Source organism: Schistocerca americana, chromosome 3 (genome assembly GCF_021461395.2).
Source record: "Schistocerca americana isolate TAMUIC-IGC-003095 chromosome 3, iqSchAmer2.1, whole genome shotgun sequence".
NCBI lineage: Eukaryota > Metazoa > Arthropoda > Insecta > Orthoptera > Acrididae > Schistocerca > Schistocerca americana.
Window position 1 is genome coordinate 646,635,407 of NC_060121.1, and position 144,179 is coordinate 646,779,585.

General features: G+C 41.2%; 1 protein-coding gene across 1 annotated transcript; it reads right to left on the reverse strand.

The window, feature by feature from the left end:
• Positions 1-2,196: 2,196 nt before the first annotated feature.
• On the reverse strand, positions 2,197-119,976 carry LOC124605853 (polyadenylate-binding protein 2). The gene is made up of 7 exons (XM_047137787.1): positions 119,881-119,976; positions 119,161-119,311; positions 89,586-89,700; positions 51,472-51,539; positions 29,859-30,053; positions 10,439-10,566; positions 2,197-4,901 (listed from the first exon to the last, which is right to left on the reverse strand). The coding sequence occupies exons 2-7, from the start codon at positions 119,302-119,304 to the stop codon at positions 4,862-4,864; spliced, it is 690 nt and encodes a 229-aa protein (XP_046993743.1). The 5' UTR covers positions 119,305-119,311; positions 119,881-119,976; the 3' UTR covers positions 2,197-4,861.
• Positions 119,977-144,179: the final 24,203 nt, after the last annotated feature.

The window sequence follows — 144,179 nt, forward strand, 5'->3', positions numbered from 1 at the left end:
ACTAACACGAATTCTTTACAGACGAATGGAAAAACTAGTAGAAACCGACCTCGGGGAAGATCAGTTTGGATTCCGTAGAAACACAGGAACACGTGAGGCAATACTGACCTTACGACTTATCTTAGAAGAAAGATTAAGGAAAGGCAAACCTACATTTCTAGCATTTGTAGACTTAGAGAAAGCTTTTGACAATGTTGACTGGAATACTCTCTTTCAAATTCTGAAGGTGGCAGGGGTAAAATACAGGGAGCGAAAGGCTGTTTACAATTTGTACAGAAAGCAGATGGCAGTTATAAGAGACGAGGGGCATGAAAGGGAAGCAGTGGTTGGGAAGGGAGTAAGACAGGGTTGTAGCCTCTCCCCGATGTTATTCAATCTGTATATTGAGCAAGCAGTAAAGGAAACAAAAAAAAAAAATTCGGAGTAGGTATTAAAATCCATGGAGAAGAAATAAAAACTTTGAGGTTCGCCGATGACATTGTAATTCTGTCAGAGACAGCAAAGGACTTGGAAGAGCAGTTGAACGGAATGGACAGTGTCTTGAAAGGAGGGTATAAGATCAGCATCAACAAAATCAAAACGAGGATAATGGAATGTAGTCGAATTAAGTCGGGTGATGCTGAGGGAATTAGATTAGGAAATGAGACACTTCAAGTAGTAAAGGAGTTTTGCTATTTGGGGAGCAAAATAACTGATGATGGTCGAAGTAGAGAGGATATAAAATGCAGACTGGCAATGGCAAGGAAAGCATTTCTGAAGAAGAGAAATTTGTTAACATCGAGTATAGATTTAAGTATCAGGAAATCATTTCTGAAAGTATTTGTATGGAGTGTAGCCATGTATGGACGTGAAACATGGACGATAAATAGTTTGGACAAGAAGAGAATAGAAGCTTTCGAAATGTGGTTCTACAGAAGAATGCTGAAGATTAGATGGGTAGATCACTAATGAGGCAGTATTGAACAGGATTGGGGAGAAGAGAAGTTTGTGGCACAACTTGACCAGAAGAAGGGATCGGTTGGTAGGACATGTTCTGAGGCATCAAGGGATCACCAATTTAGTACTGGAGGGCAGCGTGGAGGGTAAAAATCGTAGAGGGAGACCAAGAGACTAAGCAGATTCAGAAGAATGTAGGTTGCAGTAAGTACTGGGAGGTGATGAAGCTTGCACAGGATAGAGTAGCATGGAGAGCTGCATCAAACCAGTCTCAGGACTGAAGACCACAACAACAACAACAACAACAACAACAACACCATGTATAGCACGTCTGAAATAAACCACCAATATCTTAATTGTTGAACATGAAGACGTAGATTCATAAGCCTTCAACAGGTTTGAACGAATTTCTGTTGATTGCCCAAAATGAAGAATTTTATATCAGTATGGTATTGCAGTTTATACATTTGAACAAAGCACACACAATACAATGATTAAATAGCTACGGAAACAAATTATTTCACAGTAGAGCTGGCATTTAACTAATGCTGTTGTGAAGCACATTGGTATGAACACACTGTTTGTGCCAGGTTGAGAAGCTCTTAGCATATATTCACAGACATAATTTGGAAGTAATGGTGAGGAGTTACAAACATGTTCATGTGGCTCAGCTGAAAGAACAACGCCCACAGCAAGTAAATTTCTTGGATTGAGTCACACATAGGCACAGCAATACAGCATATACCTCATAAGGAGCAAAGGAATTTCATTTGATGTGTAATGTTTGTTTTGGCCTTTTAAACTTTATGCCCTAAAATCCAAAATGAAGATTGATTAGCTTTGTACAATTCCCCCCCCACCCTCTTTACCTTATACTAACTTATACCAATAGTTCAACCAATAGTCAATATTTTCTCTCTAGTCTCTCACTGGTAACACAGGTAGCCCTAAACACTACTCACTTAAATAAATGGCTCTTTTCTATTACATTATTAATACCATTACACAATAACTTACTACTCAACTCTTAAATGTTTAACAGAAAACAATGGATATAATGATTTGTCAACTCAGACAGGAGCGTATATTCTCATATATGGAAGCATCATCATCTTACGGAATGGCACAGTGCACATACCACAACAGAAATAATAACACAGCACAAAATCTGTCATTTAAAATATCATCTTGAAACCATAAATCACTTTATAAAAGTTTTTTGTATAACACAGTCAGAAATCTAGGCTGAACAATACAAAGTTATTTATAATGGAGACTTTATTAAGATACTTTAAACTTACACCAGTTCAATTTACATTTTTAGAAAAAGTCCCACGACTATATTCTATTTTTTTCTGCACGGCAGCCACTATTTGTCCTTCTCTCAATAAAAAGTATTCTTCTTCTCCATGTCCTCCTCCTCGTTCCTGGAAAACAATAAGACGACCACACACGGACACACACCCATTATATGCCTATGCGACCACACCATGCATGCACGCACACGCACACACTTATTCACAGTCTGCTCTCTGGATTAGGGTGTAGATCAACCACATTTCAATGATGAACACAAGCTACAACAGAAGTAATGATAAATATTAAAGAGGCTGAACCTTGTTCTACATCCAATCTCATTTTCTAAACTTATTCCAAAAATGTACCAAACAGGTTATTTCATGTACTGCTCCACTCACATATCTGAACATTACACTACAAAATTACATAAATAACTTTGGTTACTTAGTTCCTCAATGCCAACAACAGAATGGAAATATGGGCAGTAACTGTATTTAACAGCACAAAGAGATCTTACAATCTTTTGAAGATAGACAACAATGTATGAATAATAATGTATGTACTGGTTTGGAACTTAAATGCCTAATGTTTGATATTGTCTACAAAACGTTAAATGATTTTATCCATATTAACTGGTGAACCTTTACATATACACATACAGATTGCAATTGGCAAGAAATGCAAACATTTCCAAACTAACTTAGCACTCGATACTCAAGAAAACTGTAAATAACTTGTAAGAGAGATCATGAAAATAATTATTTTCTATACTGTTAATGCCATAAAAAGTAATTCCTCCTCTTAAAGACAAAGTAAGTGAAAATATATTTCCTGTCAACAGACTTGAGTTTTTTTTAAAAAAAAGAAAAAAAAGTACATAATGGCAATCAGGCTCAAAGAAACAAACAACTGCACAAATTTTGAGATGTAACTAGTTCTGTTACTACTAGCATCTCTAAGAGAGAAACAAAGAAAGAAACTTTTTACTCTGTCAAAACATTTCTTTTGGAACAAAGTAAAACAGATACTGTCTCATGTTGGACAACTTTCTCTGAAATAAGCATAAAGGAACTGGAATGTATACTGCAACTCGTAACCACTTTCAATAATGTGTTACATTCATAGGATATTCATAGAGAGCTTTGTGTCCATTTCCAAACAAGATTAAATGTGAACCCAATAATAATAGGCAATATGAGTTGCTGTCAATGTATTGAATCTTTGATTTAATATCTATTTGTATACCCAGCAGAAAAAGACGTTAATATCAAATTTCATCCACAGACATTTCAGTTTTCATTTGTGAAACAACCCTTTGACAAGTACCGAATTTATACTGAACCACACTACATGTTACCAGAAGGGGAAAAAGAAAGAAGCTGTAGGTCCTAACAATGAAGCTAATACAAATTATATAGCACTTTTTTGTACACATAATTCATAGTAAAGCACACAACACAATTTTTTTCTTGTTCATGAAATGTTTTCAAACTGCTTTTACTCAATTTACATTTCTTTTGCTTATTGTACATAATTCTAATTTTTCATTCTACAAAACTTTAAAAATTAGTTTTGTGATCTACAAATAAATAATTTATTAGCCGACTGAAGTGTAAAAAATAAAAAAATATGTAAGACATAGAAACAAGAAACAATCAAAGCAGACTTTTTTACATTATGTTCAGATATTCTGTGAGATTATGTACAGAATGAATTTCTTCAAAGTATTACCCATGTCAAATATTCCACACTGATGCTTCCTCAGTTAAAAAGTGGTTACATAATGCATAAGTAAAAATTAACTAATCTTGTCATAGCAGTAAAAAAATTGTGCCTTCCTTACAGGTTGAGTGTCACACTATTTTCACTCATGAGTGCTTCCAAAGAGTTAAGTTATCAAACTCAATACATAACTAGACAATATTCTCATTAAGATCTTAATATAATCAAAAGTGATCGGGGAACATTCATATTTCTTCTTACAAGTTTTGTATCACCACTAGCGTGACTAACACTATGGTAATGAAAGAAGTATGTTCTAGTGAAAAATTTGGTTTGTACAATTCTTTTGTGTGCAAGTAGTGTAATGTTAAGATATAAGTGAATTCAGTACTTAGTCACAAACAAATATATTCAATTAATCTCACACACAACTAGCAAATGAGAACCTCTCATAAACATGAAGTTTATAAATTCATTGTTAAAAAGAGCAAGTACATCTCACGAATGTCAGCAGGGGGCGTAATTAAGTAACCCTCCATATCAAAATTGCTCATACACTGAGCCTCAGGCACTTGTGCACGCACACACGCACACACACACGCGCGCGCACACACACACACACACACACACACACACACACACACACACACACACCTCTATATGGAAACTTTAAACAAAGCAAAATAATGTTTTAAAACCTTTCTGTTAAACACATGCAAACAGTAGCCACTAAAGTACAAAATAAAGAAGTGATTTCATTTCCTTGGGAGGGAGGTGATGGGCTGATACATACATACATACATACAGTATTTCAACAGAGTATCCATCAAAATGGATGTCCCAAGAATTTATATAAAATGAGCGAATCTGCACTCAGATGGCATCGTTGTCTTCAATTTTCAGCTTAGTAAGGCATATAGTATGCTGATCTTCCACGGTAGCCCCTGTAGGAAAAATGAGAGGAAATCAATATAGTTCTTTTACAAATGGAGAGCTGCATCAAACCAGTCTCAGGACTGAAGACCACAACAACAACAAGAGAAATACAATCAGAACTACACGAAAGCCTTGCAAAATTGGAGTAGATACGACCTGTCTGCTACCAACCACAATGCTCAAAACAGTTTTGCACCGTCCTCACGCGATAGACACACAAACAAACACACAAAATTCAAGCTTTCGCAACAAACGGTTGCTTCACCAGGAAAGAGGGAAGGAGAGGGAAAGACGAAAGGATGTGGGTTTTAAGGGAGAGGGTAAGGAGTCATTCCAATCCCGGGAGCGGAAAGACTTACCTTAGGGGGAAAAAAGGACAGGTATACACTCGCACACGCACACATATCCATCCGCACATACACAGACACAAGCAGACATAATGTCTGCTTGTGTGTGTGTGTGTGTGTGTGTGTGTGTGTGTGTGTGTGTGTGTGTGTGCGCGCGCGTGCGGGCACGAGAGATTGTATACCTGTCCTTTTTTCCTCCCCTAAGGTAAGTCTTTCTGCTCCCGGGATTGGAATGACTCCTTACTCTCTCCCTTAAAACCCACATCTTTTTGTCTTTCCCTCTCCTTCCCTCTTTCCTGAGGAAGCAACCGTTTGTTGCGAAAGCTTGAATTTTGTGTGTATGTTTGTGTGTCTATCGACCTGCCAGCACTTTCGTTTGGTAAGTCACATCATCTTTGTTTTTAGATATATTTTTCCCACGTGGAATGTTTCACTATATCTGTGTGTGTGTGTGTGTGTGTGTGTGTGTGTGTGTGTGTGTGTGTGTGTGTGTGTGTGTGTGAGAGAGAGAGAGAGAGAGAGAGAGAGAGAGAGGGGGGGGGGGGGGGGGAGTTGTGTGTTAGATTGAAAATACTTGCTCACTACTCTTCTGAACATTTTAATTTACTAAAAATACAGCCACCCGTGTAACACATCTAAAAGTAAACCTGAATTCACTGTGCAGTTCAGTTGGGTCAACTATGGTTCCAATCATATATGGGGGATTGTCAAGAAATTGCCTGCCAAATTGGTGTACACCACAGCAATTTCATTTGAACATTCAGCAGCTATTGAGAAATGTGAAACATTGAAGATCTGCCTCATAGTGGTCACCCGTGGTCAACAGCAGCATCTAATGACTGCTACTAGCAAATTTTCATTTGCAGGCACAGAGATTAATGATAGCAGAACTGTAAACTGGGTTTCTGGAGGTAATTGGGAGGACTGCATTGATGCAAACAGTACACAATCATCTCCACACAATTAATTTGGCCTCTAGGCATCTATTACAATCAACAGTCTATGTCACTCAGCACCATTATACATGAAGAATGTGGGAAAGATAAACCTGGAATGGAACCTGGATCAATGGCATCAGGTTCTCTTCAAAACAAGTGTAATATTTGTCTGATACCTATTGAACATTTCAGAGTGTGGAGGCAAGGGGACGTCCATTAATTACACGAGCTCAAAATGCGGGAGGGGAGTAATGATAACCTCAAGTCAACTTTTTAATTCCGAGAATATATACTGTTATCTGTTATAACATTTTCTTTTATAAATTAACCCTGAGCATAGACAATATTAAGGTGCACATCGCTCTTTATGACCTCTCTCGACTGAATGCTTACACATTTGCATGCTCTGGTTTCCATGATTCGAAACCAGTGCTACACGAGCATGAGATTTCGTTTGGGCAGCTCCCTGTCACACTGGGTGAAATTACTATGTGGCAGCAAGTGAGCAAGTTCTGATATTCAGCAAAGATTATGAAGCTGATGTTACTGTATTGAAAGCAAATTTGTATCAAAACTTTTACAATGCATACATAAAGCATGCAGACAAGTCAAAACAAATGTGCCAGCAAGAAGTTAATCATTGTTGGAAGGAAAGTAAGCTGATGTTCACTGACAAGAATTCTCTTAGTGATTATATAAATCAAGAGATTGAAAAGCTACATAATCTATGGCTCAAAGGAAGGTAGAAACAATCTTGTCTTTCATCTGAAAGAACGTAAAGGTACAATGATGTATACAATATATCAATAAAAGATTTTTTTTAGATGACTAATAGTAGCACAAGGTATACTCTGCCACACACTGCACAGTGGCTCACAGAGTATTTACATAGATGTAGGTTACTGACTCATGATGAAACAGTGAGCTCATGCAACCTCTGTGAGCTTTTTAAAGAGTAATTCAACGGTCAAGTAAACAAATTCATTATTTTTATAAAAATTTATTTTGTATAAAAAATTTTCTGGTCATAATTATACTGCTACCAACTGATAATAGTTACAATAAATCATTTTTTTAAACCCAAATAATGATTTTTGCAAGGACATGAATCTTATTTTCTTCTTTACTCAAAAATTATTATTGTTCATAGTGATGTTACAAAATCTTGTTTAATACCCTGAAGATTTCAATTTCTTTCATTTTTTAATCTCGTCAGTTCATTAAGTCACACAACTGTATGGCTAACTTTTATACAATTTAATACATTGTTTTAATTTCAAAAATGTTCTGAAATGCTATTTCTGCAAGTTAGATATTACAAAATTATCCCTGCACCGTAGATTCAGCATAGGCATCTAAAAACCCTAAATATGGCCCAGGTCCCATGTGCAGAAAACAGAGTGCTAAACAGTTTCTCCTCAGAGGCACAAGGTAGCTGAATATCATGATATGTGCATTAATATTTCCAAAAAGGAGGAACGATTTCTGGGACTGTATTTAGACTGTATTTTAAGTCAGTGTTGTTGGCTCATTTATTTCCTTCAGTAAACAGTGTTGTAAGTATTTGAGCTTAATGATAATTATACAAAGCGCAATCAAAAGTTTTCTGTTTGAGTGCATTGCTGCAGCATATATGCAAGTACCGCAGCTCTGCTGCAGGTATATAAGGACTTACATTTAGGCAAGAGATTAGTGTGGCATTCGTGTCTTTCTGACATGCGCACAGTAATTGCAGAAGCTAACTATGATGATGATATAAATTTGTGTGTAGTAATTCTTTTCTTGGCTGCCTGAGGATGCAAACCATTAGACATCCCTCAGAGAATGAAGAATGTGTGTGTGGTAGCATGTCTGTAAAAAACCATCATTGTGGAATGGTCCACAACAAAGGGTGCAGTTACTTCATAACAATGCATGTCCCAATATTGTGAATGTCTTAATGCAGAAATTCACCAGTTCTGTTGTATACTTCTCCAACGTGAAAGGTATGATGAGCAATTACATCCCAACTACTAAATGTCTCAAGCCCGGGAACTTTTTGAACCTTATCACTATTACAACATACTACTGCATTAGTTAACCAATCATTACCACCCAGTGCAGCATCATTTTTGGTAATGGTGAAATTCACTATACATCCATAAAACATAGAGGGACCCTACAACATAATTTGGCCACCAACTGCATTAGCTGTAGTAGTCTCCAAATTGATAGCCTTGTGAACAGTGCTATGGGAACACCATCTGTATCTCCTGTAACGGGGAATGTTCTGTGTGAACAATACTGTTGCATGAGCAGCTGCACGAAGACTGACGTCTTCTTTGACGAAATTATTACTTATATAGGCATGTGACACGTTATTGCTAACCTCAAGGCACTTGAGCCCCCACCCTATAGTCGGGATCTCTCCCCGTGTGATTATCATGCCTTTAGGCCTTAAAAACGGCCTTGATGGATGAACGATTCTTGTTGGACGAGGATGCACAGTGGGCAGTATGGGCTACTTCACACAACAGAACACAGTGTTTTACTGAACACGTATCTTCAACCTGGTGTATCGATGGCATTATTGACTCAACGCTCACTGTTATTTTGCCTGATTGACATGCTGATTCTGGCCTGTATGGTTCTTAATGGAAAGTTTTTTCATTGCCCTTATACATCTATCGCACTTTTACACAATATTTATAGGCATCTCATTACTTCCAGCTCTTGTACTCTCCTTTTCCTCAAGGAAAATTTTGCAATCTCTACTCCATGTCTGATGGATGCCTGAGCAGCTTATTCACAACATGGGCCTGAGCTTCGTGCTTCTGACTTGCGTATAGCAGTTTCATACTTCTCTGTACTGCTTGCCCTCTGTGATCCAATGTCTTAGGGCCATATACCTCGCAGGAGAGCTTCTATGAAGTTTGGAAGGTAGGAGACAAGGTACTGGCGGAATTAAAGCAGTGAGGACGGGGCATTAGTCGTGCTTGGGTAGCTCAGTCGGTAGAGCACTTGCCCGCGAAAGGCAAAGGTCCCGAGTTCGGGTCTCGGTCTGGCACACAGTTTTAATCTGCCAGGAAGTTTCGTATCAGCGTACACTCCGCTGTAAAGTGAAAATTTCGTTCTAGAAACTAAATTTTGGTTACATGATAAATTGAACAAATCTGAAGGCTGTCAATTCAACTAAACATTTAGGGATTACAACTACAAATAACTTAAATTAGAACAATCATGTACATAATGATGTGGGGAGAGCAAACCAAATACTGCCATTTATTGGCACAACACTTAGAAAATACAGCAGGGCTACGAAAGAGACCGCTTACACTACACTTGCCCAATCTCTTCTGGAGTATTGCATTACAATGTGGGATTAGCATCAATTGGGATTGACAGAGGATACTGAGAAAGTCCTAAGAAGGGCAACTCATTTTGTATTATCGCAAAATAGGGGAAGAGTGTGCCGTGGATATGATAAGCAAATTGGGCTGGCAATCGTTTAAACAAACATGGGTTTCACTGCGGCAGGATCTTCTCATGAAATTTCGATCCCCAACTTTATCCTCAGAGTGTGAAAACATTTTGTTGACGTCCACTTACGTAGGGTGAAATGATCATTATAGCAGAAACTAGAGCCCACACACAAAGATTTAAATGTTCGCTTTTCCCACGCACAGTTTGAGGATGGAATGGCAGAGAAATAGCTTGAACGTAGTTCAATAAACCCTCTTGCAGGCAATTAACTGTGAACTGCAGAGTAATCATATGTAAATGAAGATGGGAACCGTTGCTACAGACTGCAGGGACACACACACACACACACACACACACACACACACACACACACACACACACACAGAGAGAGAGAGAGAGAGAGAGAGAGAGAGAGAGAGAGAGAGAGAGAGAGAGAGAGAGAGAGTTTTTCACTGGCATGTTAGCTTACACCTGGACTGCAAAAAGCCATCTGCGTTTGCAAAAAGAAAAGTGATTTTAAAGGCGGTCATCAGTGAATATATGTTTTTACCTGGTCATCTATCCTCAGAAATATGTGTAATGGAAATTAATTTGACTTTATCATATTTGCATAACTTTCACAAACAGTATAAATTATTATTCTCACTAATAGTGTATTTTTGACTTCCACATTTAAATAGAGAGAATATGTAACAGTGACCAATAGAAGTTGAACAAACAACACACTATATTATAAAATTGACAAAATTAAGCTACAGAGGAAAATACAGTCCTAAAATAAAACCTATAGGCACTAACCTTGGTCTCCTAGTTGGTCTGTAGCCATAATAAGATGACCCTCTACCTCTGCTTCCTCGGTACCCTCTGCCTCGAGGAGGACGATTTGTCATACTTAAACCAGGGCGATTTGTTCTCTTCGGCATTACCTGAAATAGTAAAGAGAATAGCAGAATATTTCTGAATCAAAGAACAAAACTATGCAAATGAATTATAACAGCAAATGCAACAGCATGTATTTCAAGTGATTCTTTTTACAGTTCACAGTAATAATGTGAGTCAACAAGAATAGACTTTATAAAAATCTGACAAATTATAGAAGGTCATACACAAAAGAATGATGCAGCACCTTGGGCGACTACTGCAGCACTCAAGAGTGGCAAATACTGAATAAGAGAGATAGAGAGAGAGAGAGAGAGAGAGAGAGAGAGAGAGAGAGAGAGAGTGTGTGTGCTTTTTTTCCCCTCCTTTCTTACCAATTTAATCATTCAGTATCTTAGCTCAAATGAAACGGCATGAAACACATGGTAATGTAACCTATTTGATATTGTGCAGAATGTCTCATTTAATGATAAACACTGAATACAACATCTGATCAAAGTTACTATAGCAAAACTGGTACATCAATTCAGCCTTTAAGATATGCCAAGAAAAAAAAAAGAAATAAACTGGAAGGAGGTGATAGGACAGGGGGCAGTAACTACTGAGTGGAACATCCTACACAAAAACCCTTCCCACCTATCCTAAAGCAGGGTTTTGTCACCTACCCAACCGCCAATGACATCCTAGAGCATCCCTATGCCACTCCCAATCCCAACCCCCTTGCCACAGGGATCATATGCCTGTTGAAGTCCAGGTGCAAGACTAGTCTAGTCCACCCGCACAGCACTTCCTGTTCCGGTCTTGTTACAAGCTTATACTATCCAATCAGAGGCTGGGCTACCTGTGAAAGCAGCCATCTCATATACCAGCTCCACTGCAATCACTGCACCGCTTTTTCTAATGGTATGACTACCAACAGTTGTCCATCAGGATGAACAGCCAATGTCAAACAGGAGCCAAGAGAGTGGTAGATAACCCTCTGGCGCAACGTGCAGCTGATTTAAATGGTTGCTTTGCAATCTGGGCCATCTGGTTCCTCCCCTAAACCACCAGTTTTTATGAACTGCGCAAATGGGAGTTATCTTCAGCCCACATTCTCCGCTCCCAATATTATCTCTGCCTCTACCTACAGTAATCTACTGTCTCCACACCCTCCACCCAACAGTTTCCACCTCCTCTGTCCTGTCACCTACTCCCAATTCAAGTTCCATCACCCTCACCATATACTGTTCTCTGCCAAGGCACCCACTGCTCTTTTCCGCTTCCCTGCTCCTCTCCTTTTAAAACCTTTTTTCTCATCCTGTTTAACGCTTTCACTGTTACAAATGTGCTCTCTGCATTCTGTGCAGAGGGCAACTTTCTTTATAGCTGTACTGCTCACAAAACACTGGTGCCAGTGCCGAGAGAGGCATTCCGACCAAAACAAAATACTTGCCACTTGATTTTTTAAAAAAATTACTAGATGAAAAAGTTTGATTTTTGGTACCACAGCTATAGCCCACACGATGTCTAAAGGCAAGAACAGCTAATGCAGATTTATGGAGACAAGTGCAATTTTTCTCAGAACAACAATTATCTGACGAAAGGGCATTGACACAAATTGCAATAATTATTTATTTGATTTGGACTGTACTATAAGTAAAAATGTAATATACAACAAAATTAACCTCAAATACAAACTGAAATTATATTTGATTGACAACTGGTGCTACCCCATAGAGCATTTTAAAATTGTGCATAATGGGTGTATTTGACTGTTGTTAAATGTGAATTACATGAAAAAAGAATTACTGGTAGAAAAGACTAATGAAAAAGACTTTCATATAGTAGTATGTTGTCATTTTTCACTGTCAATGGACATTATGAGTGTATACAAACTTGTGCAACATTACAGTGAGAGAATGCATTTATTATTCATTGAACAAGCAAACATCTAACATCATCTGCGAAAAACTCGAGGTATTGCTGAGTGAAAACATCAAAAGCCACTGATATCTTGACAGGTAACCTTCCCTGTTATTTTAAGGTGTTTTACAATCTGTGCCCTGAAAGTAACAGAGGTTTACATGCCAAAACATTGGAGTTTTTGATGGATTTATTTGGTTGCATTTTGTGATTTATTGAAGCATACAGCAGGATAGGAAAAGCTTAGTTTCTCTTTGGGCCATACACTGAACATTACAGTCTGCATCCTTCATAGGATACAAATTCCTCATCAATAAAGACTAAGACGTTCTACATACTATGTATGCGATTGATATGTTGACAAAAATTTCTTAAATCACAAGTCTTTAAAACATCATAATACTGTTGTCATTACTATTCAATTCTGTGTCCAAACCATTGATTGCAAATTTATGACAACAGGCTCAAGATGTATCTATCTTCACCTTATCAAAGTATTTTTCCTGTGTACTGGACAGTGGACTGACACTGTGACTGTGTGTGTGTGTGTGTGTGTGTGTGTGTGTGTGTGTGTGAGTGAGTGAGTGAGTGAGAGAGAGAGAGAGAGAGAGAGAGAGAGAGAGAGAGAGAGAAAACCCCCTGGAAGCCTGAAAAATGAGCACTACACTAATCCTGTTAGACTTGTGGAATGTGGTGTTACATTTAACTCCAGAAGTGATGCATAACCTTATGCCTACCTAGCCTAGGAAGATTATTTTGACAGCTGAATCATATGATAATAATTTAGTGGTTAAAATTTAGAAGCTGTCTGTGTGTTTTAGTTATCTGTTTTGTGTACATTGATGGAAACTGCCTGTTTTCTAATGTGGGACAGAGACTGTAGTATTATCAGGAGTTGCATACTTGTGTGGGCTTTGTGTAATCTCGGCGAGTCTGCAGGATAGTTCACCACCGCATGAAGGAATGCACTCCAACAATGCAGCATAATGTCATGGCAAGCAGAAGAAAACATTTAACATGATTTAATTCATCACAATGTCAGTCTGTTTGTGAACTTATTATTACTATAATTAATGTTCCCAATGCTGTAATGTTTGAGATGCAATAAGTATCATGCAAGATGACAGAATATCCAAATATAATTACAAAGAAGACATGCTTTGTATTCATTCAAGGAAGTTGAAATTTTGTTGAAGTGTGTTCGATTCCAGCACAAACACGGGTCCCTCAGAGGTGAGGTATATCAAAGCTGCATGGCACAGTCTGAAGAGAATTTGACTTTTAGGTGCCTATGTTCAGATAAAAGAGAAGACAACAAATCAGTCCTGAACATACAAATATTTAAAGGGGAAGGCTACATTTTGGCACTATAGGGACAAGAAGCAGAATGGTTTATGTTGGAAATCTAAGAATGTCGCATGAGCTTTATTTTAAATGAAAATCAAGAATAAACTGACAGTTCACTGATTTCATCAGGTCCAGGAATACGTCACAGTGTTCAGCTGTTTCTATGCTAACTGCTCACCACCCAACGGCAGTACTGGTTCATCAAGTGCAGCAGTCCTGTTCTTCATCAATGATGTGATGCATCAAGCAAGCAAATATCTCCGAAAATGCACAAGAGTATGAAGACAATATATTATAGTGTCTTTCCATGATTTTATTATTCATCATCAAAAGTAAGCCAGTGCAAAACTAAGCCAAATAGTGAATATGGGCGAAATTCCTCTGACATTTGATGTGTCAAGTACTAGAACTATTGCCACTTCTAACTACAAAAACAAGTGGACGTGAGAAAATGCACTACACTGTTGTCCTTTCATGTTGTGCTGATGTTACTACACTTAATCCCCAGATCATTTTCAAACACAAAAAAATCCCAAACCTTCTGAAATACTGCCAGGTGGTGGTGGTGGTGGTGGTGGTGGTGGTGGACATGTACGTGACAAGGGCTGCATGGACAAGACTGGTACGAAATTTTGGATTAACAGAGTGTGGGAGAGAAGGAAAACTGCTTTATTGAAGAAGAGTTCTCTTCATGTGCTAGATCAGTTTACTATTCATTTGAAAAGTTCTGTGAAACAGAAATTGAGACAGGAAAATACACCGCTTGCTGTTATTCTGGGAGGGCTTATTTCACAGCTGCAACTTCTTGATATCTCTATAAATAAACTATTTAAAGTATATGAGAGAGGAATGGAACAAATGGATAATGGATGAAACCCAACAAGAACTCACACCAAAGGGGGCCTTAAAATGACCTACAATCAAACAAGTGTATCAGTGAATAAAACCATCCTCGTCTAGAGAAAGACAAGACATGATTCTTTAATCTTTCAAGAACTGCAGCATAAGTAATGCTCTCGATGGCAGTGAAGACCATTTTATATGAGGAGGATAATGAAGAAGAAGAAGAAGAAGAAAGATCATATGACGATTTTTGAGGTCAGGCTTTGCTAGCTAATAATAAAAATGATAATTAAAAAAAACTGCTTAAAAATTAAGGTGTGTCTTATAGTCTGTAGCATCTCGTAGTCCATAAAACACAATATGTATTATTTTGACTGAATGCCTGTACTGACCCAAAAGATGGAGGAGGTACTGAAGGCTCCTGCTGAGCTAGATAATACAAATGATAGGCTAGACACTATTATGGTGAATACAGACACTCACAGGTTGGATAATACTAATGCAGGTATAATGCTCAAGGTGTTAGGTTCGAAGAAGCTGTGTGGAGACTGTTGTGACCCACACACATTCCACACCCACAATCCGGGTGCACAGTCTGAGGTGTGTCACAGAAGTCTTAAGACGTTAGCACCTACAGACATCACCAGTCTTAGATGTGTGCGCAGCCTCTCCGCAGTGCACTCTGCTGGCTGGCCTACAGCTCATAGAGTAATGCCCAGCCAGCCTCGTTCTCAGTCATACGTTGATATTGGTGTGCAGCCACTCTGTGGCAAGTGTCTTCTTGTATACGTATTCTAGACATAATGAAATTTTGCATTCGATATTACCTGTATGTTATTGCGGTCAGAACACATTGGCAACAGGTAGGGTCTTTTTTCCTAGCTGTTTTGTTGTTGGTTTTTGCATCTTATTGTGACAAGGAGTCTCTGCTTCAAACATCGGTGCAACAACGGATGGAACATCTTACTGTCATTTGAAAGGCTGTGCTGGTATTGCTGTTTGTCTCCGGCTATGTTTTCTCCTCTGCTCCCATCGTCTAACGAGGCTGAGGAAGATTGGAAAGTGTACAAACACTGCCTAAGGCAACATTTCCAAGTCTTCCATATTACGGTTGCTGAGGTATGGCATGCATTGTTTGTCATGGATTTCTACCGCCTTGTATCAAGTGTTACAGCGGTTGGTCCCACTGCAGGAATCTTTCTTGTTGTTGTTTGACTACTTATGCTCACTGCCACATGCATGTATAGCTGGTACGGTTGAATTCTACCAAAGCAAGAAACAGCCCCATTAGTGTTATCATGCCTTAGTCACAAGTGCCATTTTGTCACACCCAAATCTAATCACATGCGGACCCAGCCAATCCGGTAACTTCTGCACAGCACGTGAACAGCATCCCAGCCACCGCTCCCTGTTGCTGTTATGTGATATTGTTACTCCGAACATGATAGATGAGTGTCCCCAACATTGGAGAGTCAGTCATTAAGTCTCAAAAGAATATTAATGTGTCCCTTATTTTCTAACTTTAGTATTTTTGAGTGCTCACCCTTTAATACTGTTGGAATGATTAAATCATGTCTCAACAATATTTTGTTGTGATCAAAGCACTTAAACCCATGCTGACTGGAGTGCAACCTCACTTGAACACAATCTTTCACACTGTTCGCTGATGTCACGCTGTCATCATCTCAGGTTATCAGTATGTGCACATGCTGTACTGTTAGTTGTTTGTTACCAATTGTGTTGCACATATTTTTTAGTTGCTATATGAGGTGTCACCTCAATTAGGCAGTGTTTTTAACTGGGGTCTTAAATTCCCAATAGGTGGACCCAAATTAGCATCAAATAGGCAACTGCTGGGAGTTCTATTTTTTAACATATGGGAAATAAAATTAACCATTAGTGAAAGTGCTAACCTTGTGGATCACAAGTGCATTATATTTTGAAAGGAAGTGAGAAGTCTCCCAAGAGCTAGTCAGCATTGTTCACAAAAACATACGAACTTGCACTTGGAGTGGAAAATACTGCGAAGAAAAAAAAAAAGTGAAGCACCATGACAAGAAGTTTATAAATAATCTGGATAACCTGCCTGAAATCTCACATGCCAATTCTCTACAAACAATCGAGTTGGTAGAAGACAGAAGACTTGTGCTTCGACAGAGCCAGCCCAGGCACAAAGGTTACATTGCAGGAGTAGACTGAATACTTGCTGCTAAAGGAAAGAAGTGGATGCAGAAAAAAGTGGAAGAAGAGAAAAGGCAAAAGAAACAAAAGTGCACAATATCTACTTCTGCATCAGCTAAACTTACTACTTCATTATCTGAAGAATCAGATAAGGCATTTTCAAGTTCAGGCATTTTGATGATACTGATTTTTTACAATGTACTTCTTGTAGTGGATTCGAACCTGTGACCGTAGCGGTCGCGCGGTTCCAGACTGAAGCGACTAGAACCACTCAGACAGAAAAAAACAGCTGAAACAATAAAGTCATCTTTCAAGAGTGATGTACACCCCTTTTTGTTTACTGGAACGGTAAACTGTTGCCAGTATTAAATGTCAAGGACACGAGAAGAAAGGCTTCACAACATTGTTTCATTTGGGGACAGTGAACAGCTCATTGGCCTTCCAAAATTATAGAATGGTTGTAGTACAGAGCAAGTGAACCCTGTTTGGAATGCATTACAGTACTGGGGTATTGAAGACAATGTTCAAGTTCTTTGCTGCGATACAACTGCCTCTAACACTGACTGTCTTATTGGGGCACACATCTTACTTGAACACAAATTGGACAGGGAATTAATGTATTTCCATGTCGTTAGCACATGTAAGCACTTATTTTAAAAAGGATATTTGAATGTAAAGTACATGGTGTAATAAGCAGTCATGACATCATTTGTTCAAAATTTGACGGAAAACTGGAAAAATAAAGATCAGTAATTTTCACACTAGCAAAAAGATCGTTGATTAAATTATCAGTGAGCCAGACTTTTATGAAAGAGAATTAAATAAAACAAATGTGAGATGTGATTACCAGGAAATCTCAGAGTTGTGCGTAATATTTATGGGAGGAGACAGCAGGAAAAAATTGAAAATGTAGTCTCTTGGAGGAATGCATCAGACAAAATGTACGGCTAGAGCAATTTATTGCTTAGAAATGTTTCTGAGATCACAACTTGAATTATACATTGAAAATAAAAATGCACTGAGAAATCTCTCTTTTCATTGCTAAATGTTTATTTCAACCCATGGCATCAGTGCAGGGGATATTTAAAAGCGTCTGATTTGGGTCTAACCTTCTTAAAAGATATGAAATATATGAAAGAAAACATTCCATGATTTCAAAAACAGCTATAATAAAATTTAATCGTCATTTGTGGTATTTATTAGAAGATTTCTCACTCCTATCATCCTTTGATGAAGTAGATGTACAAACCAAAACCAAAATAGTAGCAAATTTCGATACACATGGAAAAAGAGATATATTCTTTTTGTGGAGACCTGGAGAACCATTACGGGTCACGTTTCGTTTTATTCTGAATACCATTTATTACTGGCTTTGATTTATTAATTTACACCACTTAATTCAATCTCATCTTCATGTCAGAGAAAACAGCTGCTGACTTCATGTCAAGCAAGTAACAGCAAAGATTCGTTCTCGTACCTGAAAATTACATACACTACTTTTATTCAAGAATTCCCTTCGACACTGATGAGCAGCAATTCATATTTAGACACTAGTTGAGGAGTTAAAAGCTGTTGACAAATTATCTGGTTAAGTGTTTTAAATTAATGCAAAATGTTTCTTGACTACCGACCATAGATGGAGAGCAAAAGGAATCTGCATGGCGTTGTATTCAAGATCATCAGAGACTGTACCTGAATTGCAAGAGAGAAACACTGAAAAGAAAATATTCTCAAGAATACTAGAGATATTTAACTTTGATTTTATGTGGTCATCGCAAACTTTTACACTGACAAGGGAAACTCCCCATCCACCCTCCCTCAAATTTACTGGTAAGGGGGTCCAGTGGACAGCCCATCAAACACCGAACACACATCAAGCATGAAAACAGGAAGTTTCTGTGAGGCGTGTGTGTGTGTGTGTGTGTGTGTGTGTGTGTGTGTGTGTGTGTGTGTGTGTGTGTGTGTGTGTGTGTGTGTCTCCGCACACTCCTGTCTATATATTCCTAATGGTGTGAAAAATAACTAAATAAATGGCATAAGGGAATTTTGAATGCGGTATAACAACTTACCCGCAGCACCATTGCTGTTTCAGGCTGCTCTTCATTGCACTTCTTGTTTGTGGACTGTTCACTATTTCTGTTTTGCTTCAACTCCCCTCTCCTTGGAGTTGGAGGCGGGAGGTATTACAGCTGTTAAACAGGGCCAGTAGGATGTTTCCTGCACTTAAGTCTTGGCTGACAATCGTGTATCGGCCTAGCATTGACCATTTGGTTGTGTTGTGTCGCCCACGCACTAGTCAAAAGGCGGCTCCAAAGTTACTCTCACTTCTGACAATGGTCCCCAGTTCCTGTCCCAAGCATTTCATGATTTCTGTGTGCAGTGCAGCATTCACCATGTTCATTCCCCTACCTTTCACCCTCAATCTAACTGGGAGGTCGAGCACATGGTTCACACCTTAAAGAACCAAATGAAAAAATATTTGCAGGACTTTCCCATCGACGAGAGATTACAGTTTTTTCTAACAGCCTAACGGACAACTCCTACTGGTTCCCGTGGCCCTGCCAAGTTTCTCCACAGCACCAGCTGTAGACCCTGCTTTACCTCTTCCTCCTCCGGATTCTTGCCCACCATCGTGTTTCGCTGCTTCATGGTTCTCACCAGGGACAGCAGTCTGCACGCTTGTTTTGATCAGCACCTTTGCTAATTACTGGCTATCATTGCACATCAGAATGGTCACCGTGTCCACACCTACAGCCTGGAGACCAAGACGTCTGGCACCATCAAAATTAGCTCAGAGTCCGGATGGACACCCAATCCCTACCCCATTCACACCACCACCTACGCCAGTGTGCCGCTCCCTGGGTGCCAACTGTCCACCAGTGTTCCAGCCTCATCTTTGTTTTATCTGCACCAGTACCTCCGCTCAATGAGAATTTGACTTCACAGCCTCCAGCGGCAACCCCAGTGTCCCTCCAACTGGTGGACACACGCCTCACGACTTCAATGTCTCTCACAAGGGATTAGCTTCTGGTGGAGTTGCCTTCACTTTCAACACTGCTGCTAGATGTTGCAATGGATCCCACCTTGGACTGCCCATTGCTGGTCCTGTTGTATCATGCACTGACAGGGGGACACCTGAGCACTCCTCGAACCACCACATTTTCCAGTATTCTAAGGTCGCCGCTGGTGGAAGTCTCTCTCCTCTCGCCTCCAAGGTTTCTACGGATGTGGGTGCCATCACCATATCACAGCCATTGACAACTTGCCCAAGGAACAACCGACGCTCCAACCCCCAAGGGCAAACAGGTGTAGTGACCCTGCATAGATTCCACACACACGATTTGGGTGTGCAGTTGTAAGATGCAGCACAGAAGTCAGAGGACACTAGCAGTGCCAAAGGCCGCCATTCTGATGTGCACACAGCAGACAGCTTACAGAGTCACAACCAGCCAGCCTCCCTCTCTGTCATATGCCGACATTCGGCCTATGTTTATTGGCCTAGTAGTTGAGCCACTGTGGCAAGTGTCTTCCAGTACAAGTATCCTAGATGCAATACAGTACTGTGTCTGTTATCTGCTTGTTCTTGTGATCAACAGAGAAAAAGGAACAATCACTGAACATAATAAATTACACATCACTAGTATTAAATTAAAACTAATTTAGAAACTCAGGGTGATGACTTGAAAATATGATTAAAAGCTACCAACCAGAAATCATGTCAGTGATTTCCACAAAGAAAAGTTAGAAATTAATAATAAAATAATAGAATTATAATGCAATATTTTAAATGTAACAAGGGTGTTATATATTTAGTTTTAAAATCATTAATTACATACTACATATAAATAAAATTCAGACACTAATAAACGTTTTAATATTTGAAAACAGAGTACAGATGTAAGTGAGAGATACCTTTCATAATCCCCCTTTACAACCTTAGAGGCATATACTAATCACCTGTTTGAATAAAATATTCAGCTATATATTACTATATTAGCTGACATACCTCCGTTGTCATCTGAAATCTGCAATCAATTTATTTGGGAAAAATTTATCTTCAGCTTCAGCTGAACTTGTGGAACATTCACGTGACAGATTTATTTGTTGCCAATTTCGAAATAGTTGCTTGGATTTTTGTTGCCCAGTGGAATTTGATGTCTATTTATCTGATATTTCTGATGTTTTTGTACAATAATGTACTAAAATTAAATGGGGAGATTAATTATGAAAAGAACATAGTGAGATTTACTTGTATTTTTAGGTTTAAGGTCTGTTTTTAGTTTATGTCACAATCAACAATGAAATATTTTATGGAGGTGGTGCTGCACAGCTTCAATGAATGTTAAGAACTGCATTATGCAATATGCGGCTGTAATGATACATTTTATTACAGACGATTGATTTCAGTCTAGGATCAGACCATCATCAAGTCTAAAAACTGTCTCAGCTATGCGTTTGCGTAATTGGAATAATTATCAGTAGTACACTTTTTGTCACTGATATTTGATGTGTATACATAAAAAATGTCCATTTAACCTCATAGAATTTTTTTATCAACAAATGGACAATGTTACATATCTACAGCTGCAGTCAATGATGGAAAAATATACATCTGTTCAACTGTTATCCCAATTACATAAACGCATGGCTGAAATGGTTCTTAGTCCCTATGATGATCTGACCACAGACCGAAATCTATCGCCTCTAATAAAATATATCCCATTACAGCTGTGTACTGAATAATGCAGTTCTTAGGAAGCGACAATGAATTTAAATACCTACGAAAGAGATCACACATTATCAGTGGCAGCCTGTTATCATGGGCCAACATGCTACAGCACACGGTAAATATCAGCTAAAATTATGCCACTTCTATTTGAATGTGAGACGGAAAACGCACTAAAATTACACTATTTCTCTTCAGATGTAGGATGGTATGCAAATGAAACGGACGAAATCATGTTTTGTAGCACTCTCTCCAAGATAACTAGAAATCAACGTTCGGTACCAAAAAGATGGTCAGCTGTGCTACATTTGACTCAGAGAAGGGACACAATTGTTTTCAACTGTGCATGCTCTCATGTGGTGCCACTCTGAATGCTAAGTTGCTCACAGCACCAGATCAATATTTTTCTTTGAAATTATGTGTAATTTATTGTGCAAGCATAGAGTATGAGGCATTTTCGAGAAGCAGCTGCTGTACTGGTTCTGTGGGCAAGTAGTCAGGCTTACTGACTGGGAATCCATTGGATCTGGTTTGATTCCCGCCGCTACCAGCATATGATTCCCACTGCTACCAGCATATAATTTTTTTCCATTTTATTTTACCCCTCATGACACACAATTATTTAAAAATTTAAATATATTTAAATAGTTCTATTTATTTGTGTAAAATTAATATATATTTAATTTAGTTATGATTTCTACCCTGTAAGCCAAATTGCTATAGACAGTAAAAAAAAAAAAAAATAAATAAATAAAATAAAACAGCACTAAATGAGTTACACGCAAAATTTAGCCTGAAAGTTTTTCCCACACTGTGTACCACAGCAATCAATTTATTAAATGAAGGTGGCATTTTCCACTTCTTGTATTAATTTTATTTTTTAATAGATTTTTTTCCCTGATTCATTTTGGTCATAAATACTGTCTTGTTAGTTTGACTGTTTGACACGTATGAAGGTATTATAATTCATTTTAGTTAACAATGCAGTCAAACCAACAAGACGGCATTTGTGCACCAAAATGAATAATAATACCTTCACAAATGTAAAACAGGCAAACTGACAAGTTAGTATTTATGGACCAAAATTAATAGAAAAAACAAATTTAATGACATTGGCTTTCAATATACAAGGAACAGTTTTCTATTGCTGAACCATACCACCACTTGAGAATGGCCTACAAACAGAAACTAGCAGTGAATCAATAAATTTAACATAGCAAAATCCCATCTTCGTTTAGTATGAAAGTTTCTTGTAGATGATCTGCTGAAAATGCATTTTTCCAGTAGACCTCTGTTGGAAAAAATGAGAGGCACTGGATGGGACTTGCCAATTTGGCTCCAACACATGAGTAGGAGGAGGTAGACGGCAGTTTCAAATTCCTGGAATGTGTTGCTGATGTCGAGTGTAGGAAAATGTAAAACCCTCTACAGATTTACGCGCAGAGTGCAAGTTATTTTTGAGCGGTTGTGCTCGCAATGGTGCAGCAGCTAAATGCAGGGTTGCAAATTGGTGGCCCAAGTTTGATTCCCACCGATTCCTTTCTTTTTACTCCTAACTATGTTAAATAATTAATTATAAAATTTAAATATATTTCAACAGTTCAATTTTTACACACAAAATTAATATATCAAACTTTGTTATTATTATTATTATTATTATTATTATTATTATTTCTTTACTTTCTCAGACGTTAAGTCTGGTTAAAAATGGAAAGTGACTCGGACCTTGATCAAGCGTGACTTCCTTTTAACTGTACGGTATATGTTACATTGTATTTAGGAACTTTCGGGTTATTGAACACGTATCAATAATTACGGATTTCTGTAGTTGTATATATACGTTAGGATGTAGCTGTATTGCGTTGATGTACTGGTGGATATTGTGTGGTATGACTCCTGTAGTTGATAGTATAATCAGTATAATGTCAACTTTATCCTGATGCCACATGTCCTTGACTTCCTCAGCCAGTTGGATGTATTTTTCAATTTTTTCTCCTGTTTTCTTCTGTATATTTGTTGTATTGATTATGGATATTTCTATTAGTTGTGTTAATTTCTTCTTTTTATTGGTGAGTATGATGTCAGGTTTGTTATGTGGTGTTGTTTTATCTGTTATAATGGTTCTGTTCCAGTATAATTTGTATTCATCATTCTCCAGTACATTTTGTGGTGCATACTTGTATGTGGGAACGTGTTGTTTTATTAGTTTATGTTTTGTGGCAAGTTGTTGATGTATTATTTTTGCTACATTGTCATGTCTTCTGGGGTATTCTGTATTTGCTGGTTTTGCACATCCACTTGTGATGTGATGTGATTATTATTATTATTATTATTATTATTACACTAAGTCAGAAGGCTGTAAGCCACTAAATTGAAGCATTCTCATAAAAATTTGCACAAGTCGCCACAGCGTACTATAGAGCTTAGGGGCATTCACTAATGTGCAACAGCAAATAAAGCTTCAACAACCCACTTCGGATAAATGTTTTGTTGTGAAAACTTGCAGTCATGTAAATTGCAACCTCAGCAATTGTGAAGCTTTTCCATCGTCCTATTCATCTTACTCATTAAGGTTGACATAACACAGTTCAGTGGAGATCACCAGTGTCCAGCTGCAAATGCAGCTTTGGGCCACATATGTCACATATACTGAACACATCTCGTCCCCCCTTCTACTCGCCTACCTCTTTCTCACCCCTCTCTCTGTCCACCACCTCCGCTTCCGTCTCACTATCCATTTCTTCCTCCTCCACCCATCTCTCTGCTTAACAGTGCCCATCTGTTCAATGACAGCCTGGAGCACATTCCACCTTCCTCGATGTTGACCTACACCTCAAATTTGGCTGCATCAGTACCTCCGTCCGTATCAAGCCTAATAACTACTAGCAATACCTCCACTTCGACAACTGTCACCCATTCCATAACAAGAAGTTCCTTCGATACAGCTCAGCGACCCACCGCTGTCACATCTGCAATGAAATATATCATGGGTTTCACTAAGGTCTTCAAAGACTGTACTTGCCCTCCAACCCTTACACACAAACATGCTTTGTGTCTCCAATCATCCCCACCTCCCAAAGTCTCACTGTCCGGCCACCCAGGAGCATTTCCCTTGTGACTAAGCATCACCCAGGAAGATACATCTATTACGTATATGCTAGTAATGGTTTAAATAATGGTATAAACAGCCAGTTTCCTAGGCCCAGTGTTCTGCTAATTGGCCTGTCTATGAAGTGTTAAGGCATATTTGAACTTATGGACATGCCTCTACTGGTGTAAGAGTATGTAAGTAGACCCACAGATTGTTTTCTCGGCACAAAGGTAACTTGCAGTGTGGAACCAGGAACATATAAGTTAAATTTTTGTTTCATTCTCGTAAGATAAAAATTTTGATTACATCACTTACAAAAGGTTCTGGCTCATGCTTTCAGTTAAGTTTTAGTATATTAAAATTCTGATGTGCTGTAGATTGCTCAAAAATTACACAACTTTGCTTAAAATAATTCAGTCTAAAATAAAGGGTAATGGGTATAAAAAATTCTGTAATTTTTGTGACCAGATTAGTTTACTGCAACTACAATATTTTAAAACACAAGAATTATGTAATTCCAGTTACCACTGTTTCTGTATTGAGAAGCAGAGGAGGCAAGTTAACTGGCTTGATATTGTCTCATCCAATAGGGAAACTAATCTTTAATGGCTCTCTTTCTCAAAAAATATAGTTAAAAAGAAGAAGAAAAATAAAGAGGAGGAGGAGGAGGAGGAGGAGGAGGAGGAGGAGAGACAGCATGATGGTCAGGTCAGCATACCTGACTAACAAGGGAAGGTCCCAACAAGGATTAACTTCTTGAAAGCATCTATAGAGAGATGTAAGTTAAGATCCCAGGTATCACATCCTGCAGCCATTCACCCTGGTGGGGCTGCATTTGCAAGAAATCAACAACAAAAAATTGGAGTTTTATGTGACGTTCAACAGTATTAAACAAGGAGCACTGTACTGACTGACTGTGTGGTGTAACGGATAGACTAAGGCCTTCACATGTAGAAGGTTATGGGTTCAAATCTTGTCAGGTATTTCAAATTTTTATCAATAACTGATCATTATTTTTATTCAATTAATGAAAGCTATTTTTTATTCCTATTCCTTTCTCAAATCATTTTAATCAATCATATCACTTCTTGATATGCTCAATTTTTCTTTTCATCATTCTTTTTCCAGTTGAAATCTTTGTACATGTGATTTTAATTAATAATACGTGCCAACAATGGCTGCCTTGGCCAAAAGGACATTATTGCAATGTGACACTAAATTAAAAAAAATCTCTATTAGAATGTACATAAATTAACAGAAGCAGTAGAGCAGCACAAAGTTCAAGTACACCATTGGATAGGAAATTTAACACTGCAATTGCTTGTTGGAAGGTCTCACTGATATGACCAATATTTTGAAAGTTATTACAATACAAATACCAACAAGTTTAGTATTTTTAGGGTTTCATACCTTAACTGGTAGAAACAGAAATCTTATAGGATCACTTTCCCTGTATGTTCTTCTGACCAACAGACCAACTGTTAAGATCCCTTTTTCTCAGGAACAGGTGGATGTACCATTTTGAAATTTATAGCACATATCAAGGTCTACAGTACCTTGATGGCTTGAAAAATTTTAAGCTTCTATACCAATGCAATAGAAAGACATGACCATTTATGTCACGCATTTTGATAATCGTAAATTCACTCGTCAAAACCTATAGGGTACTTCATTTGACCTACAATCAACAAATTTGACAAGAAACAATGTTTCACACAAAACTGCCTCCTCCCTTCCCCTACTTCACCCATTTTACAGATGAGGCTATTTTTACTAGGGAAGCAGTATTTCACTTCAGTAATACTCACCAGTGGGCTTGTGAAAGTCCCCGTTACATTAAAAAGTACGATCACCAGTAAAGTTTTTCAGCGAATGTCTGGGATTGAATTCTGATTATACTGTATTTCCACAATTAAATACACTTTTACAAGAGAAACTGTCCACACTATGGGAAGATGTTCTCCTCCACATACACTTGAAGCTGTTGTTTCAACAGAATGCTGCTCTGCTGAATTCCACTCTGGTAGTCAGCTGACATTGGAATAGAGTGATCCGGCACAAGTAAGTTGGGTGCAATGTTCCCTGAAAGAGGCTTTGGCTTCCCATCTCACCTGATTTAACACCACTGGGTGTATTTTTTATGGGGATTTATGAAAGTCTGCACTTACCTGACACCAGTCAATACCCTTGAAAAGTCGAGAGCATGACTTTTTGAGGCAATGATAACAAATGAGTGATGAAAATGAAATGTAGTGTGGCTAGAGACTCCAGTCAGGTAGACCGGTCACCTGGTGCAAGTCTTTTTAGTTGACACCACTTCAGCGATTTTCACGTCTGGGATGAGATGATGATGTGATGAATGCTACAAAACACCCAGCCCCTGAGCGGAGAAAATCTACAACCCAGCCGGGAATCGAACCCGGGCCCCTTAGCATGGCATTCTGTTGCGCTGACCAGAGTAATATTGTGCCCTGCCCACGACGTAATAACATACTATTTTCCTTTCCTATCAAAATATCAAGAGTTAAAGATATAATTTAACCACCGAGTCAATGAACTGCACTGCAAGTCAGCGAATATGTACGCCCAGAATAGTGAGAGCGGCATAGCATTATCATCTGTATTTTGTTCTATATAAGAATGCACGCTCGTCTTTTCTTTCTCTTCTTTAGTCGTGCAACTTTCCGACAGCATCTCACGCTGTCAGACTCTTTATTTTCTCCCATTTTGTTAAGATGACTGAAATTTTATTTCTTTTGGGTATTTGTTTAATTGTGACGTTATTATTGCCAATTGAAATTACTGATATGACTATGAATACTTTTTCTTTCGCTCCAGAGTCGGGCTACGATTAATGTAATTTCTACGTATTTCACCAGAATACGGCAAAAATCTTTGTTACGTCCAAAACTGTGATATTAATGCACGGGATGTCAGATATCAGTATAAAAAGCTTCCTTCGTTAAAAAATAATTGTTTAGTTTGGCATTTCTGCTTTCATTTCATAGTAACGATCATCAATCTCCAAATTTATAAATGTTACAGATTTTGCTTTACTACATTTTTCCTTATGTTGCCAAAGCGATACCCATGAAACTAAATTAAACTATTCTGAATTTTCTCACCTGGCAAGAAGAAAGTTAATAACTTCCCTGATATTATAGAAACCCAAATTAAACGTTTTTCAGTATGCCACGAGTCTACCAACCTTCACTTCAAACAATTAAAAAAAAAATGTAAAAAAGAGTAGAAGTGATTTTTTTTATGTAGTCGATAATATTGTGCACATTTTTGGACAAAAACCAGTTTTCATTATAGAGACTAAGAAAGTGGATTGTGTGTGTGTGTGTGTGTGTGTGTGTGTGTGTGTGTGTGTGGGCGCGCGCGCGAGAGTCAGTTAAATATTTGGGTTCATTTTACTTTTCATTTAGTAGATTTCCTTTTAATTAATCATTTATCAATTACAATTATTATTATACCACTCAGCTATTGAGGCGGACAAATTAGTCATATTACAGTACTTTTAGCATAGTTGATTTAGGAGTGAAGTTTTACAGGGCAAAAAATCCCACAAAATCAACATGTAACATAACCAGGCAAGGGCGGAAATTTAAAGGTTGTCTAGCTTCGACAGTTCAGTTGAAACTATTACTTTCATTTAATGTAGTTACTAATCATGCTCTTTAGCATAACAGGTTACCAACTGCAGCAAGTTTGTATAAATGCACATTTCAGTTTTTATTGCACTGGGGTAAATACAAGAGGTCTTCATGGTAATTTATGCAGCAGGTGCAATCGTAACACATCAATCACAATCGAATCAGATAATTAATTTCCGTGTGACTAGTGCAGAACATTTTCAATATGCTGTCAATTATTTTCTGGAACAAGTTGAAATCAAGAAACAGCAGGTTCTACAACTGATTCCAGTGTTTCCGGGGTCACATTCAAAATGCGTTGCAGAATGTGTTCCTTCAATGCAGCTAACTTTGCAATCACAACACTATTCCCTTGCAATTTGACATCATTCTGACCAATGGTGTTATTTCTACAGTTTCTTGAAAGTTTATAAGTGAAACACCCTCTATATGAGTACACAGTTCACAAACCACCAGCGACTGACAATTTCCTTATTCTTATTGTCCATATTTTCTAACATACAAACTACTTTTGAAGTGCCAAAATGTTTTAGAACAAATAAAATGTCTATAAAATGCCACACTGTATGATGTACTTGTGTTGAGTGAGTCACAAATCCTGAAATCCACCGCCACAGCCTCTCGCCTGCTGAAAATCACCGCAGTCCTGGGTTCATGCATAAACCATGAAAACAAGCTGCACTACGCCACACAAAAACAGGCCCGGACTTTGAGTACATAGGTGAGACTAGACCCAACTGGCAGGACCTGCACATTAGTGGGAACCGAATGGCTTCATATCGGCAGGGCCGATCCATTACAGATACCCGTGGAAACGGTCTGCGGTTTCAGCCCGTTGTGAAAATTCACTAATGTGCCCAGACATTCTTGAGCCACAGACAGCATGTTGATGAAATGAGACCACGGTGATCAATCCATGCAACAGATAACTCGTTCAAATACTCTTGAGAATCTCTGAGAATCAGATCCAAACAAACCACTCCTCATGCCTACGTGAGTGTCGTCGGCAGCTGCTAGTTTAGTGGCAAGAAGTGGTTGCAGCACTGATGGCAAGCTGAGGGGAGTGGTACGAAGGGGAGAAGCAGTAGTAATGAGCAAGAAGGGAAGCAGCGAACGCACTCAGCTACACCCTGCCGGCAACTATCCACGACATCTCAGTAAACAAACCATTTCATCTACTGAGACAAAAACAAGATTTTTCCAGGTTTTTTTCCTCCCGTTTCTCCGATGTTTCCTTGATGTGTTTGAAATTCCCTTATATTTCTTGATTTCCAGAACCAGTGGCAACACACAAAATACAAGAGCAACTGACAACTTGTTAAATTTTTGCCAGGAATTACATAGCCGCAATCTAATCTAAAGATTGCTGAAATAATCAGCCAACAACCTGTCACCAATAATGTGCTGTAATCAGATTAAATGTTTTATTACTAACAAAAAGACATTACTAAAGTATAAGGCTATGATCATGAAAATAAAAATTATCTTACAGTACATTAATGAATGACAATCACAATTTATGAAATTGTATTTATCATCTTAATAGCCATCCAGTTTTATACAACAGTAAATAAGTGGAATGCTTACTTTTATCTGCCGTCCTCTAAAGAGAGATTCATCCATTGCCATTGCAGTTTGTACCGATTCACGTTCAGCAAATTCTATGTACGCAAATCCTTTGGGATGTCCATCAAACTTATTGCACAGTATTGTTACTCTGTTAATTGAGCCACAGCCATGAAAATGCTGCTCTAACTCCTCAGCAGTTGCTCCATAGTCAACCTTAAATTATGAAATATAATGTACTATAAAATGCAACTAATATTTTCAAATAATGTACGTATATAATACATTTTATATCGATATTTACATTTTATAGCAAAATTTTAAGACAATGCCATCTTAGTGCCAGCAATAGCTTCTTGACTTTATAATGATATGATTTTATAATAAATCTTTATCTACTATACCAACTTACGTCAGTAATATTCATTAATATGTTGTTGCACCATGGTAAAGCAAAGAACATGGCACTGATGATCACACACAACACTAACAAAACCAAAACACACATTGGTTCATTTCATTTAAAATCGCCCAAAATAAAGAAAACTCATTGCCATCATGTCACAGATATTTGTGAAAATTTGGTGTAAGAAAGTACATAAATAGAAAGCGATAAAATAATTTTTTTTAGATCAAAACTGTAGTCAGGGGGCCATTTTGAAATGTCTAGCATTTCCTCCATCTGGCGTCAGTACGAAAGGTAGGTTGAAAGTTTTTAACTACTATAACTCCCTTATTTATACATCAATTTTATACAATTTGGTGTTATTAGAAAGATAAAAGGACCAACTATATGACTAAACCATAAAAATGCTGCAACTGTGCATATAAATATGTACTAATCTGTAATTAAAGTCATTTTTCAATTTTTTTTTTTTTTACAAACTTCATGGATTTCTTTCATCAAAATCACAAACTTAATCATTTTAAATTTTATCTCAAAGAATTCCTATTGCTATACATAACAACATAAAAAATCAGAAGGTTGTTTGTTCTGTTTAATCATTTAAAACAGAAATAACATAAATAATAATATACATGTTTCATTTTGTGACTCTTACCTAGTGGTCACAAATCATCAGTTCTCATAAAACACATTCATAAAATTCTAAAAAGCATTCATTCTTTCAAACAAGTTTTCAATGGACAATATTATGTCCGATTCAAAAGTATATAAATGACCAGTACTTGTGCTTGCACTAGGAGCAGGATAAGTCAGTAAAATGTTTTCATAAGGAATCCAGCAAACATCAGTGTGAAGTGGCCATGAATAACTTGAAGGGCCACTTGGACACATGAACTTGACTTTTGCATCTCTGTGTTCTTCACTTACCTTCAGAATTTTTCCAAGCCACCACTGGTTATTGTAGACAGCTGCGACAAATGTTTCTTCTTTAATTGTGTTAGAGGCAGTGGTTTTGAATTCCAATAGGAACTTGAATGAATTTAGTGGGTGATGAAACACGCTTTATCGGCAACTTCTTTTCATTCAGTGGTTTGAAAAAAAAAATGGCCCGCATCTCGTGGTCGTGCGGTAGCGTTCTCGCTTCCCACGCCCGGGTTCCCGGGTTCGATTCCCGGCGGGGTCAGGGATTTTCTCTGCCTCGTGATGGCTGGGTGTTGTGTGCTGTCCTTAGGTTAGTTAGGTTTAAGTAGTTCTAAGTTCTAGGGGACTTATGACCACAGCAGTTGAGTCCCATAGTGCTCAGAGCCATTCTTTTTTTAAAAAAATGATTCACTCTTGTCCCAGGAGTGGTGGAACCAATCTCATATCATTTTTGTAACATGTTTGTGAACTATGTTATCTCCTCTGTTGAAACAAAAGGTTTCTATTCCTGGAACATGAGCTTTGGCAAATGTAAACAGATCTTTTGGACTCAAAATGTGACTGTAATATGGATGCTGTAAACTTCCTCTTGTTGCTAAACATTTAATAGTACCACCAACTCCATCACATGCATTTTTGCCATGACTAGTGGCAAAAAAATTGCATTCTGCAGTTACTCCATGACCTTGCTTGTGATGGCACAAATTTAAGAAGTTCTTAAAGTTTTTATATTGTGCAGAACTGCCAACACTGAAGTACATAACATGATGGATGTGTGGTAATTTTTCCAGTATACAAGTGAGAGAAGTTTTCTGGAAAACACAGAATGTGTCTGTATCATGCTGCAAACAGTCACTTATACAACACAATGACACTGACTTAATGCAGTCATCTGTTTTAAAATACACCACAAAATGATGAAGTTTGACTTTAATGTTCTGCCAGTGAAATCCTTGTGCAGCATCTTGAAGCTAACAGGTATACACTCCTGGAAATTGAAATAAGAACACCGTGAATTCATTGTCCCAGGAAGGGGAAACTTTATTGACACATTCCTGGGGTCAGATACATCACATGATCACACTGACAGACCCACAGGCACATAGACACAGGCAACAGAGCATGCACAATGTCGGCACTAGTACAGTGTATATCCACCTTTCGCAGCAATGCAGGCTGCTATTCTCCCATGGAGACGATCGTAGAGATGCTGGATGTAGTCCTGTGGAACGGCTTGCCATGCCATTTCCACCTGGCGCCTCAGTTGGACCAGCGTTCGTGCTGGACGTGCAGACCGCGTGAGACGACGCTTCATCCAGTCCCAAACATGCTCAATGGGGGACAAATCCAGAGATCTTGCTGGCCAGGGTAGTTGACTTACACCTTCTAGAGCACGTTGGGTGGCACGGGATACATGCGGACGTGCATTGTCCTGTTGGAACAGCAAGTTCCCTTGCCGGTCTAGGAATGGTAGAACGATGGGTTCGATGACGGTTTGGATGTACCGTGCACTATTCAGTGTCCCCTCGACGATCACCAGTGGTGTACGGCCAGTGTAGGAGATCGCTCCCCACACCATGATGCCGGGTGTTGGCCCTGTGTGCCTCGGTCGTATGCAGTCCTGATTGTGGCGCTCACCTGCACGGCGCCAAACACGCATACGACCATCATTGGCACCAAGGCAGAAGCGACTCTCATCGCTGAAGACGACACGTCTCCATTCGTCCCTCCATTCACGCCTGTCGCGACACCACTAGAGGCGGGCTGCACGATGTTAGGGCGTGAGCGGAAGACGGCCTAGCGGTGTGCGGGACCGTAGCCCAGCTTCATGGAGACGGTTGCGAATGGTCCTCGCCGATACCCCTGGAGCAACAGTGTCCCTAATTTGCTGGGAAGTGGCGGTGCGGTCCCCTACGGCACTGCGTAGGATCCTACGGTCTTGGCGTGCATCCGTGCGTCGCTGCGGTCCGGTCCCAGGTCGACGGGCACGTGCACCTTCCGCCGACCACTGGCGACAACATCGATGTACTGTGGAGACCTCACGCCCCACGTGTTGAGCAATTCGGCGGTACGTCCACCCGGCCTCCCGCATGCCCACTATACGCCCTCGCTCAAAGTCCGTCAACTGCACATACGGTTCACGTTCACGCTGTCGCGGCATGCTACCAGTGTTAAAGACTGCGATGGAGCTCCGTATGGCACGGCAAACTGGCTGACACTGACGGCGGCGGTGCACAAATGCTGCGCAGCTAGCGCCATTCGACGGCCAACACCGCGGTTCCTGGTGTGTCCGCTGTGCCGTGCGTGTGATCATTGCTTGTACAGCCCTCTCGCAGTGTCCGGAGCAAGTATGGTGGGTCTGACACACCGGTGTCAATGTGTTCTTTTTTCCATTTCCAGGAGTGTAGTTCTCTGCAAAATCCACTATGATGATCCATGTAGTATCAGGGAGGGTTTCTTTGCTTGATTTGAAGTAGTGACTCTGAGATTTTGATACATGATGATGATGATGTGTTAAGTTTTGAAGTTTTTGCATGAGATAAACAAATTCTTCGGTCATCTTCAGTCATGTCCCCAGTGAAGGTCGATCAGTTTCCATCCATTGTTTGAATACAACATTTTCACAATCCTGTAAGGACTCCAGCTCCATTAAAAACTTGCACACTTCATATTCGTCAGGACACCTGTAGTGCCCACAGAATTTTTCGAAAGTCTGGAGTCACCTGTGTTCCAGCCGCTTCGAACACACGTTATTTTGTAGTGGGTTGTAGCATAAACAGATGCACGCTGCCGCAGAACGTTATTTGTGCAGACTAACTCAGCAAGAAGAGCAAAACCGGGCCAACAAGTGACACACTCAGTTGCAGCAAAGAGAAAAGAAAAACTTCTAGCCCAAAATTCCGTGGACGAATTTCATGCATGAAAAACATTGGTGACTGTTTTGTGTTGTGGAGAGACAACGGAAGAAAAAAAAGAGATTATTATTACATAGTGACTTGGTCTCGAGCAGACGGACATATATATTAGTATTGAATCGTTGAGAAAAAATTTTATTTAATTTGGTTGAATTCAGTCATCTGCGAATTCCCTAAGAAAGTGTGGGCTTACTGTTTAATGTGGCAGTGAAATGGTGTATTGAATTTTGAATATAGAATATGTTAACAACAACTGAATTTTGAGAGTGTCTTTATTTGGACTAGATAAAAGGATTTTGGCGTAGTAGATGAATTTCCACCTTCTTCAAAATACAGAATCTTCGGAGAAGAGTTTGCTGCAAGCAGAACACGCCAGAGCTGTGGGGAAGCTGAGCCTGTATCTGGCATTCAAGTAAGTTCTAACTGATAGTCCAAGGAGCGCGGCTCTAAGTTTTAGAGAAGAACCTTGGACCTTGCCGTTGGTGGGGAGGCTTGCGTGTCTCAACAATACTGATAGCCATACCGTAGGTGCAACCACAATGGAGGCGTATCTGTTGAGAGGCCAGACAAACGTCATGTTCCTGAAGAGGGGCAGCAGCCTTTTCAGTAGTTGCAGGGGCAACAGTCTGGATGATTGCCTGATCTGGCCCTGTAACACTAACCAAAACGGCCTTGCTGTTTTGGTACTGCGAATGGTTGACAGCAAGGGGAAATTACAGCAGTAATTTTTCCCGAGGGCATGCAGCTTTACTATATGATTAAATGATGATGGTGTCCTCTTGGGTAAAATATTCCGGAGGTAAAATAGTCCCCTATTCGGATCTCCGGGCGAAGACTACTCAAGAGGACGTCGTTATCAGGAGAAAGAAAACTGGCGTTCTACGGATCGAAGCGTGGAATGTCAGATCCCTTAATCGGGCAGGTAGGTTAGAAAATTTAAAAAGGGAAATGGATAGGTTATGGTTAGATTTTGTGGGAATTAGTGTAGTTCGGTGCCAGGAAGAACAAAACTTTTGGTCAGGTGAATACAGGGTTATAAATACAAAATCAAATAGGGGTAATGCAGGAGTACGTTTAATAATGAATAAAAAAAATAGGAGTGCGGGTAAGCTACTACAAACAACATAGTGAACGCATTATTGTAGCCAAGATAGACACGAAGCCCACATCTACTACAGTAGTACAGGTTTATATGCCAACTAGCTCTGCAAATGATGAAGAAACTGAAGAAATGTATGTTGAGATAAAAGAATTAATTCAGGTAGTGAAGGGAGACGAAAATTTAATAGTCATGGGTGACTGGACTTCAACAGTAGGAAAAGGAAGAGAAGGAAACGTAGTAGGTGAGTATGGATTGGGGTTAAGAAATGCAAGAGGAAGCCGCCTGGTAGAATTTTGCACACAGTATAACTTAATCATAGCTAACACTTGGTTCAAGAATCATAAAAGAAGGTTGTATACATGGAAGAACCCTGGAGATACTAGAAGATACCAGATAGATTATATAATGGTAAGACAGAGATTTAGGAACCTGATTTTAAATTGTAAGACATTTCCAGGGGCAGATGTGGACTCTGACCACAATCTACTGGTTATGAACTGTAGATTAAAACTGAAGAAACTGAAAAAAGGTGGGAATTTAAGGAGATGGGACCTGGATAAACTGACTAAACCAGAGGTTGTACAGAGTTTCAGGGAGAGCATAAGGGAACAATTGACAGGAATGGGGGAAACAAATACAGTAGAAGAAGAATGGGTAGCTTTGAGGAATGAAATAGTGAAGGCAGCAGAGGATCAAGTAGGTAAAAAGACGAGGGATAGTAGAAATCCTTGGGTAACCGAAGAGATACTGAATTTAATTGATTAAAGGAGAAAATACAAAAATTCTGTAAGTGAAGCAGGCAAAAAGGAATACAAACGTCTCAAAAATGAGATTGACAGAAAGTGCAAAATGGCTAAGCAGGGATGGCTGGAGGACAAATGTAAGGATGTAGAGGCATATCTCATGAGGGGTGAGATAGATACTGCCTACAGGAAAATTAAAGAGACCTTTGGAGAAAAGAGTACCACTTGCATGAATATCACGAGCTCAGATGGAAACCCAGTTCAAAGCAAAGAAGGAAAAGCAGAAAGGTGGAAGGAGTATATAGAGGCTCTATACAAGGGCGATTTACTTGAGGACAATATTATGGAAAAGGAAGAGGATGCAGATGAAGATGAAATGGGAGATACGATACTGCGTGAAGAGTTTGACAGAGCACTGAAAGACCTAGGTTGAAACAAGGCATCGGGAGTAAAAAACATTCCATTAGAGCTACTGACAGCCTTGGGAGAGCCAGTCCTGACAAAACTCTACCATCTGGTGAGCAAGATGTATGAGACAGGCGAAATACCCTCAGACTTCAAGAAGAATATAATAATTCCAATCCCAAAGAAAGCAGGTGTTGACAGATGTGAAAATTACCAAACTATCAGTTAAATAAGTCACAGCTGCAAAATACTAACGCGAATTCTTTACAGACGAATGAAAAACTGGTAGAAGCTGACCTTGTAGAAGATCAGTTTGCATTCCAAAGAAATGTTGGAACATGTGAGGCAATACTGACTCTACGCCTTATCTTAGAAGAAAGAATAAGGAAAGACAAAACCTACATTTCTAACATTTGTAGAATTAGAGAAAGCTTTTGACAATGTTGACTGGAATACTCTCTTTCAAATTCTGAAGGTGGTAGGGGTAAAATACAGGGAGCGAAAGGCTATTTAAAATTTGTACAGAAAGGACATGAAAGGGAAGCAGTGATTGGGAAGGGAGTAAGACAGGGTTGTAACCTATACCAGATGTTATTCAATCTGCATATTGAGCAAGCAATAAAGGAAACAAACGAAAAGTTCGGAGTAGGTATTAAAATCCATGGAGAAGAGATAAAAACTCTGAGGTTCGCCGATGACATTGTAATTCTGTCAGATACAGCAAAGGACTTTGAAGAGCAGTTGAACGGAATGGACAGTGTCTTGAAAGGAAGATATAAGATGAACATCAACAAAAGCAAAACGAGGATAATGGAATGTAGTCAAATTAAATCGGGTGATGCTGAGGGAATTAGATTAGGAAATGAGACACTCAGAGTAGTAAAGGAGTTTCGCTATTTGGGGAGCAAAATAACTGATGATGGTCGAAGTAGAGAGGATATAAAATGTAGACTGGCAATGGCAAGGAAAGCGTTTCTGAAGAAGAGAAATTTGTTAACATCCAGTATTGATTTAAGTGTCAGGAAGTCGTTTCTGAAAGTATTTGTATGGAGTGTAGCCACGTATGGAAGTGAAACATGGGCGATAAATAGTTTAGACGAGAAGAGAATAGAAGCTTTCGAAATGTGGTGCTGCAGAAGAATGCTGAAAATTAGATGGGTAGATCACATAACTAATGAGGAGGTATTGAATAGAATTGGGGAGAAGAGGAGTTTGTGGCACTGCTTGACCAGAAGAAGGGATCGGTTGGTAGGACATGTTCTGAGGCATCAAGGGATCACCAATTTAGTACTGGAGGGCAGCGTGGAGGGTAAAAATCGTAGAGGGAGACCAAGAGATGAATACACTAAGCAGATTCCGAAGGATGTAGGCTGCAGTAGGTACTGGGAGATGATGAGGCTTGCACAGGATAGAGTAGCATGGAGAACTGCATCAAATCAATCTCAGGACTGAAGACCACAACAACAACACAACGGGCACCGCATAACGTGGCGACCGTGACAGAACCTGTGAAGAAGGTGGAAGATTAACAAAATCAAGTTGAAAAGATTGACGAGTATTGCCATAGCAACAAGTAACAGCGAACAAGATTCGAAGATATTTATCGAAAATTGTCCTGTTGGTTAATGGTGATAGAAGCAAGTAAATCGGGTAGAACGAACACCACAGTCAATCCATTATTTCACAAACACCGCCGCCGCCGTCTACAACGCCGACGCCGCCTGTAGCAGATCATCAAGTCACACTGGGTGAGCAAACTTTGACTTTTCTTCAATTGTGCAGTGTAAGACTTTTGAGTAGGGGGTACTGTGAATATTGACTCGACTTAAGGCTCAGAAGAATAAGATGGAAGGGGATGATCAACAATCAGAAGAGCATGTTGGAGCTATGGGGATAGGAAACCCAGGACCTGATTTGGGTGAATTAATGAATTTTATCAAAACTCAGTTTGAGTCACAGAACACAAGACAAGGCAAACTGAAGGCAGAATTAAATTCTGAACTAGATTTACAGAACTCAGAATTAAAGTCTAAATTAGATTTACAGAACACTCAAATGCAACACCTCAAGTTAGACTTGATGAAAGAATTGTCTGCTCTCTAAGTGAAAGAGTAAATATTTTGTTTAAAGGCTTAGAGGAGAGACAGGAGAAAAATTTACGGGTAATAGCCCAGAAATGAGAGTATGATGTAGACTGTAAATGTAGTAGCCTAGAAACCAGAGTCAATGAAAATTTTGATTCCTTGAAAGATGTCTGTAAGGTCACATCTGATGTGGTTAAACAGGAATTATGTAACATTAAAACAAATGTACATAAACAAGATAAATTGCTCCCATTAGTTCAGACACAAATTTCAGGAGTTAGCCCACGTTTAGAAACTGTAGAACAAAATCTCAAAGAAAAGTTAACTACAACTGAGTTGTTCAGTCTAACCGGTATAGAGGAACAGGTGGATGAACTAATAGAACGAAAAGCGGAAGAAAAATTAAGCGTTGACATTCCTTCGCCTATAACGACCTCCGAATTAGGTCATAGTAAAAAAGACTTGGATAAACTAAGAAGGGAATTCAAAATTATGCAGGAGAAACTTGAAAAAGAGTACAGTGTCTCAAAATCTTCTTGTAAATAAAGAAATAATTAACGATTTGCAATGGTGATCGAATTCAGGCTTTTCCCGACAGTTCCCTAGGTTTAAACCCCACTCATTTCTAAAAACGATTTAATCAGTTCATGCCTAAAAGTTGGGAAGAGGCTAAGAAAATAGAATTTGCGATAGATTATTTGGAGGGTGAATCTTCAGAAAGGGGCACAGTAAACAGAGAAATTCATGTCCTGGGAAGACTTTCAAAGAAAATTTAAAGAAAAATATTTGTCTTCCAGTGCACAAGAGAAGTTAATTTCAGATTTATGGGACCCGAAATACTACAGCAACGCATGGGGCTCGATGCGTATTTCGACTAGCACTTGACGAGGGCCAAGTATTTAGACAAACCAATAGAGGAGAAAGGAATGTATAATGTTAAAGATATAAAGAGATATGTACAAAACCCCCAGGGACATTGACATTCTGTGTTAACGGGCAGAGTGATGTCCACCGGTTCCCGAGTTGGATTCGGTGTTGCTTCTACTTTAGTTTCCCTGCAATAGATTCCCGTCACTTCTTCAACTATTCTGTCATCTATTCTCATACTATAAATCCATAACCGGTCTTTTCACGTCAGCCTAAAACGACTGTACTGACAACTGGGTTCAGGGTTATCTCATTTTCGAGTTCTGAAAAGGTAAAACCCGTAGATGTAATCTACGAAGGCTAGGTCCCCAAAGACTTGACATAAATTTATTAACTTTGAAACTGCGTTTGGATCTGGAGATATTCCGCTGAGGAAGTGTGCTGAAAACAGAAGGGTAATCTCATATGAGAGTTCCGCAAGGGTAAAACCCGGGGAGTGTGTTCCCGAGAGTGTTCAAAATGGTTCAAATGGCTCTGAGCACTATGGGACTTAACTGCTGTGGTCATCAGTCCCCTAGAACTTAGAACTACTTAAACCTGACTAACCTAAGAACATCACACACATCCATGCCCGAGGCAGGATTCGAACCTGCGACCGTAGCAGTCGCACGGTTCCGGACTGAGCGCCTAGAACCGCTAGACCACCGCGGCCGGCCCCGAGAGTGTTATCTGGTAGTCTCTGTACTTCTAGATAGAACATTATAAACGCCAGTGTTGAGGGAAACTGGCATAATTCAGTGTTACATGATGTTTAAATTTTTATAAAATGCTTTGTACCTTTTGTAAAGTATGATGTGATGGGGGGAGGGTTTGTACTCAATTTTTGTATAAGGGGTGGGCAGTGTAGGCATAGACACGACCAACACTACACAAACACCACACCCTTCATACAGCCCCCAAAAACAAGTGTGACTGGTTCTTCACCATTTGCCACTCCATAGGAGTTGCTAAGATCTTTTCTTCGGGGACATCTAAGGTGATGGTGAGAATGTCCGTTCTGTAGGAGACGCCGAACATCATACCTCCTCCGGCTTCTCACTTACATACTGGTGAAGTGGGGATCCTGGGGAAGGGGGGAGGGAAGGGTTTCCTGTCTTTGGGGCTATCTTCTTTCTTTCTTCGATCTTAGCAACCAACTCTATTATTTCCTTCCTTACTTCTCTTCAGAGTACCAACTATCTTTCCCTCTATCCACATTCATATACTTCTATCGCTGAAGTCGTCCTCTTTTCCGGGATTTATATAAATCTTTAACTAAGAACCTTAGCTGGCCGAAGAACCAGGACACACAATCACACTTTATCACTCAGACAATTGAAGACAAACGCACAGACAAGAAACACCAGATAAGAAGTGACAACCGTCACATGTGAGAGGGGGAAGTAATGCTAGTCAAGGACTACAGCACTCGGTTATGAGGATGATGGTTACACTTCTCAGAGGGAATGATGCATTTAAAGTCAATTAAAATAAACTGTTCCTAGATGTGGTAGTGCCTTGTACAATAAGTAGAGCTAAGGGAAGATAAAAAGTTAAGCCAGAGAAGGAAAACACTACCAGAACCTGTATCAACAGATGGAGTTCATAAGTTTCTGAGGATAAGAATAGGATTCTGCATCCCGAATAGTCTGATAAGAAACAATAGAGTAATAAAAAATAGGTGGAGAATAATTAAGTGTTAAAGCTACGGAAGCAATCTGCAAGAAAAAGGAATCAAGGAGGACACGTATATTTGACCAGGTAATTTTAAAGAGAATTGTATGAAGAGGTATATGCCAGAGGAGTGACTATGAACACTGTTGAGAGAGGATAAGGAGGGCGGACCCGATATTGTTGAAATGAGAGAAAGTGACAGGTAGTCAGACGCGGAGGAGGCTGACCTATACTGTGCGGGCAGGGGCACCAGAAGGGGATTGACCTGTGCCATAGTTTTTAAGTAAGTGGAAGGGGCGTACCTACCTGTATGCGAGGATAGGATCATACCTTATGTCATTGATAGATACTGTACCCACAGGAAATGGGAGATATCGTAATTCTAATTTATTGTGGAAAAGTATCCCCTGGTAACTTTGAATTCTCTTTTGCCTTATCTAGAGACAAAGCATTCTGAAAGAACAGGTGGTTACTATTGCAACCATAGAGTAAAGAAGGAAAGAGTTATTTAATGAGAACAACACCTCAAATTTGTGACTGGCCAAGGGGAGGGATTTATTTTGCACAATCCTAAAATAGCCTTGAAGGAAGGCTTATATTTGATTAACTGGTCAAGATTTGTCGTATCTTAAATTGCTTGTACTACTAAGTCCATTGGTAAAATGACTGACCACCTGAGGGAACGATAGCAATGAGACAAACGTATTTTTTATTTCTGTGCTAAAGGTTTTGTGTGAATAATAAGTGCAAAAGATATTACATGTTGTATCTAAAATAACGAGTGTTCGAGCTAAGGGGAGGGATATGTAGTGCCCCCAGAATTTTACGAAAGTCTGGAGTCACTTGTGTTCCAGCTGCTTCGAACACACGTTATTTTGTAGTGGGTTGTAGCAAAAACAGATACACGCTGCCGCAGAACTTTACTTGTGCAGGCTAACTGAGAAAGAAGAGCAAAACCGGGCCAACAAGCGACGCGCTCGGTTGCAGCAAAGAGAAAAGAAAAACTTCTGGCCCAGAATTCCGTGGACGAATTTCATGCGCGAAAAACATTGGTGATTGTTTTGTGTTGTGGAGAGACAACGGAAGGAAAAAAATTATTATTATTAATAGTGACTTGGTCTCGAGCAGATGGACATGTATATTAGTATTATATCATTGAGAAAAAATGTTATTTAATTTGGTTGAATTCAGTCGTGTGCGAATTCCCCAAGAAAGTGTGGGCTTACTGTTTAACGTGGCAGTGAAGTGGTGTATTGAATTTTGAATACAGAATATGTTAACAGCAACTGAATTTTGAGTGTGTCTTTATTTGGACTAGATAATAGGATTTTGGAATTTTCTTCAAAATATAGAATCTTCGGAGAAGAGTTTGATGCAAGCAGAAGACGCCGGAACTGCGGGGAAGCTGAGCCTGTATCCGGCATTCAAGTAAGTTCACACTGATAGTCCAAGGAGCGCGGCTCTAAGTTTTAGAGAAGATACAACGGGGCACCACACACCGAGAACAGCGATGCAGCATGCACTCATCGTTTTCCAGGTTGCACACAAGTTTCTGTAGAAGTTCCGTGTACGGTTCTTTCACACATGCAGCATGCATTAACAGTATTACGTGCATACACATACATTATGCATTCCATGACTGTTTACAGTAACACATTCTTTTGGCCTAAGTTCACAAAATTTAGTAAAACCAATTATATCTTCAGGGTATTTTTCTCTGACAGCTGAGTATACATCTTTCAGATTATGTAAAATTATTCTTTTTGTCTTATACACTTTTTTGCCATTTTCTGAAGGGACAGACAGACAGTCTTTTTTGTTAGCACAAATGCAACTTGTATCATCTTCATCTTCACAGTAAAAATTCTGGACACGTTTTTCCACATCCTTACCTATTCTGTTTCCCACTTTATAACTCCCTTTTGACAAAATACCATCTTCTTTTAGCAATATTCAGTAGTGTTAAAAAACATTTGAATTTTTTCTTTACTCCATGAAGCTGGTGCTAAGGTAAGTATTTGTAGTTTCTCTTTAACAGAACTTCTGCTAAATATCTCTTCAAGTTTTTGCATTAAAATATTACAGTCTGTAAATTCAGTACTGCCAGCTTCTTCAGACACATTTTTCACCAGAACATGTAGCACTTCTGATGCTGTTTGCTGGAATTTTAAAGCTAAGTGACAAGACTTGGATCAAATGTATTCTGGACACCTGTCTTGTGCTCTCTTGGTAACCTTAAATGGTGAAATTTCAAGTAATTCACAACTTTCATTAAGTTTTTGAAGAGCTGTAGATGGATCTGGTGTACATCCTTGATCTTCCAACTTCACATTCATCCATCCCTGGAAGGTTATCCCCCATATGATATAAAATGTCCTTATGACACGTTATGCACAGCTTGGTACCTGGGATAAGTCCAAGGGTTTTATATTTCCTTGCCGTGGTTTAAGAAATAGGTTTCATAGATTTCTTAGCAGTCTTTTTACCACGCTTCTTAAAGGGTCATAGCAAAGTCTGTGTCTGTCTTCAAAAGTTCCCAAATACAGCCTTTTGTGAGAAGAACAAACACACTCGATATTTTCACAGGTGCTTCTTAGCTTCAATAATTCAATATCAGCTTGATTCAGGCTTCACATATCTATTAACTCAAGCTCTTCACTGCTACTACTATTCTTCTGACACAGAACTGCTGACATAAAATCTAAAGAACATTTGTTTTCCATTGTGATTTTTAATCAACTGTGTATGTTGCAGAAAAGAACTGGAAGGTTTGAAACTTTTTCTTGTTCTCTAATTAGTCAAGAATGTACTATGAAGACTCTGTAAGGGGAAAATGAGAAATAGTTAATAACCTCTTTATTAAGTGATCTCTAATATTCACATTATGGAACCAGACAGAATGGCTGCTTATGTAAGAAGCACAAAATCAAGACAAAGTCCTTCAGATATATAAAGTGCACAGAAACACAAAATCCTAACACACATAGCCTGTGTTGCACGTGAGTGTTGCTGCTACGCTGAATGTTACATTGTTGTTTCATGTATTATTGAATTTGAAGCAATTACTTATTACAGCATTATTTAAAAAGTATAAAATCTGACAATAGAGGACAAACACCCTTCTGATTTTTTTATGTTGAAAAGTATGGCAGTAGGAATTATTTAAACAAAAATTCAGATGGTGAAACTTGTGATTCTGCTGAAAAAAAATTCCTGAAATTTGCAAAAAAAAAAAATTGGTGAGAAATTACATTAATTACATATTTTCAAACATTTGTTGCTTAGACACAGCACTTTAATAATTTTTACATTATAGCTCTATTCTTTAACTTTCCAATGACACCAAATTGAATAAAATTGATTCATAAATAAAAAAGTTATAGTGGTTACAAACTTACAAGGCACTTTGTTTTTCAAAGCCAGTTTGCAGCAGGGGCCCATATTTCAAAATGGTCTCCTAATTACAATCTTGATCAAAAAATTCCAGAAAAAAATAATTTAACACTAACTCATTATGTACATTCTTACACTACATTTTCAGAAAAATCTGTCACAAGTGCAATGGCCACTGGGTGATTTCACATGAAATTACTCCATTATTAAACTGTGAACACAAAAAATAGGGTCAATGCTGAAGCCTGCTAATAAATATTAAAGACGAAGATCACTAAACATTATGAGAATCTCTGGGTTTCAATCCATTATTGCACTACACTTTAAGAAAAATCTGGAACAGTGACATTCTATATAATCCATAGCTGTAAGTTTCAACAACATGTGACAATCGGAGGTGCCTGAACTGCTATGCTTTGTACAGTACACTGTTACTAGCAAACACTCCTGGGAAAGATGAGCTTTTCAAATACAATCATTTCTTGTGACTAGAAAGTCGGTTTGAGTGTGGCTCCGATCTTCAGCAATTAGGTATGAGATTCCTCTCACTGCCTGTCAGTTGTTTCAACAAATTCTGACTTTAAAGACAGAGAATGACGCATGCACACCGTTTGATGTTGCATAGAGCCCGAGTGGTTTCACCTGGAAGAGAAGGTGGTCACAAAAGTTATTGTCCACTACCGAACATGCAGGCGAGTAAGCAGGAACAAGAAGAAGCGATTCGATTTTTGGCGGCGGAGGGAGTTGGAGGCCATGAAATGTATCAACGGATGAAGGCTCTGTACGGTGAGTGCAGTCCGAGTCATTCAAGTGTTGTGGAATAGCGCAAATGATTTCTTGACGGGCGTAAGTCACTGGAAGACGACAGGCTATCATCACACAAGAAATGGTTGCTGAAATGACTGCTATAGTCTGATAACCGCAGTGGACGAGATTCATCGGTTACTGGGTATTAGCCTGGGCACCGCCATACGATAATGCATGATAATGCATTATGTGCATAGGTGGAGGGGGGGGGGGGGGCGAGAAAGTGAAGGTGGGGGGGGGGGGGGCGGGAAAGTGAAGGTGGGAGGGGGGGGGGCGAGTAAGTGAAGGTGGGGGGGGGCGATTAAGTGAAGGTGGGGGGGGGGGCGAGAAAGTGAAGGTGGGGGGGGGCGAGAAAGTGAAGGTGGGGGGGGGGCGAGAAAGTGAAGGTGGGGGGGGGGGCGAGAAAGTGAAGGTGGGGGGGGGGGGGGGGCGAGAAAGTGAAGGTGGGGGGGGGGGCGAGAAAGTGAAGGTGGGGGGGGGGGGGGCGAGAAAGTGAAGGTGGGGGGGGGGGGGGCGAGAAAGTGAAGGTGGGGGGGGGCAAGAAAGTGAAGGTGGGGGGGGGCGAGAAAGTGAAGGTGGGGGGGGGGGGGAAGTAAAGGTGGGGGGGGGGGAAGTAAAGGTGGGGGGGAAAAGTAAAGGTGGGGGGGAAAAGTAAAGGTGGGGGGGGAGAAAAAGTAAAGGTGGTGGGAAGGTGAAAGTGGGAGGGAAAGGTTAAGGGGGGGGGGCGGCGAAAAGTTGAAGGCGGTGTGTGTGTGGGGGGGAAGTAAAGGTGGGGTGGGGGGAGAAAAAAAAGTAAAGGTGGGGTGGGGGGGCAGCGAAAAGGTGAAAGGGGGGGGCGAAAAGGTGAAAGCGGGGGGGGGGGGGGGGACCAAGAAAAAGAGGAGTTGGGGGCGGGGAGACTATGGAGTTGGGGGCGGGGAGACTATGGAGTTGGGGGCGGGGAGACTATGGAGTTGGGGGCGGGGAGACTATGGAGTTGGGGGCGGGGAGACTATGGAGTTGGGGGCGGGGAGACTATGGAGTTGGGGGCGGGGAGACTATGGAGTTGGGGGCGGGGAGACTATGGAGTTGGGGGCGGGGAGACTATGGAGTTGGGGGCGGGGAGACTATGGAGTTGGGGGCGGGGAGACTATGGGAGTTGGGGGCGGGGAGACTAGGAGTGGGGGGGGAGACTATGGAGTGGGGGGCGGGGAGACTATGGAGTTGGGGGCGGGGAGACTATGGAGTAGGGGGGGGGAGGACTATGGAGTTGGGGGCGGGGGAGACTATGGAGTTGGGGCGGGGAGACTATGGAGTTGGGGGGCGGGGGAGACTATGGAGTTGGGGGCGGGGAGACTATGGAGTTGGGGGCGGGGAGACTATGGAGTTGGGGGCGGGGAGACTATGGAGTTGGGGGGCGGGGAGACTATGGAGTTGGGGGCGGGAGACTATGGAGTTGGGGGCGGGGGAGACTATGGAGTTGGGGGCGGGGAGACTATGGAGTTGGGGGCGGGGAGACTATGGAGTTGGGGGGCGGGGAGACTATGGAGTTGGGGGGGCGGGTGAGACTATGGAGTTGGGGCGGGGGGAGACTATGGAGTTGGGGGCGGGGAGACTATGGAGTTGGGGGCGGGGGGAGACTATGGAGTTGGGGGCGGGGAGACTATGGAGTTGGGGGCGGGGAGGACTATGGAGTTGGGGGCGGGGAGACTATGGAGTTGGGGGCGGGGAGACTATGGAGTTGGGGGCGGGGAGACTATGGAGGTTTGGGGGCGGGGAGACTATGGAGTTGGGGGCGGGGAGACTATGGAGTTGGGGGCGGGGAGGACTATGGAGTTGGGGGCGGGGAGGACTATGGAGTTGGGGGCGGGGAGACTATGGAGTTGGGGGCGGGGAGACTATGGAGTTGGGGCGGGGAGACTATGGAGTTGGGGGCGGGGAGACTATGGAGTTGGGGGCGGGGGAGACTATGGAGTTGGGGGGCGGGGAGACTATGGAGTTGGGGGGCGGGGAGACTATGGAGTTGGGGGCGGGAGACTATGGAGTTGGGGGCGGGGAGACTATGGAGTTGGGGGGCGGGGGGAGACTATGGAGTTGGGGGCGGGGAGACTATGGAGTTGGGGCGGGGAGACTATGGAGTTGGGGGGCGGGGAGACTATGGAGTTGGGGGCGGGGAGACTATGGAGTTGGGGGCGGGGAGACTATGGAGTTGGGGGCGGGGAGACTATGGAGTTGGGGGCGGGGAGACTATGGAGTTGGGGGCGGGGAGACTATGGAGTTGGGGGGCGGGGAGACTATGGAGTTGGGGGCGGGGAGACTATGGAGTTGGGGGCGGGGAGACTATGGAGTTGGGGGCGGGGAGACTATGGAGTTGGGGGCGGGGAGACTATGGAGCTTGGGGGCGGGGAGACTATGGAGTTGGGGGCGGGGAGACTATGGAGTTGGGGGCGGGGAGACTATGGAGTTGGGGCGGGGAGACTATGGACGTGGGGGCGGGGAGACTATGGAGCTTGGGGGCGGGGGAGACTATGGAGCTTGGGGGCGGGGAGACTATGGAGTTGGGGCGGGGAGACTATGGAGTTGGGGGCGGGGGAGACTATGGAGTTGGGGGCGGGGAGATCTGGAGTTGGGGGCGGGGAGACTATGGAGTTGGGGGCGGGGAGACTATGGAGTTGGGGGCGGGGAGACTATGGAGTTGGGGGCGGGGAGACTATGGAGTTGGGGGCGGGGAGACTATGGAGTTGGGGGCGGGGAGACTATGGAGTTGGGGGCGGGGAGACTATGGAGTTGGGGGCGGGGAGACTATGGAGTTGGGGGCGGGGAGACTATGGAGTTGGGGGCGGGGAGACTATGGAGTTGGGGGCGGGGAGACTATGGAGTTGGGGGCGGGGAGACTATGGAGTTGGGGGCGGGGAGACTATGGAGTTGGGGGCGGGGAGACTATGGAGTTGGGGGCGGGGAGACTATGGAGTTGGGGGCGGGGAGACTATGGAGTTGGGGGCGGGGAGACTATGGAGTTGGGGGCGGGGAGACTATGGAGTTGGGGGCGGGGAGACTATGGAGTTGGGGGCGGGGAGACTATGGAGTTGGGGGCGGGGAGACTATGGAGTTGGGGGCGGGGAGACTATGGAGTTGGGGGGCGGGGAGACTATGGAGTTGGGGGCGGGGAGACTATGGAGTTGGGGGCGGGGAGACTATGGAGTTGGGGGCGGGGAGACTATGGAGTTGGGGGCGGGGAGACTATGGAGTTGGGGGCGGGGAGACTATGGAGTTGGGGGCGGGGAGACTATGGAGTTGGGGGCGGGGAGACTATGGAGTTGGGGGCGGGGAGACTATGGAGTTGGGGGCGGGGAGACTATGGAGTTGGGGGCGGGGAGACTATGGAGTTGGGGGCGGGGAGACCTATGGAGTTGGGGGCGGGGAGACTATGGAGTTGGGGGCGGGGAGACTATGGAGTTGGGGGCGGGGAGACTATGGAGTTGGGGGCGGGGAGACTATGGAGTTGGGGGCGGGGAGACTATGGAGTTGGGGGCGGGGAGACTATGGAGTTGGGGCGGGGAGACTATGGAGTTGGGGGCGGGGAGACTATGGAGTTGGGGGCGGGGAGACTCATGGAGTTGGGGGCGGGGAGACTATGGAGTTGGGGGCGGGGAGACTATGGAGTTGGGGGCGGGGAGACTATGGAGTTGGGGGCGGGGAGGACTATGGAGTTGGGGGCGGGGAGACTATGGAGTTGGGGGCGGGGAGACTATGGAGTTGGGGGGCGGGGAGACTATGGAGTTGGGGGCGGGGAGACTATGGAGTTGGGGGCGGGGAGACTATGGAGTTGGGGGCGGGGAGACTATGGAGTTGGGGGCGGGGAGACTATGGAGTTGGGGGCGGGGAGACTATGGAGTTGGGGGCGGGGAGACTATGGAGTTGGGGGCGGGGAGGACTATGGAGTTGGGGGCGGGGAGACTATGGAGTTGGGGGCGGGGAGACTATGGAGTTGGGGGCGGGGAGACTATGGAGTTGGGGGGCGGGGAGACTATGGAGTTGGGGGCGGGGAGACTATGGAGTTGGGGGCGGGGAGACTATGGAGTTGGGGGCGGGGAGACTATGGAGTTGGGGGCGGGGAGACTATGGAGTTGGGCGGGAGACTATGGAGTTGGGGGCGGGGAGACTCTGGAGTTGGGGGCGGGAGACTATGAGTTGGGGCGGGAGACTATGGAGTTGGGGGCGGGGAGACTATGGAGTTGGGGGGCGGGGAGGACTATGGAGTTGGGGGCGGGGTAGACTATGGAGTTGGGGGCGGGGAGACTATGGAGTTGGGGGGGCGGGGAGACTATGGAGTTGGGGGCGGGGAGATTATGGAAGTTGGTGGGGGGGAGATTATGAAGTTGGTGTGGGGGGAGAATATGAGTTGGTGGGGGGGAGATATGAGTTGGTGGGGGGGAGAGATATGAAGTTGGGGGCGGGGAGAATATGAAGTTGGGGGGGGAGAATATGAAGTTGGTGGGGGGGGAGAATATGAAGTTGGTGGGGGGGAGAATATGAAGTTGGTGAGTGGGGAGAATATGAAGTTGGTGAGGGGGAGAATATGAAGTTGGTGGGGGGGGGGGGAGAATAATATGAAGTTGGTGGGGGGGGGGAGAATATAGAAGTTGGTGGGGGGGGAGAAATATGAAGTGGTTGGGGGGAGAAGAATATGAAGTTGTGGGGGGGGGAAAGAATATGAAGTTGGTGGGGGGGGGGGAAGAAATGAAGTTAGTGGGGGGGGGGGGGGGAAGAATATGAAGTTGGTGGGGGGGGGGGAAGAATATGAAGTTGTGGGGGGGAAAAGAATATGAAGTTGGTGGGGGAGAAAAGAATATGAAGTTGGTGGGGGGGGGGGGAAGAATATGAAGTTGGTGGGGGGGGAAAAGAATATGAAGTTGGTGGGGGGGAAAAGAATATGAAGTTGGTGGGGGGGAAAGAATATGGAAGTTGGTGGGGGGGAAAAAGAATATGAAGTTGGTGGGGGGGGAAAAGAATATGAAGTTGGTGGGGGGGAAAAGAATATGAAGTTGGTGGGGGGGAGGAAAAGAATATGAAGTGGTGGGGGGAAAAGAATATGAAGTTGGTGGGGGGGAAAAGAATATGAATTTGGTTGGGGGGGGGGAAAAGAATATAAAGTTGGTGGGGGGGGAAAGAATAAAAGGTGTGGTGGGGGGGAAAGATTAAATATGAAGTGGGTGGGAGAGAATATGAAGTGGGTGGGGAGAGAATATGAAGTGGGTGGGAGAGAATATGAAGTGGGGTGGGAGAGATATGAAGTGGGTGGGAGAGAATATGAAGGGGTGGGAGAGAATATGAAGTGGGTGGGAGAATATGAAGTGGGTGGGAGAGAATATGAAGTGGGTGGGAGAGATATGATGTGGAGGGGGACAAGAAATAGAAGTGGAGGGGCAAAGAAATGAAGTGGAGGGGAAAGAAAATGAAGTGGGCGGAAAAGAAATGTAGTGGGGGGGGGGAAGAATATGAAGTGAGGAGGGGTAAAAGAAAATGAAGAGGGCGAAAAGAAATGAAGTGGGGGGGGGGGGGAAGAAATGAAGTGAGGGGGGGTACAGAAAATGAGGTCGGGGGGAAAAGAAATGAAGTGGGGGGAAAAGAAATGAGAGTGGGGGGAAAAGAAAATGAAGTGGGGGGAAAAGAAAATGAAGTGGGGGGAAAAGAAAATGAAGTGGGGGGAAAGAAAATGAAGTGGGGGGGAAAGAAAATGAAGTGGGGGGGAAAGAAAATGAAGTGGGGGGGGGAAATAAAATGAAGTGGGGGGAAAATAAAATGAAGTGGGGGGGAAAGAAAATGAAGTGGGGGGGGGGGAAGAAAATGAAGTTGGGGGGGGGGGGGGGGGAGAAATGAAGTGGGGCGGAAAAGAAAATGAAGTGGAAATGTTTAAGAATAAAACATTTGGGACTGACACCATTAGACAGAACAGTCTAATTTGGACAAGACTGGATAACAAAAGCCCCCATAACTCTCTTAAAGGAACCATTCCAGCACTGACCTGAAGTACTTCAGGAAAACATGGAGCCTTCATGATAACAGCCAGACAGGTATCTGAGAGCCACCACTCTAAAAGACCAGTGGCTAACAACTAAGACGTTTCAACAGGTCTGGGTCTAACGAGGACAAATTCGCGCAGGTGTGGGGTTCATAAATATGCCTGTGAGCTTGGTCAGCAATGATAAGCACACCAAGAAAGACACATTTCGAAAGCCTGATATCTAACTAAAATTTAAGAAATATCACTAATAGTACTGACATTAAGTAATACTCACATTTCCAACATATATGGAGCGGTTGTCCACCTCCATCTTTTCTTCTAACGACATGTTTAACGGGCTTGCTGCAAATACAATTAATAATTTGACATTTGAAGGAAACTAAGGATGAACTGGACATTTTAACAGAAAAATTACGGAACACAAAATGAAGAAAAGACAATTACAAATCAAGTATTTATTATTTTCCTGTAAACCAAAACCTTGTGGAAGGAGGCACATAACAACAATGTAAAGTTTTTATAATTGTATGTCGGAATTTATGCTTTTGCACTGTGTAGTTACTTAAGATACACCTGGTACCAGAAATTCTAACTATGACCATGTAAAAGGTGAGGGGCAGTGTGTGATAGCACGCCTTTCTATGTGGCACTATAGTATATGGGCTGCATATACAGTATGTGACAAAAAGTATCCAGACACCCCCCCCCCCCCCACCCCATAAAATACATTTTTCATATTAGGTGCATTGTGCTTCCACCTACTGTCAAGTACTCCATATCAGTGACCTCAGTAGTCATTAGACATTGTGAGATGAGATTGGGGTGCTCTGTGGAACTCATGGACTTCAAATGTGGTCAGGTGATCGGGTGTCACTTGTGTCGTATCTGTACGCGAGATTACCATACTTGTATACATCCCTAGGTCAACTGTTTCCAATGTGATAGTGAAGTGCAAACACGAAAGGACACACCATCACACAGGAATTCCAAACTGCATCAGGATCCACTGTACGTACTATGACAGTTAGGCAGGAGGTGGGAAAACTTTGATTTCCTGGTCGAGCAGCTCCTCATAAGCCACACATCAGGCCAGTAAATGCCAAACAACGCCTCGCTTGATGTAAGAAGTGTAAACATTGGATAACTGAACACTGCAAAACCATTGTGTACAGTGACTAATCACAGTACACAATGTTGCGATGCGATAGCAGGGTGTGGGTATGGCGAATGCCCGGTGAACGTCATCTGTCAGCGTGTGTGGTGACAACAGCAAAATTTGGAGGCGGTGGTGTTACGGTGTGGTCGTGATTTTCATGGAGAGGGCTTGCACCCTTTGTTTTGCATGACTTTATCACAGCACTGGCCTCAACTGATGTTTTAAGCATCTTCCTGCTTCCCCACTGTTGAAGCAATTTGGGGATGGCAATTGCATCTTTCAACACAATTGAGCACCTGTTCATTATGCACAGCCTGTGGCAGAGTGGTTACACAACAATAACTTCCCTGTAATGGACTGGCCTGCACAGTCATTACCTGAATCCTAAAGAACACCTTTGGGATGTTTTGGAATGCTGACTTCGTGTCAGGCCTCATCGACAGACATCAATACCTCTCTTCAGTGCAGTACTCCGTGAATAACTGGCTGCCATTCCCAAGAAACCTTCCAGTACCTGACTGAATGTATGCCTGGGGGTGGACACACACACACACACACACACACACACACACACACAGGGGAAGAAACACACACTGGGGAGAAATACATGGGGAAAAATATATGCTAGCTGTTTTCCTTCTGTCTGGTTTCAGTGGCAAATTGAGATTTCGATTTTAATTTTTTTATTTGTTTGTTAATTCACTGTTGAAAGAGCATGTTTACCACAAATATTTTCCATTACGTATCTTAAATTTCAATAATAGAAGTTTTATAGTAATGGAACTTTTTATGTCTATCACATAAATAGCTAGTCCATACGGTAAACTGAACAAAAATGTAGAATACTTATCACATTCAACATCTTTTACAGTTTCTACGTAATTCATGTCTGCACCTACAAAAGAAATGTACGAAAGACATGAAATTCAGAAAAAGAAATGTATCGAGTTGCATTGATTATGACCTCACTAAATTACTATTCTTGAGTGACGTACAGTGTAAAATTTTACTGCTATGCAATGTGTGTATTTGTGAAATTATTGTTTCTAACATTCCTTAGTTTTTAGTGTACTATAAGAACTTTTTCCTGAATTTTAAGTACCAAAATTTTCCACTTGGTTGTTAGACCCACAATGAACTTATATGCTTTCACACAAAATCTGCAGTTAATAACTTAGTCAAACAAAGTTGTACTCAAAAGTTTGAAACATATCTTTCCAGCTTTATATGACAGTTTCATATCACATAATAAATGACTAATAAACTTCTCATAAACTATAATTCATATAAAAAATACAGGGTGTAAATATGGTCAGGGAACACTTCAATTAGTTATTGCACAAGAGCCAAACATTGTACAGTATCATACATAAGTCATTTTGAAGAGAAACCCTGAAAGTGTTTTTCATCTATACTGCCACACCGTAGTTTGGTAATTAGCCGATATTCAGCAATAGTCGCAAACATGGCGAGTTCAGGTGTGGAGCAAGCTTTCCGTGTGTTGCAGTTCGACAAAAATAAGTGTGTTACAGCCATGTTGCAGCAATGGATGATGCCTCAAATGCAATCGGACTCTCCATCTTTCAGCGGGATGGGTCTCTACCTCATTTTCATCATGAAGTTTGTGGGTACCTGAACACGAAGTTGCCACATTGATGGATCAGCCATGCTACAGAAGGGACAGCTGTTTCATGAAATGGCCTCCCCAATCACCAGATATCACTCCGTGTGACTTTTCTGTGGGGGCACATTAAAGATGTGGTGTATGTACCGCCTCTACCACGTGTACAGCAGAGCTCCGGGAGAGAATACAGGAAGCGACTGTCACAGTCGACGATGCCATGCCGGGACAGGTATGGCAAGAATTCGACTACCGTACTGACATCTGCTGGGTCGCCCACGGTTCGCATATTGAATGTTTGTAAAAAAAAGCTTTCAGAGTTTCTCTTCAAAATGCAATATTTATGACATCTGTACAATGGTTAGTTCTTCTGCAATAAATAATTGAAAGTGTTCCCGGACTTTATGTACACCCTGTATATTCCACAGTATTTGGATTATTCTTAGCACTTCAGCATTCCACACTCTCAAACTACACCAGACAGAGGCTTTAATATGAACAGGCCCCCTATTTTCGTAAGTAGGACTTGCAAAAAAAAAAAATATATATATATATATATATATATATATAATGGAAGGAAACATTCCACGTGGGAAAAATTATATATAAAAACAAAGATGAGGTGACTTACCGAACAAAAGCGCTGGCAGGTCGATAGATACACAAACAAACACAAACACACACACAAAATTCAAGCTTTCGCAACAAACTGTTGCCTCATCAGGAAAGAGGGAAGGAGAGGGGAAGACGAAAGGAAGTGGGTTTTAAGGGAGAGGGTAAGGAGTCATTCCAATCCCGGGAGCGGAAAGACTTACCTTAGGGGGAAAAAAGGACAGGTATACACTCGCACACACGCACATATCCATCCACACATACAGACACAAGCAGACATATGTCTGCTTGTGTCTGTATGTGTGGATGGATATGTGCGTGTGTGCGAGTGTATACCTGTCCTTTTTTCCCCCTAAGGTAAGTCTTTCCGCTCCCGGGATTGGAATGACTCCTTACCCTCTCCCTTAAAACCCACTTCCTTTCGTCTTCCCCTCTCCTTCCCTCTTTCCTGATGAGGCAACAGTTTGTTGCGAAAGCTTGAATTTTGTGTGTGTGTTTGTGTTTGTTTGTGTATCTATCGACCTGCCAGCGCTTTTGTTCGGTAAGTCACCTCATCTTTGTTTTTTTTATATATATATATATACATATATATATATATATATATATATATATATATATATATATATATATATATATATATTCAACAAAAAGCATAATATATAAGAGCAAAACCTGAATTGTAGCAATAAGAAGAATATAAACTATGACAATAACGACTACATCAACTAAATTAAATTCTAATTATGCTGGTTCATCATCAAACAATTCCTGGTTTAATGTAACTGGATAGAAGATAAAAATCTATTCCCCGTACAACGGCAGGAGAACGCACGCCTATAAAGGTCAAGGAAACTTTTAAGCTTTTGGATCTAGTGACTCCTCCTGGCAGAAGGGTTGAAGGGGAAGGAAGAGAGATAAACAAAAAACAACTTAAGATGTTAGGAACTTGGGAGAGTCTGGGAAAATCAGCCAGAATTCTGGGTCAGGGGCAACTTACTGGATGGGATGAGAAAGGAAGACTGAATGTTGGGGACTGCACCGGACAAGACTTGCAAACCTGACAGAGTAGAATTGTAAGGTAGGGTAACAGGCAAGACAGATTACCGACAAAACATTATGCAAGAGTTTTTAAGAGCAGAAAGCTAAGTAGGGAGAACAGACAGGTCAGAATATGAAATATATGGAAAACTAACAGGTAGTGAAGAAAGGAATAGCTGCTAAAAATAATGCTGATACCCAAGCAATTAATGCAACTTATCGTCAGGTGGGTGGTGAAAATAAGAACAGAATTTGGTGGCCATTTGCTGACAAATTGCTCCTTGGCTTCTGCCTAAGGTTGTTTGGCTGACATTCATTTGATAATTTTTCTGATGTTTCACCAGCACAAAAAGGCTTCACCCTCCACTGCTGGTGGAGGACTGGAGTCGAGATCACAGCCACAGATTATATGTACCTGACGTGCCAACGTCCAAGAGTTTTTTTGGAGTCATTTCTGGTGCGGTTCTCCCCTTGCTACCTGCAAGTGTCTTTTCTGCAGCACAGGAATCCAGGGTCCATTCATCTTGAGGCTTTCTTCTTTTTGTTAAAGCTATACTCATTTGCGTATTTCTATAACTTCCCTGAACAAGTGAGGGTAATAAATTTCTCCACAGCAAGAACTTCAATGTCAGTGAAATTCACTATGTGGCTGGTCTCTCAAAGCGCGTGCATCACTGTGGCCATTTTCTCTACCTCCCCAACGTGCAATGCCGCTTACGTTCAGTGATCCTGGTGTCGACTGATCTTACAGTCATTCCAACATAGACTTGGCCACGTGTACATGGCACTCAGTACATTCCCGATATTGCAAGTGGGTCCCTCTTCTACCTTACCAATCTGAGACACTCTTTGATCTTCTTTGTCAGTTTATAAATAATCTTTACGCCATGTTTGCACAACATGCAGCTGGTTCTCTCCATCACTCTGGGGACGAATGGCCAAAAAGCAATACCTGACACTTCTTTTTCAAATGTGTCACTTCATAGAGTGATTCTGTGGTATTTCTCATGTAACTGGTGGAGTACCCATTGCCCCTCAGAATGCTTTCCAGGTGTTGCGTCTCACATCTGATGTGCTTCAGTTCATATATTCATCTTGTTCCCATTACAAGCATGTTAATCATGCCTCTTTTCTGGTTCGGGTGGTGATCTGATTGTTTGTGCAGGTGCATGCGTGTCGGTTTTCTACACACAGAAAGGGTAGCTCCTGCTCCTTCATTTATCTTCATGGTAAATTTTGTGTTTGCATGAAGACTGTTCTGGTGTCTCAGGAAGTCACCAAGTTGTTACCCACCAAGGCTCCACAGAAGCTATTTAATGTGGATGGCAACTTCTATGAACAGCTGGAAGGTTTCACCATGCTTGAACCACTTCATGGAACATTTCAAAGCACAGGTGCTGGACTTGGCACCTTGTAAACCTATGCTGTGGCAAGGATACACTGACAACACTTCCACTGTGTGGAGTAATGGCGAGGAACAGCTTGGTGACTTCCGAAGACAACAGAACAGTCTCCATGCCAATATAAAATTTACCATCGAGTAGAAAAGGACCAACAGCTAACCTTTCTAGAGATGCTGGCGACATGGGATGGTGAAAACCTGGGACACTGTGTGTATCGAAAACCGACACACACAGACCGATATCTGCACAAAATATACCACCACCCGAGCCAGAATGGAAGCACATTTAACACACTCTTAACACGAGCACAACAAATGTGTGTGCCGTAAAACCTCAGATGCAAGATGCAACACCTGGAAAGCATTCTGAGGAGCAGTGGATACTCCAACAATTACATAAGAAGAGTCACGGAATCAAACACTCAATGAAGTGACACAGCAGAAAAAAAATCTCAGGTACGGCCTCTCTGACACACAGTGACTGACAAAATCGGCACAAACCGGGCCAAAAGACTATTAATAAACTGACAAAAAAGATCAGAGAGTGTCTCAGATTGGCAAAGGAGAAAAGGGACTCACTCGCAAAGGCAGGAATATACCGAATACCATGTACATGTGGGAAAGTCTATGCTGGAAGGAAAGTCTATGCTGGAATAACTGTACTGTCATTCAACACTAGGATCACTGAACATAATTAGTAATTTAGTTTGGGGCAGGTAGAAAAAACGGCAATGAAGCAGGTGCTGTGTGAGGCAAACCACATTGTTAATTTTATTTTTATTTATTTGTACATCAAGTTCCGTATGACCGAATTGAGGAGCAAATCTCTAAGGTCATGGAACATGTCCGTACACGAAATTACAACATAAAAGTAATAACAGATAAAAATAAAATGTTTATGAACCCAAAATCAATCAATCCGTAAGTTTAAGTAAACGCAATCAACAATACGACAAAAATCAGTTTAATTTTTAAAGAACTCTTCAACGGCATGGAAGGAGTGGTCCATGAGGAAACTCTTAAGTTTGGATCTGAAAGTGCGTGGATTACTGCTAATATTTTTTAATTTGAGTGGTAGCTTATTGAAAATGGATGCAGCAGTATACTGCACACCTTTTTTGCACAACAGTAAAGGAAGTCCAATCCAAAGACAGGTTTGATTTCTGCTGAGCATTAACTGAGGGAAAGCAACTTATTCTTGGGAATAAGCTAATATTGTTAAAGGAAATGACAGTAAGGAATATATATACTGAGAGGCCAATGTCAAAATACCCAGACTCACAGACTCAGGAACAGAGGCTGACAAAAGATTCGTGAACTTACACCACTTATTGCCAGAACCACCGGTTTCTGAGCCAAAAATATCCCTTTAGAATGGGGAGAGTTACGCCAAAACATAATACATACAACATAGGTGAATTAAAATAAGCAAAGTAGACTAATTTTCGTATTCAACCATCACTCACTTCAGATACCTTTCAAGTAGTAGAATTGGCAGCATTAAGTCTTTGAACACGATCCTGAACATGAGCTTTCCATGAAAGTTTACTATCTACCTGAACACCTAGAAATTTGAACTGTTCAGTTTCACTAATCATATAATTACATAATCTACATGCCATGAACTTAGGTCATGAACTGTACTATTTGACACTGAGCCAATGTTGCACACAAAATCCTTTACTACCACGCTAGTGCCATCAGAAAACAAATATTTTAGAGTTACTCATAATACTAGAGGGCATGTCATTCATATAAATTAGGAACAGAAGTAGCCCCAACACTGATTCCTGGTAAAGGAGGCCTCTGAATTGTCAAATTATTTAAGTGGTGCTCTGCATACCAATAATTTTAGCATCAACATCTATAAGCAGTTCACTAACTTTAACTCTAATACCTCTTATATTCTGATGAAATATGCTAATTCCTTCTCTACATGCCATGGAAACATGACGTCGTCTTGAAGGTGAGCCCTTAGTTAGACTGACTTCCTTTAATCAGGTATACCTATCTAAAAATGTGCACTTCTAACACCAACTACTACACGAATTTTTCCTGGAGTGATACCACCACCACCACCACCACCCACTACACTGTCACCTTATAGTTTTGGCAGTCTCCCCTTCCCATACTCACTGAGGTGCAGGCCACGCTTAGTGGAACCCCATCTACTAATAGACCCAACTGGCATCACTGAAATGTGACCCTTAAATTCTTCTTTAGGACGAGAAGACCCTATAGAGCTTAACATTTTACTTTTATATAGTTTTTTTTGTTTGTCTTTCTATATTTAATGATGATGTTTTGTTGGGGTGACATGAAGAATAAATAAACTCTTCATTATTATATCATTTACCCATGCCCTCTGGCATCAGCACCACCTCCAGCCCTATGTTAACGCGCCTAACAGCCGCATTAAGATGAGGCTGATCATGACTATGAAACAGTTGCACGAAATGCACATTAGTGCCACCAGTTTGAGTAGCTGTCTTTACCAGGTCACCACCTACATCATATTCCCTGTCCCTATCAAGACTGTTCCCTACTCCACCCATTATCACTACCTGATCCTCCTTTGTAAAATTACTACATAACTCCCCTGTGTTGTCAGTCATCTGAGCCAGCCCTGCACTAGGCTTCACAATGCTGGTGAACCTTATACTCAATCCCCAACACTTCCTGCAACTGCTGGCCCACACCTCTACTGTGTGAACTACCTAGCAGCACAACCTTATTCTTTCTGTTTGACTTTACAACTAACCTAGGCCTCCTAACTGCTGAGGACTGTTGCATGTTACAAGAGGCTCATCTCCACTCAACTCTGACAGTTGGTCAAATCTATTGCATATACACAAAGTATAACTGTCTGAATACCAGCTCGTCCTAGCTGCCTTCTTGCCAACTGCCAGTTCCCATTCCCCACCACCTTTCAACCTCCTCAACCTATCTAGGTCCTCCTTTGTACGTTTTAACTACACATGAAGGTCACAGATCTTACGCTCCTACTCCTCCATCAACTTATTTCTACTATCAATTCTGCATTACCAGAAGAGTATCTCACTAGAATGCCCACTGGCTTCCCCACTGCACTCTTCCCACTCAAAATACTTTGAACAAATCCCACAGTGTAACCCACTACTCACAAACCTACGACAGAACCCACACACGTCACTAATGGTAAAATTTTACAGGTACTGAAGTTTACAAGCATGGAAGTTCTTTCTGTAGAGAAAAGTTACTACACAAAATTGTTTAGGGAAGCTATAGAAATACACAATCGTGACAATAGCTTCAACAAGGAAGCCTCAAGGTTTGTTTGCTTGTTTTGTTTTGCTTTAGGGCACAAAAAACAACTGGGGTCATACACGTCCAGATCAGAATTATAGAACACGAATGCAGAGAGGATTTAAACTACTATATGTCAGTCCCAATTGACAGAAGGGAAGGAGGAATGTGGAAAAAGGGCTAAAAAAACACCATACAGAAACAGACATTCAAAACAAACTTAAATGGCCTCGCCATATTGCTTTGGAGGATAAAAAGTGCAAGGCAGTCAACAGCCCATGCGTCATTCCCTAAAACGGCTGATAAATCAGACTGCAAACACAAGCTGGAACATAAAGAGTTAAAAAAAAGGGCAGTCCATCAGGAAGTGACAAGACAATTAAAATTTGGGCGCAATATGCACAAAGTGGTGGGGCAGCACCTGGCTAAAAATGTAGTGCCCAATACGCAGCCAAGTTAAAATAATCTCCTGCCGACAGAAGGGCCGAGAGGTGGTCATCCAAGGCACTGGGAGACACTTAATAAGCCAAAGATTATTCCATTGGAGGGAGGACCATTGGCAATGCCAAAGGGACACCACCTCCTGACAGACAGCAATGCAGAGATCAGAGGAAATATAGGTACTCGTGGGCTGAGGTACGAGGACTGCAGCCTTGGCAGCAGTTGTCAGCAGCCTAGCTTCTAAGCAGACTGACAAGACCAGGAACCCACAGAAACATGACACTGGCTCCACCAAGAGTGAGCAAGTGACAGGTTTCCTGGATCTGCTGCACTGGGGGATGGGCAGTGTACAGCACACATAAGTCTTTGAAGGGCACTGAATGAGTCTGAGCAGAGGATACAATTAAAAAGCCTGTGATGCCAGATGTACTCCGTGGCCTGAGGCATGGCAAAGGACTCAGCTGACGAGTGTGCCGGAAGCCGATATGTTAACACACGGGTGCCAATGACAAAGGCACACCTGACGCCAAGGCCAGTCAGAGAGCCATCAGTGTATGCAAAGGCACTATAGCAAGTTCCATGTGATAGACCGAAGCTGGAGTAGTGTCCTTAGGAAGTGAATGAAGGCCAAGATTAACACGGGCTGCTTCACGAAGCCATGGTGGTGAAGGGTTCACAAAGTCGCAGGCAGTGCAAAGTCAAGCCGCCGTAAGAAGTGCCAAAAGCATACTCCAGGAGGTAATAGAGAAGAGGGACGAGCCCCATACTCATTATCAAAGAAGGAGGCATAGGATGGGTGGCCACACATGGCATGCATACTTGCTGAGGAGAAAGTCAGGGCGGTAGGACAGTGGTAGTTCAGCAACTTCAGCATACAGACTCTCAACCGGGTTAGTGTAAAAGGCACCCACGGGCAAACGGATGCCACGATGGTGGATAGTGTATAGGTGGCATTACATGGATGGCTGTGCAGACGCATGAACGAAGCACCCATAGTCGAGTTTCGAACAAACAAGGGACCAGTATAAATGGAGGAGGGTGGTTTGATCGGCACTCCAGGAAGTACCATTGAGGACACGTACGACATTGAGGGACCGTGTACAGTGGGGGTTGCCAGGTATGGTACATGGGAGGACAGAGAGTGTTTCCTATGGAGCATGAGCCCCAGGAATTTTATAGTTTCTATGAATGGAAGGGCAACAGGCCCAAGATGGGGAGATAGTGGGTGAAACCATTTGTGCAACCAGAAAAGTGACACAAACTGTTTTGTCAGTGGAAAAGCGAAAGCCATTGTCGATGCTCCATGAGTAATGACAATCAAGAGAGCGCTGAAGACGCCGCTCAGTGAGACATGACAGTGGAAAACTGCAATAGACGGCAAAATCGTCAACAAATAGGGAGCCAGAGATGCCCGGCAGCAGACAGGCCATTATAGGGTTAATGGCAATAGCAAAGAGGGCAACGCTCAGCACAGAACCCTAAGGCACACCATTTTCCTAAATAAAGATGTCTGGCAAGGCAGAACCCACATGCACATTGAAAACTCAGTCTTGTAAAAATGCCTGAAGAAAACAGGGCAGCTGTCCACAGAAGCCCCACGTATAAAGAGTACGGATGATACCAACAAGTGTCATAAGCCTTCTCCAAATCAAAAAACACAGCCACAGTCTGGGATTTCTACAGAAAACCATTCAGAAGATCGGTGGACAAAGTAACAAAATGGTCAACTGCAGAACACTGCACTTGAAATACACACTGTGCATTCGTTTGTAAATGGTGAGATTTGAGCCACCACACCAGCCACGCATGAATCATACGTTCCATCACCTTCCAAACAACTGGTAGGAGAGATGGGGCAGTAGCTAGAAGGAAGCCTTTTGTCCTTACCAGGCTTAGGTATGGGCATGATGGTGGCTTCATGCCAGCATCAAGGAAATGTGTCCTCTGCCCAAATGCGGTTGTATGCATTAAGCAGAAAGCGCTTGCCCACAAGAGAAAGGTGCTGCAAAATCTAAATGTGGATAGCGTCTGGCCCTGGGGTGGAGGATTGGCGTGAGCTGAGAACATGATCTAGCTCCCTCATAGTGAAGGCGGAACTGTTGCACTCATGATTCAGAGAAGATAAGGGTATCGCCCTAGCTGCCTCCACTCATTTCCAATGGAGGAAGGCAAGGTGATAGTGGGAAGAGCTCAAAATTTCTGCAAAATGGCGGTCCAAGGTATTGGAGATAGCAATAGGGTCCACGATGACATCGTCAGCTACTGTCAGGCCAGAAATTGGAGAATGGATCTCGGTTCCAGGGAGCTGTCGGAGGTTAGCCCCCATCACAGAGGAAGGTGTAGAGCAGGGCTTCCCAACGTGTGGTCCACGGACCCCTTAGGTGTCCACCGGCTCTTTCTAGGGGGTCCGCGACCACCTTTCACCAAATCGTGTAAAATAATGAGTAAAATTATTGAATAAAAATGTGAAAATAAAATTCATCACTATTTTATTTTCGTGTGAAAAACGTGTACTTTTCTTCAGGTCGTAGTCCCAAGCAGCCTTTGTGGTTCCTAAGTGAGAACGCATACACAGTTCAGTGCCGGAGAATGCCGCTTCTCTGATCGACTGTTTCCAACAATACGGGGGTCGTTTGTGCGCTGGCTCACGGCGCTAGATGCGCTGAAACCTTTTACGCATGCACGGAGCGAGCTTTGTCGACCAATTACAGTGCTCGCTGGCACATATGAATGTTAAACTTGCTTTGCCAGTTCACTACCTATTTCATAAGTAGATTTTTGAGCAGTTTATTACTTCTAACATGGATCTGTGGCTGAAGGATTGAAGAAGGGTGCAGTTTCTCCATCGCCTTCACAACAAGGGGAGTTTACAGTTGAAATGAAGGATGAGGGAGGACGACCAAAGGAAGCTCCACAGCCGGATTTATTATGTGAAAACACTGCAAGTACTCCACTGGTTGCAATATCCTGAGGAAGTGGATTAACCAAGAAGCATAAGTACAACGAAAGCTATTTAGAAAGGCTACAGCCATCGATTTTTTTCAAAAGGAAGAGTGCTGAACTAGCTGCTTCTCAGCTTTGCATGAAAACTCGTGCAAAAACAATTAATGAAATTCATTGAAAGCTTCTTTCTTGGTTAGTTATCGAGTGGCAAAAAGAGGCAAAGCTCATACCATTGCAGAAAATCTCGTAAAGCCATGTGTTAATGATATTGTTTCTTGCATGCTAGACGAAAAGGCAGTAGAGCTTGTATCTTTGGTGCCATTATCAAACAATACTGTCAAGAGATGCATTGTTGACACGTCAATTGATGTGAAAGACACTTGTTTCTCGCATTCAACAATTCATTTTCTCTGTAGATAGATGACTCCACTGATGTTGCAAGATTAGCGATTTTATTGGCTTTTGTCCATAATGAATATTCTGGATGTTTTGAGGAGGACCTCTTATTGTGCAAACCACTACCTGCCAACACACCAGATGCTGAAATATTCCGTCTATTGGATGACTTTTTAAGGACTAACGAAGTTTCATGGTCTAATTGCATAGATGTGTGCACAGATGGTGCAAAAGCTATGACGGGTCCTACAGTCGGAGCAATAACGAAAATAAAACGCCAAGAATTGCAGCAGTAGTCATTGTGCTCTCCACAGATAGGCTTTAGCTACGAAACAAATGCCTGTTTCGTTCAAGAAAGTTTTAGACGAATCCATTCAAATCAATAACTACATAAAATCTAGGCCATTGAAGTCAAGACTCTTCACAATACTGTGTGAAGATATGGGAAGCCTTCTTTGATCCCTGCATCTCCACACAGAAGTGAGGTGGCTCTCATGTGGGAATGCACTTTCTCGGTTGTACGAATTAAGATTGGAAGTCTTAGCTTTCCTTTTGGAGCATAACACCAAATTAGCAGATCTTAAAGACGAAAATTAGCAGTGTATACTTGCCTATTTGTCAAATATTTTCTCCAAAATGAACGAAATGAATATTTCACTTCAAGGACAAAGTGAAACAAAGGTCACTGCTATCGACAAAGTTCGAGCATTCAAGAGGTGAAATCAATTTTTGGGCACAGAGTGTCAAGGAGGGGGAGGTCGAGTGTTTTCCCCTTCTCAAGGAGTTTTTGAAAAATAAAACATAGGCGCTTGGGAAGAATTTGTTTCATCAAATCTTGGAACATCTCCGAAGCTTGATGTCATTGTTGGAGCATTATTTCCCAACAGCTGAAGATGAGAAGTTGCAGAAATACGAATGGGTGGTCAATCCATTTACTGTATCCAAAAAGCCGAACATTCTGTGATCAAATGAATATGAGTTGTGGATAGAAATTGCCACAGACCCTACCTTGAAATCAAGTTTTGACATCGACAATTACTCACACTTTTGGATCCGTTTGGATAACAAGAAATACTACCCCCTTGTTGAAAAGGCAAAACGTGTACTTCTTCCGCTTGCCACTACATGTGTGAATCTGGATTCTCGATCTATGCTGCCCACAAAACTAAGTACCGAAGCTGTCTAGATGCACAACCAGACATCCATCTCCAGTTGTCAAGAATTGAACTCATCATTTCAAAATTGTGTCAGCAGAAGCACCCTCAACCATCACATTAGGATTCCATTATTATTCCTACAGACTCATCTACAGTAAAGAAGAAAGCATTTTTCTTTGTAGATGCTCAGTGAACGTACCTGAACTATAACTCTGTAGGAATTTTGTTTCTGTCTTCTATCACTTACAAAATAATTATTAATTGAATTCTGTTGGCATTGATATTATTGTTACGAATATTAAAATGATTTCAGAGCTAATTTCTTTCCTTTATAATACATTCCGTCCTCTCAGTTAAAATTATGGCCTGCCTATACTTCAATTACAATTACTTGCTATTACTCTGGCACTATATTGTGGCAACTGGTTGTGAGCGTAAACAAATGAGGACTTTTCACATGCCACCTTGTAAATGGTAAAACTCCTCTGCCAGTATTGTTTCCTTTGAGAAAAAAAAAGTCTTATGTTCTGTGAAATGCTTTGTCTTCTTATATAGAAATAAGAGAGTCTGTTAGTTTGTTTTCCTAATTTGTTTACAGTCGAGGCTGACTGCCACGATATAGTGTCCAAGTAGTAGTTAAAGTTGTCAGCTGTGGCTAAACTGTTGCCACACCACCTGCCAGTTGCAAGCTACCAACTGACAGTATACTGTTGCAACGCTGCCTGCTATGGACTGACAGCTGCCGTTCAGTAGATACGCAAAGACGTAAAAATAACTAGACTTTCCGAACTGTTTACATGGGCACGAAAATCGATTGTGGAACTGGAAAACGGCTTTATAAAAGCAGATTTCCAGAATCAATTTTGAAGTGTTTACCCAACCAACCAAAAGTGGAACTTGGACATCGGCTTACGAAATCCGGTTTTGAGAATGCATGTAAACTGGGTGAATGTATTCCCACAATATTGCACAACAGATGTCGCAATAGTCCTTTGAAGGCAATTCCTTGGCCTCTTTTCTTTCATGATGTGTTTGTATCCCATCTCATGGGTCTGCCTCTTTTCTTCACAGCCGCGCGGAATGGCTGCGCAGTCTAAGACGCCATGTCGTCGTAGATTACGCGCGCGCATGCATGCGTGTGTGCACGCGCATGCGTGTGCGCGCGCGTTGTCCTTAGTGGAAGTTAAACTTACGTTAATAGTAAGACTAGGGACTGATGACCTCAGCAGTTAAGTCCCATATACTTATATAGATTTGAACATTTTTCTTCGGATTTCACCAAAAACCAACCCCCCCCCCCCCCCCCCCACACACACACACACACACACACACACCACTGTTATGAAATATGCATGTTCCTTACACAACAGTAGCCAAACAGTGGAAGTGAACAGACCACAAGTGGCAGCTTGACGTTGATTGCTCTTGGAGGAAGGCAGCTCCAACGTGTGAAATGTCAATTACCAAGTAATTTTAATCAGGCTATAGTGTGTTGAACAAAGGGAGTAAATCCACTAGTAAGTGTCTGGATACAGTGGGAATTCAAATTAGATCGTTAATTTCAAGTTGTTTTCATTCATCTCTAAACCAAAGACTATTGATACTTCAGACGGGGGGAGGGGGGGGGGGGGGGTGTCACTGAGAACATGGCACTTGCATTAAGAAGCTTTCAGTTCCCATGGGTTTCGCTCTGAAATTTAAAGTTACTGTGCTCTTGACTGACTAGGGGTCCGCCATGGATTTTCGACTGAAGAAGGGGTCCGCCAGCTGGAAAGGTTGGGAAGCCCTGGTGTAGAGCTGTTAGAAGAACTAGTGAATGAAATCCAGCTAGCTCTTTTGCTATCCTGAAGAGTGTGACGACACTTTACGTGCATCTGTTTATAATGCAAGCAGTTTGCCTGTGTAGGGTACGGTTAGAAACACAGAGAGCACATCTCCGTGTGCAAATTGTGTGCGGCATGCTTCAGTCCAAGCCTCAAGGTGAATGGATCCTGGATTTCCATGCTGCATAGAACAACTGTTGCAGGTAGCAAAGGGAGGGCTGCAGCACAAATAACCATAGAAAGCCTTTGGATGTTGGCACACCAGGTACATATAATCTGCGCCCATGAGCTCGACTCCAATCCATCACTAACACTGGAGGGTGAAGCTTTGGCTATGTCAGCCACTCGTTCTGGTGAAACACCAGAAAAATTATCAAACAAATGTCAGCTGAAGAACCAGAGACAGAAGCAAACAAGAAATTTGTCGACTAAGAATGTGCTGTAATACCAGTTCCCACCTGCAGTCTTCAGATGCTAGTGTTTGGTGGATGAATCCAGATACTGTGCGCGGTAAAACAGGCGAAGAGGTCACAACTGTCATACTGTAGAGCATGCTGTGCAACAGGATAGTGTTTGTTGCCTTTGCACAACCTATGTGTGTTGTCATCCGTCCTGACTGGTAGCTTCTGTGCCTTTTCACATGTGGCCTTCCCTTTGATAGTGCATGTTTTGGCAGTTATAGGGCTCGTATAGGTGGTTGGAGGATGGTGCATAGGGCAATCCATACAGTGGGTATTATCACAGGGGTGGGAAGCCATACAGTATGGAAATGGCTGCAGGAGCAGCATAGGATCTGACCACAATATTGCAGAGATTGGGAGATTAATACATTCAAGACCAGGGTAACTGCTGTAAGGAATCTGATTCTGAACAAATATATTTGTCTCAAATGCTAAAGCTGCATCAGAGGTAATGTTTGACGTAAAAAGGATGAAAACAGTTTAAATATAAGTACCACTGCTTGTCAGTAGGTTTAATACGAATAGAAGTGTATATCTGACCCTCAGGGAGGGCGACATCAAAATCAAGGAGAGAAGCATAGGATCATGTTAAATTTAATTGAGAGAATGTATTTCAAGTTCCCAAAAATTGTAATAGGTCAGCCTCACCATGTGCTCACATGGCAAAGGTATCATCAATGTATCTGAACCAAGCCAGGGGCTGAGATCTTAACGGATCCCAGAAAAACCTCATCCAGGTGATCCATGGAAAGATTGGCATAGGAAGGAGCCATTCTGGTTCCCACTGCCATGCCCCTGATCTGTTCATATGTCTGCCTCTTGAAGGTAAAGTAGTAGCTCATATGTATAAAGTTGATTAAGGTGAGCAGGAAGGAGATCATAGGTTTTTAATCATATGGGCACTGGTTGAGGTAATATTCAGTAGCACACTGACCATGTACATAGTGGATGTTTATGTCGAGGAAGATAGCATCAATGGTGACAAGCAAGGTGCGTGACAGGAATGAGATGGTCACAGATTTCAGACAATATAGGAAACGGTTGACGTCTTAATATAGATGTCTGTCAACTAGGGCAGATATATGTTCAAATGGGTGCTTTGAAGTCAGCAACCATGGGAGAGCTGGGGTGATTGGGTTGTGGATCTTAGGAAGAGGATAAAAGATGGGGGTGAGTGGGTTGGGTGTGGTAAGAAGGAGGAGGAGGAGATTAGTGTTTAACGTCCCGTCGACAACGAGGTCATTAGAGACGGAGCGCAAGCTCGGGTGAGGGAAAAATCGGGAAGGAAATCGGCCGTGCCCTTTCAAAGGAACCATCCCGGCATTAACCTGAAGCGATTTAGGGAAATCATGGGAAACCTAAATCAGGATGGCCGGAGACGGGATTGAATGTGGTAAGAAGTTCTATGGATTGAGGTGTTAGTCCTTGTGAGGGACTGTAGGTAAATTTGTATCATAAGAGACAGACAGATGCTGTATACACAGGTGTCAGAGAGATGGCATGGACACTTGTTTACATATTCCTGTCGGTCAAGTATCACCATGGTAGATCTCTTGTCCGTCAGGATGATGATGATCAATTCACAGTTTTTAGCAAAATAGCAGCCCGGAGTTCCGCAGACGACAGATTAGGGTCATGCTGTAGGGACCTGTGAAAAGGTTAACAGCAATTCTGGTTGTTAGGAATTCTTGGAAGGCTTGTAAAGGGTGATTTTAATGTGGTGGTGGTGGAGGAGGAGGAGGAGGAGGAGGATCAAGTTGGGATCATGGTCAGATCTGTTCAAGCCAGGGTCCAGTGTCACATTTGCTGTTTGCAAAGTGAGACTCCAAGTTGACATTACGTGTGAAGGAAAATGGAGCCTTTACCAAAGAAGCATGATGAAATGCAGGTCTAGGACTGAAAGTGAGACACTTGGATAATAGAGAATTTCAGAGAGAAAGTGTTGAGAGGTTGAGAACACTGTACTGATGTGGTTGGTTCTTGTGCTCATAAGCTGTAATTGCTATATGAGGCAATGGTGAAGGCTGGGGATTGTTAAGAAGGATGGCCAAGCTCAATTTGTAGGAAGGGAGTGATGGTTGATGGTGTGGCTGTTTAGAGAGCTGGAGAGGAACAGAAAGGGAAATGTCACTCTTGAGGTAGTTTACAAGAAGATACCATAGCCTTTTGAGGTGAAGTCTGGCCTGTTACTGCAGTTAAGTTGGCTTGTTGGACGGTGCCATCAAAAGAAACATGAGGGGCAGGTAAGCACACTATTTTATAAAAGAAAAAACTGGAGTGTAAATTGACAGATGAGGCATATAGGTCACACATTATGTGGGCAAGTGCAAGAGACTGCTGTATTAGGAACTGCAAAAGGGCCTCATGTAGAGCAATATCACATCCAGAAACAGTGACTTTCAATGTTGGGCCTTTGAGGGTAACTCCCAGGGACAAGCAAGTTTCAAGAAACAGAATGTGGGACCTTAGTTTTGATAAGTGCAAAATCATGTTTTCTAAAGGTCTAAATATGTGATGTTATTCATCATGGCAAGAGGTGGTTTTGCAGTATTAGAGATTGGGAGAGCAGCAAAAAAGGGAACAGAAAGGGGGGGGGGGGGACAAGCAGGAGGAGGGGGGACCAGAAAAATTCGTAGTATGAAAATCATGAGAAAAGGCAAGGGTAAACAAGAGGAAACGAGTGGGTGAGAAAATATCGCCAGAAAAGTTAACTATAAGACACAACAAAATTAAGATAGAATAAATTACAACAATAAACTGTGATTGGGAAAGTTCATGGCAAAGTGGAAACAGTCAAAGGTTTAAAAATAGGGCAAACAGAAAAAACAAACTCCCATGTTTGGGAAATCAAATATAACGCAAGAGATGGCAGTAAAAGCTGATCAGTGCAATTTGGTGAAAAACAAATGCATAAAAACATGAATGAACCACGTACAAGCAAGGTAAGAGGCAAATGAGAAAGGAAAGTTATGTGAAATTTGTAATCAGAGAAAGAGAATCAGAAAAGGCTCTGCAGTGTAGTGAATCATAAACAATGTGTTATACTCAAATCTGTGAACAACAACGGACCCACGTAAGTGCTTGGAAATCAGTACTAGAAAAGGTACAGCAGCAAGACGTTAGCTAACATAGGTGGTACAAATAAATAAATGAGTGAACTACCACATTAAGTTAAAAAACAAGATGACAATCTGAGCACAACAGACAACGAAGACTAGCAAATTGGCATAGTATTCGGTAAATAGGAATGATAGTCACAGAAGCTAATATCTCAATGAAAATAACATTTCCATTTTTGACAGTATAATGTTGGTCGGTAGATTTTTTTATCTATACAGTTACATTATATTTTTAAAAATTTATTTTTGCTTTGCATTTTGACCCAAAAAACCACATTTGACTAAAACAGGTAAGAGGCTTCTTTGCCACAGTCACAAATGAAACCAACTCAGAAAGCTAAACAGCTCTTTTAAGATCATGAAATACACATTTGTGTTTTCAGGAAGCAAAGAAGGAAGGTTAGGATCAGAAGTCCCACCAATGAGATCATTCAAAGCAGAGTCACACTTCAGAATGGTCAAGGATGGGGAATAAAATCGGCTGTGTCCTTTTCAAAGGAACCACTTTAACTTTTGCATTAGCCAAATGTGACAGAAACCACAAAAATATTAAATGTGGATCTGAATTACACTGTTTTATCACACTGGATGTCATCAGATGAAGTGGTTTTTTTTCCATTATTGTAAACATATACTTGGAATAACTGTCAGCATAATAAAGTTGGAATTTTAAACCTCCACAGGTTGTATTGTCAATGGAATTAACTAGAGTACTCTCCACCAAAAACGTAAAACTTGTGTCAGAGCCCAAAGAGCTCACCCATTCACACACAATAGTATGCAATAAAAGTGAGCATGATCAAAAGTGTGCTATCACACAATAAAAGGACATCACCATATAATAAATCACGTTACCACATTATGAGAATTTACAATTGAAGTCATAACAACAAATGAGTAGCCCAGACGCACAAGCTGCTAAATGCATTTTTGGCCAATTCTGAGTTGAGCACACTACCATGAAGATTTTTTTCAGTGCATGCACAATGGAATAGGTTTCAGGGTGCAAAACCTGCTATAAACTATTGAAACTGATTTTAGAAAATCGTGTTCAGTTGCAAAAGCCACTAACTGCACATTGTCTTCAGGTGCAAAGCCCTCTAATATCCAATGTTTGCAAAAACTGCCAGTTCAACATGCATGGCAGTCGCCATGCTATGTTCAGATGCAAAGCGCACTAACTGACATCAGGCTCATCAAACTAGTCATTCAAAGCTATCTTTCAGTTTATTACGATTAGAAGGGATATTTTCTTATTCAGAGTTAGGTTCGCTGCACTGTAGCGAAGGTACACAACAATGAAGCTCTCACTGCTAATGCATTGTTGAAATATTTGTCGGTAAGCAAAGTTCAGCTGATCAGTAGGATGTTTGTTGACTCATTTGAGTGAGTGTTATGAAGAAAATAAGTTATTTTGTAGACAGTTTAAATGCAGAAGATGGTACAAATGAAGTGGGAATAATTGAAATAATAGAAATTCTGCTAGAAGTCGAACCTATCATTATAGCTGCAAATGACCAGAACAAGACTGATCAGTGGGAAAGAAACAGGAAAGTAAGAACATGAAAAGTATTATTGAAGCAATGTTATACAATGAAACTGTTTGCCACTTTTTGTTATGACAAATGTAGAAAAATTAGTGAAAGTTACTGGCATTTCTAAATCTTGAAAAAAATTGTGGTCACAGAAAGCAAAAACAAGATGCTTTGTCTACTTCATGGAGAGCCCTTCTACGTATTTGAAGCTAGAGAGGGAGGGAGGGAGGGAGGGAGGGAGTGAGTCCAGAAGAGGTGAAAAATTTCAGCAAAGGAAACAGTCCAACTTCAATTGCAGCTGGTGTAGGACTTTCAGAAGCGAAACTCTGAGACGTCATAAAGCTTTTGTAGCTCCACTTTGGTGAAGAATGGGCTACCAACGCCAAACTAAAATTCTAACACCAAAGTGTTAGAAGAGCAGGAAGGCACTCCTATTGTCGCTCCTGCCATTGCCAGGCATTAGAAGCAGCCAGAAGTGATTTTGAGTTTCTGCAATATCTTATGATGCCAAAAACGCAATGGTGTATTTTTTAAAAATACCTTAATGTTGAACATTCATTTTTGTTCTCTTTTTTACATTAAGTGAGTTTTTCCTAGTAAAATAGTGTCACCTTTGTATTTTTATATGCCAATTCTCTTTGAAATAAAACCTACACTGTTTATATTTGGGTCATTCCATGTCACATCAACGCAGTTAATTAACATTTTCAACCTGATCCTCCCAGATTTCTCTCAAATTCGGTGCATTCAATGACCCAGATAAGAAAATACCAATTTGCAGGTGTGTGTCACAACTGTGAAGAAAGTTATAGGTCCGTAAAGTTTGGAATTAGTGAGAAATTTACATGTGTCTGTCACTATATAAATGACTGTAATTCTGGTTATAATGCAGTTACAGCAATGACAATGGTACCATTGGAAAGCTAACAAATAGACCTTTACATTGATATGCTACATGGCAAGTTTCTGCACAAGGACTTAAAAGCACTTACTTTAGTTCAAAAAGGGGTCCACTACACAGGACCACTCACCTTCAATAATTTGCCAGCAAACACAAAAAATTTATGTTACAAATAAAGATCAGTTTAAAAGGAGCCTAAAAGACTTACTAGTGGCCAACTCCTCCTACTCCATTGACGAATTTTTTAATACAAACAAATGATGTATTGTATATATTCATACTATTAGTATTGTTATTTCAGCTTACAAAAAAAAAAAAAAAAAAAAAAAATGTTGACATGTTCCACATCCACGAGGATCTCCTCAGAACGTATCTATGGAACGAAAAACTAATCTAACCTAATCTTCATACTAAAGGTAACTGACCTTGACCTTTAGTCTTGAATATCTCAAAACACCCCATCTTCAATTTTTTTGAAAAAATATATTTTATTGCTCCAGCATGTTACTATAAATGTAAATATCGAGACAGCACGCCAAAAACATCATGCACAAAAAATTATTGTGTCAGCATCAATATGCTACTGAAATGAAGAAGGTAACACACATATATGAAACACAAATTACGATGAAGTACACTCCATAAGTAATATTGTAAAAAAAAAAAAATGGTTTATATTATTATAGTGGTATTATGAATTATTTACATTACATTATTTACATTACAGTTGTAATGAAAGGCAATGAAAAGTTATTAGATCTCTTCACAATTCTCCAACTAAATTGTTAATGTTCACCGAATCTGATGCAGGGAGATTGTACACCCTTCCAGTTCGTGTCACTGGACCCACTCTTGTGGTAATGTTCCGTTTTCTGATGACAAGTGTCTGGTTTGGCAGGAAACACAAATGATGGAGATGGTCCATGTGGATGCAAGAAGTTGACCTTTACTTCATCAGTTTTTTCACGTGTTTGTAAGACATATGCAACCCACCAATGACTGTCGTACATATAGGCAACAAAACCATGTATATTTGTTAACAGCATTTCATTCACCATAGCAATCACTGACTCCTCTCTTCTCACTAAAGAAGCACAATGTGTCTGTCTTTACTAAACCTTTGTTAACAGGTATTACACAATGAAGCTTATGGGTAGCTGGAATCATTCTTGTATTTTTGAAACGCTATTTCAGCTTGGCCGTATCTTCATAGTGATGGGAAACTGATGTATAATGGAAGACACATGAAGGAACATTTTCCCTGCACCACTCAAACAACTGTCGTGATGTCAAAATATTATTTTCGTAAGGTCGCTTGAGGCTGGCAAAGGCAGCACATCCACCAGAAAGTAATAAATGTGCTTTGGATTTGAGAACTAACATTTTAAGAAATTGATGAAGTTTGTCTGGAAAGAATAAAGACACACTGTATCATGCTGAAGGCAGTCAGATATTTCCACGTATGATACATGTCATATTTCATTAGTGCTCGAGTCTCTGTAGTAAGCTACAAATGGGTGAATTGTAGTCTGAATTATTCCAGTGGAATCCTTGTACCTCATCCTGGATGGTGAAGGAGTAATTTTCTGCAAAGTCACAAAGAACAAGAAACTCATTTACTGTGAGACCTTCTTTAGTGGTTTTTCAGAAATGTGACTGCCGCTGGGAGATAAATGAGTGAGGTAGGAGCTGTTGTAACCTTGATGCAAACACCTCAGTGAAATCATCTGTTGACTTTGTTATAGCCTCTAGAACAAACCTGCCTGTAGATAACCAACACTTATATGCAATTTCGTCAATGCCGTTCTTACCAAACAGATCATACAGATAATCAGTTGGTCTTGCCACACCTGGACGATCGGGTCATGAACCTAGAAACTTGCTGGTAGTGCAGAATTACATGTAACAATGCTACACAGTGCTTGTATAATGGTAATGTGTATTCTTCACTCTTTGTTAGTGTTTTAAGTTTACAGCAATCAATCATTAACTTTAAATTTTAGTGCAACACACACACACACACACACACACACACAGCATGTGTTCCACTGGCATTGGCAAGAATACAGTGCTTTGGCCACAACTAACAAAATTTAGAGAATCCAATATTTATAGCTAGGTATTTATCTTTGAAATACGCATACAGTTCTTTAAGGTTGTGCAACACTTGCTGCTTTTGTTTATGTACTGTAATTCCATTTTCTTTCGGAGACAGGAAGTCGTCTTCCTGGCATCATACGGCTCACGTCATAGTCACAGTAAAAAATCACGCACACACTGAACAGTTTTTTCACATAATGTATTACCTGGCTTTGGATTTGGTGTCACTAATATACCAGGTTCTGGTACTAACTGTTTTGTTCTCCGTATCATGTAATCTGAAGCAGAAAATTCTTTCACAGTTTTCTTTATACTCCAACTCTTTGGAAGTACAGTTAGAATTTGTGTTTCGTCGCACATACGGTCTGAACTGTGAAACTTATCTTTCAGCTGGGTTATAATTTCACTTTCTACATTTTCACTCTTCTTTCCCCCCCTTCAGTTTTTGCTTTGGATACTTTTTCTCACTCTTCAGCCTCTTTTTCTTCATGGGAGATTCACCTAAATACTGAAGGCTACAATTTAAAGCACTGAATGCCAAAACTGATGCTACATCATCTTCACTTAAATCATCTCTGGAAGTACCTGGCACAACTGAGGTGACATCTGCGGTGATTGTTGGGTTTTGCGATATTTTTTTTTCTACATTTACTGCAAATTTTTCCACCTAACAATACATTAGGATATTTGTTTATTATCCACTCCTGAACATTCCTTAAATTCTTCTGCACTCTTGCATGACCTCCTTCCCTCAACGGCTTGCAACAATACAATTTTGACTTGAAATCTATTTTTTATTAAATTTTACTTTACGACATTTGCAACGCACTTTGTTAAACAAGCCACAGCCATAAAACGTACGAAACAAAATTGGCGTAATATACAGATATCAGTGGACTAATGGTGACTAGTTGAAATAAGAGTTTCTGTGGTTGGCTGTTCAGTAAAACAGGCTAATGTTGATGGGTTGAAATAAAAATCTCTCTGATTGGCTGTTCACTAAAACAGGCTAAGTTCATTGGTTGAAATAAAAGCATCTCAGTAACTGAATTAGAACCAGAATTACAGTCATTTATGTTGTGACATGTGCATGTAAATTTATCACAAATTCCAAACTTCCCAGACTTGTGACTTTCTTCACAGTTGTAATACAGATCTGCAAATTGGTATTTTTCCATCTCTTACCTGGGTCACTGAATGCACCAATCTGAAAGAAATCCGAGAGAGTCCGGTTGAGAGGTGAGTTGAGTTGACATGGAATGACCCATTTTCCACAATTAAATTCGACCTTTCTGTCATTCCTAACATAGCACTGAAATTAACACCATGTAATTAATCATGTTTTTATTTATTTTTAGAAAAGAAATGAAGTTTTTAACTAATAATTTGGATAGGATGAGTTTTTCCACAATTATCTCAGTTTCGCTTATCATGCAGTTAGCAGCTTTTGGATCTGAGCTACTCAAATGTATCTAGCACAACAGTTATCTAGCTTATCACTTAAGATTCTATAAACAGTGGTATTTCTCATCTACTAGCCAAAGATAAGCCAGAATGACAAGACATTCATGTTTATTGATTTTATTTTATTGCCGTCTGGTGTACATACCATGATACCGGGCCGCATTACATTAGCAGCACTCCTGAAGATTATTTTGAATTATTTTGTTAGTTCATACAGACCACATGGCAGCTTATAATTGTATGTGCAAGTTAGAATATCTTAAAAAGTCAAACTCATTAACAAATAATACTGTATACTACATGTCAAAGCTCTGCCTCCTCTAACATTGCCTTTTTTTAAATAGAGATAATCGATACCATGTATAATCTCCAATCTCACATAGGTTAAAATTATCTCAGCTATTCCATTAAAATAATTCATATGATTTTGCATATGATGTATTATATTTCAGGCTTAAATGTATAAAAAAGAAATTAATGTGTTACAATCAACATGTACTAACAGTTAAAATTACTCTTCTTTTAAAATATTTGAAATTACAAAATTTGTGGCTTACTTAAAATTCACATTATTAATTGCACAATCTAACATTAATTATTAAATTCATTTCTGGATTAATTTATGAAATAATGATATTTTAGCAATGATTCATCTTTTGTTTTGTAAACTCTTTTGCATAATATGAGTACAGCAGAATTTAATAGTGGTGGACATGCCTCTGATGGAAACACACATTTTGCTAAACTTGTCAACAACAATGTAATTATTGGTTTTTTGAGTGTGGAAATTGTTTAGTCATTGTGATTTAGAAGAATGGGATAAAATAAAAAGATTTTCATAGCAACAGGCAACTCTTCAACAGTTATTTCATAACAACGAACCTAAGAAATCTAAATTTTCAGCTACACAAAAGTACTCCTAGACAAGACTTTGAGGCATCTACAACAATGAGCCATCTACAACAACAACAAGATAATCAAGATAAGTAAAAAGTTCTTCTTTTGTAATCTTACTCCTCTCAAAGTTTTTAAGATTTATGTAGGGAATGTGACTTCTACGGTGATGTGTGGGAGGGTAATTACAAGGTGTACATGTTTTTATATTATTATTTTCATTTGTCACTCCCTGCTTTCACCTACTCAAACTTGCAGCAGTGAAATGCAACTGAGACAGTCACCAATCAACCAAGTGATACTGAAAACCATCAATTATTCAGCAGTAATGTAGGTAATTTGCTTATTTTTACATGTCACTTGCATCCCAGCCAACTCTCAGCAATGCTGGGGATGCCTTACCTAAAACACATTTTTCCCCCTAGATACTAAACTGTACTTACACTAAGTTGGTTGAATTTTCTCCAGACATCCCAATTATTCATATATTTAATCCCCTCCCCCCTCCTCTAGCCCCACACCTAGAGAAGTGTTAGTGGTGCGCTACATACTTTTTTCCAAGGAGTAAATCATGTTTGAATGACATGTTCCCAGCATTCCAGAATAAGCCCTTCTTACCACCCTACCCCCTTCTGGGTTTAACAAGCAGAGAAGAAATATTGGGCATTTAACAGAAAGCACGGAACTGCATAATAAAACACAGGGGACCCAAAATCAGAAACTAGAAAAAACAAAAAGATGGAATGTCATAACTATGACCTTACAGAACCTAAAGAGAGTTAAATCGAAAAAGGTCTCAAAGAGGCTAAACAGGATTTTCCCAGAAAAAGTAGGGGCTAAATATGATTTTAGCACAAAAACACTGTTTTTAAAGAATTGGAGGTCAGGAAGGGGTATGGAAGGATGTAAGGAGGGGATGGTGGGAAAGGGATAGGCCTTTCGACAGGTCTGCAGCACACAAGACAAAAAACTACTGAAAGAGATGTAGCAAGAGGGAATGGGGGAACACAGCTAAAAAGGAGAAGGGGGAAGGACAGAAAGCTGAAGGTGGAGAGAGGAAGGGGGGAAGAGTTGAAAAGGGGGGAAGAGGGAGAACTACACGGTAAGTGGGTGGGGAGGGGCTGAGGATGTGGAGGGGAGGGGGGAGAAGAGTTGTGAGAAGGCAGTGCATGATCTGGATGGTGAAGGAGTGGTATTGACAAGAGCGAGAAGGGAAAGAGGTAAGGTGGGGCAGTGGGAACATGTTAGCAGAGGTTTAGGCCTGGGAGACTGCAGGGTATGCTGGAGAGAGAATTCCCAGCTGCTTAGCTCAGAGAAAAACTAGTGCTGGAAGGAACTATCCAAATGGTGCACATTGTAGAGCACCTGTTTAAGGCATTTGTGTTGTGGTGTCCAGCCGGTAACTGGACTGTTAGGTATGTGGTTTGCCAGGGTGTGGTGGTAATTTTTTATGTGAGTAGACAGTTGGTTACTTGTCATGCCACATACAATGAGGTACAGCAATTGCAGCATAGCTGATGTAACATGGCTACTTTCACATGTGACCCTGCCTCTTATCTGGTAGGAAAGGCCTGTGTGTCGACTTTGGTAGGAGGTGGGTGGATGGTCTTTGGAACTTTGTTGACCACGAGGGAACGTCCCATGGGGTGAAGGATTAGAATTAGGATTGCAATAGGGATGAACAAGGATATTCTGTAGGTTGAGAGGATGGTGGAATGTCAGTTTGTGGGATGTGGGTAAGATTTTGCATAGGACTGGTTAGCAGGTTTACTGGTATTATAGGAGCAGATGGCACAGGAGATTAATTTATGGGTGAGCTGGTTTGTATATTGTGTATCAGTAAAGCCTCTGGTGAAGCTATTAGTATATTTCAGCAGCTCTTACAGATGCAGCATTCATGAATGGAGAGGCTGTAATGAGAGACTTTTGACATGGAACAGATGCAGCTGTCAAAGTGAAGGTACTGTTGATGGTTGGTGCAGTTGATAAGGACATATATATACATGGAGCCAGATGATGGATGGAGATCCACATATAAATAGACAGTTCTGTGGACTGAGAAGGATCAAGTCAAGCAGATTTGAGAGTAGATTTTGATGTTACGGAGGTAGGAGCAAAGGTTGTACTTGCTGAGAGCTCAGATCATGGAAACCTCATCAATGAATCTGAGGCAGACAAGAGGTCTCTCATGTTGACTGGATAGGAAGGTTTCCTCCAGATGGTCCACAAATAAGTTGGCATAGGATGGTGCTAAGCAAGTACCTATGACATTTGTTTGTATAGCTGGCTTTTGAAAGAGAAATATTTGTAGGTCAGGATGTGGTTGCCTAGGAGGATTAGGAAAGAGAGGATGGGGTTGGTATCAGTAGGATGTGGAAAAAGAAAGAGTTTGGCAGCCCCAAGAGCAAAGGCATGGGGGATGTTTGCGTACAAAGACATCACATTAACAGTGACCAACAAGGAGTGTGCTGGTACTGGGAGAGGAACCATGGAGAGGCACTGAAGGAAGTGAGCAGTGTCTTTAATGTACAATGGGAGGTTACAGACATGAATTTGGAAGTGAACTCCAGCCACCACAACCTGACCCAGAATTATTTCATTTTCAAAGGTCAAATTTGCAAACAAATCCTAGTTACTGCCATGGGTACTCACACGGCACCATTCAATGGCAACCTATTTATTTGCTACCTGGAGGAATCATTCCTATACAGTCAGCACCTAAAATCTCTTGTCTAGTTCAAATTCACTGCTGACATTTTCATGATCTGGACTCACATCAGGAACAACCTTTGCTCTTTCATCCAAAATCTCACCTATTCCCAAATCCATTTCATCTGGTTCTTTTCAATTCATCTAGCCACCTTCCTAGATGTTAGTTTCCACCTCACAGTTGGCTCCATAAGTACATCCATCCATCTCTAGTGCACCATCCTCAAAGAGTATTTCCGCTCTGACAACATGCTGCACACCACAACACAAATAACTTCAACAGCTGCTTCACTATGCGGGGCCAGATGGATAGACCCTTCCAGCAAAAGTTTCTCTCTGAACTACACAAATGAGAATTCTCTCTTACAAGACATCCTGCATTCTCGCACACCTCTAGGCCTGTATCTCCACTGCCTCACCTTAACTTTTCCCTTCTCTCTACATCACTCCTCCTCCTCCGTCCAGATTATGCACTGCCTTCTACCATTGCTCTGCATCTGACCCCCTCCATCCCTCCATGTGGGGTCGGTCTCTCTCTCTCTCTCTCTCTCTCTCTCTCTCTCTCTCTCTCTCTCTCCCCCCCCCCCTTTCTCCTTCCTCACATTCACCTTTCTATCCTCCCCCTCACCCATTTCTTCCTCTTCCTACATCTCTTTTTGCTGTACCTTCTCTACTCCCTTTGTCGTGTTGTGCAGTTGCAAAGTCATCCATTCAAAGACCTGCCTCCCCCACCATCCCTAGCTCCTCCCCACCTCCACCATCTCCACAATCAGTAATTAGTCTTTCTCTGGCCATACGAATATGCACTTGGGTATCTGCGTCGTTGTGTGTGTGTGAATGGGGCCATGTTTGTTAGAAAACGGGCTAGTGCTTTAAAGCTAGCATGAATACTGTTTCTGTTACATGTTTCGGTACTCCAAGTATTGATCCACTATTGCTGAATGGTTGTCTTTTCCTTACTTCATGTTTTTTGTAGTTCAGAATGTGTAAGAAATATTCCCCTCATTGAAATCAATAACGTGTATGAGGCATTGTCAAATTTGGAGTATTTCAACGTTGTTGTTGTCGTCTTCTTCTTCTTCTTCTTCTTCAGTCCAAAGTCTGGCTTGATGCAGCTCTCCATGCTATTCTATCCTGTGCAAGCCTCTTCATCTCCGAGTAACTGCTGCAACCTTCTAAATCTGCTTAGTGTATTCACCTCTTGGTCTCAGTCGATGATTTTTATCCTCCACACTTCCCGCAAGTACTTAATTGGTGATCCCTTAATGCATCAGATAATGTCCTACCAACGAATCCCTACTTCTAGTCAAGTTGTGCCACAAATTTCTCTTCTCCCCCAATTCTATTCAGTACTTCGTCATTAGTTACATGATCTATCCATCTAATCTTCACAATTCGTCTGTAACACCACATTTCAAAAGCTTCTATCCTCTTCTTGTCTGAACTGTTTACTGTCCATGATTCACTTCCATACATCGCTATACTCCATACAAATACTTTCAGAAAAGACTTCCTGACACTATGTTAACAAATTTCTCTTCTTCAGAAACGCTTTCCTTGCCACTGCCAGTCTACATTTCATATCCTCTTTACTTTGACTATCATCAGTTATTTTGCTCCCCAAATAGCAAAACTCATCTACCATTTCCTAATCAAATTCCCTCAGCATCACCTGATTTAATTCAACTACATTCCATTATCCTCATTTTGCTTTTTTATATGTTCATCTTATAGCCTCCTTTCAAGACTGTCCATTCCATTCAACTGTTCTTCCAAGTCCTTTGCTTTCTCTGACAGAATTACAATGTCATCAGCAAACCTCAAGGTTTTTATTTCTCCCTGGATTTTAATTCCTACTACAAATTTTTCTTTCCTTTCCTTAACTGCTTGTTCAATGTACAGATTGAATAGCACTGGGGATAGGTTACAACCTTGTCTCACTCCCTTCTCAACCATTGCTTTCCTTTCGCGCCCCTCAACTCCTATAACTGCCTTCTGGTTTCTATACAAATTATAAATAGCCTTTTGTTCCCTGTATTTGATCCCTGCCACCTTCGGAATTTGAAAGAGTATTTCAGTAAAGATTTTCAAAAGTTTTCTCTGAGTCTACAAATGCCTTTCTGTAACCAATCTTCTAAGATAAGACGTAGGTTCAGTATTGCCTCGCGTTTTCCTACATTTCTACAGAATCCAAACTGATCCTCCCCAAGGTCGGCTTCTACCAGTTTTTCCATTCATCTGTAAAGAATTCGAATTAGTATTTTGCAACGATGACTTATTAAACAGATAGTTTGGTAATTTTCACATTATCTGACAATAGAGTCATATATCAAAAGAACTGCGTTAATCATTAGCACCTGAGTATTTTTCTAGTTACAAAGGAAAGTTGCGTGTCGTGTTGACTTGCTTTAAGAAGTGTGCTTCATGGATTATTTTGTCGTGCATAAACAGAAATTGTCAAAATTTGGTCTTTTTCCAGCAGAGGAGTGGGGAGAATTCAATTTTACAACTGATGGCAGAGTAATTTTTTGCAAAGCCTGACAAAAAAGCAAACAAACAGAGGTTATTTTTATCATTCATTTTATCTAACAATATCCTTGCTACTCTTCTCCCCTTGGCTTTTCAAATCAAAATTTAAATTAGATTACAGACATGTATGTGAGACTCAAAGATGACATTTTACATGATCATGTTCTTATTTTTTAGTTACTGCTATCTTCTTAGTATTCATTTGTTTCAATTTTAGGTAAGCTACAATAAAGTCACATTTCCTTCGGCACAAAGCTTCTGCAGCTCACATTACAAGTGCCACTAGGAAGAAGAAGAACCAACAACAGCTTCAATCAACAATTTTGTCTATGACCAGTAGTGCAGTGGATGGCTTTAATGTAGACTTGTGTGAGGCTCTAGCATCTGTGAAAGTGCCATGGAACGTGCTGAACAACCCTATTTTTAAGAGCTTTCTAGAGAGTATCAGTGGCCGCAACATACCACACGAGTTGACACTGCACAAATATTATTTGAAACAAGTGTATGAAAAGGCTATTGCTGATATTTAAATAGACACTGGTGACTACTGTAACTGCCTTTCAGTTGACAAGACCACTGACTGTTGTGGCAGGCTTATAGCAAATGTCATTATGTGTTTAATATTTATATATTTATTTATTTTTCAATAAAAGATTTTTCATTAAAGTATTACAAAAAGATAAAACAACGATAGCACAGGTACATGTCCCAACTAACTGTTTATGCATTTTTTATTGCTGATATAAGGAATTGTTAACTGTATTTTCCACAAAGAACTAGAATAACTGTGCCAAAATTGTTGTGACAGTGCCACGACATTTAAGAGTGCCGCCACATCAGTACGTGCAAACGGCAATAGAGGCGCTCCGCAATTCGGCTGAGAGCGGGAGCGCCACCTAGCTACGAATGGCACCGGCCGCATGTCACGGCACAGCAGTCGAATGACCGATACAGAATTGGTAGCATGTAACCAGCTATTGTTTCTACGTTTGTATATCCACGCAATTTATTAGTGATTAAAGCTTATAACACTTTTTGGCGACGAGGATGGGATATTTTTGTTCCTGCGTTGTGGATTTGTGTGTTCGTGTCGGGGCAGACATGGAACAGCTTATGCAAGCGCTCATTTAATAACAAACACAGCTAACAGCTGCTATTCAGGCGTTGTCGACATCGCTTACTCATCGTCTGTCTTCCTCTTCTCCACCTCCGTTCCCTCCTTACGACGAGGCCGCTGAAGACTGGGAGGATTATGAGAAGCGTTTGCGGCAACACTTCTTGGCTTTCGGCGTTGTCGACGCTCCTATGTGTAAGTCGTTATTTCTATCATGGATTTCCCCACGGATCTATCAGCTGCTATCTCAGTTAGCCCCGCTGCGGGAACCTGCCTCTCTGTCCTTCCAAGAAATGTGTGACATTGTCTAACTATTACCGAAAAAACACCCACGTCGTTGCCGCCCGCGTGGCGTTCTACCGGTGTTGTAAACAGCCCCATCAATCTTACCGGGCTTGGGCAGAGGAACTACACGGTCTGAGTAGGAAATGTCAGTTTGTCACGGACACTCATCATGAGTCTTATGCTGATTCAATGGTTTGGAACGCTATTCTACAGCTTGCTCCTGATAAAGAAGTTCGGCAACATGCCTTACAACTGCCAAACCCGTCGTTGTCGGAAGTTCTCAGCATCGCTCAATCCTTTGAAGTGTCTCACGCTGCTGGTGTGCAAATAGACGCGTGGTGTGATGTAGGCGCTATACAGACTACTTTCGACACGCGCGATTTGCCTGTTTCCCAGGGGACGGACGATGTGGCAGCAGTTCACTTGCATCAACAACGTCGCGTTGGGCCGCCACGCTCGCAGAGAAAACAGCTACCACAGAAGCAGGTTTGTTCCGCACTTCCTTCTTGTCCACGTTGTTTCGTACAGCATGACAGGGCCGCGTGTCCAAAACGTTGGGCCACGTGTAATTCATGTAGGAAAAAAGGCCACATTGCTTCTGTGTGTCAGTCCCCTAAAGTTCCTGTCGATGAGGACGAGGCATCGGACATGGATGTTAACTGTGTGCTTTCTCAACCAAATAAGTTGTTTGTTACTGTTCGTGTTCTGGATAAAGACATTCGCATGCAAGTGGACACTGGCTCTGCAGTAACTCTCATTAATTCTCGCACGTATTTGGAGTTGGGCTCCCCTCCCTTGTCTCCAGTTACGCGAAATCTGACAACTTATAATAAACAGAAAACTATCGTTGGCCAGTTTGATCCTTCCACTGCCTACAAGTCTGTTGTTAGGCCCCTCACGTTTTATGTAGTGGATCATGCGGGCACTGAAAACCTGTTCAGTTATGATGCTTTCCAGTTGTTCGGGTTCTCCATTGATGATGATGTGCACCTCATATCTGAGCATATTCCGTATCAACAGCTGGATGGATTGTATTCTGAATTATCGTCCATGTTCTCTGCTGGTCTGGGTCGTGCCAAGGATTTTGAAGCCCACATTACTCTTAAACTTACAGCTCGCCCTAAGTTTTTCCGGGCACGCCCTACTCCGGTAGCATTGCGTGCACCTGTCAAGGCTGAGATAGACAGGTTAACAGCTTCAGGGATTCTCCTTCCTGTTACCTCCAGCGAATGGGCATCGCCAATCGTGGTGGTTTCTAAACCAAACGGGAGTCTGTGATTGTATGGTGATTTTAAAGCCATTGTCAACGCTCAGAGCCTCATTGACACTTATCCTCTTCCCCATCCTGAGGAGTTATTTACCAAGCTCGCTGGGGGCCAGTTCTTTTCCAAACTTGACTTATCGGAGGCGTACCATCAGTTGCCGTTGGATGCGTCTTCCAAGGAATTTCTCGTCATCAACACTCCTTGTGGGTTGTATCAGTACCAGCGGTTACCATTTGGCGTCGCTAGCGTGCCGGCCATTTTTCAGCGGTTTTTGGAACAGCTCACGGCTTCCGTTCCCGGCTGCATAAACTATCTGGATGACATTGTTGTCACGGGGGCCTCCACTGAGGAGCACCTTCGCAATTTGCGTTCACTGTTTCGGGTTCTGCATTCGGCTGGGTTGAAGTGCAATCTGGACAAGTCCCAGTTCTTCCAACCCTCCATCGTGTATCTTGGTTTCCACTTGTCCCGTGAGGGTATACGTCCTGAACGTCAGCATGTTGCGGCCATTACTGCTCTACCCCGGCCGTCTACGGTGAAAGAACTTCAGGCGTTTCTAGGCAAGATTGCTTATTATCACAAATTCATTCCATCCGCGGCGGCAATAGCTCATCCTCTGCATCAGCTGTTACGCAAAAACGTTCCTTTCTGTTGGTTCGAAGAGTGTGAGCAGGCTTTTTTCCACCTGAAGGCTCATTTGCAGTCGGCGCCTTGTCTTGCCACATTCCGTCCGGGTCAGCACTTGGTTCTGGCGACTGACGCGTCCCAGTATGGCCTAGGGGCTGTTCTCGCCCATCGATATCATCAAATCGAAAAGGAGGCACTCGCTATCATTTATGCTCTAAAAACGTTCAGCGTTTTTTTGTGTGGTTCCAAGTTTCACCTCATCACCGACCACAAGCCGCTGGTCTCTCTGTTCAACCCATCGGCGTCGCTTCTGGATAAGGCAGCCCACCGCCTGCAACGTTGGGCCTTATACTTGTCTCGTTTTCATTATGAAATTCACTATCGCCCCACGGCCCAGCACGCCAAGGCTGACGCGTTGTCACGTTTGACGATGGGCCCCGTCTCAGTTTTCGATCGAGATGAACTACTCTGTTTCTACATTGATGAGGCAGAACGTCGTGCGGTCAAGGGTTTTCCGCTTACAGGTTCGCAGGTCGCGTTGGCTACTGCGCGGGACCCGGTCCTGCGTCAGGTGATCGGTTTTATTCAATGGGGTTGGCCGGACAGGACCAAGGGCTGGGCATCGGATTCCCTTCGCAACTACCATGCCTTGCGCCTTCGTCTGTCTGTTCTTGATGGTGTTGTTCTTCTGGCCACAGATGGCGCATCTCCACGGGTCGTGGTGCCAGCCTATCTTCGCAAAGATGTTCTCAAACTGTTGCATGAAGACCATTGGGGGATTTCTCCGACTAAGTCCCTGGCCCGCAGGCACGTTTATTGGCCCGGTATTGATTCGGACATCGCCCACATGGTCGCTGCGTGTGGTCAGTGTGCTCAACAACTGGCTGCACCCTGTACAATGCCCTCTCCGTGGCCTGACCCGGCGCAGCCATGGGAACAGGTGCACGCTGACTTTTCCGGCCCCTTCCTCGGCACTTATTGGCTGCTGTTGATTGACGCCTTCTCGAAGTTTCCTTTTGTTGTTCGATGTCCGTCGCCCACCACTGCGGCGACGACGCTGGCTTTGTCCAAAATCTTTGCGCTAGAAGGTCTACCATCCACGATCGTCACGGAAAATGGCCCTCAGTTCTCTTCGCAGGCCTTCCGTGATTTTTGTACTGGACAAGGGATTCATCATGTTACAGCACCGCCCTTCCATCCGCAATGAAATGGGGAGGTCGAGCGCCTTGTCCGCACTTTCAAAAGCCAGATGAAAAAATTCCTTAGTGTTCTTTCCACAGATGACGCTCTGTTGCATTTTCTGAGTTCTTATTGCTTCACGCCTCTGGGTGATCGCAGCCCTGCTGAACTCATGCATGGCCGCCAACCGCGCACTCTACTGCACCTGCTTCACCCTGTCAGGCCTTGTACTGTGTCCACTCGTGCGGGAAAATACTCGGTGGGCGCCGACGTGTGGGCACGAGGGTATGGATTTCGCCCTAAATGGATTCCAGGGGTGGTCAAGGCTCTTCGCGGCCGCCGGCTTTGTGAAATACGTACGGACGACGGCATGGTTGTTCGCCATTACGACCAGATGCGCCCACGAGTGGTGGCCACGCCGGTGCCACCGCCCCTTCCTTCGCCTCCACCAGCCCGAGAAGCCAGTCCTGTCACTGCTGCCGATCTCCCGTGCGTGTTGCTGCAGCCGACGTCGCTACCGCTTCCGAGTACGCCGGAACCGGCCCCAGTCGCGACGCCGCCTTCTCCGGGACCCATCTCGCTGGAGCACACCCCCAGGTCCACGACACCTACGGATGCTGCTCCGGAGTTTTCACCCATCATCTCGTCCAGGAGGCACGTTCCATGCACAGGCTTCCGTCCTGGACATTTTCGACTGTACTCTCATGTTTCTCCGCAGGATCTTCTTGGGGGCCTCCCAAGAGGCCATGGATGTCTCCGCGCTGTCCGTGTCTCCCGGGAAGTGAGTGTTTTTTTTCAAGGGGGGAAAGTGTTGTGGCAGTGCCACGACATTTAAGAGTGCCGCCACATCAGTACGCGCAAACGGCGATAGAGGCGCTCCGCAATTCGGCTGAGCGCGAGAGCGCCACCTAGCTACGAACGGCGCCGGCCGCATGTCACGGCACGGCAGTCGAATGACCGATACGGAATTGGTAGCATGTAACCAGCTATTGTTTCTACGTTTGTATATCCACGCAATTTATTAGTGATTAAAGGTTATAACAAAAATATAACAAAATTTTCTATTTTAACATTATTGTTTGTCATATTTTCCACTAAATGCTAAAATAGTTTGTTTAAAGCTACAAAGGACTAGAACAAGAGAATAAACTGCTAAAACCCATTTATAAAAAAGCAAAAATCTAGGCCCTGCTGATGAGAAGCAACAAGATGTCAACACATCTTGAAAGCTCTCGTAATTTAAAGTAATGGGCCAGTAGATATCACCTGAATCTCTCTGAAGCTGACATACCAAGGTCTACAAACTTACCTGGCATCTAGTACTTGTTAAAAGTTTTACAGACTCTCCTGTTCTTCAGTCGAGTTAGTTGGTTCAGAATACTTAAAGGTAGTTTCCAAAAGTTGAATCAATATACTCAAAAATATCCATAATCCCTTTTTTATTCAGCCTATGAAGGACATGCCCTTCAGTGACTATTGTTGGGACATCATATCCATCCACATGAGCTGAAAGCTGAAGATAATGGTAGGGGTAGCACAAGGGTCGGCACAAAGCGTGCAAGTTGAGCCAAACAGCATGACACGCAGAAGACATCATTACAAAGCACCACAAATAAATAAAGTTCTGCTTGAAGCTAGCACAGTAGTCTACCTTCATCTGGCAGCACAAATAACTATAGTTCCCCTTTAAGTTGTAAAGCTATTTCAACACTTTTTCATGATTCCTCATTTTGGAGTCTTTTATTACTATCTGGTTTTGGCAGTCCACATTTACAATTAAGGTATCTGAATCATTAGTGGACAGGTCCTTGTCTTTTGAACTTGTCATGTTTTTATCCAGTTGTTCTTTCAAAGCTGCAGTTAAGGAAGAAAATATGTGATGGCTTTACACATATTCGTTGCAAACAACAGTTTAATACAAAAACCTGCAAATCATGTTAGAGAGGTGTGTGTGTGTGTGTGTGTGTGTGTGTGTGTGTGTGTGTGTGTGTGAGAGAGATTATATAATTTGGAGGGCGGGGCGGGGGGGTTAAAATAAACATGGGCTTTTTCCAAAGCTAGGAATATTTTTTTTTCTTATACAAATCTGTCTATTGTTCAGAGTCAGATGTAATACGTAGTGCTTTAGAATCTCAACATTTTCTCATTGTTTACTAATCATGTTAACATGATTCAGCTTTAAAAAAATGAAGGGGATTTTGCTGCTCTTTTTGTTCCTTATTCCACTTGTCAAGAATGAATATTAGTATCACAAGTCATAGGTATTAAAGCAGACGCAATTTACAAATCTACACAAAATATAACTTTATTATCTTGTAGGAAGAATACTTACTCATTCCAGGTGGACTTCCCAAATTCATCTGTTTATCAACCTCTGATTGCAGCTGCTTTAATTTCTCTGCTTCTTCTTCCATTTCTCTCACTCTTGCTTTAATGGCCTCCAATTCCTCAAATAAAAATATAACGTAAGTTCACTCCACTTCTGGATGCCAATACCTTGCATTATAGCCAATTATAAAACGCATATGTTAATTCACTTTTAAAAAAATAGTATACAGGAAAGTAGACAAAAACTAAACACAGTTTCATCATAATGCAGTTGTTTTACATATTACACTTCTTTATGAACATAAGAAATGTCTGCGTGAAAATCGAAGACACTGTTACAACATTAACAACCTGTTAAGTCTTAAAAGCATCTTCAGGCTATTTAACCCTCGAGTGTGGGTGCATTGATTTTTGTAACACAAGCAGGTCCATGGTGCACTCTGTACACATTTAAAAGATAGCTGTCTTCATGTTACCAAGGTAAGCATGAATGAGCAATACCACAGTTTAATCTTAGTTTAATTAAACAATGATACAATAAACTTACATTATATGAGCTAAATCGTCCTTTAATTAAAAATAAATTACTTTCATTACATCACTCACATGATGCGTACAAGCAATGACTTACTGTAACCATTAAACAGCACAGTTGCATTAGATCACAGCCAAACACACATTATATTGCTAATTATCTCTTGTCCAGCCACCTCATTATGGGACTGTGCCGCTAGCTTGGAATCTGGGTCATTTCCTTACATAGATTGTACACTTTTCTCACCTAGCATGCATTTTAGTTTATATTACTGCTGCCCACTTGGACATATGACAGCATGACTTAGCACTGGATTAGCTGAAGCAATAATGAAGGAATAGGTATGGACTCTCAGCTGTAAAGCAACAATGGAACAGTACAATACTACTCTATTTGTGGTAGACATTTATACAAAGGCACACCCATTTGAGGTTTAAAATGCATTTATCAGTATATGAAGACTGTCCTATTTTTGAATATCATTGTTAAAAACACCGTTGGTTATTACACGGTACAGACTACTGAAAATTAAAAAAGAATGTGTTGATGTATAACTCAGTTTCCCTTCATATTTTTGTGCTCTGAAAAGAAGAGAGTTGCACACAAGGGAAATTTGCAGCAAGCTGTTTCAAACCTGCCAGAAGACCAATGACAAGAAATAGTACAATGGTGATATAATGGGATCAGATTTACAAAAAGGCACATTAGCTATTTTCACGTTTCTGTTCATGGACTTTGCTGAAGGGTCACATTTATAAGTTCTCTCTTACTAAAATTTCATCAAGTACGGAAGATTCTTCCTTAATTGCACAACTGTATATTTGGAGAGGGGCTGTCTAATAAATTTTATCCACTCCATTACATCACTCTGACCAGCTGTAACAGAGGAGAAACAAAATAGTAGCACTTTTTTAAAATAAATACAGGGCGATTAAAAAATGAAGAACTGATTTCAACTGCTAATTACAGAGAAATAATGAAATAAATACATTACACACATGACTGGATAGCGGAAGGTTCAAAGTCTTATATTTGCACAAACACTGAGTTCAACATGAGCCCCATGCATTGCCTGAGAAACATCAAAATGACAGTCCATTTCAATCCACACATGAATCAAATGGTCACTGTTTATTAAATTGACAGCTTCAACAACTTCATTTCTCAGCTTTTGAATGTACCCCAGAAAAAAATTGCAAGGTGTGAAGTCTGGCGAGATGGGAGGCCTAAACCAACGAACAAGATCTTGTTGTCCACCTCTTCCAATCCAACACTGTAGGATGGTGGTATTAAGATAACGATGCACCTCCAGGGGAAAGTGACACAGTATGCCATCACACATAAAAATAAAATCATTGGAATATTCATGAAGTTGAGGAAACAACCAATTTTGCGGCATGCCCTGTTATGACATGCCTGTTACAAATTCCTCCCAAAAAAGAAAAGTCCATAAACTTTGTTAGCAGAAACAGCACAAAACACATCCAGTTTCGGGGTTCCACGTTCAACGACGACGCCAGATTTTGTGACCCCCAAATTCTTACACTATGGCAGTTTACTTTACCCGATAGATGAAAACATTGATTCGTCCAAAAAGACGAGCCTTTCAGAAGAAATGTCCTCTGCCATATCCTGGAGAACTGAAATGCAAAATTCACACCCTTTGTTATGATTACCACGATGCAACTGCTGCCGTAACTGCAACTTTCAAGGCTTCACACGCACGCATCATTCCAGAACATGCCACGAAGTTCCTGGCCTGCCTGTCTTTTTTATTTCAAGGGCTCCATGTGAATGCATCTCTGATGCGCTCTACATTTTCATCGCACATGTATGGTCTAACAGCGCTCTTCCCTTTGCATGCGCAACTACCTTCCAGGAATTTTGTATGCCAGTTGTAAACCTGCTTGAACAGAGGCAACTTCTAACTGAATCAATGGTGAAAAGCATGTTCTACTTGAACAATGGATTGACTTTGTGCAAATTCCAACACACAAAATAATTTCTCTTGTGATGATGTCACCACATTGCAACAAACAAACGAACAAACAACAGTGTAGCTGTGTCAAAACTTTGAACCTTCCTCTATCCAATGACACGCTCAATGTTTATCCATGTTATATTGTTTGACTGTAATAAACAATTGAAATCTGTTCTTTCTTTCTTTCTTTCTTTCTTTCTGAGTCACCTGGTAAAATGACAGACTATAAACTTATCTTCCTTAAGCGGAAACACAGCTTCTTTAGGGACTCGAGGATAATAGTAAAGTGAAGGGCGATAACCAATGACAGTTTATTGCTCCTATTTCTACATGAAAACACATTCAGATATAATACAAAACATTTGGATACGAGTTTCAGAGGCCTGGATGAAAAAAAAAGAAAAGAAAAAAAAAAGTGAAATATCAGAAGTAGGTAAAAGAAAGTGTTAAAACGTATGCAGCGAATTATGGAACAAACATTACATTCAAATTAATATAAGGACCACACGTCAACATTTTCAGCAACATCAAAAACAAATCCATGTTACAATAGGATATTTGGATTTGAAACTATATTCATTGTTACTGAACTGACAATGCCTGTGACATAGCACAGGTAGTAGTGAGAAATGGCACCTGCAACCTAGTTTATATAGACTTAAAAGACCACGATTTTAAACAATTATTGGGCAGAGAAATTTATTTTGGGAATGTGGCAGACACACTTAGCCCTTCATTAATACACTCTCCCTGGCATACAACAGTAGCAAGGCAAGAAAATGATAATGTGTGTGAAATTAAGCATATGCTGCTTTCTCTCCCAAAGTAATAGAAAGTCAAGCAAAGAGGACTTACGCTGAGTTAGTCTTCAAAAATTTGAAAGAGGGTTACCTGATGAAAGAAATGTTGGTAAGACATCAGTCGGATATTAATTCCTGCACCTACTTGATATAGGTTCAACAAAAAAGGGGACTACAGTTCTGATGACAGAACTGTTGCCCCATTCTTTATGAAAACCAGACATCTGCCTGTTTCTCTTGATACGCAACACACAATGATTACTGAGAGTATGCAGGAAAGTTTGTGTTAAATCACCGTATCAAGAGCTACTGCACTTTCATTTCGTACCATTACAATGCACCAGGTTACACAGAACTGAGAACTCGCATAGTATTATGAAAAGAAGCACCGCAAGTGCTGCCTTACATACCCTATAGCTTCCATTTTAAAAATTGTTGAAGGGAATCCATTAGGTGTATACAGCAACAAAGTTTTTAGTTAGTTAAAAAAAAAAGTTACGTCTCACATGGAGCATTCTCGAAAATTGGTACTTTATTGCTGTATACCGAAAAGTTAATATTATGGTATTACAAGACTCTCACCTGTCAGGAAACCATTACAAATTTCATATAATCACCAGTGCCGCACTAAAGAACTAATAGGAAGTCACTATTATGTTAGAAATATGACAAAGACCTGTAGTTTTCAATAAGAATACACATTGTTGTGCAAACGTCTGAAAAACTCCTCACTCTCGGCTGAGTCTTAAACTGAACTTTGTTATGAAAGCTAACATGCTAATCCATTGTCTAATGGTTTTGGTGACCGAGAACAGACACTTATGCCATCTGTTGCCTTACCTTAAAAAAAAAAAAAAAAAAAAAAAAAAAAAAAAAAAAAAAAAAAAAAAAACCGAGAACAAACACTTATGCCATCTGTTGCCTTATCTAAAAAAAGTTAACAATTATGACAGGAAAAATATTAGCTACTAATAACTCAATGTCCATCAGGAAAGTTAGAGAAAATGAGTGTCTGGGAGGTGTAGAGGTCAAACTTATGTGGGATGTATGTATTTCATAAAATGGACATCATCGAATTCAAGAAATGTTCAAAGCAAACCATTAACTTGCACTGTGAACATAGAATGAAAAATGGCACACCACAGTGATCACAATGGTTTGCACAATCAATATTGAAGGTAAACTCCTTGGGAGTTCCAAATTGTGCAGGACAATTAGCAAGGTATCCGCCCTTAAATAATGCATAGAGAATAATATTGATGTAACAGGCAAAACAGTCTGTCATGGAGCTTATCATGAAACTTGATATCCTTTAAGGCATAAGTTGCAGACAGTGCGATAATATATTTTATAGGTATGGAAAAAACAAACCTCTAGAGGCTGAATTTATTCAGTGGTTTCAGGTGGTATGACGTACAATGTTGCATATTTTTCAGAAGGAATAGTTTGCTGCAAAGGAATATGGTTTTTATAGACAGACCAGGAATCAAACAAAAGCAAGTTATTTTGACTAACTATTGGCCAAAAGCAGTACTCTTACAGTAGTTTTAGTTCGCTTAAGCCCATTTCCCACTCCTGCTTGCTGTGACGTAAACATTCCCTACTGCCCCTGCAAGATAATGCACACGAGAAATAACTTCTCACAGCACAACAAATAACCTTCCAGCCAATTTACCATCCAGATTAACAGTTGGCATAATTGTATACAAATGCGTTAAGGTACTGATGTTAGTTGATTTTGATGTAGCTCTCTTGATACGTCGTATTTCCAACATTCCCCTCATACGCATTTCCTCTTCAAATCTCGATTGGTCCAAGTTGAAAACAAATTCCTTACTGTACATGGTGGCAGCCAGTCACGGAATTTCTTAGGGTATTGGTCTAAAAAATTTATTTCAAAGACCCAATGAAATCTTTACAAGTTTTCTCCCAGAGTAACTTATGCTGTGCCTACGTGACACAAGTTGCCTGTCTTTGAAAACCGAGGCAGTTCTGTCCAGGTAAAGCTGCTGACAAGAAACGTCCTGAGAGCTCTGCTGAAACTGCTAGCGAATTCACGCCATTGGTTTTAGCCAACAGCGTGTATGGGATACAGGTCACGTGTGTGGACACTGGAGTGTTCTGTGGTGCGGAACACAGTTGCCTCTTTCTCTTGGAATCCAGACCTCGAACAGAACAGACGTCTTTCTGGATGGCAGAGCCTCTGACTCTGCTTTTCATGACCGGCCACCAACGTAAGTTAACATGAACCACTTCCCTTTCAGTTGCCCATTTAACTGTTCGACCTCCAGGACTGGCCTAAACCTGGTGACTTCCAACCTTAGGCGCACCCCTTTTACACCGTACATTGAAACATATCCTCTTTAGTGTACTTAATTTCCTGTTTTGTCATTTAATGGCAGCCGGCAGCCCTGGATGCACACTCCCAAATCCTGACTGCTCGAACTCCTGCACACTGTCGTCTAAAGGCATATGTAACAACCTTCTCCCCCTTTCCCTGCCCGTATACATTAACACTGGTAACCAGAAGTGGGATCATATTCATTAACATTACGAAGTTTCTCTCATATACAAATTTTTGGGCTGATCCTGCAGCTTGCTATGCATTGTTGTAATGACGCTTTGTTTGAAATTTCATTATCTTACGTATTACAACTCTGTAGCACAGTTTGAAGTTATGCAACTATCCACTAATTCTCTTGAAATTTGCAGTTTGCTGTACATAACATAGTAGGTCACTACCATGCATATCTTGTAAATTGTTTCTAACATCCTTGAAACATCCTTTTTGTAACTCTTTGAATATCAGTTTTTCTTATGTGCTACACGGTCATATTGCTTCAGTCTCATTCGAAAACTGTTCAGAATTGTTTTTTACTGTGCTGTAGATGATCTTACACGTATGTAATTATGTTTCTTAAGGTTTAAATTATGTTTAGCACCCATTCCTCAGACAGTGATTGTCCTGTACTACCTTTCACTGGACATGGGATTTGTTGCCTCCTGGTTGACAAGGATGATGAATGAAATGGCTCTCACCTGTTTCACTATCACTTTCACCTGTTAAGCAAGTATCATCATCATTGTACTCTTGTACGTAGCCCGTACAGTGTAGCATATCTGACACCTCACATTCCACTGATTCATCTTGCAATAATGTTAATATTTCACCTGCCACTTCTTTCTCATTCTGATGGAATGTCAACTTTGGCAGCTGCTGTTGTAGACATAATGCAACGTCTGCTTTGTTTGTTGATGCCACTGCTCTGCTTTGTATCAACACCACTAGCACTGTAGCATTGTTGTGAGATACACATTGACTTTGCAATTCAACTATGCTCCGTAGCCTCATGCTGTGCTCACCATTGGATGCCTCTAGTCCACCCTCCCCCAGTTGCCATTAGCAGCCAATATTGCAACCTCGCCCTCAAGGGTTCCTTGTAAGTGAAGAGTGGATTGTGTCGCCCTCTGCAGTGAGAGGGAGTTTTCTGCACACATTTAACACTGTGTTGGATGCTGTGAAATAAAGAGCTGTGTGAGGTAAAGTTTAGCATGCTTTAATAATCTAAAACTGAAATAACTAGCAACATTTTGGTTGCTGAAAAGTTGGAAGTACAGGGTGTATACGTGGACAAGGAAAAAAAATTCCTGGATTTCCCGGTAAAAAATACACTTTCTCCCGGATGAAAACATACTTTTCCCCTATTAACTGACAGTATATTTTCTCTCCAAACTGTATAACTTATCAGTCCTTTGAATGATTATGGTTTTATACACGGGCGTAGAATTTCCCGGCGCTTTAGAAAACGAAACACAGGACAATAAACACGTTTTGGAAAAATCTTTGATGTGCAGCAATATGTACGCTGCCTATTTTCGTATTACGAAAGTATAAATTCGAATTCCACCAAACACCGCATGTTACTTTCCGAAGCATTGAAATTGAGATTGCGATATGCTTTTGTAAGCCAGTCATAGCTCATGTCACATGATCTCACCAGCCAATAACAGTGGGTCTTCAGAGCTTAGAGCACGTGGTGAAGTCAGCCAATAGCAACATCACTGTTAAGTAGTGCGAACACACAAACAGGAAAAGTTAATGGTTTAAATTAATATACATAGTGCCGTTACACGAAACACAAAGCTTTTACATATAATATTGGTCTATAAGACTAAAACGCTACAAGAGAAGCTAAGCTTTCACGTATGATGTTGGTCTTTTATGCGCCTATTACAATTTAAGATATATCACACAAATGTGCCAGTAAAATTTTTAATAACAACATAAATGTCTGATCATCTGGGCTGGAAATTTACCTAAATGACTAGTCATCAAAGAGCTGATTTTTAAATGACAGTCAAACGCTCTGTGATTTAAGAAATTCATCGTACATTCTCGCACATAGTTCAACTTGCGTAAAAGGAAATTACTTCGATGGTAACACTTTTCAAACCACCATTCAGAATATTTTCCTGCGACCTGTTAGAAACAGGTATGTTTCTGCAATTGCTAGAGCGCGCCAGATGACAGGCGTCACCTAGCTTGCGCAGCAACGATATCGTAGAGAGCCCGTACGTTCGTATGTGTAAAACATTAAAAGATCTTACATTATGTCATACTCCAAGAACATCGGAATTTCATAATCCATACTAAAAAGTGCACATTCGTATGTTCAGATTCCCAGAAAAGTAGGCCACGATCTGATATTAAGCTTTTCAATGTGGTTTTCGGGATGTAAATTTTCTTGGAGTACCAGTACTGTGTTATCTCATGTTTGGTTCTTTATTATGGCATAATGCCATACGTGCTAGAAGTTGGAGACGCTTCGAATATGTCTGCCTCAGCGGAAAAGATTAATAAAAGGAAACTTCTTTAGCAAGCAGACAAAAATATTGTTCTGCAATGCTTGACTGCCAGAAAGGGGGAAATAAAATCTGGAACTAACAACACATTTTAGCCTTCCGTAATTATGTGAATGTGTTTTAATTCAGTTGATAGCTCCCGGCCACAGAAATCTGTTTTGTTTTCATTTGACGTGAGAGCAGTAAACTAAGAGGAAACAGCAAAAATCACTAAATGTAAACACGGGTCACATGGTGACTATCCACTTCCCCACTATAACTCAGACTGCTCTGCGCATCAGTCCCAGATCTACGATATTTCCGAACCGGGGCAATACCCCGCCACTCTCTCTAGCATTTGAGATAGGTCGTCAAAAATTTTAGAAAAGTGAATTTTCAAAAATATGTTCATTTTGTAGGGCACATCTTTCTGAAGAGTCTGATGCATGAAACACATGTGTTCGAGGAAATGTAAGACATGTTATTTGGTCGTAAGTGTGCCAAAGTGCAGTGCCTCGCCTCCTCACACAGCATTCTTCTATTGACCATATTCTGGACAGTGGAAATTAAAATGTCCTGTGGTGCCTCTCCTGCTCACAGTCGGCCGGTTTGACATCCTGTCCCTCTCTTTTCATTTCTTTTAAAAAAAAAACTCTTCAGAAAATTTGCACTCTTTATTGCCTATGAGCTAACAACTTGGCTGTTTTGTGTGACATAAAATTAAATATAGGGTACATAAACCCAGCAAAGACATGAGACAAGCAAGCCAATACACATTTCTTCAATCCTTAACTCCTAGAATTTTTTCTCTCTAATCTTGGTACAGTTTTACATGGCGTGCTTTCCTTTCTGTGAAAGAATCTATTACCTTATCAAAATTCGTCAAACGTTTTACTACATGAAGAATCGAAATGTCATTGTCAAATACTGAAAAAGCTGTTAATACAAATAGGACCCAAGACTGGTGTGGTTTGCCGATCTGATTATGTCTATTTTGTCACTGCTTGCTAGATAAAACAAAATAGGCCTTTCTAATACAGCAACAATTGTACACACACTAAATAAACGAGACTGTTTTGGCACAAACAGACTTTTTTGTAACAACAGAATACAATTCACAAAGTACCAATATCAAAAGCCTAATAGGCTTACTACAAGCAAAAAGGTTTACGTTAGGAAATAGTTTCACACTTCATTCATATGCTCCAGTTTCTCAAGCATGAGATCGAAAAGAAGTAGTACGAAATGTTTATACAAACTTGGAATTGTCATATTGTTTCATAATTTGTTTGGTGTCCCTGTTTCTTCTCTTTCCTTGTTCTAACAAACAGTCTTGTTATCACTGATTCTGTAACTATTCCTGTCAATGTCAAAGCTTATTCGTAGGTTAACCTCACTAACTCTTGTCCATTATAATTATCCGGGCTGTTATGCCGTGGTCGGTTGATGAATTCTGTGTCGATTCCCAACGTTTCGTCTCCGACTGTGGGAGACATCTTCAAGGGGGTCCGTAGCTCAATGGAAGGTCCAACACACCCACTGGCTCGCTACTGACTGCCGCTAAATTCCGTGTCTGCGTGCTGCCACGCCGCGGCGTGACGTCACGTGTTTTGAAAACGTCAGTGCAATTGGCCGCTGTCCGTCGCCGGCGATCGCCGTTGCCATCACCCAGTAGTGGGCGGGTGGTACACGCCATCTTTAACACCGGCATCCATATGCCGTTTAATTTCACACCCTCCTCCTTACGGTTGAAATTATTTGGGTGTTTAGCGATTTCAATTGCCTCCCTGTAGAGCCTTTCGTAATATCTGCTTGTGGCAGCTAGAACTTGGGTCTCCTCGAAACGGATATTGTGGTTCCCTGGCTGGAAAGCATGCTCCGCAACAGCTGATCGTTCCGTTTCTCCTCTTCTGCAATTTCCCTTATGCTCTTCCAAACGTTTAGAAACAGTTCTTTTAGTGGTACCCACATAAACATCACCACAGCTGCATGGGATCCTATACACTCCAGCTTTTTCCGGTGGTTTGCGAGCGTCCTTGGCAGGCCTAAGGTATTCCTGTATCTTCCTGGTGGGCTTGTAAATTACGGTAATATTCCGCTTCGTCAAGAACCTCCCTATTCTTTCCGTTACATTTTTAACAAACGGCAGGAAAACCTTAGATTTTGCAGTAGCCTGTACGCCAGTATGATTTCTGCGTGGGTGCCGCAACGCACGTTTTATTTTGGCGGATGAATATCCGTTCTTCATTAGTGCATTGTGGAGATGTTCCATCTCAGTGTCGAGCAACTCAGGTTCACAAATATTTCTAGCTCTGTCCGCTAACGTCTTGATAACACCCCGCTTTTGTTGTGGGTGGTGGTTCGAATCCCGGTGCAAATAACGGTCTGTGTGCGTGGGTTTGCGGTATACTGAGTGGCCCAAACTACCATTTTCGTTTCTAAAAACAAGCACATCGAGGAAATGTAACTTGCCGTCTACCTCCTCCTCCATTGTAAACTGAACTCTCGAGTTTATACTGTTTAGATGTTCGTGGAACCGGCTTAGTTCCTCCCTACCACGTCTCCACAGCACAAACGTGTCATCCACGTATCGGAACCATAGATTTGGTTTTTTGCTGGCAGTACCTAAGGCCTGTCCTTCGAATTTCTCCATAAAGAAGTTTGCAATTACGGGACTTAGGGGGCTTCCCATAGCCACGCCATCCGTTTGCTCATAAAACTGTTCATTCCACTTGAAGTATGTGGTCGTCAAACAACACTTAAACAGTTCTGAAATATCGTTAGGAAAAATTCGATCCAGCTGTTCCAATACATCATTAAGTGGAACCATGGTAAACAGCGATGCCACATCGAAGCTGAGCAATATGTCCTCCGGCTGGACCACTATGCCATTCAATCTGCTGATGAAATGTGTCGAATTCTTTATATAAGAGTCCGAACGGCCCGCATGTGGTTTTAGCAGCATAGTCAAAAACTTGGCTAACGAGTAGGTGGGCGAACCAATGGCACTTAGTATCGGCCTTAACGGCACATTTTCTTTATGAATTTTGGGCAATCCATAAAGCCTCAGTGGTAGCGCAACCGAATTGCAGAGACCTTTCTGTACACTCTCTTCAATGGAGGACTTTTTTATTAACCGCGACACAGTTCTGAGAACGCTGTTAGTGGGGTCCTTATTCAGCTTCCTATATGCTTGCGGATCCAGCAGATCAGTAATTTTACTCCGATAGTCAGCCACATGCACAACCACCGTTGCGCTTCCTTTGTCAGCTGGGAGAACCAAAATACTATCGTCGTCATTCAGGAGTTTTAAAGCTCTTCTCTCACCCACAGTTATATTACTTTTCGGCGGTTTTGCATTGCCTAATATTCTTACTGTTTCTATACGGATTTCTTCAGCTGTTACAGAATCCACACTGCGAATTCCTGCTTCTACACTGGCTATAATTTCTTCCGTGGGCACAAAACGCGGACTAACAGCAAAATTTCCTCCCTTGGCAAGCACAGATGTCTCATCGTCAGATAACGAACGTTTGGACAAATTGATAACGGTCCGGGAAACGTCTAAATGCCGAACAGTCTGATTAGGTAGCAAATTATCAAACTACTTCTTCTGTCTACTAGACGTTGTCAACATACGCTTCCCCATGGTATCATGCAGTAGTCTATCAATTTTATCCCAGTCACTGCTGCACAGTTTATTACTGATCGTAATATGGAGAGACATTAACTTACAGTTTGTGCTTGCCAAGTCCCGTCGGGTCAGCTGAATGCGCTCTCGTAGTAAGGCCTCCTCAGTCCGTTTGAAAATGCGTTGTGCCTTTCCCGAATAGAACAGTCGCTTTATCTTCAGAAACATGCTGTCTGTGGTAACAACACAAGTACCATAACTCTTATTAGGTACAACACCAATACCAAATGTACGGAAAGATATAATATCTCTCTCATTATAGTTCTCCAGTCCTCCTAAAGGTGTCTTACCTCCTCGGTAGTATGGCAATAGTCAACCATGAATTACCACTCACAACCTCATTTGTTGTGCAAGAAAAATTAATCTTACATCCTACAAAAGTAATGGGTCCTCCAAGTAGTTGCTGTTGTCCTGTAGGCTTTGGTATAATATCGAAAGTGCCTACATTCTTATACACTGGTAGCCTACTCCTTTTTCTGTATCTTCTGCTGCTGCTATGGTAAGGCATGGCTGTGTGTACTGTGCGGCTGCCTCGAGTCAAATTAACATGCTGTTGCCTCACGAATGAGACTGGGCCCCCAGCGGATGTGGCCACTGATAAGAGCGCAGCGAGCCAATCAGCACCGACCGGAAGGGCGTCGCCACCGGATGTAATGTTTTTCGTAGCGGATCGCGCTTAGTTGAAACTAAAGCGTGATCCTCCGAGCTCTAGCGGCAGCGAGTGTAACTCGTTTCAAGGTCACTCGCCTTTCCAAGTATTATGCAATAGCTAGACACAGCCATGCGTTATAGCTCTCAAGTCAATTCATCAACCGACCACGGCATAACAGCCTGGATAATTATAATGGAGATGATATTTCCGGCCGTGAAAGTCTACATTTTAGTCTCACTAACTCTGCCAGAATCACCGGTTTAGTCTCCGGCGATTATTCTCCGGTTAAGCATTGTTACATGTTCGTACAACACGATTTCCACGCTTCTTCCAAAACAGAACTTCAGCTGCTGCTAGCCAGGGACTGTACAACTGGCCCTTACTAGTGTAGCGATCTGGCCAAAAATTTTCTGTCAAAATTTCATTTTCTTGGATACACCGAGAAGGTAATACGTAATCTTTCTTACCTGTTATTCGTTTATTTCCACTCCTGTAGTCTGAATCTATGGATTTTGCTAGTAATTATAACAACGCTCATCATTCGCAAACCCAATCACACAATCAGACAGCGGTTGGCATTCATCCGTTCGGCCTTAACTCCACTCAGCTCGTAGAGTCCCTTTTGTCTGTAGGAAAGTTTGTTTCTACATGGGACGAGGATTCCCCAGACAGAGACATCATGTACATTATGCACACATTCACAGATCAACTTACGATTCATTAGAAATCAACTTGGAAAGTGTTCAAAAACCGACAGGGATGCGTTGCAGTCATATGAATAATCGATAGACTAACGTGTGCTGGATGCTAGTCGCTTTGTGAAACAAGTTTCCCCCCCCCCCCCCCCCTCCCTCCAGGCCGTCCTAGATCAGGGCCTGCTGCGCATGCATGAATCTGGCAGCTGGGGCGCTCCAGTAAAATTTTTCCCGGTGGCATCTACACGCTTTCCTTGTGTGATTTTGGTTTACTCATGTTTCGTCCAAGAAAAAATGTTCTTATTCCCAGATTTTCTTACTTCAATAATACGTCTTAAAAATTGTACCCTAGAAGCAGCAATATCACTACATTCCATCAAAAACTTTCTTCCGTCATTTGTATGCACATATTTGAATCCAATATTTTTAAGTATTCTATTCATTGAAGTCATGTTATCTTTAAAATTTATGGTTTCACGCATTTTCACTGTGCGTGTGTGTGGGTTTTTTTTTTTTTTTTTTTTTTTTTCCTTCAGTAGGAAATTCGCCAGTGTTGTACATGCTGAGCACTTCTCGTCTTAGAACATCTTTGTCGAAATTATCTAAATTGGTTACAGTCCTACCACGAGTGCGATATTTCCCTGGCAATCTGAAAAGTGGGCTTCCACAGGTCTCTGTAGATAATTTTCCTTCATTGGCTATCCGCTGAACGGTTCTCAAGCCAACGCCTGTCGCTTCTGCAGTGCGTTCCTGAGATCTGGCAATGTCTGTGATAGGTCCACCGTTTTCTGCTTCGCGCTTGAAAAAAAAAAAGCATGTATCCTGTAAATTATGTCCCTCGCCTGTTTATGGAGAGTTTGTCGCTTACCACCATCATTAGCCATGACAATTTGGAACAAATGCGATAAAAATTCACCAAATAATAACTACAATCACATTTAACACTCTCACTCACCAAGACATTCACAGCAGACCGCTCAGAAAACTGCTGAACACTCATTGGCTGTCAGCAGATGCGTGACGTCAGGTGCATAAAACGAGCCTTGAATCGGCCACAGTTGTTCATGGTTCCAACTATATAGAGTGTTCATTTTAATTGGAGACATTGAAATATCCGAAAATCTACACATCAGATCAAACAAATTTGTAACTAAAATTTGTCTGTCTCCGAGGGGGACATCCAATGATACCAAAACCGACGAATTTGTGGTCAAATTTGTTATAATTGCATGTCCCCTTCCCAGAGGAACTAATTTTCATTACTATTTCTTTGGCTCTGTGTGTTGTTTTCAAGAGATTTCAATGTCCCCAGTTAAAATGAACACCCTTTATAACATAAACAGTTTTTATAAACTGGGAAATATTCCATCTTTAGCGACTCTAATAAAACTTTTATTTATACCAGAATCATTTCGCTTTTTTTCTAAAACGTTCTGAATAAAACAAAGTTGGCAAAGTACACAAAACTGAATTGTGGACGTAATAAAACATAGAAACTAAAATATATTGTCAGTGAGGTGCAGTGCGCAAACAATTTGTGTTTGTCACAACGGACAGCAAATACTTGCCAAAACATAGATCAGTCAACGAAAACATCGAATATGATGTTGCCAAAGCAGCGAAGCAAAGAATTGCCTGAGACAGTCAAGTAGCTCAGCAACGTACGAACCGAAATTCTGCTCTTAATAACACTTTTAATACTGTCGCAAAAGATATATCTCAATATGAATAGTAAAACAGCGACTGCGAAAGTGAAGATATACAAACAAAACGGATAACATGAATATTATAAGTGTGCCTTTTCTTTGTTTTTAATTGCGGTGAAAAGAAATACTGGAGGACAAAATTAGAAAAACCGAAAACTTATTATGATTATAATGAAGAGACAAAGCACTAGAAACTTCAAAAAATTACATTCAAACGAATAAAATTCATGAAGTAAGACACTTCGATATTGTTTTTAAATAAAGAAAATATTAAGCACCAAACAAGGTTTGAACTCAGAACCTTTCCCTTAGCAGCGAATCACGTTAACCATTACATTAACGCAGCTCGTTATTTAACAGAACTCCTGGAGGACTTTAAAATATCATGCAAAATACCGACAAACACTGTTGGTATGACTCACGTTTCGTCGAATTACAATAGGAAATAAACAATTACCGCTCTTCTTTACTGCGAAAAAGCGGTTTGTGAGAATGATACAAACACCTTTCCTTGCTATCGCCTGAATGAGGAGGCTTGTTGCTTGTTTGGTTTAATTAATTAATAGAATATGAAGCAATTGGTATAAAGAATGTTTTTTCCAAACTTTCTATAAAAGGAAGTCTGCTATCAAGACATTGCTATTGTCCAATTACTTTATTTATGACTGATCGTTTCTAAAACTGAAGACACTCGTCCGTGCTCTGCACTGCAGTCGAGCTCTGGCAACGTCGTTCTCTATTCATTGGCTGACTGTGTTTTGTGACGTCAGATGCGCAGAATGAACTTAAACTCGGCCGCCGTCGTAAATGACACACACTATAGGCGCTGTGAAGGTTGGGTGAGCGACGGAAGCCACTTTAGACAGGGTGGGAAGAATCTCTGACAGAATGTCTCTAATTTATGGCATGATGATAGCAGCCCTGACAATGCATGTGGTTCAGTTGTTCTGGTCTGGAGTGGTTTCAGGTGAGGAAGCGGGCGGTGCTCCTTGGTAGATGGCTCTTGTGTGTGGTGGGAGGACTGTGGATGTGTGGGGATATGAAATGGGTAACATGTCTGTGGACTAGAGGTGGAGGATAGTACCTGTCTGTGAAGGCCATTGTGAGACCTTCAGCATACTGGCTAAGGTAGTTCCTGTCACTGCAGATTCGCCACCCCAGGTGGCCAGGATGTACGGGAGGGATTTCTTGGTGCGCTGCCGAAATGCAGGTACTGTTGATGGGTTTAATATGGACAGAGATGTGGCTGGAGCCATTGGAGAGGAGGAGGTCAACACTCGAGAAGGTGGCACAGAGGGTTGAGGAGGACCAGGTGAAACAGATAGGCGAAGCGTTGACATGAAGGAATGAGGAAGGGCGTCTGTCTTCAGTCCAGATCATGAGATATCATCACTGTACATGAACAAGACAAGGGGTTTGGGGTTTTTGGAGGCTAGCATGGTTTCTTCTAGATGGCCCAGAAACATAAGGGTGCCATGCAGGTGCCTGTGGCTGTGCCTTGAATATTTGTTTGTACATTTTGCAGTCAAAGGAGTAGTAGTGATTTAGGGTAAAGTTAGCAAGGTGCATAAGGAAAGGGGTAGTTATTTGGAAAGTAAAGGATGTAGTGTTCAATAGCAGCAAGACCATGAGCACGAGGGATGTTGGTCAACAGTGGAGAGTAGGAACCCAGGAGTTAAAAGGGTGGAGATGGTACAGAGTTGGTGAAGGAAGTAGTTGTTATCTTTGACGTGGGAGGCTAGATTTTGGCAATAGGTTCGAGGCATTGGTCAATGAAGGCCGAATTATTTCCATGGGGGCACAATGGGGCATCCAAGACTGTTGTATTTGTGGATTTTGGGGAGCAAGCAGAAGGTGGGTGTGCTAACAGGGGTTAGGATGGAAACGGAATCAGGTGAGGGGTTCTGGCTAGGGCCTAAGGCTTTAAGCAGGGATTGAAAGTTATGTTGGACTTCTGGTATGGCACCACTCTGACATAGTTTGTAAGTGGAGAAGCCAGATAACTGGTAGAGGCGCTCCACCAGATAGTTACTGCAATTCATAACAACACTGGTGGAACGTTTGTCTTCTTTCTGCTGAAAGGTTGGTGTTCTTGGGAAGCGACCTGTGGGTGGACAGTGAGGCCATGTCAGAGGAGAGGTATTCCTGGAAGATGAAAATGTGGTGGGTAGTTGGGAGGAGGAGGATCATGGTTGGATGGTAGTATGAACTGGGAGAGGCAAAGGCATTTCCACTCTAGGGATCAAGAGAAGCAGAGTAGATCTCTGACAAGTCGAAGATGGTTACATTTGTGTGTAGGGCTGAAAGGGAGGCCTTTCGATAGGACAAACTTCTGTGTGCTGAGGATTTTGGTGGAATGATTAACAACAATGTTCTGGATTTGGTGTAGTGTTGAGTGGGAGTTTAGGGGGATGTGGCAAGCTGAGAAGATGAGCTAGGCAGGGTCTGGGTGCTACGAGAGTACCTTCCTCAGAACACCAATCTTCCAAGAGGAGAAAGGAGAGCCATATACAGCCTAAAAACACATCCTGACTTAATCATCCTACCTGCAGACAAAGGTTCCACCACTGACATTTTGAATCGCAGTGTCTACCTGGTAGAAGGCCTGTGTCAATTGTACGACGACTCCACCTGTAGAGTGTGTACACACTGACAAGAAGAAATTCTCAGAATTTTCCCAGATTTTGCAATTGTTATTGTACATTTTTGTAATCTATGAAAGAACTAAAATAAATATGAAAAACTAACCTTGAAGTTTGGTCTTTTTTAGCATGTTACCCTTCACGATACACCAAACACAAAAGTGCCAGTAACGTTTTAAATAATGGCATAAATGGCTGCTCTTCTGGACCAGAAATTTTTTCTAAGTTGTTGGTCCTCAAAGTGTCAAGTTCTGAATGGGAGTCAAAATCTCTGTGATTTAAGAAATTCATCACACATTCTCACATGTAACATAATTCATCTTGCATGAAAAGAAATCTACTTTGACAGTAACATTTCTCAAACCACCATTTGCAATATTTTCCCGCAACCTGTTAGAAATGTAAACAGTTGTTATGTCATGCTCGTTGAAAGCAGTTTTTTGTTACAAATTATTGCATAGTCCTCATACTAAAGCCTTTGCCACATTTTGCTGTCGACAGACATTTTTGTGTACACTGATTTGTTGAGAATGGTGGATTTTCTTTGGCACTTCAGTTTTATTTTGGCGTTGTCCTCTCATTTATGTTTTATTCCTGCAGTATTATTCTGCAGTAGTACGTTTAAATAAAATTCTTTGTTAGAGCATCAGTTTTTACCAGTAAAAAATCACAAAAATTTAACTGAAACAACGAAAAATCCCCAGAATTCTAAAAGATGCCTGGGTTTATCTTAGCCTTTTCCCACATGAAAATATTTCCTTGGATTTCCTGGGGCACGCACTGCTATAAATTCTGGCAGGCTGATGCCATCCCAGAAGCCCATCAATCTCAAATCTCAGTTTAAAGCCTTAGGCTCCTGGCAAAACCTCTCCCCTGAATCCATTTTCCCCCCTCACCCTTATGATACCCACCACATCCAACTACTACATGCTCCCCACAATCTACAAATTAAAAAAAAATTGCAGAATGTCCCATTGTAGTGGGTTATTGTGCACCCACTAAAAGCATTTCAACCCTCACTGACCAACAACCTCAAACCTATTGCCTGAAATCTAGCCTCCCACATCAAAGATACCCACCACTTCCCACCCCTTTATCTCCTCAATTCCTACACATCACTGCTGACTTCACTTACCTAAACACTAACGTTCCTCATACCCATGGTCTTGCCGCTATTCAGTACTAACTCACCCAACATCCTTCACACACCGAACAAACTACCTCATTCCTTGCAACCTTACTAACTTTATCCTAACTCAAAACTACTACTCCTTTCAAGGTAAGGTATATAAACACATCCATGGCACCCATGGGCACCTGCATAGCACCTTCCAATGCCAAACTGTTTTTGGGTCATCTACAGAAAAGCTCCCTAGACCCTCAAAACTCCAAACTCCTGGTCTTGTTTTGGTTCCTTGATTATATCTTAATGATTTGGACTTGGAGCCAGGACACCCTATCCTCACTCCTTTACAACCTTAATATCTCTCCCATTAATTTCAATTTGCCTTCTTCAACCTAGCATGTCACCTTCCTGGACACTGACCACATCCTCTGACAGCTCCATCCACACCTTTGTCCAAATAAACCCACCAACCACCAAAAGTACCTCCATTCTGACAGCACACCAAGAAAACCCTCTCATTCAGACTGTCTCTGATGTAAATATTGAGCAGTGTGCTGGAAGCCGATACCGTAAAATGTCTGCACCAATGATGAAGGCACACCCTACACCATGGTGAGTTCGAGAGCCATTAGTGTACACAAAGGTACTATAGCGAAGGTCATGAAACTGAAGGCAATAGAGCAAGGCTGGAGTAGTGCCCTTAGGAAGCAAATGCAGGCCAAGGTGAGCAATGGGTCACCACACAAAGTCAAGGTGGTGAAGGGTTCACACCCACCTACAAAGTTGCAGGGAGCATGAAATTAATCTACTGGAGAAAGCCCCAAAAGCAAACTCCAGGAGGTAACAGAAGAGGGACGTGGCCCATACAGGTAATCAGAGGAGTCATCAAAGAAGGAGGCATAGGATGGCTTGCCACACATGGTAGACATAACGGCACGCATATCTGCTGAGGAGAAACTCATGGCGGTAGGACAGCAGTACTTCGGCAGCTTCTGCATACAGACTATCAACCAGGCTAGTGTAAAAGGCACTACTGGCCCCAACAGATGCCACGATCTTGGATGGTATTGAGACAGAGTAAGAGGGACAGATGTGCAGATGCATAAACAAAACACTAATAGCCTAGTTTCGAATGGACAAGGGTCTGGTACAAACAGAGAAGGGTGGTTTGATTTGCTCCCCACGGAGTACCACTGAGGACACAAAGGATGCTGAGGGACCGCAAACAGTGGGCTACCAGGTCAGAAACATGACAGAACCAAGAAAGCTTCCTATCAAGCATGAGCCCCAAGAATTTCGTAGCTTCAATGAATGGAAGAGCAACAGATCCAAGATGTAAAGATGGTGGAAGAAACCAACTGAGTTGCCAGAAACTCATACAAACAGTTGTCAGTGGAAAAACAAGAGCCGCTGTCAGTGTTCCACCAGAAAAGATGATCAACACATCACTGAAGATGCTGCTCAATGAGACAGATCCATGGAGAACTGCAATAGATGGCAAAATCAACAACAAAAAGGGAGCCGGAGATGCCTGGCAGGAGACATGCCATTATAGGATTAAAGGCGATAGCAAAGAAGACGACACTCAGGACAGAACCCTGAGGCACAACATTTTCCTGGATAAAGTTGTCCGACAAGATAGAACTCCCACGTACCTTGAAAACTCAGTCTTTTAAAAATTCCTTAAGGAAACAGGGTAGGTGGCCACGGAAGCCCCATGCGTAGAGAGTACAGAAGATACCAGGTCTCCAGCAAGTGTCACAGGCTTTCTCCAAACTGAAAAACATGGCCACGGTCTGGGGTTTCTACAGAAAACCATTCGTGACTCGAATGGAGAAAGTGACGAGATGGTCAACTGCAGAATGGTGTGCTCTAAATCCACACTGTGCAGTGGTTAGTAACCTGCGAGACTCTAGCCACCATAGGCCAGCTGGCATCAATCATACGTGGATCATTCCAAGTCAAATAATCCAGAAATTTTAGGAAATGACACCTACGTCACACAAATCCTTGAAATTTTGGGTAGTGGAAGTTTACCTAGATATATTCACATTTCCAAAATGTAAATGTCACAGGTCAATTACTTTTTCACTTATGATAAAAAGAAGTTGTAAAGATTCAGGAATTTAGGCTTTCATACATGAGCTCCTTTGTAATTTAAAGATGCAATAGTTCCTACAGTTTTTGCAGTGGAAGCTTGATTATTTCCCCCAGTAAAGATAACAGTTTATATTTTTATAGTCATGCTTCTTGTAGTGAATATCCATTACCTACATCTCAGAAACAACTGTAAATAATTTCTTTAAAACAAAATCCATGCATGGACATTATAATTTTTTTTAAGGTATTGCCCCCTCATAGATACCTTTGAAACATTTGCAATATTATTATGAATATTCTGTTACATCACACAAAAATAATCAGTTTGTAGAAATAATGGGAAGTGTGGAAAACAACATTAATGTAAAAGAAATACTAAAGTTGCTAATTCATGTCTACCATGTCACCACTAAATTGCTTAAGTTGGCTACACTGGATTTCCCTAGGAACAAATCATATCTGAGAACACAGTTTTATTGTCACTATATTATTATTATTATACAAATTTGGCCGTTAAAGACCGTGAAAACAGTTATTTCTTGCGCTTCTGGGAAGTCTTCTTTCTCTCAGTCCACACTTCTTTCATTCTTGCGCTGAAGGCGGCTTTTCTCTTCAGACCATTTAGTTCCACAAGTCGTCTTAATTTTCACACCGAAACCCGTGAATGAATTCAGTTTTTTTCTAAAAAGGTTTCTGTTAAATATTGTTTCCTGATCTATGTCCATTTCTTTTAGATCTCTTTCTATGTTGATAAACCATAAATTTTTATTTTTTAGATTTGCGATGTACGAAAACATTTGTTTTGTAAGCCTATTTGGGTTCATCCTCATGATGTGAGCATAAAAGGAGCATCTTCTTTTTCTAATTTTGTCTGTAATTTTGCTGCACTTCGTACACACTTCTTTGTTGCTTTTTAGTCTGTATACAGGCTTGCCTTGATCATCTGTTATTTTCCTGTGTCCAAGAATTGTCCTCACAATTCTTCATTCACGATTTTCTATCTGTTCTGCGTATGTAAAATTTGCCAGTGTTTCTGATGCATATAGTATCTGCGGTCTAATGACAGTCTGGTAGTGTCTGAGTTTAATGTTTTTGGATATACATTTTTTTGAATACATTTGTCTGCAGTAGTGAGTTGCTGTCTCTAGTTTTTGTATTCTAGCCCTGCAGGCTGGATGACCTTTTGCCACAGGCTGAATTAGTTCACCAAGATATTTAAAATGTTTAGATACCTGTATTTTCCCGTATTTCGTAGTTATTTTCTTTGGTGGATTTTTGATATTTGTAATGATTTCTGTCTTTTCAAATGAAATTTGCAAGCCTGCTTTTTCAGCAGTTTCTTTAAGTAATTCTATTTGTTTTATTGTGTCTTTTTGTGTGTAAGCTAAACAGGCGAGATCGTCAGCGAAGGCAAAACAGTTGGTTTCAATGGCTTTGTAGCACTTCCCTCCAATTTGGACTTTCTCAACTCCATGTTTTTGCGCAAGTTTTCTCCATTCTGCTATGATTTTATCCATAACACAGTTGAAGAGTACCGGGGACAGCGCATCTCCTTGTCTGACGCCGGTTTTGACCTCGAAATGCCGTGAAATTTCTCCTTGGAATTTTACTTTTGATGTTGTATTTGTTAATGTTTCTTTGATTATGGTGATTGTTGTTTCATCTGTTTCATATTCTCGAAGTGTTTTGATGAGTGTGTCCCTATCGATTGAGTCATAAGCTTTTTTGAAATCAATGAATGTTATGAAATATTTCTTGCTCCTTGTAGATAAATAGTTCATTGTTGTTTTGAGGTTAAAAATTTGTTCGGTGCAGGATCTTCCTGGTCTGAAGCCAGCTTGATATTCTCCAAGTTTTCCCTCTATAATTGGTGATACACGATTGAGCAGGGCTTTTGATAGAATTTTGTATGGGACTGGGAGAAGCGATATTCCACGATAGTTGTTAACATCTCTTTTGTCACCTTTTTTAAACAAAGGGTGAATTAGGGCAGTTTTCCAGTGACTTGGGATTTTCTTGGTTTCCCATACTTGTTCAAGTTCTTTGTGTAGTGCTTCTACTGATGTTTCTCCCCCAAGCTTGAGCATTTCTGCTGTAATTGTGTCTTCTCCACATGCTTTCCTGTTTTTGAGATTTTTGATTATGTTTGTGATTTCCTCTCGTGTCGGAGGTGTTGAATGTGTTGGTAATGTTTCTGGTTGCATAAAACTGAGAGTCTGGATGGGTGTTTGGCAGTTTAGGGGTGTCTCAAAATATTCAGCCAAGATTTCACAGTTTTCAGTATTGTTGGTGGCGAGAGTCTTATTATTTCTCATAAGGTTTAGGCAAGGGGACTGGTATCCTCGGAGTTTCTGGTTGAATGTTTTGTACCAAGCTGCCGTGTTGCATTTCTTGAAATTCTCTTCAATTGAGTCCAGTTGTTGTTTTTCATAATGTCTCTTGGTGTTGCGAATAGTTTTCGAGGCATTCTTTCTGGCTTGCTAAAACTCATCAAAGTTGTTTTCAGTTTTATGTGAGCTCCACTCTTTCGAGGCTTTAAGTCTTTCATGCAGAACTTCATTGCAGTTGCTGTCCCACCACGGGTGTCTCGGTTTGCTCTTTTTTGGAAAGGTTGTTTCTGTTGCCTCAATCAAGTTGTTCTGAAATTCTTGGAGGTTTTGTGAAGGGGAGAATGTCTTTAGTTTTTTCTGAAAATCCTTGAGGTTAGAGTTGGACTTAAGGTTGTAATTTCTCAGGGTTGTAAGATCAAAATTTATTTTATTTCTGTTTTTATATTCACCGTTTCTGCTTTTCTGTTTGTTTTGTGGGATCAGTTTAGTTTTTATTTTCGTGAGATAGTGATCGGAGTCGAGGTTTAGAGATTTTCGGACACGTGTGTTCAATATTTCTTTTTCACATTTGGAGGAGATGGCAACATGATCTATTTGAAATTCTCCGATACTCTTTATCGGAGATACCCAGGTTTTTTGTTTTCTGGGAAGATGTTTAAAACGTGTTGACATTAGCTTGAGTTTAAACTGCTTACAGAGCATAATTAACCTTTCTCCATTTTTGTTGGTTCGTTTGTGTGCGGGAAAGTTGCCGACAATATCGCGGAATTTCTTTTCTTTTCCAATCTGAGCGTTAAAATCTCCTATAAGTATTTTTGCATTGTTTTCTGGGATTTCTGATATATGATCCTTAAGGTTTTCCCAGAATTCATCTGTTTCTTCCCTATTTTTAGCATTATTTTTGTCATTTGTGGGAGCGTGAACATTGATTAATGTGTATTTTTTATTTGCACATCGAAAAGTGAGGAAAGATGCTCTCGATGATGTTGACCAAAAATGTTCGACAGAGTTCAGAATTTTTGTGTTTACAGCAAAAGCTGTGCCAAGCTGAGGGCATTACTTCATTACAATTTTTCCAGGTTTTCCTTTAAATATTCTGAATTTGTTTGATTCAAATGAGTATTCATCAGTGAAGCGAGTTTCTTGTAGCGCCACAATTTGTATGTCTTCCGTGTGTAACTGGTCTGTAAGGTGCTTAAGTTTTCTCACTTTGAGAAGGGAGTTTATGTTGAGAGTTGCTATGTTGAAGATTTTTCTGGGTTTAATCTTGTTGGATTTGCATGGTGTTGCAGACTCCCCAGAATCCATGGGTCTGCTTGCCACTATACATATTGCATCATCCACTTCCTTTGTTTTGAGCTCTTGTTCTGAGTTGTATCCAGACTCAATTATTGGTTAAAAATTCAATTGTTGCAGTATTTAAGTCCCCTAATGTTACAGTAATAATGTGAAATACTCTTGTAATGAAACAATGGGATAAAATGATTTTTCATTACTCACTTTTTAGGTTACACCAATCATCTTTTGAATTATTTGCGGCAAATATTGGTTTTATGAAGCAGTATGGAAAGTACAAGTAGGCAGTGTTTTCTTGGACAATATCTGCAAGATATGTGATGATGTCCTGAACTTGTGTGCATGAACTGACCAGTGAAAAACAAGAACTTTTATTATGGCGAAGCAACAGTCATTTGTACTGTTATTTAAATGTTCCGCGTGTGTGTGTGTGCGCGCGCGCGCGCGCGCACACACACTAAACACAAAGACAGGTACCTGCACAGATTCTCTCTACATAAGAAAATTTGCTGTGATCCCTTCAAGTGCCATAAATTATCTGTTTCATCTGGATTGCATGAAATTAGTTTAGAAAAGGCAAAGACCTTCAAAATGGGAGGCTTTAGCTTTATTCCTGGAGAGAAAATGTTCACAACCTGTATCAAACTTATTAATGAAAAACAAGCAAGTGACGACTCATCACCAGACTATGTAAATGACAGTAATGTGAAGCTGCAGACTCCCAAAAAATCGGTGCTCAATACTAACTGACTAACTTAGAAGTATCTCTTGCAAAGCTACATTCAGTTGCTTGGCATAGTCAGTATGCAGCAGCCAATCGAAAATTGGAATCAGCAGCTGGAACTCTGAAAACTAAAATTTCACACACATATCAAGTTAAGTCGATTGCTGATGCAAGCACTATCCCTGACAGTGATTTAAGAGAACTGGAAGTAAAGGCAAAACATCGTGATGAACTCATCGACACAATCAAATACAAAATTGAATATGCAAATAATCTGAAAAAATTCACTTATTCTTGTGCTGCCAACTTGGTCTAGACAGAAAGTCAATTCCAAATTTCAGGTTTCTGAATATTTGGTATGACAAGCAAGAGCTCTTAATGGAGAAGGGTATTTTATCAATGGCTGAGCAGAAAAGAGGAAAGACACTGCCACATGACACAGTGCAAAAAGTAGATAGTTTTTATTTGTATGACAAAAAAAGAATAATGCCTGGGAAAAAAGATAAAGTGAGCACCAGCAAAAATACCTATGAGCAAAAGCGTCTTGTTTTAAGCAATTGTATTCTCTCTGTAAAAAAGTATCCTGAAGACAAAATAGGATTCTCAAAATTTGGTTCTCTTCAACCAAAACATGCGAGCAGCCTAGTGCAAATGAGAGCACCGGAAGAATTCAAAGTACTATAGGCCTTGAACAGGATAACTGTGGAGAAGCGAAGCAGCAAGCAGTTGTTGTGCTTGAGAATCAGAAGTAGTCTCCAAAATCAAAGTGCCATTCCATAGACAAAAGCAGGATTTCGCAGGGCCGAAAACTGTATCAACATCTTTCTGAATAAGAGACGGATTTACCATTGCGAAGGACTAACCATCTTCGGTACGTGAAACCATGAGGAACCGTGGTGCAGCTGGGATGGTCTTTGAATTGAGAGCTTCATTCCGTTTATGTTTGGTAGACGTGGACGGCCAAGATGATGACTGACTCATTGTGAAGAAATGCCCATGACTACCAGCTTCTCTGATGGCACATTCCTTCCAACTGGGGGGGTGCCTCGACAATGAAGCGCACCCGCCTTAGGTGACTGTTCACACCTTCTGAACATCTGACAGAGGGACCATTCGGCAATTTGGGAAGATAGCAGCTCCGGTAATCAACACCCCTGGGCCAGTATTGTACCAGAAGGTACATGTGAACCTTACCTATTCACCCAGGGCTGGAAATTACGCATTACCTAGTCACCTGTTACGTGTCAGATGCATGGGGCCGTCATTAAGGTGCACACAGAGAGGAAGAAGAAAGAGAGGAGCCTCAAACAGCAAAGAGGAATAAAAATAGGAGAAGGTGAACAAAGAAAGAAAAAAAGGAATGAAAAACAGTGGTAGGATTGTTCTTATGTCAGTTATGAACAGTACAGAACACTCCCACAAACATCCCAGACATGTTCCCCAAGAAAGGGGAACAAGAAAGAGGATAGACATGCAGCACATGCTGCAAAGGCTGGGGCCCTGTGGTAACCAAGTATGAACACACCAAAGAGCGGCCAGCCCCCTGGCGGCTATGGGATTGTATTGCTGTGGATGACCCAGGTGCAAGACCTACCCAATCCATCTACATAATATTTTCTATTCCATTCTTGTTGCTGGCTTATCCTACCCCCATCAGAGGCCAGCCCGTGCATGAAAGCAGTCATATTATATACCAGCTCTACTCCAATTACTGCACAGGTTTTTTTTTTTTTTTTTTTTTTTGCGAGGCTACCAGCCAAACATCCACCAGGACCATTGGCTACCAGCAATCTGGCCAAGAGCAAACTGGACCACCCAGTGGCAAAGCATGCCGCTGAACACAAGAAGCTTGATTTGAATGGCTGCTTCACAACCCAGGCCATTTGGTTCCTCCCCTCCACCACCAGGTTTTTTTAACTGTGCAGACGGGTGTTGTTCTTACCACATGTTCTCCACTCTCAAAATTATCCCAGCCTCAATATACAGTAACCTACTGTTCCCACACCCTCCACCTCCTCTTTCCTACAACTCATCCCAATTCACATCCCCTCATTCCCATTCTGTGCCACTCTCTGCCAATACACTTACCAGTCTTTTTCTTTTTTCTGCTCCCTTCACCCCCACCCTCCCCACAGCTTCATGCACTGCACTTGACAGCCTTGTTTTGCTACCATCTAGTCCCAGCATGCTCCGCCAGGCAGTGGTCTCTCCCCAGACCATACTACTATGTATCTACATACAGAATGTGCGATTTTTCTACCTGGGTATTTTCTGCCCAACACCATATTCATGACCTCTCCTCAATTCTTTGTTACCTCACCACTTTCCCCTTTCTTTCATGACAACTTCTACACCTGCTGACCCCATGAGCACTGCTCACTACAGCCAGTCCACAATTCTGGGACCACGTGGTAGTGTATCTAACAATAAAGGCAATTTAAAGAACTGAGCTGCAAACTTAAAGACCATTCACCAATTGACTCTTCAGTAGAACTGCACACTGAGTTGTCAATCATTTCGTAGTTTTCATAAACCCCCAAAATTCCTTATTATTGTACTAGAAGTTGATAACAGCTTCAAACATGTGATTTCTATTTAGTAACTGTGTCGAAACATCCATTTATAATCAAACTTCTCTCAAAGAGACAAATGCAATACCAGCATATTGGGAGGAGACTGCAGAATACAAATTTCTGATCAGGGTATGATAGTACTGCCCCTCACCCCCCCCCCCCCTCCCCGGTGACAAGACCAATTTGCAACACTAAACTTGAGGTCTATACTTAAATCAGAATAAAGTGTGTGACACTTGCTTGCACAGCAGCTATCAACACAGCAACAACCTGCTGTCTACACCGCCAGTTAACACTCATGCATGCGGCCAGTAACTTAACATTTGTTATTAATTTACATTGTTTCTCTGTGTGGGTTGACCGAAGCGTCCAACCCCACCAGTGGGCTTTGACCCGTGACTTAAGGCGGTTGTGGAGTGTGACGTCACAACGGCGCGGAATTTAGTCAGTGAGAGTGGCGTGTTTGTAGGTGTCATTTTGATGCGATCGGTGGTGCTCTCTGGTGGTGTGTTCGGTGATGTTTTTGGTTTATTTTGCGAGTGTGGCGTCGTATGTGAATTTTGGTAAATTGCTTTTTTTATGTCTTTGGTAGGTATGGATATGACTGACAGGGTCAACAGTTTTTGGTTGTCGGCTATGATGGGGGACAGTGCGTTGTCTCTGGTAAAATTTCTTCAACTATTCGGATTTTTGGATGAAGTCGTGAAGTGTTCAGTATGCCGTGAAGAAATGAGGCTTACTTAAAGTTCCGGCGTCTCGGACCAAGGACGGCTGTATGTGGAGATGTTGTACGGATAACAGGTCAAGGGAAGTGTCCGATTCCAGATGATATTGTGTTTAGTAGTATTTGGGGAGTTTTGTGATGTCGGTTTTTATCATCATTTTGCGTGGTTTTGTATGGGGGTGGGTGTCTAAATTTGTTTATATCTAATTTGTCCCCACCCAAAAACCCCCTATTTCCCGCGCTTGTCCCATTAGTGTCATTAGGCTTTTAGTGGAACGTGTGTGTTTGTTTTTCGATGTATTTTCGTCCTCATAATGTGTACATAACGACTTTATATGCGCCATTTTGGAATCGTGGTTTATAGTCGTTTCCGCCATATTTGTGACGTCATGGGTCAAAGTAGACGGGCGGGATCAGACACTTCCATATTTCCCTCAGTGCAGTGCATTTATTGCACAGAATATGAAGTCAGAAGCTAGTTGTGAAACTACACAGAAAAGATGTAAGACCATACCAACCCCACTACCAAATCCAATATTGCACATTAACACGCAGCACTTGAAAGTACCTAGAACAGAAAGACCCAGCTGTTGCTGCCAGTCAGAGTGTGTGCACACAAACATGTACCAACAACATTGTCCCCTGCCATGATCGACTGTCAATCACTCTTAATTTCATTGAAAGGTGGTGAAGAGAGAAGACATTGTGGCATGCATCAAATTTTCACCTACAATGAAAAACATTACAATAATTTGAAAAATTTTAATCCCAAGCAATAACTGGGCTGCATCAGAAATAGAACTTCACTCTATCTATGAATTGAGACAAGAAGTTGGACATGCTTAAGACACCCTAAAGCCGGGGAGCAGCCTTGTTACACAAAAGGAAATTTTATACACCTTCACACAGAAGTTTATAATAGGGTTGTGGGGTGGCCCAACTACTAAAAATTTAGTTACTTAAATGTGGGTAACAGTACAACAGCTCTCAGTGAGCAACACATACAAATCAAAACCATGAAACAAGGGATAAGAATAAGCTTGACCTAACAGTACAAATAGACAGGGAATTTGGTTTCGATGTGAGATTTCTAAGAAGTATAATTTTATGTTAATTTATTTCCTGCTTTCTCCTAAAAAGTCTAAAGCATGCTACAGTTTACCTGGTCTTCAACAGCAGAGCTAGGAACACCTGATGCATCACCTTCAGTTACATCAGCAGTGTCAACTTCTTGTCCATTTTCGAGAGCGTCCAAAGTCTCTAACTGATCTTCAGAACTTAAACCAAGTTCCTCGGATTCTGCCATTTCAGACCTGTGAAGACAAGACCACACTGCTTATTACCTTAGTTCACTACAAACTAAAATACATGCTTGATCAAAATAAATTGCTTCACATGGTACAGATGAGTCCGACAGAGCTATGTAGTAATTCTATAGCAATACTGAAAAGACTTTAACCTAAAATAGGTTTGTTTTTGATCTGACATCTAATTCTCACAGAGCTGAATGGCAGCGTGTTTTGAAAATTCGTACGTAGAACGATATCATCTAATAAAAATATCTGTTCAATTAAGTTACTATTACAACAACAAGAAAGAATGATTCTTCCCATACGTGTCAACACAATTTAACCTTAAAAACAAAATGCCGCGTAAGTATATATTGTACTCCGGTACACCGACGAATAATAATACAAAATTATGTTTCTTACACAATTCAATAATTCATACTTGGGTTTTCGTTGCATGTAACATACAGACATGACAAATAATTCAAAGTTTGTAAATGGCAAACATATATACAAATGAACTAATACCATAAAAAGCAATCCGAATAAAACATATCAATAACTAATTGGAGAAAACCATGTGTCTAACAAACCAAAATTATGAAGAATATGGATTTCTGGCCAAGTATACAAACGCCTTTTACAAATTATGCCGGTTCTCTTCAACCATTACTTTGGACCAAAGATTCTATAGCTACGTGTCAAAGACACCCTTTCACAATACAAAGGGTAACGGACACAAACAATTATATATATTTTAAGAAAATCACTTCTCCCAGAACGACGAACATACGGATAAATAACAGACTTTTTTATTGAGGTAATGAGTAAAAACGTGCGCTCCGCAGCTTGCAATATACCATGACCTGCAAGTCAAAATTATTTTACATTAATTAAACGGTATACGTATAGCCATGTTTCCAAACAAGACTTACAAATATTTCGTTTAATTAATAGCATGTACAATGTTTTCACCTAGAGCCCACAGATTGATCAATTAAAATAAAATAAAAACCACTTATTTGCCATATTGGTAAGCCCTTTTCCGGTAAACAAAACTAATGTGTGGCCCTAACACAGGAATCAGTAACAATGTATGCCCACCTAACCAAGAGTACTTTTGTGTAACTCACAAGTGAGACACCAACAGATAGAATTTCCTGTGGTCATGTACGTATTGTTACGTTGTTTATAGATTGATTCACGCTAGGCGCCAAAGACACGCAACGAAACATCAGGCGGTCTTTAAAGTTCTCTTAAGCCCGGTCCACACGCAACGATCTGTCTGCGCAGACATCGGCGCAGATGTCTGTACATGCAAAAGATCGCTGCAAATGTGGTGTGTTCACACGACACAAACCCCAATCTACTACTCGCCCGCCATCTGTCGGTGTAGAAAAGAAATATCAGTGGCAAGCGACTACGCTCCCCGAAAATGTCAAAATTTAATTTAGTTATTTTGAAAAATAGAAATGGAGGAAGTTCTGTTGTGGTCTGTGTTCACAACTTGTGTTGCAAAAAACATTCAGACCAACCGCAGGAAACAGAGAAAGCGGTCAAAATGGTGCAGACAGTGGCTGCTAAAGCGAAAGCAGTTTTGTCACGTAAATTTACTGCGAGAGTTGCAGGGCGAACCTGTTTTGTTTTACATAACCTCGTGTTCCATTTCCTCGCACATTGGCACTCCAATTTCATCTTCAATTGTACTCCTGCTTGGTCTTGGTGTTTCTTGATCACTAAGAAAGCCAAGTAGATCAAAATACCATAACGTTGGCTGGTATACTTGATCTACTCCTACACCAGATCTTCTAGATTTCTGAACTTTGGATAACTCTTTTCGGTAAACAGTTCGCTGACAGACTAATTTACTTGACTTGCCTTCATGAACTCATCTTTCAGGAAAGCGTAAATAGCTTCACATGTGTTGGGTATTATTTCACTCAATGCTTGTTTCGATATTGCAGATGAAAATTCCAGATCATTGTAGCTCCTTCCTGTTGCTAGGAATCTTAATGTTACTGCCAGGCGTTCATGAGGAGAAATTTCCCTTCTCATACAAGTATTTTTCTCATAATATGAGGGGTTACATGCTTTAAGAGATAATTATAAGTTTCGACATCCATCCGCAAATAATTTCGCCAGTTCGCAACGAAATTATTTTTTTATTACCGTTTCTCTGTTTGCCGAGGTGCCAACTGCCCGCAATTTTTCAATTAGAGCATTGTATGCTGCTGTCTTTTTGTCTCGGTCACTATATTCTTTACTTTTCATCTTCCACAAACATGGGTGGTTTCTGTATATTTCAATGAATTCACTTACAAACTCTCAAGAACACTGACGAGTATCAGCCATTTTAATGCCCTGTGCACATAAATACAAACACTAGACTGAGCAAACAGCTGTTTCGCGCCTGATTTGCGACGACCTCCTGTCCACACGCTCCAACTTGTCTGCGCAGATGTGGTTTGAACCGACAGATTTGAGAGGTTTCGCTCAAACCTCCAACTCCAACTTCCAGGTTTGCACACACCTCAGGTTGGTGCAAATCTTCTGTTCACACGCAACGAACTGTCTGCGCAGATGTGATGTGCGCAGACATTTGCGCAGACAGATCGTTGCGTGTGGACGGGCCTTTACAGCGTACCAAATAATTCCATAAACAACTGTTTTTTCGCGTTAAATAAAGTTGACGTTTTCACTTAATAAAAGACTAATAAACGAAAAGTGTTTCACTAATTTATTTTCTTATTTATACGCTGTGCAAGCGTCAGGTTTATTCAGTTGTAGTGAACCTAAATAAGTTCTCGCTTTCAGATATCTAGCCCCTCTTATAGAATATCCTATTTTCCCACAAGTTTTACTGGAGAACTTCTGTGAAGTTTGAATGGTAGGAGACGAGATACTGGCAGAAATAAAGCTATGAGGACGGACCGTGAATCGTACCTGGTTATCTCAAATGCTTCAGTCCAACTCCAACTATCGTGGTGCGCTGTGGTCTTGAAGACGGAGCGGCCTTATTTACAGCGAGAACTCTCGCAGTTACCTTCCATGGCACAGCTTCGTAATTGCAATTCCAGTGAAACTGTGTTGTTCACAGGAAACAAAGTTGAGGTTTTGCTTCGAGAGGAATAGTGTATGACCATCTCTGTTCTGCTTTTCGAACTGGCTGATAAACGAACTAAAATTGAATCACGAGGAATTTTTTGCTGTTCAGATGTATAACATTACAAAAAGCATATTCGTTAAGTGTATCAATGATGAAGTTTTTGAAACAATCGCACAAACTACGAACGCTACTTGAAAAATTTTGGTACAGCGACGGTTCAGTGATTGCGATTACTTATTCTGGTTCAGATATTTAGGAACCAGGTTTTAAACTGTAAGACATTTCCAGGGGCAGATGTGGACTATGACCACAATCTATTGGTTATGAACTGCAGATTAAAATTGAAGAAACTGCAAAAAGGTGGGAATTTAAGTAGACGGGACCTGGATAAACTGACTAAACCAGAGGTTGTGCAGAGTTTCAGCGAGATCATAAAGGAACAACTGACAGCAGTGGGGGAAAGAAGTACAGTAGAAGAAGAATGGATAGCTCTGAGGGATGAAGTAGCGAAGGCAGCAGAGGATCAAGTAGATAAAAAGACGAGGGCTAGTAGAAATCCTTGGGTAACAGAAGATATATTGGATTTAATTGATGAAAGGAGGAAACATAAAAAGGCAGTAAATGAAGCAGCCAAAACGGAATACAAACGTCTCAAAAACGAGATCGACAGGAAGTGCAAAATGGCTATGCAGGAATGGCTAGAGGACAAATGTAAGGATGTAGAGGCTTATCTCACTAGGGGTAAGATAGATACAGCCTACAGGAAAATTAAAGAGACCTTTGGGGAAAAGAGAACTACTTGTATGAATATCAAGAGATCAGTTGGAAACCCAGTCGAAACCAAAGAAGGAAAAGCAGAAAGGTGGAAGGAGTATATAGAGGGTCTATACAAGGACGATGTTCTTGAGGACAATATTATGGAAATGGAAGAGGATGTAGATGAAGATGAAATGGGAGATACGATACTGCGTTAAGAGTTTGACAGAGCACTGAAAGACCTGAGCTGAAACAAGGCCCCGGGAGTAGACAAATTCCATTAGAACTACTGATGGCCTTGGGAGAGCCAGTCCTGACAAGACTCTACTATCTGGTGAGCAAGATGTATGAGACAGGCGAAATACCCTCAGACTTCAAGAAGAATATAATAATTCCAATCCCAAAGAAAGCAGGTGTTGACAGATGTGAAAATTACCGGACTATCAGTTTAATAAGTCACAGCTGCAAAATACTAACGCGAATTCTTTACAGACGAATGGAAAAACTGGTAGAAGCCGACCTCAGGGAAGATCAGTTTGGATTCGGTAGAAATATTGGAACACATGAGGCAATACTGACCTAACAACTTATCTTAGAAGCTAGATTAAGGAAAGGCAAACCTACGTTTCTAGCATTTGTAGACTTAGAGAAAGCTTTTGACAATGTTGACTGGAATATTCTCTTTCAAATTCTAAAGGTGGCAGGGGTAAAATACAGGGAGCGAAAGGCTATTTACAATTTGTACAGAAACCAGATGCTGTTATAAGAGTCAAGGGTCATGAAAGGGAAGCAGTGGTTGGGAAGGGGGTGAGACAGAGTTGTAGCCTCTCCCCAATGTTATTCAATCTGTATATTGAGCAAGCAGTAAAGGAAACAAAAAAAAAATTCGGAGTAGGCATTAAAATCCATGGAGAAGAAATAAAAGCTTTGAGGTTCGCCAATGACATTGTAATTCTGTCAGAGACAGCAAAGGACTTGGAAGAGCGGTTGAATGGAATGTACAGTGTCTTGAAAGGAGGATATAAGACGAACATCAACAAAAGCAAAACGAGGATAATGGAATGTAGTCGAATTAAGTCGGGTGATGCTGAGGGAATTAGATTAGGAAATGAGACACTTAAAGTAGTAAAGGAGTTTTGCTATTTGGGGAGCAAAATAACTGATGATGGTCGAAGTAGAGAAGATATAAAATGTAGACTGGCAATGGCAAGGAAAGTATTTCTGAAGAAGAGAAATTTGTTAACATCAAGTATAGAATTAAGTGTCAGGAAGTCGTTTCTGAAAGTATTTGTATGGAGTGTAGCCATGTAAGGAAGTGAAACATGGACAATAAATATTTTGGACAGGAAGAGAATAGAAGCTTCCGAAATGTGGTGCTACAGAAGAATGCTGAAGATTAGATGAGTAGACCACATAACTAATGAGGAGGTATTGAATAGAATTGGGGAGAAGAGGAGTTTGTGGCACAACTTGACAAGAAGAAGGGACCGGTTGGTAGGACATGTTCTGAGGCATCAAGGGGTCACAAATTTAGAATTCGAGGGCAGTGTGGAGGGTAAAAACCGTAGAGGGAGACCAAGAGATGAATACACTAAGCAGATTCAGAAGGATGTAGGTTGCAGTAGGTACTACGAGATGAAGAAACTTGCACAGGATAGGGTAGCATGGAGAGCTGCATCAAACCAGTCTTAGGACTGAAGACCACAACAACATTCTGGTTTAGGTTTCTGGCCTTCCAGAATCTACAGTTTGGCCTTTGATGTTCCAGCTGATAAAATAGGAAACACACTGAAGATTTATGGCACTGGCTACGATTCAAGGAGGGTCCATGATCAGAGAAATGTTTATTTGGTAAACTAACAGGAAACAGGTTGATCAGCATGGATTTTCAGAAGCATATCTGATTATTTGTGACTTCAGAGTTTATGCAGCACCCAAAAATCAGCCCCATACTTGTTTAGTCTGCAGCTCTGCAGAGCATTTGAGGAGTTCTTGTGACCGAAGAATGCCTTTACAACTTCATAGTGACACAGGCCATAAGCAGAGAAATGTGTACAAAAAGATTTTGTTCAGTTGAAATGAAATCATATTTGGGAATCCATTCAAGAGAATCGAGTGGAATGGGAAGAAGAAATGAATAATGCAGTGAAAAGAATAATGCAGTGAAAACAAATGAAGTGGGAAGAGGGAGCACATCTAAGGCAACTATACCACAAAATGGCAAATTTAATATGGTCCAATTGGTTGAAGTGAAATGTATATATTAATCTCTAAGGAGCAGCACACCTCTGTTTTTTGTTGCTGTCCTACAATACACTACTGGAAAAAAATTACAACACCAAGAAGGAATTGTGCAGCGTAAATGAAATTGATTGATATGTTCCTGCATCTGTAAGATGACATTTATTCAACTTCCGCGCCAGTCACATAAGGGTGGCGCTAGTAGCCTCACTATCATGCTGCAGATCAGATTTGTTTTAAATATATGCTGTAATGATCGTGAGCGTAAGTTACCTTTGACATTCGACATGTTGGGTTGTTATACTTAAGAATACTTTTAAGGCGACAAAGACTCCATTATCAACACCTCACTAAGTATGAACGAGTTCGTGTAAGAGCCTACAAGGAAATGGCTGTATCTTCTCCGATATTGCAGAAAGATTTGGCAGGAATGTAGCCACTGCACATGAACGCTGACAGTGGTGGTCACGAGAACGTACGGTTGCAAAAAGACCGCGCTCTGGACATCTACTTGGCACTACCAAGAGGGAAGACTATTGTGTTCAGAATATGGCTGCGGGGCTTCATATTTCACGTGCAGCAGCAATTGCAGCAGCAGTTAGCACCACAGTGACACAACGAACGTTACAAATCGGTTATTTCGATGGCATATCCGAGCCAGTCGCCCTGTGGTATGCATTCCACTTATCCCAAACCACTGCCATTAGCGACTTTAGTCGTGTAAACCAAGTGCTCATTGGAGGGCAGTTTGGAGGTCAGTTGTGTTTCCTTATGAAATCTGGATCTGCCTCAGTGCCTTTGATGGCCGTGGGTTGGTTAGGAGGAGGCCAGTTGGGGGCCTGCAACCAAACTATCTGTGTGCTAAACACTGGAGTAATGGTTTGGTGTACGATTTTGTATAACAGCAGCAGTACTATGGTGGTTATCCCAAGCATTCAGATTGCAAATTTGTATGTCAATTGTATGCATTCCAGCAGTTGTATACCAACAGGATAACGCTCACCTACATATCACTGTTGTAACCCAACATTCTCTACAGAGTGTCGACATGTTGCCTGCGGCTGCTCAATCACAAGATCTGCCTGCAGTAGACCACCTATGGGACATCATCGAATAACAACTCTAGCATCATTCAAAAACAGCATTAACTGTCCCTATATCGACTGACCAAGTGCAATGGCCATCAAGCTCTGTCCCACAAACTGGCATCTGGCACCTGTGCAACACAACACATGCTTGTTTTCGTGCTTGTATTCAACATTCTGATTACACCGGTTATTAACATACCAGCATTTGACGTTTACAATGACATGTATCACAGTTACAGTAATCTGTGTGTTAATGATTGAAATATTTTACCTAGACAAATGTATTCCCAAAATTTCATTGCTCTACATCAACTATTTTTTGGTGTTGCAATTTTTTTTTCTGTTAGTATATAAGTGTCTTGTAGTAGCAACAACATCATGTATGTGCTTTATATTGTGCCCCTTTTCCTTAAAGTTTCTACATAGGGTTATGTTCCCAGTCCATGGTTCAAGAAATAAATTGGGTACTGCAGTTTTGCATTTCGTGCCGCTAGAAACACTTTAGCATTTGATATAGGGTCCGTGCAGGTAGAGCTGTGTGTATGTGAATAAGTGCTGCACATTCTCATGTGGAATCTTTGCAGCTATAAGTCTGAACTGTTTTACAGGGCTGCAGTGGATTTCCATGGTATTGAGAAACTGTGTGGGGATCAAAATTGGACCATGTGCAAGTTTTCAGTATGAAATTTATTATTTGCATTGGACGGCGCTATGGTGTGTGTATTGCTGATGTAGGAAAACACGAGGCTTTTCCAGAGGATGCGACACAACCAGGTGAATTGAATACAGCGCTAAAAACATGGGACAAACCTGATTGTGCAGTGAGTCAGATCATTGTACACAAAAAGTCGAGAGACAAAAACAAGCTGAAATGTTCGGTTATGATGGATTTGGACATGGATAAAAATGAGTCAAAATGACAAACACATAAATTTACAGGCTTCCATTGGCGAAGTAATGAGTGCATAACTGGACGAAGGCTCATGGATAATTGATTGTGGAGCGATGAATTATATGTCCAAGAAAACTGAGTGGTATATGTCGTTTACTAAATTTCCAAATCCATTACAGATATGTGTGGGCAATGATTTGGCTATGACTGAGTTAAGAAAAGGGAGTATTTAGTTCGATGCTTTTGTTGATGGAGAATGGAAGTTATGTTTTGTATACTCATGAAGGGCGAAGAAATTTCTTTTCTGTGTCATCTACTATGAACATATGATTAGATATTAATTCATTAAAGGACAAGTGTGAGTTCTGAAAAAATGGCGTTGTAAAAGAGTGTGGCATATCCAGTGGCAAATCCTGCATCAAAGGAATCTGCAAATTGGATATGAATGATTGGGTCATCAGAACAACCATAATGCCCTACAATCCCTACAATTCGTGAAGCAACGTTTTGTTGAAGAATTGGGGAAGAATTTTGTGAGGCATGTGTTAATGGGAAGTAGTATCAGAGCAATTTTCAGCCATGAAAGCAGCTTGTTACGAAGCCTGGAGATGTGATTGATTCTGATCTGTGTGGACCTAGGCAGTGTGAATCATTACAAGGAGCTGAATATTTTCTCTGCTTTACTTGTGATATTTCAAGATTACTCATGGTATATTTACTCTCGCTGAGGTCTGCGTCTGCAGAGAATATTGTAGAAAAGGTGAGCACTATCAAGAATTTTTGTGGTTGACTACCAACAGAATTTCAGTGTGATGGCAAACGAGAATTTGATAATATTGATGTTAAAGGTTTGATGAAATTAAATGGTAAACGACTCATCATTATTATTTCTTATGCTACAGAGCAGAACAGATGTGCAGGGGGTTACCAACACAACTGTTGTGAAACTAGTTCTAACCATGTTGCTAGCTCAGGGTCTACTTATGTTTTAGGGTGCAGAACATGTAAACTCGGCTACTTACGTGTTAAACAGAACTGGTACAAATAGTGTGAATGGCACAACACCATACGAGATATTCACTGGAAAAGCTTCATACTTTTATTCATATTCCAAAGGAAAAGAAGCGGGGTCCAAAAGGAAAACAAGAAATCTTTATTGGTGGCATTGATGGCTTTCGAGTGTGGACTGAAATCAGAAAAATGGACTATTCGGATTAAGGATGTTGTTTCTGAACCCAAGAAAACTGGAGAAACAGTGGTATTACTCCCAAGTGAAATGGGCGTTGAAGTGTCTAAGAGTCATCATGAAGACGATGCAAGTGTGTTTAAAGAACCTGCAGAAACATGTTACAGTGAAAGAGATTGAAAAATAGGCAACAACTGAAGAAACCAAAGCGTCTTATTAAAATGATGCTAGCTGAAGTAAATGAGCCTAAGGATTATACTAACTGTAGACTACGTGCACTGGAAAATGGAAATCTGTGGTAATTTCGTATGGGACAAAATTGCTGAGGTCATCGGTCCCTAGGCTTACACACTACTTAATCTAAATTAAACTAACTTACACTAAGGACAACACACCCACCCATGCCCCAGGGATAACTCGAACCTTCGATGGGGGAAGCTGTGAGCACTGGAGAAGAGCAATGGAGGAAGAAATGACTTCGTTCAAGGAAAATTCAATGTGGACTTTGCAACCTCTGAACTAGATCATAAGCTTATTATAAAGCATTGGGTTTGTAGAATTAAATTTAAAGATAATGGTGAAATTAATTGCTGTAAAGTAAGTCTAGTTGTTTATGGCTTTGGCCAACAAGAAGTATTGATTATAACAGAAGGTTTAGTCCCATTGCTAGGTACAACACAGAGTAATTTTAAGTGTTGGTGCTAGTGAGCATTTTCAGGTGGCAGAGATCATTGTAAAATCTACCTTTTTGAAAGGCTTCGAAAATGAAGAGATATAAGCTCGTATGGAACAGGCTGAGGTAAATAGCAATGGGACTGATACGGGGTGCTAGTTTCATAAAAGTTTATGTAGACTAAAATAACCTCCAGCGTACTGGAATCAAAGGGTCAAGGATGTCCTGATGAGTCTTGGGCTTGTGGAAAGTAAGGTAGATGCACGCCCATTCTATCAAGAAAACTGGAATGACAAGCTGATGGTAGTTTTCTGTGTGGATGATGGATTAATATCTGCAAGTGAGTAGAAAGATGTTTAAGTTTTCTTTGAGAAAACTCAAGATGGGCAGCTAGCTATTAAGCACGTACTGAGCAATAAGCAAGCTGGGGATATTCTCTCCAGACCAGTTCTTCATGTCCCATTTGAGTGTTTAAAATCTTTGATTTGAATATGTTAAGTGCCTTATTCAGCAATATAAACATTTAAGAAAGTATTGAAGTGAAATTTTTATGTTAATCTATATGTTGCAAAGCATATCACTGCGATTTGTTGCTGTCTTGAAATATATGTGTCTTGTAGTAGCAACCACGTTGTGTATGTGCTTTATATTGTTCCCCTTTTTCTTGAAGTTTCTGCAGTAGAATTGCACCAACAAAACCGAAAGCCAGTAGCATAGAACAAACTGAAGACACTAACCAAGGAATCCACAAAGAGGACATCACAGGTCCCTTGATCACGAAAACAGTGAGTCGTCAATGAGTATAGAAAAGGGGAAGGAAATTGTGGAAACAATGAGTGAGGGACAAATTATTAACAGACGAAAAGTTACAAAGAAATTTGTGCAAATGCAAGTGCAACTATGAATCAGTGTGCGGACTGCAAAATGAAGGAACTCCCTGTGGATAGTGTCACAGGAGACCACATTATGACGCAACCAGTAAAGTCGGTGTTAGGCGAAAACCTAGAAGCAGACAACAAATGTCGTCATCACAGAAACAAGGAACTTTGAGGAAGGAAGCCACCACTCCATGTTTAGTAAAAAGAAACATGACGTTGGAAACAAAGATAAAGTAGAGTTATCAGTCGATGGTGTGTATGCCCAAGAGCATGAGGAAGTGGGACAAAAACCAGCAATATGAATCCTGGTCAGATGAACCTACTGACTCATCAGGAGCTTTTAAACTTTAATTTTCTATCATTCCCAAACTCACTAGGATTTAATGAAGCAGATCTGCACTACTGCCGCAACAAATATAAATTACTTAACAAGTAAATTAGAAATATCCTTACTTCCTGAATTTCCTTATTGCTATGCTGTACAAGAAATTTGTACAGAGGAAATACCGGTGAAAGGCTACACATCTTACTTGAATATCGCCATAACTGGTTGTAATGGGACAGGTATGCTAGTGAGAGAAGGAATTCCATTTTTGGAAACAGAACAATTGGATTCAAGTCACAGATTATCTGAACTTCGTTTTGAGCAAGGAATACTTCAGCAAGCACGTTGAATAGAATATACATGACATGACAATTAAAAACAAATAGAAACAAATATAGTTATTTCGCAGATAGCACTTCTCGACTTCTGACAACTGCTATCACATGACATTATATCAAGAAGAAAACACAGGAAATAAAAAAAAGAGGGATATGGAAGCTTAATATCAGTATGCTCTTGAATGAAGAATTTCATGGTGAATGGCAGAATTGTACAAAGCAAGTGCATAAATATCCTAATGCATTGGATCGATGGGTAAAACTGACAAAGCCAAGTTTTACGACATTTTTCATTCGTTTTTCAAGTAGTAAAAAGAGAGAACAAGACAACATCTTAAGCTTCTACTATTCGTATCTGTATTATTTATATAGCAGATGTGCAGACCTGTTGAGTGATAGACAAAATATTAATGAAGTTATGAGTAAAGTTTCACATATCACATCGGAACATCTTGATGGTCTGAAAGTAAGAGCCAAGGTCATCAGTGAAATCGAGCAAGAACAAACATAGCTGTAGTCTTCTAAGACACAACAAAAGAAGGAATCAAAAAATAGAAAAAGAAATACAAATGGAGGAAGGCAAAATTGTGATAGATCATAAAGGCATTCTACAAGAAGTTCATAAATATTTTCGAAACCTCTACATAGAGGATGTTACCAATGATTTTATTTGCTTATTATCTTTTGAGACATGTAACAGACAAGTTTGATGGAGAAGATGCAGCCCCTTCATCAAGGAAGAAATTGTTGATTTGATAAGAGATGCAGCAAAAGGTAAATCACCAGGTGCAGAAGGAGTACCCTTGAGTTCTATACGAAATTCTGGGAGGCATATCATCGATATCAGCAACTGTATTTGGACACACTACGCTATTGACGCAAAAAAGATGCAGGCGAAACGTTTATCTAAGTTCAACCCTATCTCGCTTTTGAATTGTAGTTATAAGATATTAAGAAGAGCATTGAAGATTAGATTGAAACAGGTCATGAAGAAAATCTTATCACAACCAGATTAGCATTTTGCCAGGAAAATTTGTAGTACAGCCTGTTACTAGTTATATAAACTGATAGGGGCAACATCTAGAACAAAAGTGAGTTCATTCATATTATCATTTGACTTCTTGAAAGCGCCTGACAAATACCTTTACAGCATAATGACCACTTAACAATCACCTCCCATTATGCACAAGCCACATAATGAGCAAAACAAATTGTAAAAAAATTATTTGCTTAAGGGTCGGTGTTTCGCATAATGAGTAACGACGATTTAGTTTCATGTCACCAGCCGTTCGCGCGGTGGGGGAAAGGTTCAACAATATGAACACCTTTCATTGATGGCAGCAGAATATCAACAACATCTTTCGTACATACTACAGTCTGGGTTTAGCGCTCTTTCTGCTACCATCTTGGTGCAGCATGCGACCACACATTGCTCTAAACTTGTGTTCACACAGTGTTTATCCTGTGTGCAAATCTTAATAACCTTGGTAGAAATGTGCTCTCAGAAAGCCGCAAGAAGACAACCATGAGAGAAATAAAAAGACTTAGAAATGAAACGTAACATACCGAAAAACTTGAACATGGTGTGAACATTGCTGATTTAGCACTCATATACAATTGGCCTACATCAACTATTTGCACTATCCTCAAGAACAAGGACGAAATTAAGGAAACAGGTGCACCAAAGGGAGTCACAAGGTTATCTGAGCAACGGTTTCGTATTCAAGATGATGTCGATAAGTTTCTCCTTATATGGATAAATGAAAAGCAATTGCAAAGTGGCATTGCTAACGAGAACATCATTTGTGAGAAGGCGAGAACGATTTTCGCCAACCTCGTTAAGAAGACGCCAGGATCATTAGCGGCCTAAGAAGTGTTTAAGGAAAGCCACAGTTGGTCCGAGAAGTTTAAGAGAAGAACGGGCATCCATGGCGTTATGAGGCACGGCGAAGCAGCCAGCTCCGACACAAAGGCAGCAAAGAACTTCATCTGTAACTTCTAGATGCTCATAGATTCTGAGGGTTATCTGCCACAGTGGGTTTTTAATTGAGACGAGACGGGTGTATTCTGGAAAAAGACGCCGAAGCATACCTTTATAACAGCAGAGGAGAATGCATTGCTGGGTCACAAGTAAATGAAAGACCACTCTCACCCTGCTATTCTGCAGCGATTTGAAGATTAAACTGTTGCTTGTTTACCATTCAAAAAGTCCATGAGCCTTCAAAAAATGTAAAGTCCAGAAGAGAAGGTTACATATGATGTGGAGGTCCAACAACAAGGCTTGGGTGACACATGACCTTTTTGTGATCGGATCGATGAAGTGTTTGGTCCTTTTGTGAAAAAATATTTGCTTGAGATGAATCTGCTACTCCATGTATTGCTTGTAATGGACGTTATGGACAACGCTCCTGCCCATTCTCCAAGCCTACAAGACCACCTCCTTGAAAAATTTCAATTCATCAAGATCCAATTTCTGCCTCCCAACACCACTCTGTTACTCCAGCATATGGACCAGCGGATTATTTATAACTTTAAGAAGTTCTACACTTAACCGCTCTTCGAACATTGCTTTGTTTTGACTGAAACTACCAATATCACTCCGACAGAGTTTTGGAAATATCACTTCAACATCGTGGCTGGCGTCAAGATGATCGAAAAGGCGTGAGAAGGGTTTACCAAGATAACTCTCACCCTTCCTTGGATGAAGCTTTGGGCAGAGTGGGTTATCGAATGTGACTTTGAGGCGTTTGAGTCAGTACCTGTGGAGCCTGTAGTCAACAAGATTGTGTCTTTGGCCAACAGCAAGGGACTAGAAGTAGATAACAATGATACTGTAGCAGAAAAAGCTGAACAGTACTGTCGTGTAGTGGTTATAATACTAAACTGTTGCATGGATGATCATGAGTTCAAAACTCATTTGAGCTGTACAATTTTAATTTCTATATCCGGTTCGAGTATATTCTAGAAGTAATACAAATATCAAGAATCATTGTACTGGGAATGTTCAGTAGCCGTATAAATACGGTATGAGTTCTGGCAGGTTGCAGTTCTCTCCGCACTCTTGTATGTGCAAGTGCTCAATAAACCTTCGTAAAGTGAAGTTAGTGTTCGTCATTCATCTACTTACACCTTCTTCTACATGACATTATTCTGGTGGAGACGCTTGGTATTGGAACTTGTGATAGCGCACATTACTGACGACACAGTGGCTCCCACCAGGCCACGATAGAGCCACCGTTTACGTGGCGAGAAACCCGAGTACGAGCCATATTCAACAGATCGCAATCTACCGGAGACAGAAGAAGAAGAGGACGTTACGATGGTAGAAAATGTGTGCCACCACATGAGACATCCTGCCGGGTTCTCTGGTGACGATGGCCAAGATCCAAACAACTAGCTGAAGGTATATGAGCGTATAGCCAAATTTAACAACTGGGGTGACACCGTGTGTTTGGCTAACGTATTTTTTTACTTGGAGGGCACTGTCAAGCAATGGTATGAGAACAACGAGGAGAAGTTCACAAGCTGGGAAGTATTCCAGGCGAAACTGAGCAAGTATTTCGGCGACACACAACGACAGAAGAGCAAGGCTGAAGATAAATTAAAGTGCAGGACACAGCGTCCAGGAGAAACTACAGCATCCTACATTCAAAACGTCTTGGAGCTGTGTAACATAGTGGATCCTAGAATGAAGGAGGAAGATAAGGTTGCACATCTCTTGAAGGCTGTCGCTGAGGACATGTATCAAGCCTTACTCACGAAGGAAGTTTCTACAGCAGACGACTGCATAAAATGGCGCCAGTATATCGAGACAATCCATCAAAAAAGAATTACACGCAAAAAGTTTGATCGGTTTCCAAACGTCGTATCGATGTCTGTGATGGAGGACGAAACTGATTTCACAAGTGTTCTTCGTCAGATAGTGAGAGAGGAAGTTCAGAAGGCACTTGGATTTCACGGCCAGCAAAAAACCGAGACGCTTCAAGAGCTCATAAAGTAGGAAGTGGAACACACATTGAACTAAATCTCTCGTCCTTCATTTCCCCTTAAACCGCTGAAAAAGTCGAGACCCAGGCGAAGTTACGTTGCTGCAATGCCGCATGAGAAACCTGTTTGGGCACCAAGGAAGACTGACGTTTGGAGGACCCAGGATAACCATCCAGTATGTTTCCACTGCGGACGACTGGGACATGTGGTTATCGTCGAGAAAGGCGGCGGATATTTGATGAAGTCCGCGCCAGAAAACAGCAGACCGATCTCAGCAGACGGCAGCTCTGGGACGACGAAGATGAACAAGAAGATGTGGGTGCAGGACCATGTAGGTCACCATCGCTGCAGGGTAGGCGCTGGAGAGGACGCTCCCCAACACGCCGATCAAGGTCTCCATCGCCGTTTAGAAGCTGCAGCCGATCCGCCGCAACCTGGAAGGTCCTTGGACGTGAGGCCGCCGAAGAGAAAAATCCTCCTCCGTCAATCACTACAAAAATGATAGGAAACTACGTCGATATCCTCATGGATGGCCGACTAGCCCAAGCTCTTGTGGACTTGGAGCATCCTATTCAGTAATTTCGGAGAAGTACCGTCGTCAGTTGCAGAAAACAGTATTCGTCGACAGCAAAACACCTCTGCTGAAGGTGGCTAATGGGAAATATGTAAAACTTACAGGAAGATGTAGCATTCGTGTGGGTATAAATGGCCTTACACAGCCCTTAGAATTCATCATCTTGCAAGAGTGTAGTCATGACGTCATTCTCAGGTGGGACTTTTTGAAAGCTTCTCAGGCAATTATAGACTGTGGTCGCTCGAAGATTATGCTAGACGAGATGAGATACTGTGGACAGGAAGATGCTCATCTGAGTGTGTGGAGACTATGTGTGCTGGATGAAGTGATCATTCCTGCAGTCAGCACTAGAAAGGTAACTGTCACGTGTCATGTCATGCATCGACTCATGGATCTTGTAGTGGAATGTAAGAGAAGTATACCACTGAAGAATAACTTGGCCATCCCAGCCTCTGTTGTCTCGTTTCAGAACGGATTCGGTGAATTCTGGATAGTTAACTGTCGCCGAGAACTGCAGATCCTTCCAAGATGCATGTGCATAGCAAATGCGGAGCCGTTAATTGAAGAACAGCTGAGCATCGTAGAAACCTCCCATGCCGAGTCTGAGGGCGAAATTAGCGCTACCACTACGAGACAAGATCTCCTAGCTCGACTATCACCAGATCTCACTAAGAAACAACAGAAGAAGCTACTTGCCATTCTTCAAGATTCTCTGAATGCTTCAATCCACAGGTGAAGAGCAAATTAGACAACTCGACAGTCAAGCACCGGATTAGTACTGGAGACCATCAACCAATAAGCCAGAGAACATACCGTCTGTCAGCAATGGAACATCGAATAATGCGTGACGAGGTAGAGAAATTGATGAAGAATGACATCATTCAGTCTTCGTAGAGTCCAAGGTCGTCACCAGTGGTCCTCGTCAGGAAGAAGAATGGCAGTCGGCGCTTTTGTGTTGATTACAGGAAGCTTAATAAGATAACTAAAATGGACGTTTACCCTCTTTCACGTATTGATGACACACTAGATTGTCTGAAGGGGGCTAAGTTTTTCTCAACCATGGACATGTATTCGGGATACTGGCAAATCGAAGTGGATCATCCCTGAGGACCTGTATGAGTTTAAGGTAATGCCGTCTGGTTTGTGCAATGCACCAGCAACTTTTGAACGTCATCTGAAGAGGACGATGTGTCTTTGTTATTTAGATGACATTATAGTGTTTTCAGAGACATTTGATGAACATATAAAAAGACTGGGGGCCGGGCTTAACTGTCTCCAACAAGACGGACTGAAACTTAATCCAAGAAAGTGTCTCTTTGGAGCAAAAGAAATCAGAATACTTGGACACCTTGTCACAAACGAAGGTATGTGGCCCGACCGAGAAAAGGTGAGATCTATAAAGGAATTTCCTATTTCTAAAAGTATTAGAGATGTGAGAAGCTTCCTTCGATTATGTTCTTAATACTGTAGATTTATCAAAGACTTTTGTATCAAAGCCAGGCCACTCCAAGAGTTGTAAAAAGCTGATGCTAAATTTATCTGGGTTGTTACTCAATAATATTCTTTTGATGTGCTGTGAAAAGCTCTGACGACTGATCCTGTATTTGGTCCGTGTGATGAGAGAACACCCCCAGAACTACACACAGATGACAGAGCGTATGTGATCGGTGCTGTTCTGGTGCAAATTTCGGATGGAAAAGAGAAGGTTATAGCCTATGCTTCTAGGACACTTACAAAAGCCGAGAGAAACTACTCAACTGCAGAAAGAGAATGTCTTGCTGTGATCTGGGCCATGTGCTAATTTTGACAGTATCTCTTAAAAAGGCCATTCACAGTTGTTACAGACCAGCATTCACTTTGTTGGCTGACAGGTCTTAAGGATCCAACAGGACGACTCGCCAGGTGGACATTACGTCTTCAAGAGTATGACATTACCTTAGTGAACAAAAGTTGAAGAAAACACCAAGATGCCGACTGTCTCTCAAGAAACCCTGTGCAAGATCATCAAGACTTTGATGAGGGTAGTGACTGTCTCGCTGCACTCCAGGATCTCTCTGCTGAGCAGAAGAAGGACGCGAAGATACCTCAAATTATGCTTGCCTTAAATCGGTCAGAGGATGTGAAAAGCAATTTAAGGTAGTTAATGGATTACTTTGCAAGAAAAACCTTGATCCGTTTGGAAAGAGGTGGCTACCAGTGATTCCTAAACACATGCGCTTAGATGTTCTACAGAAATTCCATGACACACCTGAGGCTGGACATTTAGGATTTTTTAAGACATACGATAGAATCCGCAGGAGATTTTTCTGGCCAGGTTTATTTGGGAGTGTCCATCACTATGTGTCGCACTGTAGAGAATGCCAGAGGAGAGAGGCAGTTCCTCAGAAACCACCTGACCGACTCATACCAATTCCAACAGCCGATACGCGTTTCCAGCGTGTTGGGATTGACCTCATCGGACGATTTCTAACGTCTGCTAGTGGCAATAGATGGATTATTGTTTGCACTGATTATCTGACATGCTATGCCATTACAAAAGCCGTGAAAACAGCTGAAGCATCTGAGGCAGCCAAATTCATGGTGGAAGACATTGTATTAAACCACGGTGCCCCAAGGTCGTTAATTACGGATCGAGGGAAAGTTTTTCAATCGAATCTTGTGACAAGAGATAAACTGTCGATGCAACATTACTCCTCACATGACGACTGCCTACCATCCGCAAACTAGCGGGCTTATTGAACGCCTTAATAAAACCTTGGCCGACATGCTATGAATGTTCGTCAATATTGATCGTTGCAACTGGGATGAGGTGCTACCTTTCGTGACGTTTGCTTACAACACCGCCAAACAAGACACCACAGGATTTACGCCATTTTTCGTAGTGTATGGGCGTGAGGCGAATACGACGGTGGACACTGTGTTCCCGTTACATCCTGATGACGTGGACGACGACTACATCGGCCAGGTGTTAACCAGAACTGAGGAAGCTCGGCAGTTAGCTCGACTCCGCACGCTGCAGGCTCAAGAAAACGATCGCCGGAGGTATGAGGAGAGCCACCGCCCTGTTGTCTACCAGCCTGGTGACCTCGTCTGGATCTTCACTCCTTTTCGGAAGGTTAGTCTCTCTGAGATTCTTCTCAGGCGCTCCTTTGGACCTTATAAGGTTGTTAGACAGCTGTCTGATGTTACCTATGAAGTTGAAGATTTCGACCCCGACGCAAGATGACGAAAGATCAGAGATACGATCCACGACCTTCGAATGAAGCCCTACAAGTATTCTGCCACCCAGGGTAAATTCGAAGCTCCAGCGACAGGCAACAAGAGGAAAGGTGGCGAAGAGCGTAGCTGCAAAAGATGTTCTAAGAAGATCACCGCCAGGGCGAGCATCAGTCATCGGTAGTCGGAGTATGCATGACCGATGAATCGTTCCCGAACTAGGACGACGTAACACCGAGACGCTGTTCTCTTAAAGAGGGAGAATTGTCGCAAGCAGGAGAAGCAGAGTAGTATCGTCGTGTAGTGGTTATGATACTAAACTGTTGCATGGAGGATCATGAGTTCAAAACTCACCTGGATTGTACAATTTTAATTTCTATATTCGGTTCGAGTACATTCTAGAAGTATCCACAAATATCAAGAATCATTGTACTGGAATGTTCTGCAGTTGTATATATACTGTATGTGTTCTGGCCAGAGGCAGTTCGCTCCGCTCTTTTGTATGTGCAAGTGCTGAATAAACCCTCGTTAAGTGAAGTTAGTGTTCGTCATTCACCTAATTAAAACTTTTTCTACGTGGCAATATTGATGAGCTTGTGGAAGATCACAGCCAAGAAATGATCACTGAAGAGCTTATGGAATTGCAGTGTGTTTCACAGCAAGAAGTTGTGGAGACGAGTTCTTCAGAGGAGAAGGAGGAGAACGAGGAGGTGGTAACAGCAAAGCAGCGGTCTTCTGATACAACAAGAGAAATTCTGAAAGAAGGGAAATCGGTTGCATTGCACAATGAAAATCATCACCCCAATGAAGCAGTGGCTATGCGCCCTACAAATTTATTTGATGATAATGCTGTGTCGCATTTTCACCAGGTGTTGAAGTGTCAGCAGAAACTAATGACTACAGATAACTCCCTAGTAAAAAAAGAATTAGTTATGTATCTTGAATAATAAAGTACGTAACACTGTGTGTATAATTTTCTTTGAATAAATAGCGTGAATAAGATAAAACTTTTTGTACTTTTTCTTTTTGGAACTCATTATTGTAGTTTACATTAATTCATATGGGACAAACTGTTAGAGTTAACGAGTGTTTCACACTACGAGTAACAGTCTGGCACGAATTATGCCCCCTATGCGAGGTTTCTCTGTATACAGTTCATCAAGCTTGATAATTGTGATAAATGGTCATCCGATTATCTGCCGCAACAGATGATGTGACGAGACAGATGTATTCTGGAAAAAGATGTCGAAGCTGACCTTTATAACAGCAGAGGAGACTGCATTTCCCGGTCACAAGCCAATAGAAAACCGCCTCACCCTGCTAATCTACCCCTATAACAAAGACGTTTCTTATCCATGATCATGTTTGCGATAGCACTGGCTCCCATTTTTTTAGTAATAGAACACCACGTTTCACAATTACATGTCTTTGGAGTAGATTTTACTTGTAAAGCTTATCTCACGATGTCAGAACAGCAGTAAAGGACCAAGAAGTTCTGACAAAAAATTTGAAAAAACTCACTGCTTAGTGCGCAACATCAGATGCTAAAATTAATTCCCACGACACCAATATTCTTATGGAACGAAAGTATATAACATTAGCTAACAATCATGGATCTAAAGAGACAGAAATCCATAACATACTAGGTATATACATGCACACGTACGCTCAAAAAATGGCTGCAAATAATCAGAGAAAAATGTTGAGAGTTGTTAGAAGGTATCTGTTGTATTTGGCGATATAATATCTTTAGGTAGCGTGATGTCTTACAAATGTGTAGAGTATGGAGGGAAGGAAAAGCGCTATCAAATGGTTTAGCAGATGGAATTTTGAAACAGATGTGACCACAGAGCCTGAGACCACCGGTGAATGTATCTCATATCAGTCACATCTTGGACTTGGTTAGGTTATATTAATTACTGGGTGGATAACACATAAGACTTCCATAAAAGGCTGCGGATATATATAATGAGATGCTCCATAAATCCTATATGAACAGGATGGGGTGAAGATGTAGTGACAGAAAGTAGGCATCAATATGACCAAACATATCCAACAAACATTTAAGGCTTCCAGTGCAGTCAGTATGGTATGAGGCATCAAATGAAATGCTTAACTCAATTAAAGGTTGTGTAAGTATTAAATGTTCTTACTGTGAAGAACAAGGCAAACCGGAACACACACTTCTGTGTAACAAAATAAGAGCAGATACACCTGTGGACAAAAATCTAAACTTCCTTTAATGAACAGAACAGACCAAAGATATACACAGATAATGAGGTTTTGTAAACCAGGGAAGAAACAGTATCTGATAAAAAAGTGAAGGGTTTTCTTAATTCTTTAACATTAGAGAAGTGGAGAACAAAATTATTTAAAAATTACAGGGCAATGTATTAAAGATACATCTACATCTACACCTGGAAATCACATTTAAGGGCCTGGCAGAGGGTTCATCGAACCACCTTCACAATTCTCTATTATTCCAACCTCGTATAGCGGGCATAAAGACCGAGCATCTATATATTTCCGTACGAGCTCTGATTTCCTTTATTTTGTTATGGTGATTGGTTATGCCCATGTAGGTCGGCGTCAACAACCTATTTTCGCTTTCTGAGGAGAAAGTTGGTGACTGAAATTTCGTGAGAAGATTCCTCAACAATGATAAATGCCTTTGTTTTAATGATGTCCGTCCCAAATCCTGTATCATTTTAGTGACACTCCCTCCCCTATTTCGCGATAATACAAATCGTGCTGCCCTTCTTTCAACTTTTTCGATGTACTCCATCAGTTCTATCTGATAAGGATCCCACACCATGCAGCAGTATTCTAAAAGAAGACGGACAAGAGTAGTGCAGGCAGTCTCCTTAGTAGATCTGTTACATTTTCTTGGTGTCCTGCCAACAAAATGCAGTCTTTGGTTAGTCTTCCCCACAACATTTTCTATGTGTTCCTTCCTATTTAATTTTAATTCCTAGGTATTTAGCTTAATTTACGGCTTTTAGATTAGACTGATTTATCGTGTAGCCGAAGTTTAACGAATTCCTTTTAGCACTCATGTGGATGACCTCACAATTTTCGTTATTTAGGGTCAACTGCCAATTTTCGCACCATTCAGATATCTTTTCTAAATCGTTTTGCAATTTGTTTTGATCTTCTGATGACTTTACTAGTTGATAAATGACAGCGCCATCTGCAAACAATCTAAGATGGCTGCTCAGATCTCAGATTGTCTCCCAAATCGTTTATATAGATAAGGAACAGCAAAGGGCCTATAACACTACCTTGCGGAACGCCGAATGAAATTCGCGAGTGTGTTAGTTCCAGTAATAAATGTAAATTTAATGAAGAAAAGTGTGCATTTTGCAGAAATGTCGGTTGGTATTGTGACCAGTTATGTATTACGTGTTATGTTGTGTTAAAAGTATCTGAAAAAAACTGTGATGCATCTATAAACTGTGAAAAAGAAACCATGTTGACGATCGGTAAACAGAACAGCATGAGTTCCGCAAATAAAAGCAAACAATCCGAAGTTTGAGTGAAGTGTAAGAAGTTCGACGTATTTAGTGATGGGAAGTGCATCTCTTGTTATTTAATTATGAAGGTGGTAGTAAAAAATGAGAAACTCAGTGTTTGCTTAGCATCAACTTCATCATACAGCCACGAAATTGCGCTCCAAGAAATAACAAACAGCAAACTATGCTCATGCAGAAAGAAAGTCGTTACAGGTATTATGTGCTTTAAGTGTAAAATTGTTTATCATTATAACTGTGCAAAGGTGGACTCAAAACAAGAGATATGGAAATGTGATAATTGCGTAAAAGTGGGCACTATAGACAGCAAGGAAGAAATAATTTCCGTGTTGTTAGAAGAACGAACTGCAAAGACTGAAAGCTGAAAATGTCACATTGTCTGCCAGAAGTCAACAGAACAAAAGTGAATCCCAAGACGAGAGCACAAATTGTCACCAGCCCAAGAAGATACCAAAACATCGCGTTTCTCAGCAGTTATATCATCTGAATACAAGCAACCGTTTTAGTGCCTTAAGTGATAAAATTGATGAAACAGAGAAATCTACTCAGGTGGTAGGACGAGACAATGTTCCTAAAAATTCGACAAAAAGACCAATTGAGAGTCAGCCAACGAATAAGATTTTATTACTATCGGACAGTCATGGGCGAAACTGTGCATCATTGCTAAATGAATTTTTGAAACCCAAGTACTACACATCATCTGTTGTTAAACCAAATGCATGCCTCAGTGGTGTAGTTGAAGGGGCATCAGATCTTACTAGTGATTTCAATTTGGACGATGCAGTTATTATCCTTGCAGGAATAAATGACATTCGTAAGAAAAACAACTTTATTCCAGACTTAGAAAAGTTGACTGCAGCACTTGATCATACAATGCTATTGTTATGTACCGTTCCCTACTGTTATGACAAGCCAGAAGTCAACGAAACAGTGTACAGATTTAATGAATATATAATGAATTTGTCATCTAATTTTGTTAATGTGAAAGTAATTGATGTCAATTTATTCTTGCAAAGGCCTGATTACACTAATCATGGACTACACCTGAACAAAACAGGAAAGCTCAGACTGTGCAGGAACATTGCTTCATCAGTATCAAACCCATGGAAACGGTGTGATGTAGTAAAAACACTTACAACCAGCTCTGCAAGAAAGGTCAGATTTTGTACCGGTACTGTAGAAACCAATTCATGCCAAGATAGACAGGGAACCAATGTGAATACAAGAAACAGATGTATAGCTGTGTCTCACCCTGTCACTGCCAATGACATATTAATACCATATGATGAAGTTCCACCCAAAGAACCTCAAGGACTGGAAAATAATTCCGATGCAGTATCTCCAAGGATAAAAGGTAATCCCCGATTTTCTACGAGAGAAAGAAGAATTCCAAAAAGAAACAGTGATTTTTTATGGCCAGCACCCACCAGACCTCGCCAACGACATCTAGTGAACAAATCTCCAGCTGCGACATAGGTCTTAATGTATCCAACACAGTTTTGAGTGCAACAGGGACTAACGGTGTTAATGGACAAGCAGACCAGCAGAAGGACAGTAGAGGTAGCTATAAGAATCTTATTATTCTTCATCAAAATATCAGAAGTCTCAAAAGTAAATTAGAATTTTTATCTGTAAATTTAGGGGACATGGACACTGTTGACCGTCCTCATGTTTTATGCCTTACTGAGCATCATGTAACAGTTGGAATTGATGGGCTGCAGCTTGATGGGTATGATCTAGCTACTCATTACTGCAGAACAAGTAAGGAGAAAGGTGGTGCTGTAATTTATATAGACAGTAAAATCATTTATAAATCTTTAGATCTAAGTAAGTATTGTGTAGATCAACATTTTGAAGTTTGCGGGACTGAAATTTCTGCAAAGGACATGTTACTTACTGTGCTTGCAATTTACAGAGCTCCAGCAGGGAAGTTTTGCATCTTTATGAATAAGTTAGAATCTCTTTTGACCAAATTGTTCTCTAAAACTAGAAATTTAATAATTGTAGGTGACTTTAATGTCAACTTCTTAACTGATAACAACCCCAAAACTGACCTGGACCACTTAATGAATTCTTACAACTTGGCTGCGATGGTTACCTGG

Bases quoted from the DNA above. Each gene is read 5' to 3' on its own strand.
- LOC124605853 (XM_047137787.1), bottom strand. From the start codon at position 119,304: ATGGCAGAATCCGAGGAACTTGGTTTAAGTTCTGAAGATCAGTTAGAG. The intron at 51,540-89,585 runs GTAAGTATTCTT...TTGTATTTGCAG, and splicing joins GGGAAGTCCACCTGGAATGA to CAAGCCCGTTAAACATGTCG. The intron at 10,567-29,858 runs GTAAGCATTCCA...TTACTATTTCAG, and splicing joins TTAGAGGACGGCAGATAAAA to GTAATGCCGAAGAGAACAAA.